The sequence below is a fragment of the Pelmatolapia mariae genome, linkage group LG14 (genome assembly GCF_036321145.2).
Source record: "Pelmatolapia mariae isolate MD_Pm_ZW linkage group LG14, Pm_UMD_F_2, whole genome shotgun sequence".
In the NCBI taxonomy this organism is placed as follows: Eukaryota; Metazoa; Chordata; class Actinopteri; order Cichliformes; family Cichlidae; genus Pelmatolapia; species Pelmatolapia mariae.
This window is the reverse complement of record NC_086239.1, coordinates 18,429,246-18,562,206: the sequence shown is the minus strand read 5'-3', so window position 1 is coordinate 18,562,206 and position 132,961 is coordinate 18,429,246. Positions and strand designations below refer to the sequence as shown.

Below are 132,961 nucleotides of genomic sequence, written 5' to 3'. Positions count from 1 at the left end.
ACCTTTTTTGCCCCATTCTGATGCTTCGTTTGAACTTCAATAATCTACCTATGTAAATACACTACGTCGCTGCATTGTGATTGGCTGATAACACACTGACGTTACCTAAAGTTTGAACAGTAGCATGTAAGCAGATCACAAACTCTTAGATGATGTCCTTTCTTAGACAGTCATTTGTCACATTATTTAAACAGCTGTCATCATATAATCATATGGATTCAGAAGCTACTGGCTGCTTTTTATATTCACACCTAAGGTTTGAATTCAAGTTCTGCCCAAGCTGAACGCTTGAAGTTAAACTACAGTAAAAGTTGGAAAAAAAGAAGCAACACAGTCTACTCCCTCAGCATTAATATATGATTGTGAAAACATCGTGTTTTTCATGGCTTTTAATAGTTTCAGTTAGTACGACATGGCAACAATCAGAAACACATCACAGAAAATTAAGCATCTGTACAGCAAAAAGAATTAAAAAAAAACTTCAGTTTTAGTTTTTCTATCAACATAATTACATGTCTATAAAAATAAAATACCATTCCCATTATTTATTTGTTAGGGAATTCGATAAAAATAACTCTTCTAACTAATACTGACGTCTGGGTCTCAATAGATGATAGATGACTGTGACATTCACTTTTTCTAAAGCCAGTAGTACAACACACACATATTACATGACTATTGTTACTATGTACAGGTACACATGAGCACACATTAGGAAACTGAAGCACATCATCACCTCATTCTGAGGTCAAAACTGCACATTCACATTAGACTGACACATACAACAAATACTTAAAGTGTTAACCTGTTACAGGAGCTTCAGAGCAACACGATTTGAAAGCCGTTTTTCACATTGTCATTTCAGAATTTAACAACATACCGGTCTTCAAGCTGGCAAAGTCTAGTGTAACATATGGGTTTGGCTACTCTGAAATCTTCTGGTTAACACGAATGTCACAAAATTATTAATCACGTTTATTTCACTACACGGTAAGTGCATTGTTTGTCTCAAGCTCGTCACGGGGCAAAGACTCACTGTTTAAAAACATGATAAAGGTGCTCACTATGAAAGGCAGGTATGACATGTAAAACACAGGGCACATTTTTACAGTAAACATCAAAGTACACATATGTACATGCAGGCACATGCCATCTACATTTATGTTCATTTCATGAACATTTTAAGTCACCAGATCATGCAGCTGACAACCTACTTCATACAGCTAAATCACGTCAAAGCAGTACTAAGTACTAAACATTTCATATGTACAGGAATCCCAGTTAGACTGAAAAGATTCACACACTCATAAAAAACACAGAGTTAATTTAATGCCCTTAACTCCACAATCTGCTTCTATCTTTACCTTTAAATGACTTTTAAAAAATAACTGAATTAAAAATATAATTTAAACTGATTTCCTTCATTGGCTGCAGAATTTATAAGTACAAAACAGAGATTAGTCAGCAACTGATGGCCTATGTCAGCGTGCTGTGAGCTGCACATTTAACGGTTTTCTTGACAATGGTTTATTTGTGACTGTAAGATCTAATACGTGCTAAAATATAGCACGTATTAGATCGTGGGTTGGCTGTAGATTGCGGGGTGGCTGTAGCTCAGGTGGCAGAGCAGGTCAGCCACTAATCAGAAGGTTGGTGGTTCGATCCCAGGCTGCATCCTGGCTGCATACCAAATATCCTTGGGCAAGATACTAACCCCATGTTTGCCTACTGGTGGTGGTCAGAGGGCCCGGTGGCGCCTGTGTCCGGCAGCCTCGCCTCTGTCAGTGCGCCCCAGGGCAGCTGTGGCTACAATGTAGCTTGCTATCGCCTGTGTGTGAATGACTGAATGTAGTGTAAAGCGCTTTGGGGTCCTATGGACTAGAAAAGCGCTATACAAATGCAGGCCATTTACCATATTAACATCAATACTATTATGACAGATGATCCACTTGGTAAAGTAAATCCACTAGGCATCTTTCTTGGCCTTCAAACAACAAGTCTGATGGCTAAAGATCCAAACGGGACAGGCAAAAAAACCCAAAAACTATTGTGGCAGAGGACAGAGGCAGTGGGGCTACAGCAGTGGCGTGTGCACACTATCCAGTGGTTAAAACCCAAAACAGCAGCTATTACGACATAGATAATGTAGAAACGCGTCACTTTCAAGGAAAAACAGAGCTACAGGCCTTCATTGGAACGCATAATACTCCACTTTTAAATCAGTGAACAAAAACTTCTGTTTTTTGCAGCCGTGTTTGCAAAGTATACCCCCAACCCCACCTTTCAGTTCCTTTCCTCAGACTAGTGCTTCATGCAGATTCAACATGCAAGCATAAACACCACCAAAAACAGTGCCAGAGAGGATTTTACCCTAGCAAGTTCAAATGAACTATTTTCTCCTTTCCTCAACAGCATCTCATTCCAGCACGATGCATCTCTATCATAACACCTCGCATAGATACTAAAATTCCACAATAATTCAGTAGTTTCAATTTAAAGTACACGTCACAGTGTGTTAAAAAATGCAAAAAAAAAGGGGGATTTCAGAAAAAAAAGCAGTGCAGTGGAGCTTGAAAGTAAACATCACTTATGTACAGTGCAGGACGTTTTCATTAGAGGATTACAGTATTCCCCATCCAACCAAAATCTATGAATTCGCACAATCAAACACACTCACAGTCAGTGTGATAATAATTCCCAGTTGAAAACAATGCAAGCAGGACACTGTCAACATTTTCCATTCACACTGCATTGAGTCTTTGTATGGCACTTCAGATGGCTTCTTCAGACAGTTATTAAACACATTTTTTAGTCACTAATAGCTGAAAGCCTCAAGGACAACAGCTTACTGTAATAAGAGAAGGAACCTCAAAAAAACAAGGTTGGAAAACTAATCCATCTCTGGGTTTTAAATCTTAACAAGGCTTCAAGGAGAACTGTTCGCTCACAAGCTGCTGCCTTGGCTCTTTAGAGTGGTGACTCTGCGCATAAACCTCCTGGTGCTCCGGCGGTAGCGTGGTTGCGTGAAGTAAAACAGAATCGGGTCCAGAAAGCTGTTCATGCTGGCAAACGGTCTGGTGCTCTTATAGATGATTGAGAACAAGTTTCTTGTTGTGCAGGGAGCATTGGGCAAGGTGCGCACCACCAGGTACAGAGTCTTTGTGAGGTGAAACGGGAGGAAGCTTACGCAGAACACTGCGGCTACAATAATGATCATCCTCACCGCCCTGTCTCGTTTATCCCCGGGCGCTATGGAGACGCCCTGGTACGACACTGGGCGGCAGAGGATGAAGGCCATCTTGCAGTAGCAAACCATTACGCCTATGAAAGGCAGCAAGAAGCCGAGGCACGTCAGAGCCATGCCGTAAGGATAGTAGTCTACCGAGCGCCCCGGCGTGCTCAAATCGTAGCACACGGTGCGGTTGCGCTGTTGCCCTGTTGCTGCAAAGTGGAAAGTTGGCGCGCACAGGGAGCCAACCACCAGCCATACCAATCCGCAGACGCACCATACCATCTTGCGACCGCCCTGCTTGTGCCACACCGAGAGAGGGTGGCAAATGGCCAAATAACGCTGCACACTGATGCAGGTCAGGAACAGGATGCTGCCGTGGAGATTACTGAAACAGGAACACAGAGAAGAAAATGTTGTTGAGCTGAATATTATCACAATCCATTTGTATGTTCTGCAAAATCAAAGTTTTTCTTCAAAAAAATGCTTTTTTTTAACAGAGCAAGGGATTTTCAGTATAGCATTTCTAAACTATTTTTTTCATTTCTATTTGCACATGATAACAGAATTATTTCAGAAAAAACAAAAATTACCCGGGTCAATATCAAGGATTGTTTATGCTCACCAAGCAGGAGATAGATATAGAAAGTTATCACAGCATTTCCAAGTGTCAGGAATTCGAGTGAGAAGTATCATCAAGAAAGTCATAGAGAGTCATAAAGTACAGGATAAGCCTGTCAGATGTAGGAAGCGAAAAGTTTCAAAGACTTTGGAAAGAAAACTTGTTAGAGATTTGTGTAAAGGCCCCAAACAAACTACCAACACACACATGAAGAAGAAGACAATCACTAGAAGCCAGCAAAGAAATGGACCGCAAGGCTGCAAACCAAGAAAATCTTCAAGTCTGCAGAAGAAACACCTTCAAGCGAGATTGAAGTATTTTTAAGGACAAGCTGGAGAGAAACTATGCATACTGGAAATGCGTTCTTTGGTCAGAGACCCTGCTTATGTTTGGAGAAAGAAGGGCAAGAATTCAGCAGCAAAACTGGGTCTTCGCTTTGTCAACTCAAAACATACGTTGCTCGTGGTGAAAAACTACCTCCTGAAGACTAAAGTAACCATTAGTGACTGTGTGGTGAACTGAAGACCACAGTCCATGCCAGAAGACTATAAAATCTGGAGGAGCTTGAGAGATTATCCAAAGAGGAATGAGCTGTCAGTGTGTTCCCCAAGTGCTTTTAACATCATCTAACAGAAGCTAAAAACGCCTCCCCCACAGTGTTTCCTATGATTGTGATCATTGTTTTTCCAGCACACAATCTGGCAATAATACCCCTACTGAGGACTATTTCCAGATATTTCCACCAAAAGAAGATTTGTGCTGGTGACAAAAACAAAACCAAAAAAAACACCAGATCAAGATCCAAGTTGCAGAAAACAGGAGGAACTCCCACACGACATGTAGCCAACAGACTCTGCTTCCCGTGATTTTTCTTCAAATCCCAATTTCTGCTACTAATCGCATCCGATGACCGTTTCTCAAGAAAGTCCAAATGTAGTCCCGTTCTCAAAGGGCAACTGTGTGTGTGCACTAGCACTATTTCTGCATCTGCATTAGATACCTTGTCATGTTCAAAGGTTTGGAACTTCTTCCATAAACTAGTTTTCATGCTTTACACACCTGTTCACGTCACACTTGTGCGCAATATAACGCAAAAAAGTACATTTTTTCCAGTATACTTAAATATTACTGTCATTATCTCCATTACCGTTACTTATCACATCTCAGATCCAATTTTCTTTCCCATTCCTGTCCAAAAATAGGACGATTCACATATGAACACAGTGTCACATATCACTTGCATACACAGACCTTAACAACAAAAAATTAATTCCCCAAATTACATAATAAAATCCGAAAAATGAGCCAATAATCAACCATGAACCCACCTGTAGAACTGAAACCTGACCATCTTACAGGTAAACTCCCCAAAGGGCCAGTAGTCATGACTCGCATAGTTGTAGATGAGTAAAGGAAGTGACATCACATACAGAAAGTCGGCTATGGCCAAGTTGAGCATGTAGATGTTGTTTCTGGACAAATTGGACCTCTTCCTCCATATCTTCAGTATGACGGTGGCATTCAGAGGAATCCCAAGCAGGAAGACAATGGTGTACACAGCAGGAAGTAAAATGCGCTTAAAGTCTTCCTTGTAGGTGCAGCGAGGGTTAACCGCTCCACCAACACTGCTGATGTTACTGAGAGTGTTAATGAAGCTGTCTGCTGGGTCTGTAGGGTGTGTTAACAGGTCCTCTAGGGAAGTTTTTGAGTTGAGGGTTTCTGTGGGGATGGTGCTGAAAGAATCTGGCATCTTCACATTCTGGAGGAGAGATAGAGAGACAGGTGAGACTTAGTAGCAAGATTTGCTCAAGATCAAACACGATTACTGGGCTATTGTATTTGATGGAGTACAGACAGAACTTTATAGGTTTTCTTATTATTAGTTGTCTGTGGTGTACAAACTAATCCAGGAAGGCTCTAGTCAGGGAGGCTCACAAACAGCCATATTCAGCTTGGCCAACACTGTAGAAGGAGCAGTTCTCTCCTGCTCGTGTATAACCTTGACCTTGAACACAGTTTGGCTGAAAACCCATTAGGTGATCACTGTGTGCAAATTTCACTAAATTCTAAGAGGAGTGGATGGACGGGTGCCATCACATCACATCATCGATTATTTCGCCATACAGGCAAAAAAATCAACATTTGTTTTGGATGTAACGGCACACACACACACACACCCACAGCCTTACCTAGAAGACAGACCCCTACTGTTCCCATTTGTCGATTTAACTGGGGAAACACATGAAAGCAATGTTTCTATAGCATGCCACGATTAGACAAATCAAACAGAAAATATGCAAGAAAACAAATGGATGAAATAGAGAGAGAGGGAAACTCTCCACCAGAGGGCACAAGAGATCTGCGTTTGTGTGATATCCTCCAATATTACACAAAAGCAAGTCACCTTGAGCCCTGTGAACACAGGACCTTCAGTATTTCTTATTTGGACAAGTGTATTCAGGTATTTTTTTATTTGACACTAGTTCATACTAAAAGCCTTGAGCAGTCAATTTAGTGCAAACTATGCAGTATGTAACATAAAAGCAGGAAGGCCACGTTTGATAAATTTTTGGAGGAGCAGCAGTGAGCAAGAAAAGATTGTTTTTGCAGTTTTTTAAACCACATGTTTGTAAAAAACACTTGTAGTTAAGTATAATCCTAATTATTATAATGGCTTATTAGTATCTCTGACAAATACCTCATAACCCGACTTGAAACCTAATAATCTCCTGGGTGTGCTCACCGTAAAAAGGGCTCACTTTGTATTTACGAATACATACGACAGACTGTAAGAACTACAACAAAATAGGTGCTACAGTGAAATAACAATCATTTAATCTCTCCATCATTTTCTGACAAGTGTAGACCAAGACATTTGGTCAAGTTTTGAAATGAAAACCACTGCAGACTGTCTGATCTCCCACTCACATTTCACAACGTCTGGAACAGGCCCGCCATACACAAACAGACTTATCAATGATCTTAAATATTCTTCTGCCTTCCAACATCAGTCATATCCACTTCCCTCATGGCAGCAGGCAGCTGAGTAAGTGATCCGCCTAAGACACTTCCTCCAAAGCCCTGTCAGACTGTTACTCACTACGTTTCACAACCAACCAACCAACAAACCAACCAACACCCTCGAGCCTGCGTCTGTGCTTGTGTGCCAGAGTGTGTACATGTCAGGTATCTCTCAAAGCTGCTTAAAAAACTGTCTTTGGACGTGTTCAAAAAAAGTGTTAACTGTGTGTGTTTTAGGTGAACTCCTCTGTGTGGGTGCGCAGATGTGAACAGAAGTGACGCACAATTTTATAACTCCTGGCACAGAAACTGAGGGAGAGGAGGTGAAGGGAGCAGTGTGCCAAAGGACCACTGAGCATTTATCTGCGAAGATGAATAGAAAACGTTGCTGAGGAGTGCTCTGCAGTCTGTTTTATCTGCTGATGACTCATGCACAATGTACTTCAGATCAGTGATTTGGTTGAAAATCAACTCCGCAAAAGGCCTTGAAGCCAAAATTCTTGGCTAACCTGAAGCATAAAGACCCTGAATTAAGTCTGTAGCTGTTTTCATGTTAAATAAAGTCTGATTTTCATGAAACGCACTAAACTGCAGCACCGCAGAAGCAGTCGTGGTCACAGGGCTCTTGCTTTTGCCACAGAGGAGGCTCTATTACTCATCTTTATGTTCAGGCTTGCTTTTAGACGCTTCGCAGAGCCTGACCTGAATAAAGTACAATGAAATGTGTAATAGTTTGAGCAGTAGCTCCTGTTTGTGACACGTGTTGGTGCTCATAGTTCGTATTAACTGAACAGTTCAAGGACAGGCAGTAACATGAAAGCTAAGCCATAATTCATTTTACAAAAGAACTAATCAGCTCATTGCCACATTTTCCTTCTTTAGCAGTACTGCAATCTTTCAGACAATACGGTAAGGATAGAGAAAGAGAAGCACACATCCTGGATCCTACAAGCCCTAGCAAGCAAACCACTGGTTTCAAAGTAAGAGCTGAGATGTGAGAGGCCAATAAACCACTGATTCTCATGCTGAATATCTGCACCTTATTAGGATAAGTATTGTGGTGGAGATGATTTATATATCAAATAAAGCCAGATTATTTTAAAAAGGTTTTGGAATAGGGGGCAAATAGAAGTAAAAGCTATTTCTGATCTATTCATGTTCAGGACACATGTCAAAAATTGTTTCTAGAAAAATGGGAAATAGATGTTGTGATTTAGTGGAAACATGGACAAGCGTACTCGATATAAAGGCGAAACTCAGCCTGAACTATCTTAGGGAGCTTTCTTGTAGAGCTGGGCGATATGACCCAAAATTCATATCTCGATATTTTTTAGCTGGATGGCGATATACGATATATATCTCGATATATTTTTTTTAAGCCATAAGGTAAGAACAAAAAGAGAGTTCTTAGTCAAAGCTGTGTCCCAGATGTCACACAGGCACTTTTATTAACATAGAGCATAGATGTACATGAAGAAATTACTCAAAAATAAATTATCAGCATTTATTAAATAATAATGCTCCATAAATAAAAGAAACACAATGTTGTTTTTGTGCATAACAAAAAGCTCACAATTGTGCAGTCAAAATGTAAACTAAAAGACGCTGAGCATAATAACAAAGACAGATTTCACAGCTGCTCTGTTCCCAAGTTCTACTGCGTTACTGACAGCCTTGAGTTTGAAATCCTCTTTGTAACCGTGTCTCTTAACAGGTGCCATTTATGGTCCTTATACACACACAATACGGTAATGTTACGTTGAAGCACAGTACGTATCACTCCGCGAGGCTCCGCACTACGGTAGCCGTAATGCTCCGACAATCCATCAAGCGGTGCAGCTCCGTAGCTTACCAAAGTCGTACTAAAACATTTTTTGACAGATTGCTGAGCGCTGTGTACCATATAAAAACGGTTCGCGGTCAGTAAGCACAACCAGAATTCATACATAAGGTGCACTGTCGATTTTTGAGAAAATGAAAGGATTTTAGGTCATGCAGCGCCTGTGGGCTGCATGTCATTAGCGCGGTTAGCTCGTTAGCGCGGTTAGCTCGCTAACACGTTGACGCCGTCCAGCCCCACGCACGGGGCGATCCGCGGTAACTCGTTAACGGAGATTTGCCGTGTTCATCTTGTCATTGCCTGCAGGTGAAGCCATGGGGGAGGGGGAGTTGTGTTCAGTAAAGGAGAGGCGAGGCCCAGTAACGCAGCGTAGAGACAAAAATGGACGAAAGAGAGGCAAACTTGCGGCTCCAAAAGTATAATTATAACGTAACATATACTATATCGATATAAACTATATTGTCACATCTTATATCTCATATGAAAATATATCGATATTTTTAAAAAACTTGATATATCGCCCAGCTCTACTTTCTTGTAACTTCTTTATTATTAGTAGTATTAGTTTTTCCCAGTTTAGGTTGCCCTTAAGTTTAGTCTTATTTTCCTTTTGGCATTTGCTTAGTACCTTTTATCAGCCACAATAAATCGGCTCGCTTTTTCTTAAGATTTCTGTTTCATGCCTTCGTTTATCTGCGTTTAGGTCTGCACCACAATCCCTACTAGGTCTGCAGCAGTGAACCGTGACACTGGGGAAGGCAATCCGTGACTGATAGTGTTTCATTGCATGGGCGGTGTGTTTAGTTTCATTGCCATGCTGAAAAATGAAGCCGTTCTAAATAAGACGTTTTCCAGATGGTAATATATGGTGGATCAAAATCTGATGGTAGTTTTCTGTGATCATAATTCTATCAATTTTAACAAGAAATGCAGTCCCAAAATGCAGTCCCAAATGAAATGCAGTCCCAAACCATGACAGAGCCTCCACTGTGTTTTTACATATGGCTGTAGAGACTCACTGTTGTAACTGTCTCATGATCTCCTCTGTGCATATTGACACTTTGAACCAGAAATTGAATTGGACTCATCAATCTATAACACCTGTTACTAGGGCTGGGCGATATGGCCTCAAATTCATATCGCGATATAATTTGAAGCATGTGCGATAACGATATATATCACGATATATTCTTTTCTTCCGTATAACGCATTTCCACACTATAAGGCACACTTAAAATCCTTTCATTTTCTCAAAAATCGAGAGTGTGCCTTATGTATGAATTCTGGTTGTGCTCACTGACCTTGAACCGATTTTGGCGTGTAGAAATCTGTTAAAAAATGTTTTAGTACAACTTTGGTAAGCCTGCTGATGGACTGCTTGATGGATTGTCAGAGCATTACGGCTGCCGTAGTGAGGAGTAATCTGGGTCCAAAACTCCGTCCCCTTCAGGTCCCAAAGTCAAACGAACACTGAGAGTTAAAAACAGTCTAAATTCTTTCATCTTTAATTAAATCATCAGCGTTGCTGCTTTATCGGGTGTAACAATTAAGTTTAACATCCATGCAAACATGAAAACAGAATTTATTAAATTTAACGGAGTTAGAAGTTAACAGGAAGTTAGCTCGCTAGTTTATACCTAAACATTTCATACCATGTTCTGACTGAGAGATTTTTGAAACTAATTAAAACGTACAGCTCTGCTACCACTTCCAACATAAATGAAGACAGAAAACTAAACAGCAGTGGCGTTTGCAGGGTTACCGAAGTTGGACTACCTGGTATATAATGTTGTGCTACGTGATTGCTAGCGACACAGCTATGTTAGCATAACATTAGCACAGTGAAGCTGGAGGATGAACGGCAACGTTTTTTCCACTCGATAAAAGTTAACGTGAGGGATTCTGGTGGTTAGGGACAAATGCAATCGCATAGCAGGATGCTATACAGGGCCAAACTTCAGTCAGGAGAACATAATTTACTGATGATAATGGTTGTAGCCGCTGTGATACTTTCTACCAAAACAGGCGCAGCTTGATGACATCATCAACATGCGCTATCGCGATAGAGCGATATAGTCAAAATTTCTATCGTTGGCCAAATCTATATCGTTTCTATCGTATATCGTTTATATCGCCCACCCCTACCTGTTACCACTGATTTTCATTTCAGTTCTTGTTTAATTTGGCATGTGCCTTTACTCACTGTTTCTTTAAGGCACAGAAAGTAATTTTTTAACTTATTTAATAAAAAGAAGTAATGTTGTATTCATAAATATATACTGATTAGTGTGTAATTAGGTCTTCGAGCAAAATGATGCGTTCTCATAAACTGAAAATAAATCTATTAAAAATGCATATGAGCAGGTGCCAGTTTGCATATCTACTGACACCTAGTGGTGAGATTTTACACACAATACCTTTAAGGACATGACCTTCATATACTGTTCATCTGCTTTAGCTAGTTTATTTAGGCCAATTCCACCTGTCCAATTTCCTCACATTTTTTAAGGACACAGTGAACACTAGTTTGAACTAATAGCTCTTTACTAATCAACCTCATTGGTGCATTAATACTATTTTATGCCTTTCAATCTTTGACATTTCTCATAGATTTAACCAAAGAAATTGGAGTAAATTATGAGTTTTTGCAACAGGTTAGAAACAAAGTGTTTAAAGACACAATTTTGGTGCTTTACGAAATTCTCTATCACATGTAGACACAACACTGGTTCAGTCTCTTGAGTTGGTGCCTTTTTTATGTTTGAATGCTTCATAGGTCAGGGTTAAGTCACTTAAACAAAGAAACAAAAAACATTCTACTGAAAATGATCAGAAACAAGGACTGAAATTCACTCACTGAACTTCCCTAGTACATGTGAAGCTAACATAAACCTGCTCAATGACTCACTCTACTTATCTGCCCACATTAATTTTGATAAACTGTTCATACACGTTCTCTTCACATCCTTCCCAAAAAGATTCAGTCGTTTAAATGGTGCAGTAATTGGACTATTTAGAGATTTTGAGACCAAATCCTGATATGTTGTCGTCTTTATTGTAATTTTTTTTTCATCATGCAGATACAGTGTATCAAAGTTATAATGTAAATGGAAAGATAAGCTGACATTTAAGGTTATCTGCACTACCAGGGGAGGAAAAAAGAATTACAGAAATAATACAGATGCTGTTTTCACTGCTAATAGTAAAGAAAACTCTTACCTTTAAAAGTATTTAATCCAGATTGGAAAAACAAAAAAAACAAAAAACTTCTTGGAGAATGCGGGCATCGATCCCGCTACCTCTCGCATGCTAAGCGAGCGCTCTACCATTTGAGCTAATTCCCCTTCATGCTGTGTGCTGCAAAAATAAAGCCTTTAGAGGCACACACCCACAGCCCTGCTCACTCACGTAATGTGACCAGTTAATGACAGGGACACTTTCTCTATGAGATACACACACCCTCACAAACACGCTGCTGCATACTCTCCACCCTGAGGACTGCCAAAAGGCTGAGCTGAGCAAGTCACACAAGGTTATTTATAAACCATGACTGCAAGAATGTGACAGCCACACTCAGGACAAATATAGGAGATTAATAATTCATCATAACAAAACTGTAAATCAAATGACACCTACACTGCATTAATGATTATTCTGCATGTGGATATGGTGTCAGGACCTTTGAACTCTGATTAAGGTAATGCAAGGTAACTCTGACTACGTTAATATCACAAGTAATGATTGATAGCAGAGCCCAGCTAATATTTTAACCACGTAACGTGGAGAGTGCACTTACCGCCTTAAGCCTCTGCATGTGTTTTATTGCGGTACTATGAAAAATGAACATGACTGTGTAATGTAAACCAGCAGAACTTTAAGGTTCCTCTCAGTGTTACAGAAATTTATGAGGTGTTTTAAACTCATTGTTTGGTTTTTCCCATAACTTTGGTGTTTAGGCCTCTTTTGAGTAGTAGCAAGCAACTGTTTCCAGGGTGCACAGCGCCATTAAATGAAAGTTATTATAGTTAACTAAAATTAAACTAAAAACTAAAACTACATTTGAAAAAATATATATTTTAGTTAGTTTTTTTTATATATAAAAAAGCAGAATTTAGAAAAAAAAAATTAACTACTGGAAACAACTTTGTGAACTACAATGGCAACAAAAAAGTAAAAAAAAATAAAAAATAAAAAAAAATAAATGGAAAAAACAACCCTATAATAACTCTGGGATGAAGCCACTGTGTGCTCACTGCCAAGAATCGAACTAGAGACACAAAGTCACTAACCAGATGTGTAATATGGCCGAAATCTCTACTAGGAGTAAGTGGAGACAGAAGAAAAACGTCATAAGCCAACTTGAAATGTCTGATTTGTATGTGCAAACATGTCCGACATATACATTTTATATTAAAATAATGTTATATACAAATCAAAAACTTGGTGTTCCTACTAATATTATTTTTAATGTATGTTTCTGTCTGATCCACAGGTAAAAATCCAAAGAGACATTTGGAGAGAAGAGATAATGGATATATCCAAAAGTTGAATCTGTTCATCTGGACGTAGCGTTTTGTGGGAGAAACGTTTCGTCACTCATCCAAGTGACTTCTTCAGTCTCAGCTGACTGCAGGTTTCCCCAATCTTATAAAGAGTACATTTGCATAATGACTAAACCAGCCCACTGAAGCAGGGGCTGAAGCAGTGGAAGCAGAGCAACTACGGACGAAAGTTTCGGCCTGTCTCAGCAATGCAAAGCCCCCAGCATCCAACATCAGCATGGAGGAGAGGAAGGCACTCACATCACTTAGTGATGACAACAACATTATCATTCTTCCGGCAGACAAGGGTAGGTGCACAGTATTGCTAAACCAGAAAGACTATCATGAGAAGATTTTGTCACTACTCAGTGATGAAAATACTTATGAGCCCCTGAAACGAGACCCAGGAAGTGGCTACAGGAAGAGGGTGATAGACTGTCTGAAGCAGTTAGAACAAGACAAGGCTATCGACCGGACCTCATACCACAGGCTATACCCAGGGGAGTCTACACCAAGTCTGTATGGTTTACCGAAGATACATAAACAGGGTGCACCTTTAAGGTGCAACTCTGTCACCTATAACATCTCCAAGTTTCTGGCTTCGATCCTCAACCCGCTGGTGGGCAGCTCTGAAAACCACATCCAGAACACCCTGGATTTTGTTGAGAAGGTGAGAGATGTCATTATGGAGGCAGATGAAACCATGGTCTCGTACGTTGTTACATCTCTCTTCTCTTGCGTCCCAGTCACGGAAGCGTTGGAGGTGGTCCGTAAGAGACTACAGGATGACACCAACCTCAGCAACAGGATCACTCTCAGCATCGACCAAGTGTGTTTGCTTTTGGAACTGTGTCTTCATTCCACTTACTTCACATACAAGGGTCAGTTCTACAGGCAGAAACATGGGTGTGCCATGGGCTCCCCAGTTTCACCCATCGTGGCCAATTTGTACATGGAAGAAGTGGAAAAGAGGGCTTTGCTATCCTACCCTGGAACACCACCAAGCCATTGGTTCAGATATGTGGATGACACCTGGGTGAAAATCAAATCTCAGGACGTACCACAATTCACGGATCACATTAACTCGGTGGACCGACACATCAAATTCACCAGGGAGGATATGAAAAGTGGCAGGTTAGCTTTCTTAGACTGTGAGATTTCCATCAGTAATGGGGGACATCTAAAAGCTGACGTGTACCGTAAACCTACACATACGGATCAGTATCTAAGGTTTGACTCTCATCATCCACTGGAGCACAAACTGGGTGTCATCAGGACGCTACAACACAGAGCGAACACCATCCCCACTGACACAGCGGCCAGGGAGGCAGAAGAACAGCACATCAAGAAGGCCCTGAGTAAATGTGGTTATCCCAGCTGGACTTTTGTCAAAGCTGGAAAGACACCTAAAGAAAGCTCCAGCCGATCCAGGAGAGAAGGACAACTGCTGCCCAAGCGAAAACCTGTAGTGATCCCATATGTGTCAGGAGTATCGGAGCAGTTGAGACGCATTTTTTCTAAACACCGGGTCTCTGTGGCTTTTAAACCCCAAAACACGCTGCGCCAAAAACTGGTCCACCCCAAGGATCGGGTCCCCCGACACAAACAGAGCAACATAGTGTACGCTGTTAAGTGCCAAGAGGATTGCCAGGATTTATACATTGGGGAAACCAAACAACCTCTGGCGAAGCGGATGGCACAACACAGAAGAGCTACCTCGTCAGGCCAGGACTCTGCAGTCTACTTACACCTACAGGCCAGTGGACACTCTTCCTATGATGAGGATGTACACATCCTGGACAGGGAAGAACGCTGGTTTGAGCGCGGAGTCAAGGAGGCCATTTACGTGAAAAGGGAAAGCCCATCTCTGAATCGAGGAGGGGGCCTAAGGGTACATCTTTTGCCATCTTACAATGCTGTGATTGCAGCCATTCCCCAAATCTCTGTGAATGGTACTCATGGCCATTGATCAGTGGTCTTTGATCAGTGGGTTTTGGTCAGTGGTTGTTGATCAATGGTCATGAGAATTTGCATAATTATGATTAAGGAACTGACCTCACAGCCCATTGTTCCTTCAGTGGGCTGGTTTCAGTCATTATGCAAATGTACTCTTTATAAGATTGGGGAAACCTGCAGTCAGCTGAGACTGAAGAAGTCACTTGGATGAGTGACGAAACGTTTCTCCCACAAAACGCTACGTCCAGATGAACAGATTCAACTTTTGGATATTTACTTTCCTGGATGACTGAGAATGCATCAAGAAGATAATGGATATGTTTCCGTGGACGATTCTTATATAGCATTTTTCTACTCTATCTGAGCACTCAAAACGATTTATACTATGTGCCTCATTCACCAATTCACACAAGTCCTTTGTTCTCTGCTTTTTCCTACTGAAGTGCTTTCTATCTAACATGCATGCTATGATGGAGAGCAACTTGGTGTTAGTATTTTACCTAAGGATATCTGGCATGCAGACTGGAGCAGCCAGGGCTCGAATAGCCAACTTTCCAAAGAAGAAGAAGTCCTACAAAATAAATAAAAGACTGTAGAAAATAAAACACGCGAAACACAAAATCGTGACCAGTAAAAGCCAAAAAGCTTCATAGCTGGTGAGCTTTAGAAACATTGACCTACAGAATGCCTAATTAAAACTGGCAGATAAGGTGGCATAAAGAGCTATACTGCCGTGCATGTAGGAAGGCTATCTCTCTATCATTTAAATGAACAAAAAAAGGAGATTTAGAGTAGAGGAGAGCAAGCAGGCCACAATTCAAGTCCAATTACTTTCCCATCTCCGATCTCTAAAGTCCCTGGACACCCTAATCAATGATTCATGCCCGCTGCCCCTCATTCACTCCCGTGCTCGGTTGTAGTTAATTGCGGAAACGAAATGACGAGCCAGGAAATCGATATTAGTATCGCACATGAGTATACGCGCAGTGCAATCACATGTCTGCAGGCACGCACTGCAGCCCAGCCAAGCAATCAGGAGCAAATCTACAGTAAACAAAACAGAGTAAATTCAGGAGCGCAGTAGGAGTACAATAGTCAACTGTACAAACTAATATCATGACACAGAAACACACAAAACGTCCACATATCAGTGTGATCAACATTCAGGTCACAGCCCTCTATTTTGGATTAGAAAAAAACAGACTGCGATAATTATCACTGCTAATACGGTGCATGCTGTCACGAATCAATCAATCCTGAGAACAGGCGCTGTCAGGAGACGCTTTAAACTAATCAGCTGCACCATAAAGAGGACGGGTGATAAGCAAAGCTGGTGCTCCATCAAAACCGCGCTACTTGCCATATGGTCACAAAGATAATAAAAGCGTTTCTTGGTGCATGTGACATAACTATACAAATCTTTTAAACGTTCAGTAGTGCAAACAAAGAAATTATTGCAAAGCTTGTGTAGAAAGTCCCCTTCTGGCCTAAGTTAACCAAAGCATTATACCACATTTTCCACTAATGAAGTGGACAGGACTGCAGCTGATAACAGATGGCATTCTCATAATTCACCGTATCTTGCAATCAAAAACAGGCTAACGATGTTGTTGTTGTAAGTATGTCATTAGATATACAGAGAGAAGGTCATGCAATATTTCCTACAACTTTACTGTGTGTCAGCTCTTTGGTGCACAAAAGAGGTCTGATGAAAGAAATGTAGGGCCAGGACAGTAGGGCACTGGTCACTGAAACTAAAATTTTGAAACACCAAAGTTCTTTCTTGTATGATTAATCTGAATCATCACTCTTACTTAATTGACTTATGAGAACAAAACATGTGTTAAAATTGACTTCTGTTTAGGGTGAGGGGCTTACTAATACATGCCTCACTCATCAACTGCAGAACGGTCCAAAAGTCTTGCACCACCGCTTTCTTTACAACAGACTTTCGGACACTTGCTGCTTTTTTTCTCTCATTTTCAGTCCATCCTTGTACCTGACCAGTATCAAAGGAATGTTTTTTGGTCGTTAGCTATTTAACACTGATCTGTGAATCTTTCAAGCATAAAAAATGTGCATAACTCAATGAATAAACCAGTGTTGTGTCTATGCAAAACAGACAACTTAGCCCTTTTTAGGCACTTTGTTATGAGCAGACTGCCACAAAGGTGCGTCATTGGTTCCAATTTCTTTAGAAAATTGTATCTTTTGCACCAACAAGGTGATTCTCAGAAACTGAACAAAAACTATTTAGAGCAGATAAACAGTATCAGAGAATCATCTCCTTAACAAATAGGAAAAAAGCCACACAGACAGAGAAAACATGGTAAACTCCACAAAGAAAGGCTCTAAATGGTGAGTTAACCCAGGACCTTCCTCCTGTGAGCCAACAGTAAAAACCACTGTTCCATCATGTTGCCTACATATACATACATATATATATATATATATATATATATATATACATATATATATATATATATATATATATATATATATATATATATATATATATCAAAACACGGCGAAAAAATTCTGTCACTTTCTTGCCCTCAAAAATCTATCTGTTTGAATGCTTTGATGAGCACAACAGCAAACCTTGCCAAGCTGCTGAACTAATCAAAAAAAAAATAACAGCAAGCAAGCTGAATGACATTTCACAATAGTTTCTCTCTTGCTTTTGTCCTTCAGCACATATATTGTTATAATAATAATGACTCACTGATAATGTAAAAATACCCCAGAAATGCATAAATATTTTTCTGATACATGTTTTTGTTCTTGAGCCACTATTAGTCACATTTAATGTTGTGAGAATAACATGTTTTTACTGATCTTGAGCTCCAGTAGCTGTAACGTCTTGGTGCACATTTTGTGTTGAGCAAAAAAAAAAAAAAAAGCTTAGCAAAAGCTCAACAGACTGGTAAGCAGCAATTAGTCTGTGCCCCGTGGTTGCTGAAGTCATGTGTTTGTGCTGCAGAGGGGATGGAAATGCAGATGTGGTGAAAGCAGAGTCAGTAAAGCACAAAAAGAGAACAGAAACAAAAAAAAGTCTTTACTGACCGATCACCCAGTGCATCTGTGACAATTGCTGTGAATTGCACAACAAGTTTTGGAAACATTGGCGGTAATCTTTTTAAAACCTACTCAGGACAAAGACATTCGATTTATTTTGAGACATTCACATTAAATCACCAATTTGGCTGGTATGTTTATGATGGCTGCCATTAAGCTTGTGCTTGTTTATTCAGTGAGATAATGCTGAGGGCCACTTAACTTCATTTGATAAACAACTTCAGCCCTAAATTTTCTATGTCTACCCGGTTTTCTGCTTCTCTAACTCTGCAGCTCCAACACAGAGTTACATTAATCTGCTACCTGGCAGACAAAACAGAGGCTCATACAGTGCCTAGCAGAAAGGAATCTCCACTAAAAACACAGCAGCCATGTCAAAGCCCTGTGGCGACTGAAGCAGGTACTTACACAAGATAACCAACAATCACTTAGACAGGCTATTACGTCAGCAATATGACAACTTGTTTTTACTGGATCCGAGCACAGTTATGCACATTTTAGAGAGACATAACAAATACAAGTTATTAACCTCACATCTGCAGTTTTTTACTGATGAATTCGCTTCATACCGTTTATAATCTTATACTTGCTTTGCTTACTTCGAATACGATTTACAACAAGATGTTTTTGAAGTTATCATGGTTAACAGCAGATTTATTAAAGAATGTGTAAACAGCTTTTTACATTGCTTTGACTTATCAGTATGACTCTTTGGTCTTGAAACATTGTACTCTCCTGCAGCATGGCCGACAGATTTATAGAAACAACTGATTGCTGAGAACATACTATTCCTTTTTTAAAAAGGTCACTATTAAGGGTGTCTGTCCTGGGGCACATGATGTATTGCAGGCTGTTTATTAATCACAGGTTCAGTAGTTTGTGCTCCGGTGCCTCTAGTCAGCACTCTTAGGCATGATAGGGAACCCCAAATTGCTCCTGACGCATCCATCAGAGTGTGGTGCTTAAAAGGCATAGAAAAAATAGCTGGTTGAGCGTGGCTAACAGTAAAAAACAATCACTTAGAGTAGAAAAGCTAAATAAGTACCCATCTGTTTACCATAACTGTATCAAACAATCAAGCAAACACTAGGTTGTTCTTAGTAATTTTTGATAAAGCTTAAAATGAGAGTTGGATCAGGTGACCCTGAGCCCCGCCTTAATTAAGCTACATAATCCCTAGGCTGCAAGGGGCCAATTATTATTCATCTCCATCTCTCTCACAATGTGTCTTTTCTCCTGTCTTCATCACCTCATCTTGAACCAGTTGCTTTGTGAAGCCTGGTTCTGCTGGAGGTTTCTTCCTGTTAAAAGGGAGTTTTTCCTTCCCACTGACACCAAGAGTTTGCTCATAGGACCTCATATGACAGTTGGGGTTTTCTCTGTATTACTGTAAGGTCTTTTACCTTACAATGAGGTGACTGTTGTTGTGATTTGCTGCTAAATAATAAAACTGAATTAAATTGCTATCAAATGGTCCAATTCAGTGTAACCCATAAAGACACCAGGGGCAGCCTTTGGAGCTGAAAGTTAAGGCAAATACCAAAGTAACAAAAACTGTATTTCCTTTAGTGGCTACTACAACCTGGCACAGAAAGGTAGTCAGTTCCAAAACACTCCATGTTAAAATTTGTAACTTTACCGCATTGACAACCATATTTACAGCCGGCCATTTTTTCAAAATGTGTTGCCCTATGTAGATAGTTTTCCTAGTGGGTGATTTTTTAAACTATCCTAAACCGCTTGAATGTTGGAATTAAAGGTGTGGCTGTTTTGATTGACAGATGCCCCATGGAGGACACTGTCAGTGCCACACACGTGAGAGAGAGGAGGAAAAAGGAGAAGGCCAGCCATCTGCCAAAAATGACTGTCAGTATTTAAACTGTTATGAACAATTCGTTGGCCTATAAACATTTGTCAAACATACCTCTAGTGAATGATATCAAGACTTTTTTAAGCCAAACTGTCTGCCATCAATTTTTGGCAATGCAACTTTTATAATTCCTTTGTTTATGAATGTAAAACTCTCACAAAAATGCCTTTTTCAAAAGGGATCAGGCCAATAGGGGCAGCAGAAATTGCAACAAATATAACATAACGGTTATATAAAGATATTTTAAGTGGCTGAAAGGACTGAATACAGAGCATGTACAATAACGCAGAGTCACAAAGATACTTGCAAAACAAGTCTTTTTTGTTTGTTTTATATGCAACACCTGTAAATCCTGTTGAGTGCAGACTATTAGATAAACACTGGAAATCAGTTTTTGGCACAACACTGGGATGGTGCGTTTTTGGCTTCATTCTGTATGATCTGCTAAACTTCATAATTTTCTACAAACTCCATAGAGATGCTTGAACAAATATTCTCACCTGGTTTGTGCCTCATAAATCATCAGAGTCCTGGGACGCATACAACATGAGTGGATAATGATGACAGTGTCTTGCTCGAGGGCACGTAAGTTCTCGTTTATTTAAAGAGAACGTGAGAGTATTTTTTTAAGGAATTTGATTTAAAATGATGAAGAGAAACAGGAAATGGGATACAACTGATCTGATGTTATCACACCAGACGAGCTTTTCAAGTAAACTGACTGCACCAGTCACCGGGGCTTTTGAGGTGCACGCGGGACACAGTACATGTCTTACTCCAGCACTACAAATAACACAGCTACCAGCCGTCGTGACTCCTTACAGCTGCTTATTTTAGCACCACAGGAGCCCCTGCTGGGACATCTGTGCGCATGGACGAATAATAACAAAACTACACATCTGTAGTAACAAGCTACTATATCTCAGCAGCTAAAATTGATTGTTATACACGGCAGGTCAAATTTGTATCGCGATAATTCCCCAGTGGGAATAATGCTTTTTAAAAAACATTCCTTTAGTCGCTAGCTGCTGAATAAAGAAATAAAACTATAAACAAACTGAACTTACCCTGAATGAAAAACGAAACAAGTGCGACAACATCAACAAGTTGGCCACTCGGCCATGGCAAAGTGCCGCTGCTGCTCCTCGGTGATAACAAAGAGCTGGGAAACGGACTGTTGCTGGGAAAATAGCAGGTTTAAGGAAACGCCGTGCTGCTAGGTTTGAATTCACCGCTTATCTGTCCCGTACCTACCTGCAGCGGAGCGGCTCGGCGAGCTGCTGCACACTTTACACGCCGTATAACTGCCACGCACGCGCAATGAGTCTTGCGCCACCTGCACGAACAAAGGGAACGACTCCAGCGACAGCTAACGTCTCGCGCCTTTAGCCGGCATCACGTGTCTGGTTTCTTAAACAGACGTTACAACGCTGTTGTTTTCAATGGGTGTTATAAAATCACCTAAAAATAAAGCAGTTGCAGTGCTGTGAAAACCATCGTAATTTCTTCATATTAGCATATTTATCACATTTACCTAAAAGTACCTTTTCCTACAGGGCCGGTCCTGTAAAAATGATAAACCTTTCTTTATTAACCAAAAAGCCATCTCTTGACCCAACTGTCTTAGCTACTTGTAGAACAATATCCAACCTTTCTTTTTACTCATAAAATCTTGAAAGGGTGGTTTTAAAACAGTTTACTGATCATCTGCAGAGGTTTCAGAGCTCATCACAGTAGAGAAACAACGTTAATGAAGGTGAGTGATCTTCTTCTTGGCCTCTTACAGTCTTGTCCTGCTAGACTCTGTGCAGCGTTCATACTGTTTACAATAATATTTTATTACAGCGATTAGAGCATGCTGTAGGTATTAAAGGTACTGCACTTGAGTGGTTTGTACATCTGTCTAACAGACTCCAATTTGTTCATGTAAACGGGCAGTCTTCTTCATGCTCACAGGTTGATTATGGAGTTCCACAGGGTTCTGTGATAGCATTTAGCTCTGTCTTGCATAACGCAATTCATTATTACCATTTTTTCTATTTAAAAAAACTCCTAGAAAAGTCTTCAGTTAATCCAAAATGCTGGAGCAAGATTAGTGACAATGTCTAGAAAGAGAGAGCATGTTTCTCTTATATTGGCTTCTCTTCATTGGCACCCTGTTAAATCCACTATCAAATATAAAATCCTGCTCCTCACATACAAGGTCTTGAATAATCATCAGGTCCCATCTTATCTTAATGACCTCATGGTACCATATCACACCAGTAGAGCACTTTGCTCTCAGACTGAGGGCTTACTTGTTGTTCCTAGAGTGTTTAAAAGTCGAATGGGAGGCAGAGCCTTCAGCTTTCAGGCCCCTCTTCTTTGGAACCAGCTCCCACTTTAGATTTAGGAGACAGAAACCATCTCTACTTTTAAGATTAGGCCTAAAGCTTTCTTTTTTGAGTAAGCTTATAGTTAGGTTAGGACAGGGCTTCCCAAAGTGTGGGGCCCGCCCCCTAGGGGGGGCGCAGAGCCATTGCAGGGGGGGCGCGGTATGAAAAGGGGGGAAAAAAACGCTTGGACACTGCTAGCACGGGGCGCCCACACAAACGCAAAGCAGGAGATGAAGCATAGCTGAATATGTTTCCAAACCAACTTCATTCTAAGCCAAAGACTAGAAAATATGGTGAAGCCTGTCTTCCCTTTGGTTTCACCTGCACAAGTGCCAAGGTAGGTCTCCCCTGCAGAATTGGTTTTCCCTTCATCGGGAGCACGCACTGGGCTCTCCAAATCACTGACAAACAGTATCCCACATTCCTGATTTTTAGTTCACAAACACTTGTTGTAATGACTAACTACTCCTGACATTTTGGAGATGTTAGCTCTTTATACAGTAAAGTTACAGTGGGATACAAATAATATCAGGCTGCCAGATCCTGCCACGATTTGTCCCCCGGTTCAAATCACGGACAAACATGGTCCCACAGTTGTTTATGTTCTTAAACCCATTTTGCACAGAGAGGCATTTTTTGAAAAATGTATTGATAGCAATGTTGAATATTATTACACAGGAAAAAAACTACACGAAAAATAATCACACCGTGATGCCTCTGCCTTTCTAAATGGAGGGACAGTAACTGCGTGTGTATATGTAAGCGTGTAAAACCTGAAGATAGTCAGATTAACAGTAACAGTATTTTGTCTCTATCTCCCATTCTGCAATTCATCTCATGTAAACAATAACGTGGCGCACAGTGTGACGTGAAAAAAGGCACATACCTTTGACGTTGCGTGATGAACTCTGTATTCCTCGTCCACACGTAAACGCAAAAAAGGAGTTTTAAAAAACGCCGTTTACGTGTGGACGAAACAGCTGCGTTGTCAAAAATACCCGTGTAGTGTAAAAGAGTTAGTAGTTTATTTTTTTACTACCTGTAATTTATTGCAGATTACTTGTATTTACTTAATTGTTTACTAAATGTTTGAGGTGTGAAATAAACCGCAATGGAGCAAAATATGGGTGTGTGTGGTTGGAGGATGTGTTTGTGCCTGCGGGGGGGAGGGGGGGGACTTTTTTTTTGGAAAACAAAGGGGGGCCTAGCAAAAAAAAGTTTGGGAACCGCTGGGTTAGGATCAGGTGACCATCTTTCTCTAGTTATGCTTCAATAGGTCTAAGCTGCTGAGTCTTTCTTCTTCGCTCATCTTTTTTTCTCACTCACTACGTGTTTATACACCTCTCTGCATTTAATCATTAGTTATTATTCATCTCTGGCTCTCTTCCACAGTGCGTCTTTTGTCTTGTTTTCCCCACCTCACTCCCATCCGGTCATGGCATATGGCCGCCTCTTCCTTAGCCAGGTTCTGCTGGACGGTTCTTCCTGTTAAACTGCGTTTTTTTCTTCCCACTGTCACCAAGTGCTTGCTTATAGGTGGTCATCTGATCATTGGGATTTTCTCTGTTTTCTCTGTATTATTTTAGGGCCTTTAATTTATAATACAAAGCACCTTGAGCAACTGCTGTTGTGATTTGGTGCCATATAAATTAAATGTAATTGAATTCAAATTGCTATCCAATGGTCAAATTGAATTGAATTAAAAAGCTTGCAAGAAGTAATAGTTGACAAAAATAACCGGAGTAAATGCAGTTTTTTAAATGTCAATGATTTCGTTTATTAAGGGAGAAAACTATAAGAACACACGTAAATAGAACTTGTCTGACAAAATTAAGGAGGCTTTGGGACTCAAGTGAGCAACACTGAGAGCCATTATCCACAAATTAAGAAAACCTGGGACAGTGGTGGACATGACCAGGAGTGGCCAGCTTACCAAAATGACTCATCCAGGAGGCTGCAAAAGAACCCAGAACCACATCCAAAGAACTGTAGGCCTCAGTTTCCCAATTTAAGGTCAGAGTTCATGATTTAACAACAAGAAAGATCCTGGGCAAAAAATGGCATCCATGGGAAAGTTCAAGGAAAAAAAATTACTGCTGATCATGATTTTGCATGACAATAAATAAGCTGTTCATGCTTGAAAGTCTGCCAGCGTCGCTGAAAAAGGAAATGGGTCAAAACTCCTCCACAATGAAAGTGTCATTGCCAGTTATTTGCACTTAATTGCAGTTCTGGTTTTGCCACCCTTGGCAGGAATGACAAGGGTGGCAAAACCAGTTATTAGGTTTCATTTTGCATTTACCCAGGCTTACTTTATGTAATATTATAATTAGCTGGATGAGCTGAAACGTGAATGCGACAAATCTGGAGAAAAAAATCACAAAAGGGGCAAAAGCTTGTTCACAGCAATGAATGTTTAACTGCAGGTAACCATGTTTAAGCAACAGTTAATTCCCAGGAGGAAAATTCTAACGTTATAAGGGCTTCAACCAGAGAACTTGACCTAGTCCAGCACCTTTGAGTGTGTTTGCAGCTCACTGAGTTCAATGGCAGGTGTTTGGCCTGTACTAAAAAGAGCGACAGGACATGACTGGAGGTGTCACTTCTTATCATTTTTGTTTGAACTTTTTTGAGGTTTATTGGTTCATTTTATTGTGCCATTGTAAACATTGCTGTGTCCTGCTCAGCACCAGGTTTTCATCATAAAAGATAAGATGCCTCCCACTGAGTGTGTCAAAGTTTGGATATAAATTTGGCAAAGCTCCAAAGTGACCAGTGGCTCTCACTTCTTTTTGTCCCTAGTTCCACATATTGAGACAGTGAACCTGGTTTTCATTGGCTGATTACAAGTCAACTTATGTGTTTCATGTGAAAAGTATGGTTTTAAAAAATATGCTGATCTGTAGCTTTGTCATCGCTAAAACCCAAAGATGACACAAGAAGAAATAAGAAGAAGTGGATAAAGGCTAAAGTTATTCTTGTAACAATATGTTCCACCACAGGATGAAGCGGAAGATAAGACGAAGAAGAAGATAAACTTTCAGTGCAACTATGTAATCAATGACTGTATAATTGGTAACAAATATATAAATAGGTAACTAAGTACAAGAAACGGCCAAGAGTTAAAATAAGGAATAGAAAAACAAAGCAGAAAACGCTAAATTATCATGCATCTATTTATCAGTCTTTGTGCAAATTGTTGTTTTAGGCACTTGAACCAGGTTATTCAAATGTCTGTTTTGTCAAGCTGGACTCTGTTATCACCCAAAAAGTCACATTATGTACTTTTGTCTCAGGTGTTGTGGCTGGTGAGTCACGCCCACATGGATTCCTTCTTCATGGCGTTTATATCTATTCTCTCTGTTAAAACTCATTTTGGCTGTAATCCGATATTGTGGAAAAATATGTCACTGTACTGATAAGGGAAGAACGACATGCTCTTTCTTGTGTTCTGGAGTCACTCTCCTCTGTATTTGTGAAGCCAGATTTCCCACTGTTTATTTACAAATCTGGAGAGGCTGAAAGACGAGAAGACTCTTTTGTCAGTGTGTATGCAAGCCATGCAAATTTTAAACCACAGTATTGGGGTTGAATGTTTACATGTGGTGGCAGTCACAGGAAACATATAGTAAGGATGTGTTGATGCATGCTCAATTATCCAGGTAAGAAAATGCCAAAAAGTTGATTCTCTTCATGTGTTCTTTTCATGTTTCGTCACTTTTTTCAGTCAAACCAATAAACAGTACATGTGGATAATAACCAAAGCTAGCACCACTGACTAACAATGGGTCGCGAGGTCCATTTTTTTTGTCTTATATTAAGATAAAAAGGCATGAAAAAAAGAGAAAACCATTATATTTAAAATTGACTGCCATCAGCCTGCCACAAAATTATAAATCTCAGTTGGGGTATGCTGAATCTGCAAAAGGCTTAGATAGTATGTTCAATTAAAAAAATTATACATGAATTAAAAATATTTTCTTGCTGGATAAAAATACAGTCATGTTATCACAGAACTTTATGCTGTCCTGTGAAAAACTAAGTACACCATTACCACTTCCAAAGGAATTAAGAGGGTAAGTAACAGCCAAGTGCTGCTAATGAAGTGCACTTGAATAATTCATCACCAGCAAGTGTGAAAAATTCTATGAAAGCAGAAGTTTGTATTTTGCATTAAAACCGTGCCATAATCTTCCCAGCGGATTCGCCTCAAGGTCAGAGAAGCAATGCTCAGACTGCAGAAAATCTTTAGAACCTGCAGAAAATCCAATATCTTCAGAATCTCCAGGCCTCAGTTAGCATGTTAAATGTTAAAGTTCATGACGATAGAATCAAAAACAGGCTGAACAAGTATGAGTTGTTTGGATGAGCAGGCAGGAGAAAGGCCCTTCACACTACAAGCAACATGGTAGCATTACTTAAGTTTGGAAAAAGTACAGATGTTTGGCCATAATGCACAGCGCTGCATTTGGAGACAACAAACACAGCGTATCAGCACAAACACCTCATACCAACTGTCAAGCATGTTGTTGGAGGGGTGAAGATTTGGGTTTGTTTTGCAGCCACAGCACCATGAGTTGACCATGAATTCCTCTGTATACCAAAGCATTCTTGAGTCAAATGTATGCATCTGTCTGATAGATAAAGCTGGGCCACATTTGAGACATGCAACAGGACAATAATCCTCAGGATTAAATCTGAGACAAGGTGTTGCAGTCCACTCAAAGTCCAGATCTCAACCCGTGTTAAATGTGTGTGGAAAGACCCTAAGGGAGCTGTGCATAAACAATTCCCTGCAAATCTCAATGAAATGGAGAAACTTGGTAAAGAAGAGTTAGCCAAAATCCCTTCACATCAATGTGAGAGACTGAGGCTCATAAGCAAATAAACCAGTCTTTCTGTTGTCTGGCACTCTATGTTCAATTCCTGCACACACACACAATGATAAAATCACACTTCAAGTTATTGCTGCTAAAAGTGGTTCTTTAAGCTACTGAATCACAAGCTGTTTTTCAGGGTACTACATGGAGACCTGTGGAAATGTTCTTTTTCACATTTCTGTAGGACTGTTGCAAACATACGAGACGTAACATCAATTAAAGCCAAAGCTGAAATGAAGGATTGAGTCTCCCTGCCACTGATTAAATGAAAACGTTAAATACTAACAAGTCACTTAGACGATTAGATTTTTAAATGGTCAGCAAGAGCATGGCACCGCTGACTCGCATCCAGCAGACGTCTTTCCGAATGAGCTCATTTGTCATGTTGAAATCCAGACATGTGGAGACAGAGAAGAAGAGCTCATTTCCCTTTAAAAAGAAGTTGCTCAAAACTTTGACGGCACATTTCGTAATAATTTAAAGAGGCAGTAGGTTTAAGCTAGCATGTATGACAGCACGGCTCAAAACATCTGAACTTCACTCTCACCAGAAATACTGCACAGCACTTCATAGATTCAAGGCATGCACCACTGTGCTATACTGTTGTGAAGTTTGAAGAAGATCCATGAAAAATTGCAGGTAATTGTGGGTTTACAAGTTTTTACTGATTTTTACATTTGGTGCGACCTTGACTTTGACCCAACTTTCACCAAAATGAAAAGCTTGCAATTGGAAATGATTGCATCTCCCTTTGAGGGGAGATGCAATATCTCTGGTGGATGACTCATATAACAAGCATTTTACTTTGAATTTTACACCTTTGTTTCTCCCATGAGATATTTTCACTGGAACCTTTCTGTTCACAGTATCGCATTGTTTTCCTTCACATGATAGGTCTAATTGCATTCCCACTCAGCTATCTTCTTTCACAAAGAAAAATTTGTCTAATTACAGCCTGAAGCTGTAAGAGAGAAACAGAAAGCTTTTTAAACCTCTGTCTGGTTTTACTAGGTTGTAACTTCTGTTTCAAATCCAAGAAGCAACAAAAAGTAATTGGGAGATATGTGCAGTTTGGTGCATACTTTAAGAACTCGCCTAAAATCAGCTCAGACAGTGTGTATTAACTTTGATGAATTATTTGAAGCATATAATCACAATAATAACTTTTCACTTTTCAAACCACAGTTGCAAAGTGCTTCACAGTTCAAATAAAAGTCACATACAAACGATAAGTGCACATGTTAAAAACACACAGACACACAGTCAGCCATAAAGACAGGCATTTATTCCAACATACCGGTGCATGGTTTCAAACTACGGCCAAAAATCAAGGGGAACGGATTAAGTAAACAATAAGCTATAAAAATGAGTTTTCACCAGTTGCTTAAAACAAGTAACGAGTCAGCTGACCTGATGGACAGAGGAAGGCTGCACAGTTTGGGCGCTACAACCTCAAAAGCACGATCACCTCTGGTTTTAAATTTAGAGTGAGGGACAGTTAGAAGGCCCTGGTTAGACGATCGGAGGGGCCAGCTGCATCGACAAAGTGTTAGAAGCTCTGCAATATGTAGAGCTTTAAATGTTAATAACACAGCTTTAAAGTGGATTCTGAATTCCACTGGAACCCAGTGAACGGATGCAAGGATTGGTGGAACATGTGACAGCTGCTAGTTTTCGTTAGCAGCCTTGCTGCTGCTTTCTGAAATAATTGGCGATGAGCTATCGAGGACTGAGAGATCCACGTTTTAAATGTTTTAAAGCATGTAGCCCACTGATTTTTTTTTTTTTTAAATCAGTTGGAGCTAAACTTGGAGGGTAGAAACAAAATGCCAGTCTTGTTGAACTTGTATCGATTAATTATCAATACAAGCATTGATATTAATACTGCTGATATTTGGTAACTAGTTCTCATTAAATACGAAATCAAAGTATATTAAAAGAACACCTCATCCTCAAAATGAAAGTTACAGATTTCTTCTCTATTTTTCGTCCCATGAAAACTGTACCACCTCACTCATATAGTGGATTTTACGTTTATGGCAATTTGAGCACAACAAGACGAGTGCCATCAGGTGTCATTACACTGAAGATAAAGCTAACAGTCTCCAACACTGGCCTCCAAGCCAGCAGATACTTTATTTGATTTAGCTGTGAGCTCTCTCTTTGAATTGGAAGCAGATGAAAGAGAAACACGAAGGTTTTGAAGATGTAAGACTGAATTAACTTGGAAGAATTACCCTAACCCTACCCTTTAATCGGGAACAAAGAGCATCACTAAAATAAATGATCACTTCAGGTGTGAAGCTGCACGGTGGGGTTTTTTAGAGCCTGATCTGACAGAGAGTGCATGAAATCCTGAGCACGAGGAATCACCTGTACAGTGAATACACTTCAACTGTAAAGTCAGTATTTTAACATGTCAGAAGAACAACTAAAACCTTACGATTTAGGCTTGTTTAAAGTGCTTATGAGAAACAAAGAGTCTTTAGATGTTTTTTGCACAACATATTATTCTACACAGTGGAGTATACAAACCAAATTTATTGATTTCTTAGTGTTTTGCATATTTGTCACATATACATGTTCAGGATTGTCAATCAGATTTTAATATTAGACAAAGATAACCTTAAAAAAATTGTGATAACTGGCAATGAGACTTTCACACAGCTGTGGAGGAACTTTGGTCGAGAGAGCGGAATTCGTGGTTCCATCAATTACAGCAAGTCATCCAGGTCTGAAGCATCAAAGCAGCACTAGAGCAGCACTAGGTCCTAGTCTCTTTCTTATTGTTGAGTTAAGAACTCTGACCTTAACTGTCAAAGTAACAAGTAATGATTAAGGCTTGCAGTTCTTTAGATGTATTTTAGATGTCTCCTTGATGGGTGGAGTCGAAGTTCACCACTGTTCCAGGTTTTCTCCATGTGTTGATAAAGCCTCTCACTTTGGTTTGCTGGACTCCCAAAGACGTAGAAGTGGCTTTGTACACATTCTGGACTAACAGACAACACTGACTTCATTTCTTAAGGCTGTAGGACAATGTTCTGCTTTTTAAGATTTTTTATTTTTTTTTAGCCCACCTCACTTTGTCAGGCAGCTTCTGTTTTAATGATTTCTTGATTTAACAGGTCTGGCAATAATCAGACATGGATATGGCAAGTGAAATTAAACTCAGCTTCTCAAAAAATGTGGTTAATTTAAGTTAATTCACAATTTATGACAGGGAGAATCTTGGAAACTTAGAATCCAAGTATGTTCTGACATCTTTCTTCCCTTAATAAATAGTGATAAATAAAGAAACTCATAAATGCATGCATGTGACAAGTGTTTCTCTCCAGGAAGAGGAGAGACAAAGCTGTGACAAATCTCCACTCCACTTTCTCTGGAAGGATTTTGTTGCTCAATCCTGCAAGGTCCATGCAGAGGAAGACAGAATCAACATTCCTAATAAGGCATCAGTTATTTGGATTTGCAATGGCCACTCTGATCATTACCATTAACGCCCAAATATATTTTGACACATCTTTTTTTCCCTTGAATTAATAATTGCCTGCACAGGCGATTATTAATTCACACAAGTACACATGTGTACTTATTACTCAAGGCTTTGTGTGTGTGTTTGGTGGGGCATTGTGCATAAAAGAGGTGTCAGTGTTTGCTCAGTGCATGCCTGACTGGTGGTTGTATTGCTCAAGCCAGTCAGATCTCTTTCACTTCTCTGTAAGCCCACAGAGTTGAGCATTCTTTCACTATCTTTTTTTTTTTTTGCTACACGGGAAATAATGCATCCTCATTCTCTCATTCTTCCACTTTGTTTAAGGTACTTTTTTGGGGGGGGGGGGGGAAGCATCAAGATGAAACAAAAAGGAGAAATTAACGTTAAAAACAGAAGGTACAATGCACTATTTGCTATTATGGCTACAATTTTGTGCATTTCCATTTTTAACTTGAGTTACACAATAGAAATGGGAAGTATAGTAAGACAAAGATTAGTTTTGTTCTCATGCAGACATCTACAACTACAAAAAGTCACACCCAGAGTTTAGTACAACAAAGCGAGCTAGATCGTCACCCATTACTCCAATTTAGGAGAAAATTTCCAGAAACATAAGCAGGTGGGGTTTTTTTTTCTTCTTTTTATCTGCCTGGACATGCGGAGAAATACAGTCATAAAGAAAACACACCCTCTTTTAATTGTAAGGTGTGATGCAACGGGACGTACGAGAAAAAATGATCTGGTCATGTGTTGTTCAACCTCAGATGAACAACACATGACCTGTAACGCATTTATTTAACATTTTAGGTTAAAATGCAGAAGCAGTGTGTGAAAAACTAGGTGCATCCCATAATACAACAGCTTGTAGAACCACCTCTAGTAATAACTAAGCCAATCAGCCTCTAAGATTATTATGGGGGATGTAATAATGTTGCTTCAGTTCATTGAGGTTTTGCGGGCATTTGTTGACGCGTCATTGTTCTGCTCCATCTCCTAACTTAAGCCAAGCTTTAGCTGGCTTAAGTTACAGATTGCCTCATATTTGACTCTAGAATACTTTGGTTTACAGAGAAGTTCATGGTTGAAATAATGAAGGTGCCCAGCAAGCCCAAATCATCACCTCTCCACCACTGTGCTTGACAGCTGGTATGAGAAATTCGTGCATTAAGACCAAACATCTGCACTTTGTCCTTTGGACAGATGATCCCAATGGGCTTAGTTTACTAATGTGGATCCAATTCATAAATCATACTCATTCTAAATGAAGAAGCTCTTGCTCACTGCCTGCAATCTGCATACACAAGATAAACATTTTTTTCACATGCAATTTGTTTTTGTTCTGCTTTTTTTTTTTTTTTTTTTTTTTTTAAATTTGAGCATTTTGTGGTTTATGGGGTTTTGGAAAAATGGAAGTGGTGAATTTGCTGGGACTGGAAAGACTTGCAACTGTCTTGAATGTTTTGCACTTGTGAATGATGGACTTAACATTGTTGGGAAATGACGTTAAAACTCTTCCCAGACTAATGCACAGCAACAATTGCTTCCATTGCTGCAATCTTTCCTGCTTGGCACTGTGTTGTGACACACCTAAATGCTTCAGGCCAGCAAACTGCCAAAACGTCTGCGTTTATAGTTGTGCTCACATTTGATGAGTGGACTTGATTAGTAGCATGTGGCACTTACCCTCCTAATTACTATAGAATCAGTAAGGGCATACGTAGTTTTTCCACTTGCTTTTTCTGCATTTTGGCTTTCATAATGTACTTGCATAATGTTAAGACCTGCTAAAATCATGATGAATAAAACACTAGAATTAGGTGAGGGTTTATGACTTGATTTCTCTCTTTCTGCATATTTTGATGAATCTCAAAAAGCAGTGTTTTATAAAATATACCCAACAATAAAAAAAATTAATATCATGACAACACAACCAGGAAAAAAAGGCCACACACACAATAAGTCTTCCTTTTATAGGAAAATTTTAATAGTTATTCAATGTTCTACATTTTACAGTAAATATACAATTACAAACTTGGCTTAGTTATAGTACTAAGATCACTAACTGATCTTTAAAAAAAAAAAAAACCCTCAACAACAACAAAAAAAGAAACATTAAAAAAAGAAAAAAAGAAGAGGAAATTAAAAAAAAAAGAAAAAAAAGAAAACAGATTTACACTTCATATCACAAGCCTGACGCAGGTCCTTCACTCTGGACCAAATAGCTAACATACAATTCACTTCTCTCAACGCTGAACAGACGTTGGGCTTCAGTTTCAAACACAACCTTACGGTAACAGATATACCATAGCATGTGCAAACTGGGTACCAAACTAAAACTTCCAAAGATGGGGTTGTTCATCGTACTTGATCCCAAAGGGATGCAAGCAGTTTTTTTTTCTTCTTCTTTTGTTTTTTTGTTGTTTTTTTTGGAAGACAAGGAATTTCCACTTTTTGCATCACATTTAGTGTCAAATCAAACTAAGAGATATCTCTGACAAGTTGAAATTAAAAAGCTGCAGCAGAACATCGAAGACATTTAAGAGCCTACTATTCACTTTGATAGTAGTGTTTTAGTTTATACTCGTGAAAAACTAAGACTTTGCAACTGCAAGGCAAAAACAAAAAAAAACAAAAAAGAGGAGAGGAGGGGAAATGGAAGAGAGGATAGGTGTTATGAAATGCTTCTGGTCACATTTTCACTGTCAAGATAAAAAAAGAAAATGAAAGCAAAAAAAGGTTTGGAAATCTACAGGTTGACGGATGAAGCGCTGAAGCAGAGTCACGATTAAGACAAGTTTGCACACCGCCACCCCCCCCTCGTCCCCAAACGCTGCAAAGTGTGCAACTGCCCATTTTCACTTAAGTGCAAATCGAAATAAATGAAACAAAGAATGGAGTGAAATGAAGAAGCAGTTTCATCACTCTGGAAAAAAACTAAACAAAATTGAAACTGTTCCCAGCCTCTTCACTGGGTCTCCACATTAAAACTAAATAAAAAATTTGTTTAAGGGCTTTGGTCCACAATCAAAAAAAAAAGAAAAAAAGAAGAAAAAAAGTCAAAAATACAGGTCTGTATTTTTAGTGATGTTTTGGTTGTCCAAACATCTAAAAATATCTCCCAAAAAACCTACAGCAATTTGAGAAAGTGTTCAAAGATGACATTTAATTGTGAATTTTACATGTAAATTATTAAAAAGGCTCAAAGCCATCAGCCACAGATGCCACATTAGACTTTGTCACCAGCGACATCTAGTGTTTAAAAAGGCGTCGATGTAAACCATCGCTTCTGCAGTTCAGACGGGGAGGTGAGGGATGCAAACTTTAGGCAGGTTAGCACAGAAAGGTATGAGAGTGACAAAAAATACAAGTGCTAAGAGTGAAGACGGGAGGAAACAATATGACCCGACATCATTTTGCATCCCTGAATGTGATGAAACCAGATGTGTAATGGAATGCAGAGTGGGCACAAAGTGAAAACGGGGGTAAACCCAGAGAGGAGAGGAGCAAAAGTTAAGAGTCAGACAGACAATATGCATCAACAGCGTGAGAAACAGGACAGCAATAGGGGAAAAAACCCCAAAACTAAACAGATTCACACGAAGCCAGACGCAACGAGGACTCAGAATTCACCACTTAGGAGAACAAAGTAATATTTATCGAACAACAACTGGTGAAATATGGCACAGAACAAAGGGCACAGAAGCTGAGGGTTTTCAAGACATCATTCAATACAATTCTTTGAACCCACAAAACAGAAATGGACAGAAAAAAAGAAAAACTGATTCTAAAGGCATCCATTTCAGTTCTGTCACCGATCCTCTTTTTTAGTTTTTGTTTTGTAACATATCGTAACGTCTGTAATTTCAGGCAACGATCATAAAACCGTGGGAATCTGGTGATAAGAAAACCCACAGTTTTATGTACAGACCTTGTGTGAACTCCACTCCCTCCTATAGAAACGGATATGTAGTGGACAGATGCAGAAGAGGTAAAACAAAAACAAAAAATAATATATATATATTAAAAGCACAAACAGTAGCTGCCACACTGATGCAACCATGCTTAGCTAGAAATACATTACTGTACCACTTGCTGTATAAATATACTGCATGTTTTTTTTTTAAACTTAGAAATCCAATGCTATAGTGAAATACACCTGAATATTATGCATACCCATTATGCTCAATTGACCATAGGGAAAGAAGAAGAAGAAAGGAAACAAGATTTAACTGAGAAATACTGACAAAAAGTAGTGGTTGGTTAAATAAATCCTAATGGAGTAACATCACTGCTGTCGCAAGAAAATGTAGTTTGTGAACTTGTGAAGTTTCACCAGCTTTAAATTAAAATGTACAAGATCCTTAAGCGGCGTCAATTTCCTCACTCTCATGCTAATAACACCCACTTGATATCGGCTAAAATACAAGAGTCGCTTTAAAAACGGGGCCCAAACGTAGGCGCTTTTCTTCCGACAGCGGCATTATGCGATATTTTCTTGAGAATTAACATACTAGTGTACAAACATCTGGACTAAGAATACCTCAAACACTCGACCTTATTGTTTTATTTTTAATTATGATATAAATTGCTTCTTCCTCCGTCTTGAACTACAAAGTCTAGGTACCTGTTACTTAGCATTAAATTATAGTAGTATAGTCAAGTTTCTTTTTTTTGTCTTATGTTGTGCAATATTTCCTCACAATGTTATTCAATACTCCAAAAAAATTTGATATGTCTACTTTTCTTAGCAGTAACTGTAATAATTATTGAAAGGCGGCTGCATACGGAGCCTTGAATCCATATTTAGAGATTACAACAATATGCATTTGTTTATTTAACCAAAAAAAAAGAAAATCAATTCAAAATGCTGATAAAATAATTACTGTATGTTAAAGTTGGAGGCATTCCTCTCTTATTTTATTGCAATATCAAACCACTTCATCCACATACCCGTGCGCTAAATGCTTTTTTTAAAAGACCAATCTACCCTCACAGGAATGTGAAGTTCTCCTTTGAGCTTTTTTCTTCTTGTAAATCCTGAAAAAATGCCACAGGCCTCACCTAAAAGTAAATCCCACCACGATCACGACTACCCCACACTGACGAGGACCAATACACAAAGACTTAAAGTGCCGCTATTACGCATCTGTGTTTAGATTTGCTTACAAAGCCCAATGTTCTCACCGAATGGAGTCATTCTCTCCCTGAAAACACTGCCATGGAAATGCTTTGGCTGTAGCCCAGGCTCTTCTTGTGTTACATATCTGTGTCACTATGTAACAGCCATAATCTTGGCCTAGAAACCAAGAAGAAACAAAAAAAACAAAACAAAACACCCCACCTACTCCCCTATTATGACCTTTTTGTTGAGCTCTTGTACAAAATGATCAGTTTCTGCTGAATTACATTTGTCTCCACAACAATAATGAACCCTACACGTTTCATTTTAGCATGGTGCACAGGTATAAATATTTACTTGATCTGTATTGTGTTTGACTGTAGACAAATTACCAATAAAGTTGTTCTTTCTAACATAAAAACACAAGAGGAAATGGGTGAAATAGTGCCACAAAAACAGCAAACAAGACTGTCATATTTTCAATTTCCTGACATTGAGTTCAGAGAAGAGAAAATCTGGCTGAAGCTAAAAGTTTCTGTTAGTATTTGATGGCTCTTAGAGGAGCATGAATGTGACCAAATTTGATTGTCAAACTGCTTTAAATCTGCATTCTATCTAAAGACCAGCAGATGGCGATAGCTGTGGCTGCAAAAACACTTTCAGTCCTGTAGAAGTTCATGGGCTCATTAACTCACTTTGAGTCACACTGAATAAAAAAGTCTGTTCTGTAAATCTTGGTGATTTTATTTATTTTTAAAAAAAGGATGATTATTTGCTTGCCCATGGGCTAATGACTTGCCAATCAAAAACCAATAAGATACAGTTTCCCAGTCAGACCCACAACTCCTTGTAACATCCAGTCTTTTGCAAAATGGGGCTTAAACAAACATGTGACGTCACAGTATCCATCCATCTTTTTTACAGTCTGGGTACAGTGCAGATTTCAAGAGCCAGGAGCCAAAACTGAGCATTTCAGAGAGAGAACGACAAAGATGCTGAAGCGCTGTGGGAACTAATGTGTGACTGAAAACATGTTGTTGTTTTTTTAATTTGTTTAACTTTAAAATTAATGAAATGGAAAAAATAATTGTGAATACAAGCGTAACGGGGCACTTTAAGCTACATGACAAGGTACGGTATCATTCTGACATAAATCCTAAAAAGCCGTGCTGCAACATGGACCTTGTGCTGAGCACATTATTAACAGACTGCGTCCAATCAGAAGGCTGTGATGTGCATAACATTTAGACGGATGGACTAGATTGAATTCTATTCATCTATCCAATGATATTTATCTGACACGTCCATTATTTAATAAAAAAATTCAATAGTCTGGGCTCTCATCTGCAGGCCGTTTGGTTATTAGTCCTCGTCTGGAAAATGGAAGGAGGAGGACGAGATGATATATTCACAGTGAGAAAAATCAATGTGCATCACATACAGCACAAAAGAGCCGTCTGTTTGTGCACCTCCTTGCAGGCGAGATGTAACAAACTTAAATCTCTTGTACCTTAAGATGACAGCTGTGAATATGTCATCTTGTCTACTGTCCTCATTCCTTCCGGCTCTCCTCCGACATCACCACCAATCCCTTTAAACTCCATCACTGCTGGCTGTGTCTCCCATGCACACCCCAGAAATCCATATATGTGTGTATGTGTGTGTGTGTGCGCGCGCGTGTGCGTGAGTGTGCGTGTACACCAGCTAAAACATAACTGGAGGTACTGTACAATAAGCGCCACTAAGTGACGGTGTTTCCCAAAACACAACAGGAGCCCCTGTGTGTGTGTGTGTGTGTGTGTGTGTGTGTGTCAGAAAGTGTGCACGACCATCCAAGCTGTTGTCACAGTTAGTATAGCTGTATTTTTTAAGGTTTTAAATGTACTTACCTACTCTAACCACAGAAAAAAGCTGACATGACCCAAACCACCCAGGAACGTCCTCTATAGCTAGGATAAAATTTTGATAGTGTCACAACATACCAGCCTGCATAGTATGTAGCATGATGTTTGTACTAGGTACAATGCTAAAGCGGACGAAAAATGTGACGCGTAGCATTACAGGTGATGGCTGGTCAGTGCTCATAGCACTCCCATGGAGACGTAACAACCGGGATGACAAACTGACTACTGCTGGACACAGCTACACTGGAAGACGACCGAGATCAAACTGAAAAAGGATGAGGAAGAATTTGGGGGGAGAGACTGCAAAGTAAGGTAACTCATCTGAGTGTGGCAAAAAGAAGGAACATTAAAAATCAACAATCTGTAAAACTAAAATCCTAGTTGTGTTGAAACCCTGTGCTGATATCTAGTCATTAAAAAATTTGGCAGCATAAGTCAATAAGTCTTTGTGACCGATGGAGATGATGAAGAATAAGTGCCCAATATTCTCCAGCCAGCTGAGTTGCAGCAGGCAGAAACACGCACACTCACTCACACACACGCACGCACACACACACACCAGCACAACACAGTAACAGGAGCGCTCGACACCCGTGATTGGTCAAGAGTCCTTCTGGAGTTCCAATGACAGACACAGCAAAGAAAAATGAGGAAATGAAATAAAATAACCATACAAAATAAGATAATGATTGGTTGGCAGATGAAAAGGAAAAAAGAAAAAGAAAACAAAGAAAAAGCAGCTTTTGTAAAAACGTTAGAGAATGTCGCATAATAACAATGATAGTAAAGTGGCTGTTGCACTTTAGTTTTGTTCTTGCAGACAGATGCAGAGTTCCCGTGATTACTGACGGGAGCTCGCGGTAAGATTCGAGCAGTTGCATACGATGGTGGACTCCAGATCTGGTGGGAAAGAAAAGCAGAGGCACACATAGGTGATTGAGTTAAGACTGCCTCAGACCTCTGAGGGAAGAAGGGGAAAAAAATGGCGAGGCAGCGCGGTTTGTTAAAGTCGAGAGAGACGGGGACGAGATGAGGAAAGGAAAAGGTGGAGAGGAGGGGAAGAAAAGGAGGAACCACCAGATGGAGCACAGAAACATCTTAAAGAGGAGGATATGAAACAGCAGGAGGGGAGATACTTACATGATGGATGGGCTCTACCAGTGAGGCGGTACGTAGCTGTACCCAGGTGTCCCTTGGGGCCTGTAGGTTGGCACAGTAACTGGGTGTGCTCCAATTGGGGGGTGTTGTGGCGTTGTCAGCAGAGTCCCTACACAAAGAAAACACCACCAAGGATGCAAAATCAATTTGTACCTGAGCTGCATCTACCAATCATGCACTTCTTTTTGGTTTTTTGCAGCAAAAAGGCAATAAAATAAAGAAGAAAATGTTTTTTTTAAGTCCAGGGACTTAAGGTAGGACTAAAAAGGTAACAAAGGGTCTTTGCTAAAAACATTTAAAATACACCAAGACGCATTGGCCTGCACCATCTTCACAGATACTATCAGGGCTATTGCACTTTCACCCATCACAGGTGGGCAACAAAATCACACATTTTCATTTTTCTTTACCTTCTCAGGGCAAAGATGAAGAAAACGATCCTTTAATTAATGCTATAGCTTTTTTTAAGCAAACAAATTCAAAAGCTTTCATCAGTGCAGTAATAATAATATTAATACCAATTACAAAAAACACATCAGATGCCCTGCTGACACAGCCCCAAAGGGATTTGTGTCTCCTCTAGTAGAGCCATCACAAATTATGGTCAAGAGTGAAGAACAGTCATTATGTTGGTACCATATTAGGCCCACATGGAAAGAGTTCACAGTTGCTTTCATACCTGCGCTCATGGCCATGGTTGTCCCAGCTACCATCCCCATGGCAGCCATGCCGTTGTTGCGAGGAGCAGGTACGGGAACAGGGGCCGGGTAGAGGGCTGTGGAGGGGATGCTGTTAGGCTGCACCACGGTGGTGTGATGGATCACATGTGGCTGAGCAGCAAACACTGGCTGGGTGTAGTACGCTCCCTGTCAGGACAAAACATCGGAAAACCTTCAATGATTGCAAAACATCTTAGCAGAAGAAACTTCTTCAAGTGATTTTGCATTACAAGAACAAGCAAAACAGACTGAAACACAATACTTTGAAATGGACAGAAATCAAAGCCGTCTCTTCTTTCCACTGCACTTTTCAAAGCACCAAATTACAAAACAACAAAATAATTGCCTTATTGTTGTTTTATTGTGTGCGACTGAATCTCAAAACTAAGTTCAATTCAATCCGTTTTCTAATTTAATAATAGCGAATGTTTATTTCCCCGCATCTTTGGATAACCAAGCGTGTTACTACTGGCTAAAATGTGCCATAACAAAAATCAGCCAACGTCAAATGTCTGTGTTTTCATTCATCCAGGTCACGGTTGTCTAAGGACATTAGAAAATAAAGCAAGGGTTCTTTAGCCCTCGCTGATGGTAGAGAGTGACATATTCTGTATCCAAACAGTGTCCCTGTAGGCTGGAGAAATGCGCTTTTCACTCAACAGTCCAATTCTGCAGAACAGAAGCTACCTACGAACACAATAAGTGCTCTGAATTTAAACGAGGAGAATCAACAGCCATGTGACAGACCATTTACTGTCACAAACCGCTTCGCCTAATTGTTTTTAATACAGAGTAAAACGACGCAGACTGAGCAGGCAGCACAAATGTATTTACCGGAGTGGCTGCGTTAAACGGTTATGGCAGCCGAGCAGCTGCAGCAACAAACCCCATCAACATTTTTCACTGTTAAAGTAACAAACGCCACTCCAGACATCCTCACCTGTGTGTATAGGTTCTGCTGAGGGTAGGCACTGCGGATGGGGTACATAGCTGTCGGGTACGGGGTAGGGGTCGGAGTATAAGGAGGAGGGGCTCCATTTGACTGAGTGGGGGGCACTTTGTATGGAGTTCCTGCTGGAGTATATCCTATAAAACGAAAGAAAAGAGAAATACAACATAAATTCACCAGCTCACCAAGAAGAGGTCTTCTTAAATCTAGGAGAGTTTCTTATTTACACATCAATAACACATTAGAATAATGAGACTGAATTCTCCACACTGTCTTTAGTCAGTTGAGCTCTCACACTGGGTTTTTATGAGTAACTCTATACCTTAAACATTTCATTGTTGTGTGTGTTTCTATGTTTAGGGGGAGCAGCAGCAACCAAAGCGAGTACAGACTCACCCTTTTAGCACTAGTCCTCACATCTCATTATTTGCATTTCCTATAAAATCCACCAGATGGGGACGACTGCCATCTTTTGATGGGATTTGAATATCAAAACAATAAAGCTGACAGTTTATGTATATTTATCCAGTTTAAGCACGAGCTTTGAAGATAGGGGCTTTGCACTGTGTATTGAAAAAGCCATCTACTGACTGTATGTGAGGCATTTTCAGTTTTTTTTCACAGATTATATTCTGCAGTATACGCTGAAACCAACAACCACAGCAGAGCTGCAACACCATTTCACATAGTATCCCCCCTTTAGCTGACGCTACGTCACTGGATGAAAAGCATGACGTTGGGGACAGTAAAGGAATCTGGATCAGACCGCTGCATTCATGTCCGCTCTGATCTCTGGGGGTGTAGTACCTCTGAGCCGCCACCTGGAGGAGCCTGAAGGTCAAACATGCTACTAGCTAGTTGCTGCTGCTGTGGAGCTTATGAAAGCGCTTTTCTCACACAAGGACAAGGGAACAAAGAGATGCTGGAGCTGCTCTGTGGCTAAAAGTCTCTCTCTGTGTGTGTGTGTGTGTGTGCGCGCGCGCACACACACACACACACACACACACACACACACACACACGCTCTCACATTCATTCTTTGCTCTAACATGCATGCAGGGCATTAAAGGACAATGGTGTGTGACAATCACACAAAAGCCCTGCTGATAGAAAACACTTTGTCTCCTCAGCGGTCTTGAGAAATAATGACCAAGACACGTTTTCTAATCAGACGGAGGCTGGCTTGTCTGGCCGATTCATTGTTGTCACTGATACAAAATCTAAACATTTTAATTTCCCCATAAATTAACCACTGTGGAGTAAAGGGTAAGATATCTGCAGTCAAGCACACACACACACACACACACAACAAAAACAAAACAAAACAAAAAAAACCCCAAACCAAAACAACCCTGATAATGAGTCTCGGGTTTCGGCTGGAACAAAGCTGACAGAGCTTTGCCAAAGCATACCTGATATTTGGTTAGACTTCCAAAAGACGGAAAACAAACTCAGGGAGGGAACAAGGGGAGGAAGCTTCAAAAGCGGCACAGATGAAAAGTACAACCCCCACCCTCTCTGCTCGAGTACCACACTCAATATTTAAGACAATAGAAAACAATTTCAGCTGCTATCTTTGCTCCCTGCTGAGGAAATTAAATTTAATCCATACGTCCAGTAGCATTTTTTTCCTGAAAGGTATTTTAATCAAAATTTAAAGCAATCAATAGATTCTTGCATGATTATATATCACATCTTTACTGCTGTTATAAAAACCCATTATCATTATCTCTGAATTCAGTAACAATGCATGCGTTCAAAGACTCCATTAAATAAAAACATCTTGCTGACACTACAAATCATTTACTTATTTATTTTTCCCTGAGCTCATCATCAGTCCCATTCATTTCACCATTCCTACTCTTTTGGGTTTTTTTTTTTTTTTAATCTTTTCTGTGCTGTTTGCTTGTCTTTTGTTCCTGTTTTATTTAATTGCTCAACGTTGAGCAATCCTTGTTGACTTCCTTCCTCGCCTACCCCCATTCAGATCAAATTGCATTACTGTATAATTACCTTTATTACCACAAATCTGCACAAGATTGAAAAATTGATATCCCGAATGAGCAGAACGATGAATTTAATGCTTTCAAGCAATGTAATAAATGTTTTTTCTTATGCTTGGACTACAAGAAAGCCTGCAATCACCAAACCTAAACCATCTATACATACATATCTGGAAAGCACAACTGTAGTCCCATCTGCTGGGGGGACCACACAATGAACCCCAACAGAGCATGCATTTGCTGCTATATGGGCACTAGCAGCTGCTACTGGCTAGCTTCCCACTCCTTCGCCATTAATGCCCCTTTAGGCTGAGATCACCACTTAATTCATATTGCCTTTAAACGACTCGAGTCTGTGTGGAGCTCTAAACAACATTGTAACTGCATGAGTGATGGTAATGCTCCGTCAATTTTTATGAGCACGGTTTGGTTCGTAACTTAATTGTAACCGCACGTGACTCTGATAACCATTAAATATGTAGGAAACTGTATTTGCTTTAGGTTAAACACGCATCATAAACGGACAAACTCATTGCATCTCTACGCAGCGCTGCAGAGCCGCAGTAGCAGTGATGGATCCTTTTTAAATTAAAATGTCATCAGTGTGTAATTTATTCAATACATTAAGTGTTAGACAACCTTAACCTTAACACTGACTAACTTTCATTTCACACCATCACATTACTCAACTGCCAGACTGCGCGGTTACCGATTACTCATCAGGAAGACGAAAACATTTCTGAAAATTATTAAGATAAATTGGAGGCGCAGTTTGTTCAGGCTTTTCAAGGCATTTCACAAACACTCGGTTCTGAGTTTTTAATGATCATTTCTGCATCATGGCAGAATTCACAACGAGCAAACTAGGAACAGTAATAGCACTGGACTCAAATTCACCAATGCAGGGATGAAAAAGCACGTATGCTAGGAAAAAAGGGCTTGTGAATTTATGTACTCATTTAACTCCACCTCAGTGTGAGGTTCTCTCCTGTAATCTTGCTGTCATTTTAAGTCATGTTAGTTTCTCTCCTTTGTGCTGCTTCACTCTGCGTGTGGGCGTAACCACTCCAAACCAGCTTGGTCTCATGGTAAAACGAGAGAAAAGACTTTTTTAAATTTTATTTTATTCACACGGACATGAATTGCCACATTTTTGTCCATTAAAGTCAGCATTCCCCTTAAATTCTTGTATTTCAGTTGGAATTACGCTTGGAGCAGCCTGCAGCTCGTATGCTGCCGTGAGGCTTTCAGCGAGGACGCATCACCCTGACAACCAACAAGTCTTTAAAAAAAAAAGAAGAAAAAAAAAAAGAAAAAAGGTGGCAGCGGTTGTAGTTTAACCCAAACAATGATTGAAGGTCTTTTACTGGCTAAACTTAACAGAGCAGTTTTATTAAGGAAGTTAAAGCGCCTCTTGGCTACTGTTGTGATGAACTGATTTTATATAAATAAAACTGAATTAAAAATAGCATGAGTGGCAAAAATGTAGTCATGTAGTTCTCTTAAAAAAAAAAAAAAAAAAAAAAAAAAAAAAAAAAATCTTTCACTTTGTTTACATGTAGATATGAGGAAACTGTGGTCAGGAACAAAAAAAATTGAAATGTCACAAGCTTTTAATAAACTGTTGTGAGACCATCGTGTTGACTTAATGTACACACAGTCATGTAGACATTCAGAGTCTCAGTAAACATGCCCATCAGTGCTTCATCGGGCAACTTAGAATACCATTTTTTTTTTACTAAACTACATATATTTTCTCCATATTTTATATTTTACTTTACTTTTCCAAGTTGATAAAATCATTAGTGTTTTTAAACAATCACAACCATGTGGATGTGATGTGGCCGCCTTGTATTTTGAGCCTGGTCGATGTTACCGTTACTTATTCGGGAGCCAAATGAAGCATGACAGAAATTATTTGTAAAGGTATTTGTCTATTTTCCATCCTGCATTACTTTGCCTTAATATAAATAGTTTCTCATGTTTTAACTATTCTAAGCTTGTATTCAATTCAATTCATTTTTATTTATATAGCACCAAATCACAATAACAGTCGCCTTGAGGTGCTTTATATTATGAGGTGAGACCCTATAATAATAATACAGAGTAAAAACCAACAATCAAACTTCTCACTATAGCCAACTGCTCGCTCATAGGGGGAAGGAAAAAAAAACCCTTTTAACATGAAGAAACCTCTGGCAGAACCAGGCAAATAAATCAACCCAGCAAAGGCAGGCAGAAGAAAACAGTCTAGTAGCTTAATACTTGTAGCTGCATGATAATGATTTGTCTGAATTCATCAGTGTTTGTCTTGCATCGTGCACACAAACTTCAATGGTTCCTTGTAGTGCAATTATCCTTTATTCTTCTTAGGAAAAGAGAAAGAGCCCTCTAATTAACTCTGAAAATTAGTCTAAACTGACAATTTCTCCCAAGATATTACCTTGTTAAATATGAGCTCTCTGTGTATGGGGAGGAGGGTAGAGCTTACCTGGTGGATACCCAGGACTGCCTGTTTGGTACAGGTTGGTGTAGGTAGGAGCTGTAGCAGGATACCCTCCTGGATAGCCTGCAAGATGCCACAGGCGAGACAGAAAATATTAGAAACCTTAACATCGAGCAGAGGGGCCGCAGACACGCACAACTGAAGCCCCCCTCCTCTCCCCAACCCGCTCACTTATTCACACAGACACACAGGTAGGGGAGTATTTGGTTTGAAGCAGGATGTGCACAGATGGCGCTCATTAAAAAAATGTCTGCACCAATAACACAGTTGGCTGAATGCGTCTTACATACACCAATTTGGCAGACGGGACACACCTGCCAATATGGTGTGGGAGGAGAGACAAATTCAGAAACATTAGCAATGCCTGCAGACACGTGCGAGGGATGCACGCACGCATGCACCACGCAACCTCCCGTGCGTCATAAATTACGTGTCGAGCGAACAAAAAGTCAATCTGACCTGCGAAAAAGCTTCTCCTCATAAAAAGGTGCAGGTTCGACAGAGCGAGACAAAGACGATGGAAGTAAAAGGGGAAAAAAAAGCAGCACAGAGTGAAGAGAGGAAGTGTAAGCGAGCTAAGTGCTGTTCTCTCCTCACTCTTTGCTATTATTGGCAGACAGTCTCACAGATCTGTTCTGTAGCCTTGAGCCTCCGCTATATCGAGCTTTGGCTGCTGTAGGTTGAGATACGGTCGGATGTAACAGTTCCAATAAACGCAGTTATAAGACGGTCGAGATGTTAATCACGATCACACAACATCCCGTGTTTATTTCGTTCATGCTAATGCAAAGAATACTGTTTAATTTAACAACACAGCAGCACACGCATGCATAAAATTAAAGCACGGCATAATGAGCACTTAAAAATTTACAGATTGGTTCTGGGAAAAATCAGAAAATAGTAAGTCATCAATCTTCATTGTTTTTGTTTCAGATTTGGAGGATGTGTTTCTGGTCAGAAAAAAAACAAACAAACAGAAATCATGAAGATTTAAAATAAACTTTTTTTTTTAATTTCTCACCTTTTTTGAAGAAAAGAAAAAGTGGCAAAATCTACATTTACACTACAATTCAGTGTTATATTAAAGAAACAGCTTCTTGCCAGTTCATCATAAGCACCAATTAAAGAGTCCTGAATCAGGTGACACATTAACACAACAGATGTTGCTACACTCCAGTTAAACATGTATGCCACGATCCAACTTTAACACTACAAGTTGGATTTTCCCCTTTAACTGCATGCATTCAATCATGTATTGGTTTTATCACAAAAATAAAAATGGGCACAAGAGGAGTTAAAAGTTCCATCTTAAAAATATATATAGATCAGTAGCTTTCACTTCAGTATTTCAGTGTACTATAACTTTATAACCATTATAACCTTTGAGGCCCAAGATTAACAATGGCCTATATTTTTGTCTCTCTCCTTTTATCTCTTCCTGCAAACTCACTTCATTGGGCACTTTATTAGGTGCACTTTGCTCCCTTTGCATTTGTAGCACAGATTCAACAATGAAACATATGGATATGACAGCATCACAAAGTTGCTGCAGTTTTGTCAGCTGCATGTCCATGATGCAATCCCGTTCCACCGCATCCCAAAAGATGCTCTACAAGACTGAGATTTGGTGACTGTGGAGGCACTGTTCATGTCTTGTTGATGCCAAATGTCTATTCTCTGTAAACGTGAGAGATGGTTGTGTGGGAAAATCCCAGTAGATCAGAGGCTTCTAAAATACTCAGACTGCACAAACAACCACACCATGTTCAAAGTTACTTAAATCATCCATTGTGATGCTTTGTTTGAACTTCAACAGGTTATCCTAACAATGACTACATGCCTATAAAAAAAGCAGCTAAACAAGTTCTATTATAAAGTGGCCAGTAAGTGTATATACAAGAGAACATATAATTATATTTTTTACTGTACTGCATAATTGATTGCTGGAGTCACTGGTAGGGATGTTAATAGAAACAATGTTTTTTTGCACAAACTTGAATACAATGTCATATTAGCATTTCTGTCCTATCAGAACTCTGTTAGGCATATCTCAACTGGCTTAAACCTTGGTATTCAGTAGTATTGAAGACGACAGACCTGTACGTCTGTGTACATCTTACCTGTGAAGGCCATATTCTTGGGGTTTCCATATGGGGTTCCAGGCTGGACAGGGCTGTAGACTGGATTCATAGCTGAAGATAACCTGTTCTTACTAGGAGAGAGAAAGAAACAGAGAAAGTGGAAAACAGAAGAGAGAGAGTTAAGAAAAGACAAGGAGGGGAAAATGGAGGGGAAAAGAGACATAAGCCATGTAAACTGGAAAGAAAATTGTTACCATTATCAAGCACACTCACCACACGCATAATCCCAGAGTCAGATTCTTAAAGCGGCATCCAGCTGAAGGATTTTGCCGGCATGCAACAAAATCAAGCCCTGCGACTCCCCAACCTCAAAGCAGGCTCAATATAAGCATGGACTTAAAAACACAGACTGCTAGGATTTAAAAGAAAAATGCACAAGTTCTGACACAAAGGCACAAGAATGCTTGGATTAATTGAAAAAGAACGCTTTGGTTTCCGCTTTGGTTAAATGCTGCTACCTGCCTTATTTTCCCACCACTGCACCAACAAGGCGCTACCTTCTGGGTTTTTCAGACGCGGGGCCAGTAATCAATTCAGATTGGGGAAAATGGTCGGGCTGAAGGTGCCAGATAATGACCCATAAGGCATCGTTCTCCACACCGTAGAAGACCTCAAGTGCACGCTCTTCATTTCCACTTACCTGCTCATTGTGAATACAGGTCTGCGAAATTTCGTGTGTGTGTGTGCGCATGTAAGTGTGTGTGCATGCGTGCCCCGTACCTCTTGTGCGTGTCTGGTTGATACATGAAACTGAATTTGTCTGTGGGATGCCCGCTCGCCATTCTTGCTGTATGCAAATGAGGAAGGAGTGGAAGTGGATATGCAAATCTGAAATTAAAACAGCGAGAGGTCATGATTACAATGAACACAAGGGAAAAAAATTAATTAAAAGAAAAACAGCAAAATAATAATAAAGAAAAAAGCAAGCACCAGTGCAACAGCAAATGGTTAGTGATAGCAGCAAGGGAGACAGTGATCAGGACCACGTCTGAGTGAGTGTTTGTGTTAACACTTGTGTCTTTAATGTGCTCGATACAGCATGGATTAAAAAAGAAAAAAAGAAAAAAAAGGATGTGTGATAACGTCTCTCAGTTTTAAGGTGTGTGCAAGTGAAGCAGTTTTCAGAGGTGCTTGGAGATTATTAATATGGGTGTTAATAGAATAGAATAGCCCTTTATTGTCATTGTACATGTACAAAAAGAAATTGTGGATCTGTCTATTTGCATAAACTTTACAATGTGTGTCCCCAAAGGAGAGTGAAAAATGAATATGGACTTGCATGTACATGTGTGATGTCCTGTTCAGAACGACAAGTACAAGAAGCAAAGCTCAACATCAACACAGCCAATGAAAAAGCACAGCACATCCAGTGAAAGGTGCAAGTGGAAAAGCAACACAACGGTACTGGGGTGGGGGGTGCGGGGGGGTACCAGGCTGAGTTTTGCACCAAGCCAAGAGTAAGCGTGATCCAGAATTATAAGAGAGCTGCACAAACACAGAGTGAAACGGCTGAGCAATAAATAAAGAGAGGAAAGGTGTGCGCGGGCTGTGTGTTATATGAGTTCATGTGTAGCTTGTGTTGATTTTAAGAAATTTCGGACTTGGCATGTGATGGCAGGGATCAGAGTGGTGCATTGTGGTTTTGAGTGCGGGCCCGTAAAACACTGAGTTGGATGTTTCGTGGTGAGCCCTCTAAACACGGCACATTCCTCACCCAGTCGCCGTGTAAAAACCTATCAAAATTTATTACGTTTGCGACTTGCACTGATCCATCCTGAGCTTCTGCTTCACGGAGAGTTAACAACTGACAAAACACAAACCCTTTACACGATTATTTGCGTTGGTGTCATAAGAGCCGGGCATACGCTGTAACGTGGTGATGCCAAACGGCACCAAGTGACACTTCAGTTTAGCCAAGGAAGCATTTCGGTGCTTTGTAAAATAGCACTGACGTCAAAACGCCCCAAAACGCAGACACATAAATGCAAGCACAAAACACGTGGGTGAGGTTGCTTTTCGGTTGTTTTGTGTGCGAATCCCCTTTAAAAATACATGCTCATCCTTCCCCCCAAAAAGAACATGAACCTGTGTGTGTCTGTGGGTGTGCAAAACAACAAGAGTGGTGATATGCAAGCCGTGCCTCATTACTGAAACTCATGTCTCATAGCTAAAGAATGTGTCAGGGGAATTGATTAACCTACTGGCACCTTCCTTTTTCTCTTCACTGCTCTTCGTTGTTTAATTTATCATTAGCCTTCTCTACCTCAGTTAATCAGTACCTCTGCATGCAAAACAACACTTTGATTATAGCAGAATTAAAGTTGAATTTTCATTATTGCAACTCTCAAATTAAGAAGCACATCTTAAAAATTGTTTTTTTTTCCCACCCAAAAGCTCTTCTTGGGAGATACGTGCAAACCCGGTTACACTAAAGTACTGTGCAAAAACCTTGCACCACCCTTTTTTCTTTGTATTTTGCTTCCAGGGAGCCAGACTTTGTTATAATTTTTTAAAGTGATCTTGGTAATAGTTTTCCGGGCTTTCTGAAGAACTTTCAAACCTTTTCTTGGTACATTGGCTACTTTTTCACTCATTTTCCATCAGAGAAATTTATTTTTGTTGTTAAACTACTTAAAGCTGACATATGAATCATTCAAGCTTAAAAAAGGCACGTAACTCGAGGGATGAAGCGATGTGTTTACACACACGAATCACTTCTAAAATTCTATCTTGAGGCACTTTGTTACTAGCCTGCCAGTAAAACACTTCCTTTGTTCCCATTTCTTTGGTTGAACTTATGAAAAACAAAAACAAAGATAACACAGCCTAAGACGGTATTTTTTCACCAACAACATGATTCCTAAAAAGCTATTAGAAAATACTGAGGAAAATGGAAAAATGGAAGGACGAGCTAAAGAATTATCTACAGCAGATGAACAATATCTAAAAGTCATGTACATGTATCCAGCATCGTATAAGACCTGATGCAGGACTTATATGATACAGGAGATGCATCAGGCAGCTGTCAAGCAGCCATTCTCTAGGAAGGGAATGGAGTGATGAATCAAAATCATAATCAATGTCTACGGAGGAGGTCAGGAGACAGGTAATAACAGTCTACAGCCATCTGTAAAAACGGTGTAGGCCATGTCGTGGTTTGGAGCTGCATTTCTTGTCAAAATTGATCCAATTATCAACACAGAAAAGTATCATCAGATTTTGACCCAAAAGGGAAAAAAAAAGCTTAATTTTACAGCATGACAAAGATCCCAAACACACTGCCAGTGCCAACGCAGTGAAAACAAACCTGGATAGAAAAACACACAAGATAGAACATTATCAGTCATGTATGGGCCTCTCCAGAGCCCGGACGTCAACATTACTGAAGTAGTGTGTGATCATTTTACCTAACATTCTCCCATTTTGTATCCCGTTAAGATGCTAAAAATACATTAAAGTAATGCTACGAATTTCAATGTGTGAATCAACAGAAGTAAAAAGGAAACTGAAAAATTGTCACAAATTAGTCCAAGATAAAAACGTCCACCAAGGTTAAATTAAGGACAATTCATATGATTGAAAACAACAGATGCCTACCAAAGCACAAAGAAAAACTATTTAATGTCTTTCCTCAAAAAATTCTTAATTAAAGAAGAAACCACAAACAACCCAGTTTTGTTCAAGTTCTCAATATTTGGGTTAACAGGCCTTTTAATGAAAAAACTAAAATCAAATGAAAAGGTACAATAGGCCATGTAATAGTATTAATATACTATATGATACTAATACTATATAAAAGGTAAAAACCTTATAGTTCTCCAAAACTAAATTTATAAATCCCATTAACACATAGACAAACCATCCCTGAGGGTCCTGTCCTCAAAACACACACGTACACAATTACAGCTCTGGATGAATAGAGGAGCGAGAAACGGGCGTGTTCATCTGTTTCACTGCACCCGTGTGAATGCAGAAAAAGGTGATGAAAAGTTAAAACGGGAGAACAAGAGCGGCCGTACAATGCATCATAATGAGGGTGTGCACAAGAAACAGAGGACTGCAGAAATGCATGTGGTGAGTAGGAGTGTCCAACCATGCCTCCCTTTGTTTTCAGGGGGAGGTGATGAGGTCTCTACTCCTAAAAAGCCCCTTTCTAACCAGAAGACCTTCTGTTCGGCACTGCATTATGGTAGAAGACCATTAAACAGAGTGTGCTTGCTATACAGAGGGAGACTGAAAGAGAGATTTTGCTTTTATTTGTAGAACAGGCTGTAAAAGGGCAGATACAAGTCTAAACATATCCATGCATTTATATACTTCAGAGAGGTCAAAAACACATCCTTACTTGCTTACAGACTAACAAAAAGTAAGTGCTGTGGGCAGGTTTGGGTTTAAGAACAGCAAACCATTATGGGAAATGCACTTAGATGTGATAAATATTACTGCAATTTTAATTTCTAAACTTTTTTTTTTTTTTTAATTTGACTACGTTTCTGCATAACTGAACTGTCCGTGTAAGGAAACTGTGTATACTTTAGACCCTAATTACTCAGACTAATAATGACAGCATTAATTATTACCATCCTTAACCAAAAGAAAATATTCTCACCATAGGTTTACACCATGTATTTATATGCGGTAAACATTTATACCATATATATTTCTGTGCCACGGTTTTTCTTTGCACCATGACACGTTTGTGTACAAATTTGTCAAAAAGCATCAATCTGATTCAGAAGAATTCATATTTTTCAATATATATTCAGGGAGTCAAAACCAAGCTGATATTGCAGAGTACTACATATCAATGAAAATGTCTTTAGTTTTAGAAACTGGAGCCCAGTTATTACAATCAGATAGTATCAGATAGTAAGTATTTTTTGTTTTTTGGACAGAGGCTTTTTTGTTTGTTTGTTTTTGTAATTTAGCTTTGATTTTAAATCAAACAATCAATACTGGATCAAAGTGCAGATTTTCAGCTTCAATTCAACGTAAGTTAAGGCCAAAATCTTTAGGAATTGCAAACATTTTTATGCACAGTCTCACATTTTCAGAAGCTCAAAATGAATTGAGCAAACATAATCTAAAAAAACAACTGCTTTTAATCCTTGAATGAAAATAATTTGCAGTCAATACCTACGTGAAGTCTAAAAACCATGGACATCATCGAGTGTTTTGATTTCTTCCCCCCCCCCTCTGTTTGCTGAGCCTTTTTGTAAAAATTGATTTATCTGTCTTTTCGCTCTTCTCTCCTTGATCCAAACACATCTGACTGAAGACACGGGGCTTGCTGCAGTGTAACATCTCTCCATCAATCAAAGGACTGATGCTCTGACAGCAATGATGAAACTGCACTTGTGATGATAGCATTTTCACTTATCTGTTGACAGCTATTACACCTTCCTGTAGGTTGTGACAATCAAACCAATGACCATGTTACCACGTTTGGCTCTATAACCGCCTCACTCAATTTTTTTCCCTTCTACCTGACTGTGACATTGCAATGATGAAAAACATTATCAGAAAATTGGATTTGCACTGAAAGATGACAGAAACCAACAGATGCCGTTTAGTAGGTGACTGTTGCAGGCGACTTCACTGGGCAGTGTTCAAATTCGAAAACTGATTTCATTCATTTTTTCCCCCACCTGCAATCGTGGAAGCATGCTTTATTGCACAGTGAGCTATTTTAAGTTTCAAATATGGTTCTGGTAGGTGTTTTAATAGTTGTTTGTTTTTTTTTTTAAATCCTGCAGCAGAGGAGGCAGAGGAGATGAGGCACTGCTCGGCTGAGACATCTAATGAATATTATACTCACAAGGCCCCCCTCAGTGGGTAAGAAAATTACATTAGCTCCATATCTGATGGCTCTTCATCTGACAACAGTGAGACAGGCCTCAATACACAATCAGTACAGGCTAGAGCTCTGTACATATTGGCATGCTTTGTGACAACTTTGTTTGATGATTTCTCTGTAAAGTGGACTATGGAGAGGGCAACAGATATTATGAAGCAGTGTCGCAGTGAGGCAGCCTCAATCTGGAACATATACCCAACCGTGCATGGAAAAGAAGCCTTAATTTTATTTAAATTTACAATGGCTTGAACATGCTCTGTTTACAGTTACCTCAGATTATCTTATCACCATTGTGAAATTTTACCACCAGTGTCTTTTTCATATGTTAAGCTTCAGCTTCCTGGTTAGCATCAATGCCAGACCCTCACCCACAAACATACAGGACTTCTTACTTGAAACAAAAGAGAAACTACCAGTCAATGCTAACCTGATGTGGCAACAGCACTCCTAATAATGCAAGTCGTGTTATGGCCAGCAAGGATAAAGACAGAGGAATAATAGCCTCTGGTGAAGTGATTCTGACTAGAGAACAGCACGTCTACAGCAAAAAGGCACCAATCCTTTAGGAGCAGTGTCTTTTTAAAACCATCCAGCTGCAATGGAGGCAAAATAACTTCCTCTGTGATGACCCCACCCAAGTTGGCCAGGCAATACTTGTGCATCCACGGGATTGGATATCTTGGAGATTGTTTATAGTTCCATTTATAAAGCACACTATTTTAAAAAATGACTTCAATCTGCCTTGTTGTTTTAGAAATGGCAGCAGTGGCAGTCCTTTGGCATTGTTCTGTCTGGCAGCAACCTCTGTTGAACCTTGTGAAAAGCACAACTGTTTCCCTCAGGAGTCCATTGTTTTATTATCCTGTTAGCTTAAAATGTTGATGTTTCAATAATATTGTTTTTGAATATGTTTCATATAACTACCATGGTATTAGATGTATAAAATAAACCCAGGAAATAATGATATTTTGTGTATTACTCAATGCATTTATTGTTAGCATGTTCAGACCAGTTAGGGAAAACACACAGAAACTGCAACCCTTACATTAAACCACAATAGAAATGTTTTTTTTTTGTCTTGTGTACACACAGACAGACGCACGCGCATACACGCACACACACGCAGACAGCAAGGATTTACTGACAACTGACTGACATTATTAAAGGAGACCTTCCCACTCCCTGGCTTAACCTGGGTAATTTTTCAGGACTTTGTTAGGCTTAAACTCTATTAGCGGGACTTCATTTAAGCTGAACTCAAAAGCTATAGCCTCAAGGCCTTAGCACAAAACGCAGCTTACAAACCTGCATGCTAACAGAGCTGGTATTTGTGTCCGTCTATCTTTTAACGTCTGTGTGACACTCAAGTTAATTTGTGGACGTCAATATAAATATGAGCTTGTTTCAAAATAATAATGTTGGTTCCACTCCATAAAGGGAGACTCCTGTAGCCTGGGGGAGTCAGAAGAGGCTGTAATGAGGGAGGAGGGAAAGATTGTGAAAGAATAAAACCTCTCCCTCTCTTTGATGTACTCGCACACACACAAAGAAATACCATTCCTGGAGAACATGTACAATACGCCACAACCCCCACGCCGACTCCATCCTCCCACATAATACCTCACCAGGCATCTACTCTTTAAGCAACAAATCAAAACCGGTGGGCGTTATCACACTTCAGCATGGGAGAGAATAGTACTGAACAGCTTTGTTTTTTTGAAGTCCTCGAGAAGGAAAGCACTTCACTGGGGTCATATGATGAAGAAACAAAGAAAAATCATAAGACAATAACTTGCTGAGTGTAATTTGGTTTGTAAATTGCTTTTTTAAAATGTAGCAGTTTAGGTTTTATAATCGTAGATTTTGTTCTGTAGCATATGAATTTAGCTTCCACTAATTATATTTTAAAGCTGAAATAACGATGAATGATTCCAGCTTTCCACTTTAGCAGTTCATTAAAAAAATAGCACACAATTTTTATTTTAATAAAACAAACATAAAAAGTGCATTGATGGCAATTTTTCTTTGCCGCTTTCAATTTCAACTGGTGACCCACTGATAATGAGTTTTTGCAGATTGAGATTTTCTTTCTATTAATTATAGCTGAAGTATATACAATTAAAAAAAATCTAATTTTCTTCAGAATTTTATTTTCATAAGAGAAATAATTCAACTCTAAAAATGCCCCCCAATCTTTTTTCACTAAAACTACTCAAAAATGAAGTGCAAATAATTAACTAACTTATTTAAAAAGCGCAACAGCTTTACAGAACACAACAAATGTCAGGTACTTACATTATTTTCCAGTATAAATTCAAAACCTTTATCTGTATTAATTAGGTTTGATCCAATAAGGTTTGATGTCAGCGGTCAATGATCAACAGCAGACAGCTCGCCGGCTCGCCAGCTCGCAAATATTTAATTTCCCAATTGAGGAATTCAATTATTATTACCAGTCTTTTTCTAATTCATGACACTCTTTTTTCTTCTTCTTTTTTTACACCTGCCAAGCCACATTTTCATGTCGCACCTCATCTAACACTTGCAACACAGATGCATCTGGGTGCGCATGAGTTTGCATGCCTGGACTTCTGTACGCTTTGTTAATGTGTGCGCAGAGCAGATACATCGATCCATCATCATTGTCAGTGTGTAATACAGGCACATTGGCGGAGGTGCTTGTTTCTATTGGAAAGAGTCGATGACTCTTTATCTATTTATTTTTCCTGTGCATGTTTGGGTCATACATTGTACTTAATGGAGGGTGAATAGCACTAACATAATGGTAGGCTCCTCTGCTCTGCAGGCTACGCCATCCAAAAAGTAACAGCTACTCAGTGTTGTGTATTTTAAGCCGAGGTAATTTATCAAATTTCTGAAGGCTCCATTTTCAATTATGGAGAACGGCTGGTCCTCCAGGGCCATAATTTTCCTTGTAATTGCTTTGGTTCTTTTCACTGCTCATACCAAGAAGAGGCTGCTGGCTTATGGCTGGCTCTGACCTCTAGCTAGCTTTAGCTTTAGCCACTTTCCGTTTGTTAGCCTCTTCATTCTGGAGACGTTCAGTTAAATGATAGTGTTTTAAAGCTGCATTCCATTTGAAATGGGAAGTTGGAAATCCCAATATCCGAGTCTGACTTTTTAAGATGGAACACCCCCTCAAGTTGGATTTCCCTCTGAGAAAGTTGGAGAAACGCCACCAACCCCGACTTCACAATCCAAGATTGGATCACTAAACATAAACAGTAGTAAAATTGTACAACATCTTCACTGTAGTGCCACTGTTGTGCATTTCTGACTCACTAAATAAGCCACACAGAGAGAACTGACCGGCATCTATCTGTGATTGTGCTGCTAGTGGTGCATGAATTGCACCAACTTGCTAAGGAAGAGAAGCCCTTTTTTTCCCCAGCTACCACCACTGAAACACCGATTCAGGAGTAATATCTGAATTCTGAGGTAAAAGAGATACCCAGTGTCTGATTATGTACATGTATTACAGAGTGCAAGCTTTGTGTCTTCTTCATTCATAGCAAAGAACCTCTACGCTTAATGGTGGCTTAACGGTGTCGCTGGTGTGGTGTGGGAGTGTGTTTGTGCCAATATGCATATGACAGGTTACACACATAAACTGGACCGGCTCGGATTTGGAAATAGTTGAGACTTACCAGTCCGACTGTGGTGTGTGCCGAGTTTGCTGAAAATGTGCATATTCTAGTCCCTGGTTAAAAACCCCAAACAAAAACCACTAACCGTGGACAACTAATTCCCACCAATAAAGCCGTTTTAAATCCCCCCAAAATCCTAAAATTAATTTTCTATGACATGACATCTCTCACTTATAGGTTCAAAGGTCTGTTTCTGGGCCTCGGGTCCAGCAAAAATCCAAACAAGCACGATGCAGCAAGATGTATAACAAAACGCAGGTTGAAGGATGAGACTACCAGTGCCTGCTATCTCAATGAGAACTGATATCTAAAATCAAGTCCAAGAAACAAATCCATCATGCTGCATCATTGAAAGGCAGTGTGATTGAATGGCTGATGACACCCCCATTTTTTCTACACAATCAGACCTGCCCTGGAGTGATGAGCTCCAAACAGCTCTGGGCTATTTTAGATCTAGGACAGTACAATTCACTTTGGGACAGCATCTCCCCTTTTCTCCGCACTGCCTTTCTCCTCTTCTATTCTCTTTTCCTGAAACATCTCATCAGTCAAACACCTCATGGGTCTGTGAAATCCTAACAGAAAATAGGAATGATTTTCACACCTAAAGCACCTAGACTGTTGAGCAGCAGTATTCATTTATGGAGATTGAAATGTCTAATGCTAACCAGGGTAACAAAGACCTGCGCTACAGTAAAGAGTAATATTGACTGCAACATGCTTCGAATAAAATATCAACACACAAGAGTAACTTTTTTCCTCTCTCTTAAAATAGATGATGTGATTACAATACTAAAATTAACAGTACATGCTGAAGCTGAAGAGCAAAAGGTTAGCAACATCACCTTCGCTGAGGTTAAAAGAAAGTGGAAAGTGGGTGGTAAGTGTTTATTTAAAGGTGTTCATTAGCAGCTTCTGTCTAACTTTTTAAAAAGACGGCATCAAATAATATGACTTTTAATGAGTTCTCACAGCAACTAGGAAATTAAAGTAATGGCAGCTGGGCTGAACAGCAGTGGGAAAAAAAACTTGGAAGTCTACAGCCACACTAATTGGTCAGTGAGACTGCAGTCACGCATTGAAGAGCAGACAACAAGTGTTGAATAGGTGATAAATGGAGGTTCTAAAGATCCCCCCCTCCCCAAACACACACTCAGGTAAGCCCAAGGTCAGGTGAAACACTGTAATAGAGCACAAAGTGTACTTTTGAGGGAAGTTGGCTATTAACTTGTATATCCTTAATAACAGGATATTCTACAGATTAGCAGTACAGTGTGGTTCTAATGACAGAAAAGGTTCCACAATATTCATAAGGCTGCTAGTATTTTCTCACAATTTAATACAGCTGGGAGTAAATTAACCTGAGAGGATTTCCACTGTAAGACCTGATGGCTGCATGCGGTGCAACTCATGGGCTCTGCATAAACAGCATTTGAAATAACAATACATAAAGTCACTGTTGCACACCTGCAATACCCTTAATATTTTCTACCAAATACTAACCTGTACCTGCAGCTGGTAAGTATCTACTAAGGTCTATTTATAAAAAAAACAAAACAAAAAAAACATTTTGCACACAGTTTTTATGTGTCAGTTACATATGTTCAGACTTTTAAAAAAAAAAAGCTTAATCTCGAGTCACCTCAAATGGTCTGGACAGCATTTATCTGTAGGATATCTAGCCTGTTGGTCTGCTGTTTACCTCTGCTGTCAAAAAGCCATATGTGGCGTGCCTATGTCTATTTACTCTTGAGGAGACTGATATGCAAGTCTGATATGAATCGATGAGTTATTGAAGCACATTTACACTAAGTAAAGCGCTATACAAATACAGGCCATTTACCATTTTTTCTAACTGATAATTGTGTTACTGAAGCTGAACTGAACTTTGATGTTGTTAGCTTCTGTTAGCAGCTTTTACTGAAACGTTCTTAGAAGTGGGTCTAACATCGTCTAACCCAGGCAACTGCAAAATAAACTCCCATGTGATACAAGAGTGGTATCAAACTGTATAAAAGGCCCCAAAGTTCATAGAATAGTTTACTAGTTTAGTTTATATTTAGTTTATAAGTTTATATAAGTTCATTTAATATTCAGTCTTCTGTCAGTTTGGGCCAGCCCACCTTCTAGTGTCATCATCCGGTTAGTAAGGTGGGCAGTTTAATGGCGGATGAGCAGTGTTGGTCTGGAGGGGTTGCGCTGATTCCTGGGGAATGTTATGTGTACGTAAATGACAAGTGAGTATTGACCTGTGTTGTATCTTGCCTTTGTTTGTGTCAGTACTGTAGTATGTTTACCATTTAGGAGCTAATGTAGTCCGTAGTCGGAGCGGTAGACCACGCACGCAACGCGTGAGTTCACCCTCATTTCATATGCTAACCTATGTCGTTAGCTTATCCTGGTTTAGCTTTGTTGACGCACGGCCGCTCGTATGTCCATAACGTCATTCCTGTGTTATCAAACCTTCTCTGTATGTTGTATGGGATGCTTGTGATTGTTTACTTTAAAGAAGTGGCGTTTGTAGCAACAATTAGGTACGAGGATTAATAAAATAGCGATCGTAGTTTGACCGGAAGTATGGTGTTCCCGCTTGCCCTTCACAATAAGAGCATTACGGCTGATTATAAGGGGGAAGCTTTTATTTTGTACAACTATCGGAAGTAGTTCCTGTGTACTGACGGTAACTTAACCTCGCACTAATGCGGTTTAGTTGTATAGTGTGAGTAGTTTGAAGTGTATTGTATTGTCTTATTTCTATATATGTGATTATGTCAACTATGTTGGATCATGTTTATATTTGAGTGTTTTACTTGTCTATGCTCTTTATTGATCTTGTATTTCCATTGTTTATTTCTTTTGTAGGAAACCACACATACACACCTATGTACACCTGCTGTGTTTACAGCCCCAGAAATTGAGTGTTAACAATAAAGTGCCTCAAACGAACCCACAAGCTCCCTTCTTCTTTCCTACTCTGGGACAACTTGGCCTTAAGTGGTGTTCTGGCCGACACACCGGGGTGACCGTAGTGCTTAAAGTCTGAATCAGTGCCACAGCCGTGCCCATCTTTGATATCTCCACTACATTTAATGGTCCTCCGAGCCGGAATTGCACTAGGCTTGCCTCAGAGATGGAATCAGTCCCAGAGTATGAGGCTCGCGGCGCACGCCCCAAACGACATGCTCGCCCACCTGGGCGCTACGCAGATTATGAGGTGGAGTACCCAGGCTACATTAGCCAGGCACATAGAGAGGATGTAGAGCTCACACACCAAGAGGACAAGGCCAGGATGACCTCCCTCGCTTCCCCCTTTAGCTACAACCTAGCCAGCCCTCAGTGGAGGCGGGATGCTATTCTCCAGGAGACGGCCTCGCGCTATGGAGCTCAGAGCCAACAGCACATCCAGGAGAATCAGCTAGCCCCCCAGCTGTATCCAGAGAGAAGTCGTGGGGAACAAGCCTACGATCACTCTACTCCTCTACCCTTTGTGCTCCCCTATACACATCCAAATAAGGAAATAGGTGCAGAGTTAGAGGACATCCGTCAGGAGCGCCACCTCATCCAGCAGACCCAGCAGCGTATGTCATCAGATCTGGTCGAACTCAAGGCACTGCGAGCGGAAATGAGACAGTTAGTGGAAGCTGTCCAGAGCATGCAGGGCCCATCTTCTCTCCGAACCAGTAAATTAATGCAGTCACCGCTACCGGCTGATGCAGCAGAGATTGAGGAGGATGATGACTGGCCTGCTCCACCACCGTGGCCAGATCCAGTTGAGGAAGCACCACTGCCTAGTGACCCACCAGCGTTGAACCCCCATCACATAAATGCATGTGTTTTTCCAGCCATTAAGACAGAGGCAATGGCAATCCCACCTGCTAATAAGTTTGTGGACCACCCAGGACAGAGTCTGTCACCAGATCCTCCCCCTGCTCCCAGGTTTCCAGATAAAGCCTCCCATAATCCACCTCCTTGGTTTAAGCCGGTTTATCTTCCACCTCGCTCAGGCAATTTCCCACTGGGAGGGTCCAAGCATCCGCGCGCCACCTATGGGGACGGTAAGACTGAGCATGACTGTAATCCAGCATCCACTGAGCAGCAGTTCAATCTGTCCTCTACACAGCCACTGCCGGACAGACCGAATCTGGGCAGGGCTTCTATCGCCTCAGAGACAGTTTACCGTGGTCCCCGCCCAACAATTCCCAACTTCTCAAGTCGAGACCCTAGTGAGTTTGCTAGGCTTAAGATGGCATTGGGGAATCTTCTACCTGAGGACGCGACTGAGCTGTTCAAGTATCAAGTGTTGGTTGATCACCTGCACCTAGAGGAGGCTAGATTAATAGCCGACGCTTACCTCAACTCTACCACACCCTTCACTGATACTATGGAGGCGCTCAATGACAAATACGGCCAGCCACATCAGATAGTGCTGAGGCGTATTGCTGCGATGATGGACTCACCTGACATCAGGCGTGGAGACGTCTCGGCATTTGAGAGATTTGCCCCCCAGATACAGTCACTAGTGGGGATGTTAAGGACACTAGGCCCAGAAGGAGAAGTGGAACTACATTGTGGTTCACATGTTGCTCGTCTGCTTAGTAAACTACCCCCCGAGCAGAGAGCAGAGTTCCGCCGCTGCATGTTCCAACAAGGTGTGAGGATGCATACCTTGGCAGATCTCGCAGGGTGGCTTAAGTATGAGTCCTGGTGCCAAGACTCTGAAGGGCAGCTAGCAGCGAAAGTGACAAAGGAGAAACAGTGGTCCAGGCCTGAGGTGCGCCAGGGTAAGAGATCCATCACAGTCCTTCATGGTGCAAAGGAGGTAACGACAAAGCCACAGGCAGTGAGGCCAGGTGGTGTGGCCAGTAAGAACAAACCATACTGTCCATTCTGTAACACAGAAGAGCACTATCTCAGCCAGTGCACAGTGGTATCCAAGTTGACAAAGGACCAGCTATCAGAGTGGATAAAGAGTAACAAGAGGTGCTGGCGCTGCGCACGGTCACACCAGGCGGCCCAGTGTAATCTGAGGAAGACGTGCAGCCTCTGCCAAGGGAAGCACCTGCAGGTACTGCATGATGTCAACGTTAGAACACGGAAAGGGTCACCGACAACAGCGATGGTGAGCGGTGACTCGAAGGCGGCGACCGACGTCCTGTATCTAGACAGACCCACTGAAGGCTGCAGAGTCCTTCTAAAGATCGTCAAAGTCTGCATTCATTATGGCAAGCGAACAATCAGCACTTATGCCGTCTTGGATGACGGGTCAGAGAGGACGATGCTTCTGCCAGAGGCTGCCGAGAAGTTAGGCATGCAAGGGGTCACAGAGGACGTCCCACTGCGCACGATTAGGCAGGACGTGCAGACTCTCAGAGGTGAGTCAGTGTCGTTCTCTGTTTCCTCTCCCTCAAGGCCCAGGACCAGGTTCAAGATTGCTGGGGCCTTCACTGCTGCACGCATCGGACTTGCAGGCCACACTTATCCCATGGAGCAACTTAGAGAAAGGTATAAACACCTGATTGGCCTTCCGATCCACACCTTGATAAATGTGAAACCTTTGCTACTCATTGGCAGTGACCATCCCCATCTGGTTACCCCCGTTGAGCCAGTCAGGCTGGGACCTCCAGGAGGGCCTGCTGCTATTCGCACCAGGCTAGGTTGGGCGCTACAAGGGCCAGCAAGTATAGTCGGCCAGTTTGCCCAACCACAGCAGTGCCTGCTGACAACTGTGGCACCTCAAGTCAGTGAATTAATGAAACATGTAGAGAAGCTATGGCAGGTCGACATTGTTCCGTTCCGAAACGAGAAGGTTGTTACTCGTTCAAGGCAAGACCAAGAGGCCATACGCATTCTGGAGACCAGAACTGTCCGAGTAGAGGTTGAAGGCATACTTCGCTATGCCACCCCACTGCTTCGCCGGAAGGGGATGCCTATACTGCAGGCCACCAAAGACGCTGTCATGCCAAGTCTACGGGGTGTGGAGAGAAGGCTGGCTAAAGACCCAGAACGAGCTGAAGCCTACAAGGTGGAGATGGAGAAGCTTATCAAGGCTGGCTCCATCGTTAAGTGTGGCTCTGGGACACCTGCGACAGAAGGTCAGGAGGCGTGGTACATCCCTCATCACATGGTGAGCCATAATGGTAAGAACCGCTTGGTTTTCAACTGCTCATTTCAGTACAGAGGACAGAACCTGAACGACTACCTGCTGCCTGGGCCCACCTTAGGTGCGTCTCTTCTGGGAGTTCTATTACGCTTCAGAGAGCATGCAGTTGCAGTGAGTGGGGACATTAAAGGCATGTTCCACCAGGTTTGTCTCTTACCAGAAGATCGTGCCCTGCTCAGATTTGTCTGGCGCGACATCAGTGACGAGAGCCCTCCAGCAGTCTACGAGTGGCAGGTGCTCCCGTTTGGAACCACATGTAGCCCCTGCTGTGCCACATTCGCCCTGCAGCGTCACGTCATGTATAACAGCCAGCCAGATGATGACGTGAGACTCTCAGTCGAAAGGTGTTTTTATGTGGACAACTGCCTTCAGAGTTTCCCCACCGTGGAAGAGGCAAGGAACCTTGTCGACAAGTTACGGGCCATCCTAGCCTCAGCAGGGTTTGACCTACGACAGTGGGCCAGCAATGAACGTGACGTCATCAGTCATTTACCAGAAGAGAGCTGCTCTGCTAGTGTGGAGCTATGGCTGGCCCAGAACAAGGTCGATACCCCAGAATCTACCCTGGGATTGAGCTGGCTATTCCACACAGATGTCCTAGGCTACAAGCATCGTCAAGTTCCATATGCAGTCCCCACGATGCGCAATATCTACAAGGTCCTGGCCAGCCAGTACGACCCCCTAGGGTTCATCTTACCCTACACAACCAGAGCGAAGGTAATCATCCGCCATCTGTGGGACAAGCAAAGGGGTTGGGATGACCCACATCTACCTCAGGAGCTCATGCAGCAGTGGACAGCCTGGGAGGAAGAGTTGCAGTTTCTGCCTGAAGTTACTCTTCCTCGACCATATGTGCCTAAGCAAGTGGACACCTTCAGCTGTCAGAGAGAGGTACACATATTTTGTGATGCCTCTGAGGAAGCTTATGGCTCAGTAGCTTACCTCCGGACCACTGGCAGAAATGGAGACGTGCATCTGTCGTTCTTGGTGGCCCGGTCCAGGATTGCCCCCAAGCGGTTTCACTCTATGCCCCGATTGGAGCTCTGTGCTGCACTCACTGGGGCCCAGCTCTCACAAGTGCTGGAAAGGGAGCTCACCCTTAGAATCGACCAGACGGTCCTATGGTCTGATTCTACAACAGTGCTGACATGGCTGAGGTCTGAATCCTGCCGATTCAAGGTCTTCGTTGGCACTCGTGTAGCCGAGATACAAGAGCTGACAGACAGGCACTCCTGGAGATACGTCGACTCTGGAAGGAATCCAGCCGATGATGTGACACGTGGGAAGAAGCTGAAAGAGCTCGCTGTACCGAATAGATGGAGCCAAGGACCATCCTTTCTCCTTCACAGTTCAGACTCCTGGCCAGAGGATCTCACGGTTGACCAAGCAGATGATGCCGCGGAGCTGCGCAAAGCTGTGTTCTGTGGGACCACTGCAGCTGCTCCATCAGGTCAGCCAACTTCAGATTTGAGCCGCTACAGAACCTGGAGTGAGATGTTAGAGGTTGCAGTGCGGGAGCTACATGGGGCGGCCCAACCAGATGTTCATCCCACTGCTGAGGACTATCGCGAGGCGGAGAGGCTGATCCTACAGAGGGCCCAGATGGATAGTTTTCCGGAGGAGTATAATCTGTTGAAAGTCGGTAAGCCAGTTCCCAGGAGCAGTCGTCTTCTCTCTCTGTCACCCGAGGTGGATGAGACCAGACAGCTCATTTGTGTTGGAGGACGACTTCGTCAATCTGAAGATTTGGCGCTGGAGACACTCCATCCGATTATCCTGGACCCAGGCCACCCAGTGACCAAACTCCTGATCCAGGACTTTGACCGCCGCCTCCATCATCCTGGCCCGGAGCGGGTGTTCGCAGAGCTTCGGCGCTCCTACTGGATTCTGCGAGGGCGTGAAGCTGTCCGGCGCTACCAACACCTCTGTGCTGATTGTCAAAGGTGGAGAGCTAGACCTACAGTGCCGAAGATGGCAGACCTGCCAGCAGCCCGGCTACGTTTATATAAACCGGCTTTCTACTCTACGGGAATGGACTGCTTCGGGCCGTTTGAGGTCAAGGTTGGACGGCGTATTGAGAAGAGATGGGGAATCATATTCAAGTGCCTTACCACCAGGGCAGTCCACTTGGATGTTCTTAACACCATTGATGCAGACGCATTCCTGATGGCTCTTCGGCGATTTGTCGCTCGTAGAGGTACACCTGCCGAGCTGGTTTCAGACCAGGGGACCAACTTCAGGGGAGGTGAGAGGGAACTGCGTGAGACCTTTCTGAAGATGTGCCCGGAACTACAACAGCTTCTAGCACCCCAGAATATCAGCTTCCGCTTTAATCCTCCAGGTGCCCCACACTTTGGGGGAGCATGGGAAAGGGAGATCCGGTCGGTTAAGTATGCCCTATATGCTACAGTTGGTGCTCAGTCAGTTCCAGAAGAAGTGCTTCGCACTGTACTCATCGAGGTGGAAGGGATACTCAATAGTAAACCACTGGGGTATGTGTCGTCCGATGCCAGAGATGCAGATCCAGTGACTCCCAATTTTCTTCTGATGGGGCGGCCGGATGGATCGCTACCTCAGATAGTATACCCAGAGAATGAGCTCCTCAGTCGCCGTCGCTGGAAGCATTCCCAGGTGTTGGCTGACCATTTCTGGTCACGTTTCATCCGTCAGTACATTCCCAGTCTGCAGACTCGCCAGAAGTGGCAATCGACAGCAGCTGATTTGGCTGAGGACTCTGTGGTGATGATCGCTGATCCACAGCTTCCCAGGGCTCTCTGGCCTGTGGGGAGGGTGATTAAAACTCATCCTAGCCCTGATGGACGCATCAGGTCGGTTGACGTGAAGGTGAAGGAGAGAGTCTACACTCGGCCGGTTGCCAGACTGGTTGTCCTCCCTGCGCTGCCCTCTGGAGAAGATGAGGACAGCTCTGCGTCGAACTCACCACAACCCTAGAACTTTGTTGCCTTATTGATGAGCAAATGTCTTACATACATTTGGGGGCGGCTGTATAAAAGGCCCCAAAGTTCATAGAATAGTTTACTAGTTTAGTTTATATTTAGTTTATAAGTTTATATAAGTTCATTTAATATTCAGTCTTCTGTCAGTTTGGGCCAGCCCACCTTCTAGTGTCATCATCCGGTTAGTAAGGTGGGCAGTTTAATGGCGGATGAGCAGTGTTGGTCTGGAGGGGTTGCGCTGATTCCTGGGGAATGTTATGTGTGCGTAAATGACAAGTGAGTATTGACCTGTGTTGTATCTTGCCTTTGTTTGTGTCAGTACTGTAGTATGTTTACCATTTAGGAGCTAATGTAGTCCGTAGTCGGAGCGGTAGACCACGCACGCAACGCGTGAGTTCACCCTCATTTCATATGCTAACCTATGTCGTTAGCTTATCCTGGTTTAGCTTTGTTGACGCACGGCCGCTCGTATGTCCATAACGTCATTCCTGTGTTATCAAACCTTCTCTGTATGTTGTATGGGATGCTTGTGATTGTTTACTTTAAAGAAGTGGCGTTTGTAGCAACAATTAGGTACGAGGATTAATAAAATAGCGATCGTAGTTTGACCGGAAGTATGGTGTTCCCGCTTGCCCTTCACAATAAGAGCATTACGGCTGATTATAAGGGGAAGCTTTTATTTTGTACAACTACCGGAAGTAGTTCCTGTGTACTGACGGTAACTTAACCTCGCACTAATGCGGTTTAGTTGTATAGTGTGAGTAGTTTGAAGTGTATTGTATTGTCTTATTTCTATATATGTGATTATGTCAACTATGTTGGATCATGTTTATATTTGAGTGTTTTACTTGTCTATGCTCTTTATTGATCTTGTATTTCCATTGTTTATTTCTTTTGTAGGAAACCACACACCCACACACATACACACCTATGTACACCTGCTGTGTTTACAGCCCCAGAAATTGAGTGTTAACAATAAAGTGCCTCAAACGGACCCACAAGCTCCCTTCTTCTTTCCTACTCTGGGACAACTTGGCCTTAAGTGGTGTTCTGGCCGACACACCGGGGTGACCGTAGTGCTTAAAGTCTGAATCAGTGCCACAGCCGTGCCCATCTTTGATATCTCCACTACACAAACTGTTTATCAGAAAGAAAGTGCTGGCATAACCTTAAAGCTTATAACCAGATGCTGTTATAGCCGGTCACACGTCTAATCTGTTGACAAGTCACTATGGCACTATCAAGAACAAACAAGCATGTTAATGCATGTTTTCTTATGTTATAGCCCTGACTTCAGAGCTTTTCTTTCTTAACCTAGCACCAGCACTCACAGCAGATTGGTTACCTGCCTGTACTGCCGGTTATCTATCAGCGCCTTTGGTTGTGACGGCAGTGTACCACAATAGATGTGGTTAACAGAGCATCTCTTTGTCAGTTTAATAGGGAGATGTTTTTGTCAGGGTGCACCCTTACACCTTCAGGCTTTGTAAATTGAGTATTCATTGATAGCATGAAACATTTTACTTGCAGATAGTACATAAATCCATCCTGCAAAATAAAATATGGAATTTAAAACTTTAGTGTAAAATACAGCTTTTACAATAGGCAATGTTAAATATATCAAAATGTGATTGCCATTGGATTCATATTCTGAATAATTTGATCGCACAAAGGTATATACACACAAACACAAAAACTCACACATACTAGACCATACAGCTTTATGAGCTAGGACTTGGTGGTTAAACCCAAGGTAAACAATCAATTCTCAGAGGCAGTATTAACAGCAGACAGGCATTATTGCCTGCAATGAAGGTGGGACTCGACAAATATGGGTGGAGGGAAATAAAACAAAAGAACACCACCATTATATTGCAGTTAATATAGAAAGCAGCAAGGTTTTACAGAGTCCCTGCACAAAATTGTTGTTATTAATGAGTAGGGGGCGTGCGAGAGTTACTGATCATAGCGGCACACTTTTCTGTTTTCTCAGTGGTTGCATTGATTTTACACACTCCAAAGAGGACCAAGCCTGCAGTTAGGGGTTGGTTTTTTCCCCTCTTCTAACCTGTCAGACACTCTGAAGTACTCCACAACACTTCACACCGAGGTGTCACTATAGTAATCTGGCACACTGTGGGCCACGTCTGCCTGAGGATGCAGCTCTCGAAGAACAAAAGTGACGCGAAACTTTTAACATTTCGTCGTCTTCAAATGCAATGACACTGTGGGTGGGAATCACAGTAATTCACAAGCGAATACTATCACAATTTGTTGCCCACGATAATGACAGTATCACGATACATTGAATCTCAAAACACTGCAAGACAATCATCTACAGCACAGCATGATACTCTCTATTTATTCACATTATTGTGAAGTGGGTGAATTAAATCTTCCTGGCTTTCTGAGGCCGATCAGTATTACCCCTCAGCAACTACATATTTTTAAAGAAATAATTCTAAAACTATTGATATTGGGCACATTGATAACTGCAATACTATAGTTGGCCAATCTGAAGGTACACTGGAGCATTTTTTCCAGTATCCCAAAAAGCCCCTGACACTGAGGCACCGTGCAAAGAACCATGAGTGTAAAACAATGTTTTAAAAACTGCACACTAGCTAACATGATAGTAAACCTTTTAACACAGCCAAAGATTAAACTTCTGTTTATCTTGTCGGTTTTCAAAAAAGAAAGCAGATAAGTCAAGTCTTTGTCACTATAAAAACACAGCGGGACATTTTATTCAAACTATGCAGTTACTGTATTACTTCAGACCTAGTTGGCATTTCTCTACTCTTATTATCAATCAGCTTGTGTAGATGGCCGATTAAGATCAATGATGGTCAGAGCTAACAGCTATACCTCTATACCTTTATCTCGTCCACCTAACCGTTTCTCTCTCTCTCACACACACACACACACACACACACACTTAGAAATAAAAGTCTAAGTTCAGCTGACATCCAACCGCTTAATTTCACTAATTGAAGTTGGCCAAATCAGTCCGTGTTTTATGTCAATGTGCAAAAACATTTCTTAATGCTGGAATTCTGAAATAACCTCCCTTTGTTCATGTTCCTGTTTCTCTTTGACTCACCACGTATTTTATTTTCGTTTTCTTATTTTGTGTAAGCGTGTGTATATTTAGGCCACACACACTTACATAGGGTGGATAATGACACCATAATGGTTGGCTCCTCTGCCATGAGTCATAATAGGATAGGAATAGGATAACTGGACTATGAAGCAAATTTCCCAACCCTAACATATAGATATCAATACACTTGCAATAAGCTCATAAAGAGTAGTAAATTTATTGGTATAGCTCTATACGTTACTAAAGACCAATGTTTCATGCAGCACTTTTCCACTAGTACCTGACTCTACTGTACCTTTCAGTCCTTTTCCATTATAGTCGAGTACCACCTAATGTGTTTGGGGTCGTAATAGCAGCATGCTTGGAAGTCCTGTGATGTCATTTGAACACCGAAAAAAGGACGACATTGAGGTGACGGTAAACCTGTTGCTCAGTGTGTGGCTTTTTTCTAGACTCAGCCACCACTGTGGTTTTTTGTGTAGCCATTTCCCTCACTGCTGGAACTCAATTCAATGGCGGTTGTGATTTTTGTGAAGGCAGTGGCATGCAGTCTTTCAGTGTCACATTTTGGATCACCTCAGATTGCTTGGAAACCCAGCCAATTGGGTACTAAAAAAGTACCAAAGAGTAGGTAATAGTGGAAAATGATTATTAGTAGCATTGCTCATTGTCCTGGTTAACAAGCTACTAATCGGAAGACTGGTGGTTTGAGATCCTTGAGTCTGCATTCAACAGTATCCTTGGGCAATATACTGAACCCCAATTGGCTCTTCGATGCATCCGCTGGAGTGTGAATGTGTGTGAATGTTAAACAGAAAGCACTTAGGTAGAAAAAGCATAGAAAAAGGGCTTGTATGAATTAGTGTGAATGAGACGTGTTTTATAAAGCATTTTGAGTGCTCTAGTGGAGTAGAAAAGCACTCTGTAAGAACCAGTCCATTTACCATCTACCATCAACATGTATTTTCTGTTTGTTTTAGAGACAGTTGTCCTGGTGGTGGTCTAAAACTAGTGCACATAGCTGAAGTAATCAATATTTATTACATTTATGTGGTCCGACATCATTTAGGGGAAGCACTTGAATGGCCAGTGCAGCAATAACTTTGGATTTGATCTTATTAAGTGTCCCAGAAAAGCCCTGACACTGTGACAGTGAGCCACTGTGCACAGAACGATGACTGTAAAACAAAATCCACTTTAAAAATCAATCAACCATAATGAATTTTATGCTTTACATTTTTTCTATCTGTCTTTACCTATTTAAGAAGTGGCCCAAGTGCAGTCTAGCTCTTGTTTACAGGAGTACATACCCACAGAGTTTGTGGGGTCAATCAAAAACACTGTGTGTCCCAATCCAATATAATTATACGAGAAACCGATGTGCAGCAGGAGCACATGTATCCTGACAGAGTGTCAAGATCCAGATACACTCAACTTAAAGCCAGAGAAATGTCCTCACTTCACCTCATACAATATTTTTTCCTTTCTGACTGCTCATAACACCCACTCTGTTACAGTTCTGCAGTGTGATGCAGTGCAACAATGGCTACTGAGACCACGAAAAACTCTCAGCAGTCACTACAAGACATCTACTGTATTTCAGTAATAAAGATCAAATGTTGTCCCTATAGATTCAGCTAAAACTAATAAGGCTTATAACAATAGCTCTGCACTATAAAGTCTCGCGACACAAAGGGGTGGATAAAACAATTAAAAAAAATATTGCAAACTACCCAAATTCTCATTTATTTGAATCAACTCCTCTTTAAAATAGATTCAACAAAAACTCAACATGATCACATCCACAATGTTAAGATTTTTTGTACAACTGTTGTATGGCTGTGCTTAAGTTTCAGTCAGATGTTCCTAATAAAATGGCTACTCTTTGTATAGGTTAAATTCAAAAGCTGCTACAGTAGAATAGCATAAAAAGAATTTGTAATGACTGTAGGTATCACTAATGAATAGCCAGCCTGCAGCACAGATGCATGTGAATGTCCATTTGTACATGTGTACACACAATACGACTGACAGCTGACTGCATTACAACTTTGCCTCCAGGGATCTGTGTTCAACCTTTTATCCTGATGCTTTATTCCCTCTGACATCTCTCACCTGCTGCCGTTTGTATGCATGCATGCATACACTTACATCAAAATTTAATTGTCATAGAGAGACGACGATCTGACTGAACCATTGTGGTAGACTGATGCTACACAGTGTGAATCTGTGTAGTAGTACAGGGAAAATAAGAGCACTTTGTTTTCTTATCCTCCTATCATCACACTAGTTCATTTATGAAAACATCAAACCATGAACTTCTGTTAGACCTCTATACATTTTCTAAAATAAAAACAATGTTTGTTTGTTTTTTTAATAGTGGACATCTAAAAACCTTATTTTCAGTTAATAACTGAATAAGAGCTGAAGAATGAGTCATTCAAGTGGTGCTGAGAGGCCTTGTAGCAAGATCAGTGGACCAAGTAACTACTGGGAAAGTACGCCTACATCTCTTACAGACATTTATAGAGTTGATTACTGAATACTATTTAAGTGAATTAGCTGCAATGCACAAATGTATCATGAGATGGTGTGTCTGTTTTAGTAAAACTAAAACAGTCAGTGCCTTTCAGTATGTTGCAACTACCTCAAAAACAAAAGGAGAATGTGTTGTTGTAAAATGCCTTTTTTTTTCTCCACCACCTCTCACTTATAGGGAAAAAGCCACTGCAATGTCACGGATCTAACACTGCAAGCTTCTCTCAGCTGTTCCCTTACTGGTAAGAGGTCATCACAGAGGATGGATCCACATATTTGATTTAGCACAGGCTTTCAGGCCAGACGTCCTTCCTGACACAACCCTTCCAGGGATCTGTCTCTCCTTTCACTCCCGAAGCGGGGGATAACCACTACACTTTAGTAATCCTACTACAGAACTGTGGATGTAGCATTTCATTACACATCTAAAATATATTATTTATTGAACCGATTAAGATGAAAGCAGATATAGCACTACAACAATCACCAGCATGCCTTCATAAAGGGGGATGGAGAATGACAACAACATATCTGCCCTTTAATCCACAATATATTGATGTAGAACAAAACTGTAATATACACGCAGGCAGCAAGGTGAGAAATGTTTCCCAATTTATTACTATGAAGCATGATGGTACAGGTGCGCTAAATGTCATCTCAAACCAACACGTAGAAAAATACAATTTCTTTTGCATTCCCTTAGCAAGAAATTAAATAAAGCATTACTTCTTCTTCTTTTGGCTGCTCCCTTTACGGGTCGCCACAGCAGATCATCTGCCTCCATTTCACCCTCTCTTTAGTATCCTCTTCTGTCACACCAACCGTCTGTATATCCTTCTTCACTACATCCACAAATCTTCTCTGTGGTCTAATTAAGGCATTACTTAATAAAACAAACAATTATTTTCAGTGCTTAATCACCATTTCATGTGGATTTCATGAAGGTATGACCTACGAATGGTTTACAAGTCTATTTTAAGTGCAGCTTAATCGCTTTGACTGATAGTTAATCAGGAATAAAATAGTGGCCGATTTGTCTGACAATGCTGTAATAACCAATGTTACTTTTCAGGGAAAAGTTCAAAAGCTCCCTTTTTCCTCAGTGTGTGTTGCTGCCATCTTTGGTTAATATTATTGTCAGTGAAACATCTTTTGATTTTAGACTGTTTGGCAAAACACTGGGACACATTTATTATATTTTTCTAATGTTGATTTTATCCAAATGAACAACTGAAGAAATAAATAACCCCTCTTGATTGATTCCTATACAACAGAAATATTCAGAGTCCCCAAAATGCAGTTGAATGAACCTTTATGTACAGCAACCTTATTATTACTATTAACCATTGATTTCTTCTAAGATGGTCCAACCATTGAAATGTTTACATCTGCTAACCTCTAAAAGAACAGTAGCATTACTGGATGTTGAAGTTGAGGGACCGTGAGCTGGACGAGGCACAGGAAATGAAGGTGACTCTGGAAGCTGCCGTCTGTCGGTGCTTCATTCGCCGATCTGTGATGAGCAAATCACTAAGTGGTTCAAACCACACGGGAATGAAGTGCTGGAAAGCTCTGTTACAGAACCGCCTTCTGTCGTAACATTAAGTGACTCCCGCTTTCAACAGTCTGACGGTTTTATGGCTGCATTGTACAGCCTGCCATTCATATACATGAGCCTGCGCCCCACACATGCCAAAAGCCACACGACATCCACCGTCTTCCTCCAGCGAGGTAGACAGATGAATCAACTTTAGCATATAGCAACAACACTAGTTCTCATCCAGTAGGAAAAAACCAAACCAAACCACAAACGTAGTATTTTCTGACTAGAGCTCCTAAAGAGAACCACTGACCTTTAAGTTAATATACTTTCATCTGGTGGATGCAGTTCTAGTGGATGCCTTTTGATTTATCTAGAGTCACAAAAATAAAGTCAGCCTTTAACAAAGACTTCCTTGTTTGTATATTAATAAGATTTAGGCTCTTCAGTCCCCCCATCACAAAGGGAAGTATTTCTAGATGTCATAATTACAAACAGGACGAAAGTATAACCTATTAGAATCACTGAATGTCTATCATCACCACGGAGAAGTGTGCATCTTCCAGTCTCGATCGTAGACTATTATTTTAAATGTACATAGTTTGCTTACACAGTAATGCTCTGGTGAAGCCAACAACAGTAGCATCTCACAAATCCCTTTAGACAGATAAGGCTTCTTGAATTAAATGGGATTAGTAGTCAGTGACTAAAGCAAGTAATCCCCCACCCCCCGCCTACAAAAAAAGGAAAAAGAGATGATGGAAAAAAGGATTCATTTCACTGATAAGACTAGTCAAAAACAGGAGGGTAAATAAATAAATAATCACCTGTAACATTTGGAATAATCCTATCTGATATGCACCATTTAAACACACATCTTGTAGTATAAACATTACAAACAAAGCAGGTTTTATCAAGTTTTTTAACTTCTGCCACTGCTCGTTGCATTAGGCATGAATAAATGATCCAGCTTGCATATGTTACCCTGAGCACTGCACTTGGAACTGGCATGTTCACTGATTTCCTATACTGTATACAACGAAATGCAATTAGATTTAAATAAAATTGAGATGAATAAATAATGACAACGAGCATTAGTTGCAGTGGATATCTGTGCACAGCAGCTAAGTCCTGGAGTAAGTGACATTCAGATAAAGTATACCTTTGTTATGAACCCTGGCAGGAGTCGATGGGCACTGACATAGTTAGCCACTTTAATCCAGTGTGCAAACATTTGCACATGCAGAGTAAACCTTTTCTACCCATTTTGACCTTTCCCACTTCTCTCATTCGTCTCCTTCCCCTAAATTCAGCGCCAAACTCTTAACAAATTTAACTCCAGAAACAGTCATTTTCTCCATAGTGGCTACTGTAGCCTGGAGGCGTTTGTATTTACCCTCACATCAGTGGTTAATATGTAGTTATATCAGTCAGAGTGTGGCATGCACTGGCAGTGCACTGCATACCAGAGATAGCAAACAAAGCCAAAACAGCGATGGTTGGACAAAAATGGTCACACTCAAACAAGCTTAAGACACCATTTTGAAAATCCACCGATTTCTAGATAACCACTCCGAGATGCCATCTTGCCAATTATCACTAGATTAGCCAGCGTTAGCATGGCGAGCCATCCATTCCGAAACACTCCGTGCAGGAATCTGCACGGGTCACATATTACTAACGTTAGCTTAGCTTGCGTGCTAGCCTGAAAAGCCAGCCGCTAACCCGCCGTAGCATCCCTGCATCCCTCGGCACACGCTGCCCCCTTTAAAAAAACGCTAATTAGCAAGTTAGCCGGGGCAAAATTAGCAGATGACAATGAAAACCACTCGCAGCAGGTCAGACCCGCAACGCACTGGGAAAACAGCTGCTAACACTACTACCTGGCGGACGACAAATAAAGTGAAAAAACAAAACAACAAAAAAAACCTGACACATGCTTCAAGTAGTATCACTTTAACTCCGCTGTTTAAGCTAGCCGCTTTAGCTTAGCCCGCTAGTTCCCCACTGTAGCCACCACGGAGGACAATTAAAGGGATACGGAGGGAAAAAAAGACAGGAAAAAAACCCGAACAAGCATCAAGAAAACACATGGACATTTCTCCTCTTTGTGATAAAAAGCATAAAAGACTTACCAAAGCTACTCGGTCGATCACGGAAGGGAAAAAAGGAAAGATTCCCCGAATGTGTACGTGCTCTCTCCCGTGTGAGTGTGCTGCCTCGGGTCGGTGCGGACTGGCTCTGCTACAGCAGCGTTTTGTCGGGCCAGTGGCGCTGGGAAGACAGCTTTCACCCGGAGAGACGGCCACAGTGTGGGGGATGGGGATGCACTGCCGGGAGGGGAGAGAGGGAGGGATGCAGGGATGCAAGAGACAGAGGAGGGGGCCAGACCCACCAATAATATAAACTGGAGAGGCTCTGATAATAGCCCGATAATATGTACACCGATTCAGTGCAGTCTCGTAAAAACTGAAATCAGTAAATGGCGTATATGCTGCCCGTTTACACTGATTTCACTCCAGTTTCACAACAATGGGACGGTCTCTGACTTTTATAGGATGGTCTGTTGTATTAAGATGAAGGAGGATAAAGCATATAGAGTATAATGACTGCATTTTCCCCTTTTTTTGCTTTTCTGTATATTTACATTTTATCCATGATTGAGCCCACGTTTTATGTAGTAATAGCATAATAATAATAATAATCTTCAGAATAAGAAGAATTGAATTGTGTCTACAAAAGCTCTTATACTGTAATCATGTTTTTCAGGCGTTTTCAAGAGTGTGTTTTTATGTCACTGTGGTGGTGAGACGGTGTTTTGAGAAACCGTGCTACTTTGGCAAATCGTCCTACCCGTATTATAATTTGACGGCGACTTGTGACTAATACAAACCCTAACCCTAACCATAAGAAATATTCACAATGGGTTAAAAAATGATGTAAATTTGGGGGTTGTGTTACGCGCATGCGCAGCGTTTGCGAAAGAAACAACGGGTAGGATGGTTTGTGAAGTAGGATAGATTCCCAGAACAACACGATACTGCAGCGCCGCTTGAAGTTCACGTTCTAATTCAGATTCAATGGCTGTTGTCCTATGCATCGCCATAATCATTTCTCCGCAGCACGGCAGCGTCACCCAGTGGTAAGAAATATTACTGCATCAACATAGTGTAAATGAGAAGCAGACAGGAGTAAAGTTCTGCCCATAGGAATTTTCCCTGTGACTCAAAATTACTTGATATGTTTGAGATATGTTTTCATTTGCAACAGAGAAAGCACCCATGGTTAACTAAGCAAGCTAACCTGTATAACTGCTGAACCTTAACTGTTCTAAACTTGCAACTAAAGCAAATAGAAAGGCTGACCAGAACGCTCGCCAGAAATAACCAACCAATACGGGAGAACTACAGTTCCCAGCGGCCATTGCGCCTTTTTCTGCTATAAATAAAGAGTACAATGAAAATAAATGAGGGGGATATAAAGGAGACACGGGCATTATTCTTTTTAGGGAAAATCGCAAATTCAGCAAACAAGATGACAGGAAGAAGACGATTAAACGCAAAAATCCAAACAAAAAGCCGACTGAAACCTCGCGTGATTTCAGGCTTCCGGAAACTAGAATAGCATGAGAGCTCTCCGAGGTGCTGACACTGTCGTGAGTATTACTTGTCCTGCCTCAGACTAACTAGCTGCATATTTCACGCATTTTATACTCATATATTTTTGACTTTTAACGTCCAGACATCACCTCAGGTAATATCTGATGTGCTTATCTTGAATGCAGTAATCGTGTCAGACACTCAGTGTCAGACACAATGATACTACTGCATGTCTTAATGGTAGAGAAGGACTGGACTGTGTGTTACAGATCTGTTCATGTAAATTAGTTTGTTGCATTCTTGTATCTCTTATTCCCTCTGTGTGTGTGTCTCTCACAGACTCACTCCATTACTATAAATTGCATCATTTTTCTATTCTTTTTTTTTTTTTTTTTTCAGATTCTGGCGTAATGGATGAAAATCATGACTTGTCCTTGTGTTTGACCAACACCCACAACCCCTGCAGCAGCAACAGCCCACCCAGCAGTAAACCTGGCAGTGCTCCACAATGCAACGGGGTCGCAGAGCGTCGGACAATGCTGCGGGTATCTGAGTCCCATGGACTGCAGCTCCTGGGCGTGCTCAGATCGCTCAGGGAGAGAGGCTTGCTGTTTGACTTCACCATTAAGGTGCAGGAACGCAGCTTTCCCTGTCATCGCTGTGTTCTTGCAGCATGTAGTGATTTTTTCAGGTATCTATCTATCTATCTATCTATCTATCTATCTATCTATCTATCTATCTATCTATCTATCTATCTATCTATCTATCTATCTAAACACATGTGTCTTGTGTTTAGGGCCATGTTTGAGGTGGATATGCGAGAGCGTGATGATGGTTCAGTAACGCTGGGTAATCAGTGTCCAGCAGCGGTGGCTTCTTTCCTGGACTTTGCCTACTCTGGGGAGGCACTCATCACTGATGGCAACGTAGACATGTTGTTTCAGCTCGCCTCTTTTCTGCAGGTAGAAATGCAGCTGATTCATCTTCCTTCTTACCCTTAAACATGTTCATTTTGCCATGGCTTCCTGGGATACTGCAGTACATCAATAATGTTATTATTAATAGTTAGTGTACCAGACTGTCGTGGTGAAGAGAGAGCTGAGTAATCACTGAAAGAGTAAGATCATGAATACAAGCAGCCAAAATGAGCTTCCTCCGCATGGTGGCTGTGCTTAGCATTACAGATAGGGTAACGAGTTCAGACATCTGGAGGGATCTCTGAGTGGAGCCGCTGCTCCTGCATTTCAAAAGGAGTTGAGATGGTTTGAGCATGTGGTTAGGATGCCTCCTAACCAGGCTTTAGAGGTGCCCCACGGGGAAGAGACCTCAGGGTAGACCCAGAACCTGCTGGAGACATTATATTTGTCACTTGGCTTGGGAGCACTTTGGGATCCCACAGGAGAAAACTGAAAAGTTTGCCTCAGGAGAAGGATGTCTGGAATGCCTTATTATTTCTTTCCCCCATAAAGATGACACTTGACGACCTCCCCAGTACCCTTAAAAGACAAGTTTCGACACCTCGGTATTTATCAATAAAGATTTGGTTGGATGATCATTAGAATAGTTTCAGGTTTTTTCTGAGTATAGGCAGAGACCATTCTCACTGACCTCTGCTGCAAACCCTGATGCATTTTGTCCTTTAAGCAGGTCTGAAATATAACAGAAATTGCTCAGTTCAGAAAGAGCTTCAAGTCTTACTCCTATTAGGCTTTAAAGGGGTAAAGAGTTAAAGACCGAACACTTAAAATGAAAATCTATAGTTGTGACAGTCTGTCAGCTAGGCATTTATCTTCTTGTTGCCAAATGTCATTTTAACATGAAAATTTCCCTGCTCTTGCTCTTGTGACTTCAGGTGTCTGTCCTGTCCAAAGCATGCAGCGACTTCCTGATAGGAACCATGGATCTTTATAACTGTCTGTCTCTCTTGTCTCTGGCTGAGGGATATGGCTCAGCCTCTCTCCTGCAAAGTGCCAATGAGTTTGTGGTCCAGAACTTCTTTGAACTCTCCAAAACGCAGGACTTCCTGGATATGCAGGTGAAACCCAATCTTGCACCTAAATATTGCATCTATTCAGAGCAAGGCTAGAGGCTGATCAGAGTCTCTGTTGTAATTTATTCTCTATATCCAGTTGCTAAACACTTCATTATGTCTGACTTAAGAACTAGTTAAGGCTCAAAGCACCAATGATGTTGGATTTCTTGCATATTTGGTGGGATTTTTCATATTATTATTGAGATATTTTAGTTCATTGTTATAACAGCTCTGAAATCCATTAAACTCAAAAATAATATGCAACTCTTATTGTTTTATGATGTATCCAAAAAGCAAGTTTGTTATTATTAATAAGCCCAATAGTTAAGCTAATGGTTCCTCTGCAACATGTAAAAAACATTGTATACACAATATATTTCATTAAATCTGATCCTATATCAGTAACAAAACATCTTTTTGTTTCATGTTTTTAAGCTGACAAATACATCACATTAAAAAAATGTAACTCTTTTCAGGTTAATGTCTTGGAGTTGTGCCTCAGGTCAGATGCTCTTAATGTGCCCAGTGAGGAGGCAGTGGTGGTGTCTCTCCTTAGATGGATTCGCCATGATCTCCCAGGAAGACAGAAGCTGTTGCCGGGATTGCTGTCTCTGACCCGGGTGCACCATCTTCCTGCACCTTCACTAAAGGTACAACCAAACCTTTACCTGTACTGGGTTTAAAGACTTTATGCAGTTTGTGGATTTGTGATCGCATCACCTTTCCTGTGTTGACTCTTACATTCTCTCTTAGTCTCTGTGTGATTCTGACCCTCTCCTCTGCAACGATGAGTCCTGTCTCGCCCTTGCGTCAGAAGCCCAGAGCAGACAGACAAAGCACAATGGCCTGCTCACTGATGCCAGGCCTTCCACCACGCAGAGTTATATCTACATCCACAAGACAGAGGAAAACGGAGAGATCCGGCACACCTTCTGCTACTGTCTGGAAACAGACCAGTGGAAAGAGCTGGGCACAGGGCAAGAAGAGGGGACAACTACGATGCCAGATCCACCAGGATCTTACCTTACCAGCTATGCTGAGAAGGTAAGGTTTACAACATCAAATGAAATAATGTCAATTTGTGAATATTCTTTATAGTTATATAGTGCTGTTTACTAGAAAAAAAGCATAATCTTTTCTTACTCTTTGTTCTTGTTGACTAAAGATTTTGATCACCATCTTTTCTGCTGTCTGCTGGATTGAAGATGTTTGTCACAGGTGGTTGCCAGGGAAATTGCTGCCGGGCGATACGCCTCCACGTGGCTGAACCTTTCCACGATGCCACTGATGAGGTTTGGTGCTTCTGTCCCGTGACCTTAACCTGCACACCTGCACCTGCCATGCTTAAGCCCAGAACCATGCACACAGCTGTAACGTGCCTGGACCGAGTGTATGTCATTGGAGGACGAACCAAGGGATCCAGAGGGGGGGCTCCCAGTCTGCTGGAGGTAACAGTGTTGGTTGGGATATGCTTCCATTAGTAGGTCATGGAATCAGTCATGGCCAACAGTGTTGATCTAATTTATGTGCGGTGTTGGATTTTAGGTGGAGTATTATAACCCTTTGGCTCAGACCTGGCGCTCTGTCAGTCCACTTCCCACTGCTATCTTCTACCCTGAGGCCAGTGCTTGTGGCAGTGTAATCTATACACTGGGGTCAGAGGTGGAGATCACAGACTCCTTTAACCCCTCACTCGACTGCTTCTTCTGCTATGATGCCCTGCAGGACCAGTGGAGCCGCCTGGTGGCAGAGTTTGGCCAGTTCTTCCATGCTACACTGGTCAAGGCTGTGTCAATTAATAAAACACTGCACCTCTGTGACTTATCTACATACAAAGTGAGCAACGGTTTAGTTTATCAGTCATGCCATTGCAGCCAGATAGCCTTAAAAAGTTTCTGAAGCTTAATTCTGTGGTAAAATACATTGGGCTTGTGTAAAAGTGTCCCTTTTTTTCCTTTCAGGTCTACAGTTTTTGCCCAGAGACCTGCGTCTGGAAGGGTGAAGGATCATTTGAATGCGCTGGGTTCAATGCCGGAGCAGTGGGCATGAGGGACAGAATCTACATTCTGGGTGGAGACTATTCACCTGATGAAATCACTGATGAGGTTCAGGTAGGATAGAAAACTCACATTTTTATTGCTAGGAACTGAATAACCTTTACCTTTGAACCAGACCCAGACAGAAGTTTACAGACTCTTTATGGGCATGGATGTCATGGTGATTTTGGGCTTTTAGTGATTTCTTTGAACTCTTTTTTCCCCCAGAGCGGGATGATTGTAAATCATACGTTTTTAATTACTTTAAATTCAAACTTGAAGTTCGAATTTATTTGGGAATTTTTTGCAATCCACTCAGGGTCAAAGGCATGCATACAGGCTCAAATAAATACACACATCCTAATATAATACTAATATTTGGTTAAATGTACTTTTGCAAGCTGCAGACACTTTTGGTAGCCATCAACAAGCTTCTGGTACAATTCCAGGTATTTAAGCACTCTTCTCTGCAGAAATAGTAGAGTTTATTCAAATTGCTTGGATTCTTGGCATAGACCTGGTTTTTCAGCATCACCCACAAATTTTCAATAGAGTTGAAGTTGGGGATTTGGGAAGGTAATTCCGGAAGCTTAATGTTAGCCTGTTTTATCCATTCGAAAACTAGTTTTGATGTGTTTGGGATCATTGTCCTGTTGGAAAAAACAATTGTGTTTAAGTTTCAGCTCAGCTAGCTGTTAATTTTAGGTGATGTTGAATAATTTGAAGGTCTTCCTCCTCCTTCATTATTCCATTTCATTTTACTTTTTGCACTATACCAGTACCACTGGTAGTAAAACTGTATGTATACTTTTGACCCTGTAGGGATTAGAGAAAATACAAAAACAAATTTAAAGTTCTGCAACCAAATTTTCTTAAAAAAAAAAAGAAGTTAATAAACATGTATATAATGTACAATCATTCCAGTCTGGAAAAAGCACAATTCAGAGAAATCATTTAAACCACAAATTACCATGATATTCATGCCTATGATGAGTGAATTTCTGACCACACCTGCATTCTTAGTTTTTACTAATTTTGCTATCTACTGTATTCTTTCTTACTACCTACCCAGGTGTACTACAGTGGGAGGAGTCAATGGGAGGAAGTGGCACCCATGCCCAAAGCACTCACTGAGTTCCACTGCCAGCTCATCAGCTTCAACAGATATAGAGACCCGTGGTGTGATACAGCATAACTGATGGCAGACACATACATGCCCACCCATGCAGCAAACATGCAAGCGAAAGTTTGATGTCTGTGTGAATGAGCTTCCCTCGGCTTTCCAAACTGTGTGCATGACGGACAGCTAACACTTCAAGAGAGAATGCTATTCCCGTATTTAACCAGCAAATAGACACTCTTGAAACATAGATCTCTTTTGAGAGAGTATCTTAGCCAAAGATAGGCAACTAACACCACATTTCCTGTCACAGATCATCAGTATATGTGAAGACATTAACCAGATAGTCTATTTATTTTTTTATTTAGGGTCAAGTATGTGCGGAGCTCCTGTCATCATAGGAGCTTTGCTGTCAGTCTAATTATTGCCCCTCCCATGGAGGACCCCTTTAGAATTCTATTTTAGTACCCGAGTATTTTTTTTGACAGCATGTTACAGATAGAAAATCCACATAAATAATTAGCATGATCTGTAAACTTACCAGCCTTCTTGCAGCTACAGACTCTGTTCAGGAATTCAGACTTCTTTCATTTTTCTGAATTTGGGAATTTTGATTTATATTTTTTTGGCAGGAATACACAAATTATGCCACAGAGAGCCTCTAGGAGGCGAGCCTCTCTTGGTTTTACTTTAAAGGGGAAAATCAGTCTGCTAGTACAAAGGTCAACTTTTGAAAGCACATGTCAGTATGCACTTTAATCAGCTTGCCTTTATTCTGTTATTACATTGCCATGTGTCCATGCATGTTCTGGTTCTCCTCTCCGGGTGTACACAACAGTTTTTCATGTGCACTTTATCAGTCATAGAGAAATACTCTGTAGCTTCAAAAGGATAGTATAGATTAAAGTTTAACAAACCTGCAAAGAGCAAATGTGGGTGTGAATCATGACTGCATGCCAAGTTTGTGCTGAGAAACAGAAGCTAAACAAATGAAAGACTGTTTAATGTTAAGAAGTGATCATAAAGATAATGCTTCAACAGTCGTGTTGTCTTGTTTTATGAGTTTGTTGTGTTCATCCCTTTGACAAAAAAACTGAAAAATTGGACACAACAGCACTGTTAAATGTGTTGGGCACTTAGACATACAGACTATGGTATGCACTCCTGTTTATAGTGACATTGCATTTTTTTTAGAGTTTTCAAGTCATCCCATTTGGGTTTTCAACAATTTCATTCTTATTTATTAACCCTGACCACTCTGATTTCACATTCATGGCCTTATTCAAAAAAACAAAACAAAAAACACTAAAAATACAGATTCTGAACTATTTTATCATTCATAGTTTGTCCCGGCTATAGTAACCACTTATTGTTGACCTCACATGAATAAGCAGAGCTGTAGGTGTAAACACTGTATTATAAAATTTAGCCAGCAGCCTAATCTTCCAATAACCCGATGCACGTGTCTCTTCATCCCCTCCGCCTCACGTCCGTGTCCTCTCTCATTGCTTAATTTTTTAGTCCTGGTAAGTTTTCACCAGCAACCACATCAGCAGCACAGTGATTAAGACGATCATGAAGTTGAGGAACAGCTCCTGCACCGAGCGATCCATGGCAGCGTGCTGGATGGAGAGGATAGGTGAGACAGTCGAGGAGAGGTCGGTTGCTGTAAACTTTTAAGACAGAGGTAGGAAAAAGTTGTTAAAGTTTAGACAAAAATGCAATACACAATGGTGCACATGCTCTGTGCTGGTTTATGCAGTCCCTGTTACAACAGGTTGGAGGGATCAGTGACTTCTCTGCTGGGTTACTGTTTACAGTCACCAAAGGTCAGCAAAGAAAAGGACAACAACATCCCCTCATATTAACATGGGGCAAAAACACATACAAAGCATACACCCTAATACACTAATAAATCAGGTTAAACATGTTCTATACATTTAGAAGTTGGGCTGTTTTGATATGTGCCATTAATAGCTTAGATAAAACTGGCAAAACTGAGGCTTTGCTGAGGACAATAGCACAAAGCCAGACCCAGTCGCAGTCGCTGTTACCTTGATTGCTTGGCTGTGATCCCACTATGAACAGGACAAAGAGAAAGCAAATGTTATCGTCCACTCCTTGCCTTGCCCTCCAAGAGAAGTGTTTCTTCTTCTCGGAAATGTCTCGATTGCAGCAGTTCTCCCCGTAGCATCTGTTTCTTGCTGTTGTCCAGTTTTCTGCTGTTGCCAGGGGCAGGGCCTGCTCCTAAAGTAGCCAACCTCAGTGGACCGCCCATGGTTCACATACACACCGACTGATGTCACACACCAACTAAACAACCAATAGAGTGTGTTATTTTCCACAATCTCATCCACTGGAGTTTTCCTACCCATAACCATACAGAGTCTGTCTCTCTCGCTCTCATACACACACACACAACAGAGGAGGGTCTCAGGGTTATTTATAACACATTATTGGAGATACTTGGTGGATTACAGTTGTTCCAAACACAATACTTATATCATCCAATGGATATAGGAAACTAACAATATCGCCCAGTATCAGAGGAATTGTCCTCAGGAGCAGTCTCTTCAAAATGTAAAATACCAGGCATGCTTGCTTTAAACCAACTGAAGCCTCTGTTAACCAGTCACCTATCGAGTCCCTTCTCAACTTAAAAGCAAAGAATTTGTAATTGGCCAAAAGTATGATGATATCTTCAGTACACACACTTACGTGGAATTTCAAATAGGTACTGATTATAGAGGAGTGTCAAGCACAGTAGCTTGCACCCTTCATTGCTTATCCTTGATGGATGAAGAGACAGAGGATACATAATGCTCTTAGTAAAATGCACACATGTGGATGGGCAAAGCAAAAAATTAAACCTCTTGATTATGCCTGGACCTAATCTGAATTTCTCATCTTTTCTACAGATTAAAGAAATTGTTACTCAGTGCTGATTTGTGGTTATTATCCTACTGTTACTTTTTGACAAAGCCAGGCAGGGCTGGATAGTAATGGGATGGATTGGTATTATATATCAATATAACAAAAATTAGCAACTATAATCAGTTTGCATAATACGTACATCTTTATACCCGCCAGCCATAGTGGTAGCTACAACTGTTCAACTGCTTGTAAACACAAATATCGAATCAGTCAATCACAGGGCAGCAGCTTAACTTAGGCTAGCAAACATAGTCAGACACCTGCTGAAGTTCAAACTGAGCATAAGAAAAGGCAAGAAAGGTGATTTAAGTGAGTTAGAACGTGGCATGGTTGTTGGTGCCAGGCTGGCTGGTCAGAGCATTTCAGAAACTGCTGATCTACTGGGATTTTGCCACACAAACATCTCTGGGGTTTACAGAGAACGGTCTAGAAAAGGCAAGCTATCTAGTTGTCTTTTATGTCAGAGGTCAGATGAGAATGGGAAGACTGTTTAAAGCTGATGGGAAGGCAACAGCAACTCAAACAACCACTCGTTGCAGCCACGGTCTGCAGAAGAGCAGCAACACGATGAATCTTGAGGCAGCTGGGCTCCAGCAGCAGTAGACCACACCATGTGCCGCTCCTGTCATCTAAGAACAGAAAACCGAGGATACAATACAAACAGGTTCACCAACATTGGACAACAGACGTTTGGAAAAGCGTTGCCTGGTCTGAAGAGTCTTGATTCCTCCTGCGACATTCAGATAGTAGGTGCAGAATATGGTATAAACGTCTTAAAAGTTTGGATCCATCCTGTCTAGTGGTGGTGGTGTAATGGTGTGGGGGATATTTCCTTGGCACACTTTGGTCCCCTTAGTACCAACTGATCATTGCTTAAATACCACAGCCTACTTGAGTGGTGCTGACTATGTTCATCCCTTTATGGCCACAGTGTTCCCATCTTCTGATGACTGCTTCCAGCAGGATAAAACACCAAGCCACAAAGCTCAAATCATCTCCAGTTGGTTTCTTGAACATTGAATTCACTGTACCCAATGGCCTACATAGTCACCAGATCTCAGTCCAAGAGTGCTCCTTTGGGGTATATTAGAACAGGTAGATTTCCAACATGGATGCACAGCTGACAAATCTGCAGCAACTGTCTGATCCTATCATAACATTATGGATTAAAATATCTGAGGAATGTTTCTAGTACCGCGTTGAGTCTATGCCAAGAAGAATTAAGGCAGCTCTGAAGCTAAACCAACCCTGTACTAGCAAGGTGTACGTCATTAAGGAGCTGGTGAGAGCATATAGCCAGTGAATAATTAATTATATAAATATATATATATATATGACACAGAATGTACTAAAGTATTCTCTGTGAAAGATATTATCTGCTTTTTAGCTTGCTTAGTGCAATATTTTTAGTTATTGCTAATGCTAAGCTAAGCTAACTGTTTGCTGTAGCTTTAGAATTTACTTGGAGCCATTAAAGCAGTATCAAGTATCTCATCTGTCTCAAAATATCATCCACAGCTTTCCTTTAATAGAAACTAAATTGAGAATACGTTTTCGTTCTTTTGTGGACCTCTGATATTCTGTATTATGCTCGTGCTAAGAGAAGGATTTTGACATTTCATCAAAGCAAACATCTCAACTCACCTCACACTTGACAGCTGCTAAAAACGGTGTTATCTCTGACCTAGTGTTAAACCCCCTTGACAAACACACTTTCTCCTGCACACACAGAGGGGCCACAGAAGGACAAAGTCCGAGCACAGATCACTTGAACCTTTCCATCGCAGGATTCCAAGGCCATTCCCAGAGGATTAAACAGATCAAACTGGTTGAATTTTATCACCCTGCTGCTCTGCCAGCCTCAGACCAAGCGCTATTTCACCCAGGGATTCCCATTGTCACAGAGATCCAATTCTGGGGTGATTGAATAACACAGTGTGAATTGTGCTGGCATCTCTGTGCGGGGTGGACTATGGCCCACTGTGACAGCTGTGTGTGCATTTAAGATAGAAAAGTGCTGGGAGAGTTGCCCTCTAAATCTGAGGAGAGACAGAGGGGTGTCAACAAGGCCTCAGAAACACCATTCCACAGATTCTGGGACGCTAGATGTATGTGTGTGTGTGTGTGTGTGTGTGTGTGTGTGTGTGTGTGTGTGTGTGTGTGTGTACACATCCATTTACTGAATGCAATATCACTATGTTTATTCTGATGTGTAAGTTAATGTGGTGACAGTTTCCAACTGTGAACATTATGGAAAATAAATAATAGCAGTAATGTATCGGAATCAAAGCAACACATCTAAAATATAAGATATGCTTTATTTATTCCAGCTCTAGGGAAAATTCTTTTGTCATGGCAGTTACTACTACTACTACTAATAAAAATATTACAGTAATACACAAAAATCATTGTCTGTATGTGTTTTTGTTCGTTTGTTTGTCCACAAACTCCTCCTAGACCATCAGGTATTCAATGCCTGAAGGTTCTTATCTATATAGGATAATGTGGAGTCATCATGTTGCCTAGCAACCAGAGCAACAAGCTAAAATTACCCCTCTTTATAATTTATAAACTATAAGACTGACCACATTGTATGATTTTTATTTCATGACAAGAACATCTCATTTATAACCACGCACACTGAATTATGCCTAATATATTCTGATGCCACCATGTTGCCTAGCAACCACCTAGCAATAGGCTAATATGACCTGGTTTTAGTTTTAACACCTTATGAACACTATCATTTTAATCTATTGACAGTAGCATATAATTTATATCCACAAAGGCTGAATTACACATGTCTGGCAGCCACCTAGCACCAGACTAAAATGACCTATTTTTAGCATGTAAACAACCAACCCAATATCATGGCAAAGCATGAAATGCAGAAACTGCAGTACATCCAGAAATCGCAATATCTGGAGGGGGAAATAGTATGTTTAAAGCCAAGAAGTCCGAGTGACCAAGCAAGTACATTCCCGGGTCCTTCTATCCTACAACAAGCTAGGTGGCTAATTTGTACTTACATGTAAATGTGTAAGTAATGTCTCTTTAAATGATTTCCTGTGATTATTTTTGTGATGGCTTGAAATAAAATTTCCCTTTGGTGGTACTGCAGCTTACTGCAATTTCTGCATGCTTGTCTATTGCACTTTTGGTGTTAGTATAGTATAACAGGCTGCATTGTAACAAGTGGGAAGAGGAACCCGTATTATATGGCAACTTTATTTTATAACATAAGAAAATAATTATTTAACTAGCTACTAACTAGCTAATCTATGCTATGGTAAACTAAGCTAATATTATCTCCTCAATGGCGTTTGTGTTAGAGCAGACAGCATATGTCTGAGGATGGTATGAGTCTTACCAAAAGACAGCAAATGTAATTTCAAATTAGAATCTAGTGTTTAGATTATAACAAATTACTTTAGAAGTCATGTCTCTGAATTAAACTTGATAGAAATTGAATATTTTTGCATTCCCCCCAAAATGGTGGAACATATGTTTATTCCATTTTATATATTTGTGTAGCCCTAAAAGGTGCATTTCATTCCAATGCCAGTAAAAACATTAATTGGCTTTCTTGGCCTTAGGTTGTGGAAAATATCATGTCACAAGTTCCTCATATTCATTAAATACTGTGGGTTAGTCTGAACATTGGTCTATAAATAGCTGGCACTGGAAAATTATTTAGCTCACAACTTTGCTCATTTATAGTGGCCAGATCTTTGCCATAGCAATTATCAGAGGATAGGACTTCATCCCAGCTGACTGCCATTCTGGCAGAGAGATTATACACAGATCAGATGGATCTCCAAACACACTTCTCAGACCTCTAAATATTTTGACCAGTTAAAATGTTTCAACATAAGATCTGCTGCTTTAGCTTCTATTTCTGCCCATCCTTACCCCTCCCCGTTAGTCCTTGAATAGGCTAATCTTTTGTCTTCTGCAGGAATGGTAATATTTTGTGTTGATGATTTGTCATTATTATTAATTTCATCCTTCTCTTTCTCCATATGCATGAAAAGACATAACCACCATTGGCAGATGTAGAATATTTTTGATAGACTGCAGTTTTTATAACTCACCTTTCTCCAACTACCAACCATCTGCTCACACGTCTCCAGAGAGAGGCAGACATCAGAGTCACTATTTTAAAAGGCAGCATCTGGTTTCTTCATCCTGTGGTCCCAGCTAATTACAATACAAAGATGCCAGCAGCAGGAGTTTGGCAAATAGCTACCGGTCCTGCATTTCAAAGGTTGATGGCATGCCTCAGGGTACAGAAGTGATTCCACTTGTGTTCTCACCATTACATTGCTTTTGAGATTTTGGCTGGTGCTGAAGGTGAAGCTGCCCTTGAACAATGGCATGAGGAATACCTGAATTACCGTGCAGCTTCAAGCATTTCCACTTGGTGCAATGTTAATGCTAACTTCTTCACCTTAGTATTTAAGACATTTGTGTATGGCCAACCAAATGAGAAATGTAATGTTAAAATGATATCTAAGTTTTCAGGTCCAAATTTTATTTTTGACTCTGGAAACTGGAGTTGACAAAGGATAGGATTCTGTCACTGAGTCATTATTGGATCATTCATTAGCTTCTAAATTGGGCTTTTGGCATGGGATGTTTTCTTTCTGTTCTAAAAATGAAACTCAAACCTTGGGTTTTAAGCCAGTGGAGACTTGGAAGACACTGAAGGCCCTGAAAGTGGTTTAGAAATTCTTCCCATCTCCAAGTAAATGAAACTGATCCATGTGTTATAAAAAAAAAACTGTGCAACATCAGTATAATAATTGCAACAAAAGTTGTTTGTTTGCAATGTTGGAAATTATTAGAAAATAGGAGAGGAACTGAACATCAATCATTTAGTGAGCCATTTTACCAGTTTAGCAAAACCATCGCATACAGTGGATACAAATTGTACTGAATGTAGTGAATGCTCCGTACTAGAGGTTAAAGCTTTAATTCTTACTGATATTGCACCGGATATCACCTCCAACAGTGATAAATGGGTTTAATTTATTTGAGTTCTTAAAAAAAGAGCAGAGTGTTGTTATCATGTTGGGAGAGGGCAGCCACATGCTCTCCTGCCTGACCAGCTGTTGTTTTGTAGGATAAACAGAGTGTGCCGTTGAGACGACCGAGGGCTCGCACTGGCCAGCAGTGTAATTACAGAGATGGCAGAAGACAGGTGAAGGCCTCATTACACAACACGCCCGAGTATAAATGCACAGGGACACAGCAAAGCACTGAGGCGCACGCACAAATGTTTCAGAACACAGAGAGACACGCGTGCTGGAACACGCACTCATGTTCAGAGGGGCTGCAGAGTCATTCATCTGACAGAAGAGGAATTTGGATGCAGGATCTGAGATAATTGGCCCCACTGAGAGAGAAATCAGACAGGGAAGAGTGGCCAGGGCAGGCAATACATCAAAGACAAAATGATGGACAGAATACATAAATCACAAGTCAATACCCATGCTAGAATATGAGTGAATGCTTGTGTCTGATCAGAATATGTCCAGCTGTGTTGGGTATGGTGCTTTGTTGAAAATGACAAATATGAAGGATACCAACTGTCGGTGTCAGCTGCCAACATTTAAGTTGAATCTGATGATAGACGAATGAAATGATTGAAAATGGAAAGGTAGAGTCCAACACTCGATATTTAATCCCTTACTGTATCAAGTTGGATATCAAGTGAATTTGACATTACCGTTTATATAATGCCTGCAAAACGGAGCCAAAGGACAGAACAGAAGCTTTGACATGAGAAGAGAACTGAATAGAATCACTTAGCTAAGACTAAAGAACAAGTTTAACAATGTTGCACTGATTGCTCTCAAAGACATCAAAGGGAAAATGCGTGTAATGCAAAATGCAACCTCAAGGAAAAGAAAAGTCACATGGTCACAGTCACAGGTTCTTTTTTGAATCTGCATCTTTATTCCAGACTGTTGGATCAGGGGTCATCAAGAGCATCATAGCTCCACCTGTGCTTTGTTTTATACTGTACTCTTATGCCTTCATGGTTCATGGTGGACAAAATTCTTTCAGATGCTGGAAAAATGACAGGCAAAGTCCAGATGCACATTTTTAAAAATGCGCTGATGCTAATCAAGAAAAACACAGTGGAAAAGCGAGGCACTCTGAGTCATCCATCTGGAATAGAAGAATGAGTGTCTCACTGAAGTTCATATGATCAGATTTTTATATTATGTGCACTCAGTGGTATGCACTTCCCTTTCATCTTTAGAACAGCCTTAATTCTTTGTGGTGCACATTCAACAAGGTGCTGGAAGCACTCCTCAGAGATTTCAGTGCATGTTGATACGATAGCATCACACAGTTGCTGCAGATTTGTGCTCTCAGCAATGTGCTCTACAGAACTGAGATCTGGTGACTGTGGAGTACAGTGAACGTATGTTCAAGACATAGGTTTGAGATGATTTGAGGCATGTCATCCTGCTTGAAGCCTCTGTCAGTATTTGTTGTTTTTATCTGACAGACATGCCACCTGAAGTGGTCTTCTGCTACTGTAACCCGTGTGCTTCAGGGTTCCATGTGTCGTGAGACGCTCTTATGTATACCTTGGTTGTAGCAAGTTGTTAATTTAGTTACTTTTGCCTTCCCCATTCTCCTCTGACCTCAGGCATTAATAATACATTTTCATCCAGAAAACGGATGTTAACGGGATATTTCTCTTGCCATACATTTCTCTGTAAACCCTAGACATGGTTATGTGGGGAAACTCCCAGAAGATCAGTGGTTTCTGAAACACTCAGACCAGTCCATCTGCCACCAAAAACCATGCCACGTTCAAAGTCACATAAATCACATTTTTCGCCATTCTAATCCTCAGGTCATCCTAATGACGTCCACGCGTTTAAATGCACTCAGTTGCTGCCATGTGATTGGCTGAGTAAGACAAGATGATAATAAGTTAACAGGTGTAGCTAACAAAGTTCCGAGAAGTGCATATATATTTTTTATTCACATGTAATAATTTCATTTTATTCTTAACAAATCAGAATTATGTAAGATAAACACTTTACTTACATTTTACAAAATGTCTCCTGGAGAGGTAATCTTTGGGAACCGAAGTCTTTCAGTCCCCGTTGCACCCGGACGGATTAAAACAACGTACCATGGATGCTAGTGAGGAAAACAACGTGAAGGCCGTCAGGAGAAGTAAAGAAGAGAAAAAACTCCTCAGAAAACAAATTAAAGCCAGTCACACATTACTGAAGCATGAAGGCATCCATACGGCCCCGCAGCCTACCAGGGTAAAGAAAAATAACGTTTATTTGACGGGAAATGGTTCGCTGTCATATGTTTCATTATTCTTCGCTTGTTTTTTAACATTAAAATGATTTTAAAAGTTACCTGTATATCTAATATTTAATTGTTCTATTCATATTTTTTAATATATTTATTACTATTGTTGTTATTTTTATTGCTAAATTAACAAGAAAATCAGCCGCTGTTTATGGAAAATACTTTTAATATTTTACTCGTTATAAGAAACTTTTCATTTGCTCCTTTTAAATGGGATTCATTTTTGTGTTCCTGCAGCAGTCTGAGACAGTTTTAAGAACTATTTCTATTTATCTGGAAGGATTTCACGCTGTTATCTCTGCAGACAAATACGAGTTTATAAAAATTGGGTTCATAGCAAAAGGGAACAAACTACTTTATACTACAGAGAAATATCAACATTTTAAGCCAGTAAAAGCATCACAACAAAAACACAAACTACTTCATTTGTTTGGTTGTTTTTTCATGGGAGTATGTGTTGTAGGTTGATTGATTGCTAAGCAGTCTAACAATCCTTGGGGAAAGGCCTTTTTTTCCTTTTTTCTGGCATCTTCACAATTGAAACAGTCTTATGATATCACTTGTTCATACCTTCAGTCTGTTTTTTTCAGTTTTTTTCAGGTTTGTTTGTTTTTTTGTGATTTTTGCTGTTTATTTCACCTCTGCAGAGTCTGGTGGTGGCTAATGGTGGCCTGGGGAACAGCGTTAGTCGAGAGGAGCTCTTGGCAGCGCTGAAAGAGATGGGAGAAGTGGAGAGCCTGCTCATGCCTCCCCTTAAGTCCTATGCTTTTGTCACATACAGGTACACTTAGGGCACAGACAGCACTTTGTCACAGCAGGAATGCGCTTTGTACATTGAGGACCTTTTTATTCCAGTTAAAACTAATATTATTGTCATTTTCATTCTCGTTCCAGGTGTGAAGAGAGTGCTCTAAAAGCGTACACCCACCTTAATGGACAGAAGCTGCAGTGCGGAGAGAGCAGCGTCACGCTCTACCTCGCTTATGTCAACTCAGGTACTTTTACTTTCAGTACCATCAGGAACATTGTGAGTTCTTTCAGATATAGCCTGACTTAGACATGAATTCTCCTTTCTCGTTTTAGATGGATTTACACTTGCAGGGAGGGTTTTATTGTGTTTATATTAATGTAATGAGTTTGCAATGCATTTGACTGAAAGTTGTCTTCTTAAAGTTACAAAAAAAAATGGTAAAATGGCCTGTATTGGTATAAGGACCCCAAAGCGCTTTACACATCCAGTCATCCACCCATTCACACACTGGTGATGGCAAGCTACATTGTAGCCACAGCCACCCTGGGGCGCACTGACACTGCCGAACACTGGCGCCACCGGGCCCTCTGACCACTACCAGTAGGCAACGGGTGAAGTGTCTTGCCCAAGGACACAACGACCGAGACTGTCCGAGCCGGGGCTCGAACCGGCAACCTTCCGATTACAAGGCGAACTCCCAACTCTTGAGCCACAATCGCCCCGTGGCTCAACATATGACATTACAATGGCTTCAGATGCCGGTGATTGTTCTGTATGGGTCTTATTAGATCTTAGCTTTCGATACAGTGGATCACAGTATTAGTGGATCCTACACTGGATTGGGTTTCTTCATATGTTACTGATAGAAGTTCTTCAATCTTTGCAAATCAGTATATGTCTGATAAAGCAACCTTCTCTTGTGGGGTTCCTCAGGCTTCTGTTTTGTTTTTTTTGTTGTTGTTTTTTTGGGTCTGTATTTTCTGCCACTTGGTCAGGTAATTGCCAGTGTTGATAGTATTTCTTACAATTTATTTTGCTGATGACATTCAGCTGTGTTACTCTTTTAAACAGCATGTGCACTCTGCACTCATACTTTTGATTGGCTGTTTATCAGCTGTTAAGGATTGGCTAGCTGGATTTTTTTTTCTTTTAGTTAAATGAATTAAAAGCTTTATTATTGCTTTTTCATATTGCTTCTTATTGAAGCATTTGTTGGGTTCATAGGCTCTTCTGTGAAGCTATTTATAAATAACCTTGTGTTTTACTAGATAGTTCTTTGTCTCTGGAGGCTCATGATAAAACTGATACATGTGCCCGACAGTAATAAATCTTAGGTTTAGAAGTAAGTCAAATAATCGGAAAGACTCTGAAAGGTTTTGTTGTTTTTTTTGCAGCCAGTATTTAAGATCTACTGTGTATTTTCACGCTCTTGTATAGTGGCCCATGAGGAGGAAGCATCCGTTCCATTGCCAGAGGGTTTAGTTCTGCTGGAGGATTTTGTGTCCCCAGAAGAAGAAGCTCTGCTGCTCGCTGCTGTAGACTGGTCATCCACTAATGATGATGTTACAGGTGAGGGTATCATTTCCCCCCCAAAAAAGCTGTGAAGAAAAGTCAGGCATACACTTTTGATTATGGTTTCTGAATAATCCCCTTTAACTTAACTTCATCCTTATGATTCTTAGCTCAAAAAGCTCTGAAGCACAGAAGAGTGAAACATTATGGCTTTGAATTTCGCTACGACAACAACAATGTGGATAAGGACAAGCCATTACCTGCAGGTAATCTGGATCTTCTTTTATTAAACATATTGTATCAAGTGTGGTTTTGTGGACTGTGTTTTTCATGATATGGTCTTCAGTCTAGTTGTCACTAGACAAGCATATAATAAAGGAAAACAGAAGTAGCAGAGGAATGTGTGTGTTTCTAGGTATCCCTGCGGAGTGTTTACCTGTTCTGGAGTGTTGTTTAAGAAATGGACACATCAACGTCATGCCAGACCAGCTGACTGTAAATCAGTATGAATCTGGACAGGGTGAGTTACAGCTCGAATAATTCACAGAAGGTTTTTGCTCATTCCCAACTCTGTATTTTTTAATTTATGAACTCTACTAGCTGGGATTGGCTCCAGAGCCCCTGCAACCCTTTGTTAGAATATTGTGATAAGGAAGGATAGATAGATTAGTGTTGTATGATTCTCAGCTCAGAATAATAAATATTTATCTTATACTGGTCCTTTGGGCAGTTAATAACTGAAACAAGGACTTTTAGTCCCTGTCGCCATTATATTGTAATTTTAAATATACAATATAAATATAACATATTTATTAGACCACCGCCCAGTGTAAGGTTTATGCCACAGCTGCTCTAAGTTAACACAATATTGGTAATTACTAAGATGCCAAATTGTGATTATTTACTTGCATTCATGGACAGAAAAATTAGTTTTAGTGGTTGAGTGTTTCGCTTGATTAATAACTGCTTTTATACCTGATTATTAATCTGTTATTAAAAATGAATAAGAGAGCACACAAACAGTTTACTGATTTGCACCACTGGGTGGCAGCAGAGCCTTTCCATAACCGGTCGATGAGGAGTTATGGAAGCCTTTGGGTCCTCTTGGGCTGAGAGAAGTTTATTAAATGTTTCACTTGATTAACTTTGCTCTGAAGGTTTTCATTTTCCATGTTTGTTTATGATATTTCCAGGTATTCCTCCTCATGTGGACACTCACTCTGCCTTTGAGGACACCATCCTGTCTCTGAGCCTGGGGGCAAAGGTGAGAGGTCGGTCAGGCATCTCTGATTTGTTCATCGTCATCGTTGCCACAGACCTGTGAGCTGCTAGTAATTAGTAGCTGTTTGAAGCCAGCATCGGTCAGCAGTACTCGAGGTGCAATTATCAGTGATTAAAATGGAAGTTGCACATAAAGATGGTCTAAAGAAAACACTGCCAGCTTTCATCTTAAAACTGTTAAGAGGTGGTTATTCGTTTAAACCCAGTGAGTTCTAGTTTAATCTGTCAAATTATCCGCAACCTTCCTGAGCTCTGTGATTTAGCTGCTTCAGAGAGCTGTCAGTATTGTGTGTGTGAGGGTGCGTACGTGCACACATCTTGTGTCCTTGTGTTTTTCCTGAGAACACTGTGTTACCTTCTCTCTGTGTCTCATTCTTTTCAGTCCCTTCTCACCGTAACATCCGTTCATCCAGCAGGCACTTAAAGAATTAAAGCTCGCAAGAAATTTTGTAAACAAACGGATGTACACAAGAGTTATAGATTTTCCATTTTCATGTCCTTGACTCTTCCAGGTGTTCACAGGTGTTGCGACCTATAAACTAAGATCGTAGGTTTAGTCTTTGCTGCCTGATTGCTGTGGATGAACACCCATCTGTCCCTGCTTGTCTGAAAAGCAGGGGCTCTGCTAGCAATCAGCTGTCATCTGCTGTGGCATCTGTCTCTCACACACACACACACACACACACACACACACACACAGACTGACAGTGTGTGTATTCATTGTCCTTGCTTTCCAGTGGAGATTCAGAGCCACAGAAAATGTGCGCATATTAAATCACGTTAAAAAAGGAAAGGACACTTGGAGGAATGTTTGAAGCGAATAGATCCCGAAAGAAAGTTTTATCGAGTGCAATTAAACTGGCTCTTCTTTAAGCGATGCATGGGAGTAATGGTACTGTTAAGCTGAGGGGTGGTATTTCTCGCAGTATTTCCTGTTTAACACCACTCAAGTACGCATTTACATGTAGTCATGATGACCTGCTGAAGCTCAGACTGAGCTTTAGAATTGGAAAAAGTTGATTCAAATGACTAAACGTGGCATGGTTGCTGGTGCCAGATGCGCTGGTCTGATTATTTCAGAAACTGCTGATTTGCTGGGATTTTCCCACACAGCCATCTGTAGGGTTTACAAAGAATGGTCGAAAAAAAAGAGAATTTATCCAGTGAGCGGCAGTTCTCTGGGTGAAAATGTGTTTTTGATGTCAGAGGACTGAGGACTGCTTGAAGCCGATAAGAAGAAGAACCAGCGCACGCAGAAGAGCATCTCTGAACGCAAAACACATTGAAAACTTGAAGCAGATTGGCTACGCCAGAGTGCCGCTGCACTCTGCAGTAAACTGAGGCCGTAGTTCCCATCAAAATTGGATAGTGTAAGCATGGATCCATGCTACCTCGTATCAACGGTTCAGGCTGTTTGTGGTGGTGTGGGGGATATTTTCTTAGCACACTTTGGGCCCCTAGTACCAACTCAGCATTGTTGAAACACCACAGCCTCCCTGAGTATTGGGAAGAAGGTGCTCTGCTCCATCTCAAAGGGGCTCCAACTGGGTACTAGTAATGAAGTGCTGAGTGCACATTAGGATTTCTAAATTTGATGTTACGGTGGTTGCAGAGAATACATCAAGTAGCTTATTTTAAAGACTATTTGGAAACCTTGTTAAATATTTTGCTACTCTGTGGATTTAATGAGTGCACTGCAGTTTGATTCAGTTGTGATTTAAGCAGACAGGATTTGGTGCATAACAAAACTTTATGCCATTCGCTCAGTTTCATTGGATTTAATTTCTCTGAAAATGTAACACAAGTGATTCAGTCATTATTAATGAAACACTTGTTTCCTTGTAATTACACGAACTATAACTGCATTATTGAGCTGTTTGTGATGTTGTATATTGGCAGCCTTTTGGTGTGTACTTGTACTTGTGTGTTTGTGAGGACCAGTTGTAGACTACAGAAGCGAGGACTGACTTTAGGGCTAATTGTAGAAGTTAGGCAGAGGTTTAGGGTTACTTATTGTGATGCTTGAAGTTAAGGTAAGGAAGTAAAGAAGTAAAGAAGCTCTCTGTAATTGATTGTACTCAGAAAGATGTACAAACCTGTGTGTGTTTGTGTGTGCGTGCATACGTGTGAGGAGGGAGGGAGATGATGAATAGTTGTGCAGTAAAGCGTAGCTGCCAGCATCACCATCGATTTAGTCACATTCCACCCTTTCATTGATTGGCTAACACTCCTCAGAGGGGAATGAAGCAGTCCTGTGTGTGTGTGTGTGTGTGTGTGTGTGTGTGTGTGTGTGTGTGTGTGTGTGTGTGCGTGTGTGCACGTGCCAGAGACAGAGAGAGCGTTCACTTGCAGTTTGAGGTTAAAATCTGATAATTTGATTGACTTGCATGCCCTTTCACAACTAGACACAAACCCCTATATGTCTAAGACACACACACACAAGCCCATTCAGCTATCTTAGTGAGGACCTTCATTGACATAATGGTTTCCCTAGCCCCTTACCCTAACCTAACCCTAACCATTAAAAATGAATGCCTAACCCTTACCCTAAACCTAACCATAACCTAATTATAACCCTGACACTAAAACCACATTTTGAGCCTCAAAAAGGCCTTCGAACTTGTGAGGACCGGTGAGTGTGTCCTCACAAGTGACTGTTGGTTCTCACAAGTATAGTGGAATGCAGATTTTGGTCCTCACAAAGATGGCTAGACAGGAACACACACACACACACACACATATATATACATGAATGCCATCTACTTCACAAAATCCAATTTTCCTGCTGTCAGAATTTGGAGAGATACAATTGGAAATTGTTGTAGATGTAATTTCCCAGCAGAGCTTATGCTGTTATGTGCTGTAAGGAAACATTAGGATCAAACACCAACGCTGTCTGCTAGCTGCAAGTGAGAGAAAACATGAACAGTGTTTCAGGTGGCCGACAGTGTTTTCCTTTGGGTGACATCAGTCAAAACTCTGTAGTTTGGAAGTTTTGTGCCAAAGTCTCTTTCATTATGGAGCTGAGCTACCTGGATCAGTAAAATATTATCTTTAGTGCAAACGTTTAAAAAAAAAAAAAAAGTAAATGAAAAATGAGTCATAAAGTTTTTTAAATTTGTCATACTACTACTACTACTAAAAAAAAACACATCACAGCTGGATAAAATTGCCCAACTCTCTACTGAAGAACTAAAAGCATAAAAACTAGTGCGTAACTTATTTCCTGTACTTGCAGATACAGAAACTTTTTGATGAATAATAAAAATATAAAGGTGTATTATCAGCAGTTATTACTTGCAGCAGATGCACAGTAATATGTAGGGAAACACTGATGCAGGATGCCAAATTATTATTGCTGTTGAACTGTTAGTTGGAATTGCATGTCCACAACAGGAGCAGATGTCTTCTAGGTGGATGTCCTGCTGCTGTGATGGGCCTTCATGCTTATAATATTGGCCTCATCTTTGTTGATGTTGAGACTGATTCCCAGTTCTGATGTAAGAAGTGCAGTTTTTGTCCAGCCTCTGGGGGCAAGAGCACCGTGTCATCAGCATATCAGTTGCTGTGTTGTGCTGACAGTGCCGAGTGAATGCTGTTCCTTCTTCCTACTGTAGAACTCATGATACAGTGAGTTGGAGAGAAATAAATATGTTTGGGTGTCTACTCAGCAAACATGCACAGGTGCAATGAGAGAGGACCAGGAACCATTCCTTGAGAGACTTCTTACATCATAGCAGTTCTTTCTCATTCACCATCATTGATGATGACTGCATGTACCATGTGTGAGGAATCTGATTGCAGTTCCTGCCTTTCCTATTTAGAAGTGATCCACAGTATCAGATGCTGCTAAGATCAAATGCAGTCGAGTCTGTGAAACTCCCCGCATCATTCCTCAGGCAAATTGTGTTCAAAAACTTTGCAAGGGCTGCTTCTGTGCTGTGATACGAGCGGAAATCTGACTGAGAGCTGTCAAGGATGTCATCCATCAGTAGAAAATGATTGGATTACAAAGGGAAGGGCCTGGCGGCTGTTTGTGTGTGTGTGTGTGTGTGTGTGGCATTGGAAAGATGCCTGCAAGAAATATATACGTATATAAATCCACACCCAATGACTTTAAAACCTTCATAAAAATGTTTAATTTAATCAGTAATTTGTTATTATCGGTGCAGTGAAGTAATGAGTAGAAACCATTCTTACTTTTAACACAGCGTGTTTGTGCAGACGGTCATGGAGTTCCGACATCCTGATGGTCGTGTTGTTGCTGTGGTGTTGCCTGGACGGAGCCTGCTGGTCATGAAGGGCGAGAGCAGATATCTCTGGACTCATGGGTAAGCTGGACTGTGTCAGAGCATCAGTCTCTCCTTTTGGAGTCAGGTTCTCTTGACCTGATCTTTGGATTGATGCTTAATTTGCTGCTTTTTCCTCTGAAAAAGAAACTATTTATTTACTACAGTTAGTAAATTTCAGTCTGTTGATGGTCTTTGTCTTCAGCCTTTGCATTGTATTTGTTCACATCCACATCCTCTCATCTACTTCACCGGTTGGTTTGTGTGTTTTTGTCTTTTATAACTACTAAAACAAGCTCTTCATGTGTCCTTTTAGGATCACTCCTCGTAAGTTTGACATGGTGCCAGCCTGTGAGCAGCAATCCCCCGATCATGTGACGCCTGAACCTGGAACACGTAGCAATCTGACTCTGAGCAAGAGGGGCACACGCACTTCTTTCACTTTCCGCAAGATCAGACCTGAACCCTGCCGCTGTGGTGAGAGTGAAGCAAAACACACTTTGCTTTATTAAACTGCTTTACTCACATTATGAGAGTGAGTGAGGTTTTGAGAGGTAAATTTAATTTGAATATATGTAATATGTTACGGGGCTCCTTTTTCTCATTTTTTCATTTCTCATTTTTTTTCTCCTTTTTTTTTTTTTTTGAGGCTTTAGATGTTGTTCTGGGTTCTTTTGTGACCTCCTGGATGAGTTGTTGATGCGCTCTTGGAGTAATTTTGTTAGGCTGGCCACTTCTTGGGAAGGTTCACTACAGTTCCAACCACGGCTCTCACCATGGTTCACAGGAGTCCCAAGCCTTAGAAATGGCTTTGTAACCCCTTTTCACACTGATCATGCGACTTAGTTTCTCAGACGTTTCTTTAGATCCTGACATGATGCTTTGCTTTTTGAGGTCTTTTATCCTGCTTCACTTTGTCAGGTTCAGTTTAAGTGATTTCTTAATTCTACAGGTCTGGCAGTAATCAGACCTGGGTGTGGCTAGTGAAATTGAACTCGGCTTTCCAAGAAATGCAGTTAATCACAGTTTAGGCTACTACTTTATCCCCCACAGGGCCAGATTGATAGGTTTGGATACCTTTTGTCCCTTAATAAATGAAATTGTCAGGATATCTTTGTCTAATATTAAAATAAGACAGCAGGATTATGTTATTTTGTCTGACAGTTTCATCACATGAGAATCCTAAACCCAGAGTTTAGCTAGCGTTTTTGCATAAAGACAATAATAAAAGATATGCGAACGATACGATTGTAATTAAACCTTGCATGGCAACGCAGGTCAAAGATAAACGATCGGCACATCTCACCAGTGAACGCCTTCTCTCTGTCTCCAGCCTTCCCCTCTGCCTGTGACAGTCAAGGAGCTTCTTCAACACCCTCGCCCTCTACGCCCTCCCCTCCCGCGCTTCCATGTTGCCATGCCGATGCAGCCCGTCTGGAGGAGGAGTATGTGCACCGGGTGTACGACGCTATCGCCTCCCACTTCAGCAGCACCCGCCACTCCCCCTGGCCTCGCGTTTGCCACTTCCTGTCCTCGCTCCCACCGGGTAGCGTGCTAGCTGATGTGGGCTGTGGAAATGGGAAATACCTGGGCGTAAACCCAGAGATGATTGCAGTGAGTGTCATTTTATACTGAAATGTCTGCGCCTCTGAGATACTTCATTGATCCCTGCAGGGTAATTTCCTCTATCACTGCTTTTTTTATTGCTGCTGTTTCTTAGATCGTCAGCACTTTGAAATGCTACACATTTTCATAACAGGCATTTATCTGCAGAAGCATTCATCTGTGTATTCGAGCTAGAACTCCTCTCCTTCATTTCTCACATAGGGATGCAAAATCTAAGATGGCTCTGGGCTTTTTCAAACACATGTAGATCAGCATGACTCATCCAATAACTACTAATGACCTTACACAACACTGTTGCTCTGATAAGGCCACAGAGGTGAGGTTAGAGATGTAACATCAGGTTTAACTTTGGGTTAAAGCCTTTAAACACCATCAGGCTTATAGGTGAAAGGATAAAAAAATTTGAAATGGACTTATGTGCCATAAAAATACATCAAAGCAACACTGTAATAAATGGAATACACGGTTGTAATTATAGTCAGATCTGCTTGTGCTTTAATGACAGGGGAGTGATACTGATGAGCTTATTAACTTACACATTCAAGCAGTCTTGAATGACTGCTCGAATGTGACAAACCCTTCCTAAAAACAACACAGCTTTAAATTCTTGGGAGATTTCAGGAGCTCTAAATTCGTTCACGTTTAAGGTTGATTGTCTGGTGGCGACATTTTTATTTTGGTGAATTGGTGGATTGGTTCACTTGAATGAGTTCTGATGTTTAGTAGAACCAGAAAACGAAAAAGATATCCTAGTTGTTTAAAAATCTCTCTAGTTGGAAAAAATTGATACAGTATCACAATATATATTGATACAGGGACACCAATTATCAATATTTAAGTAAATAAATAAAAATTAATCTGGGAATATTCAAAACAGGCCTCATCTCACCTGATAAGAAGCAACCTTTCTGCAAACAATCACAAACAATCGGGGAGATTGTTGAAGGTTTCCAAATAACTTTTTCATTTATAACATAATAGTTAATGGGAATTTCTGTCTATGCAGACAGCATCAGTGATTTTCACTGATTTATCACAGTTAACTGTTGTATTGGCAGAAACAGATTGCATGTTATTGGCAACTTCACCCCATGCAGTCCAGACTGACTTCACATTTATGGCAGGTTTCAGTGACAGTGCTGGTGTGGTTCACCGTGTCATTTTGCAGCAAAAAACAAATCTCTGAAGTGAGATAACTTTGTCTTCTTGGATAAAACAAATATTGTTTACATTTAAAAAGTTTAAGGTGAGCTGTTCATCTGTAATTAGGGTACACTGTTCACCTCAGCTGTCAATGCCGGGTGTGAAGTATCCACATCTATTTACTCTGAAGGAGGCTGAAAACTTTATACCGTAACACAATTTAAGCAGTTGAGTCAGTTAAAAAAGAATCGCCCCTGTACAGCTATACATATCATCATTTCTGCCCTGAGCGTTTTAACATTGGAGACTATGGGGTTTATTTCCTCTCGAAGCCAACCTCAAGTGGCCATTTGAGGAACTGCAGCTGTTGTGCATCAGCTAAAGCTTCTTTCCCCGAACAGTAGACAGACTATGTCGTGGTCACACTCGCAGTGCTCGGGATTTTCATAAACATAAACATAAAAAGAAAAGGAGGAACCTGAGCGAGCCACTTCAGGACCTGGTTGCACAAGCCTGACCTCTGTGTTTCAGAATGAAGTAAGGTTTGCATCATTGGGCTAGACGCTGCAGCTTACATGTCTACCTCCAGTGGTAGAGCTTTGAGTCTCTGGGAGGGTATAACTGAATGTGAAATGTAGGCGTGAGTTAGCAGAGAGTTTGCTTTTGGTCACAGGTGTAAACATCACGTCTTGCTTCAGGACGGCTAAATAAATAAGAGTAAGGCACAGCGGGATGAGATCCCTGTTGTCGCTCTCATTTCTTCCCTGTGTCTTTTTTTGTTGTTTTTTTTTGCATTAGCTCAGTTTCCATGGCAATATCCTACATTTCCTGTTTACGTATGCACACTGGGATATTCTTGTTTGGGATTTGGGGGTGCATGTAAGCAGCTTATCCTGACTCAGAGTGTAGCTGTGATAAATCAGCACAGAGAACACTGTGATCATGCAGCGAGCACAGCAGCTACCCGAGTTTTATTCTGCTTGTTCTCATTTTCTCCCAACCCAGGTCTCTTCTCTTCTTCTGTTTTCTCGCCTCAGTCCTTCCCTCTTTTTGTGCCTCCTGCTCTACTTCTTAATCTTTCTGTTTGCATGTCAGCAGTAGATCGAGGGTGTGTGCGCATATGTGTAGTGTCCCCGCTCTCTCACTTGTGTCTGCTGTCTCTTGTTCTCCTCGCATCATTTATCTCCATTCTTGCTCATTTTCTCTGGCTTAAATGATCACGAACAGTTTGTAAACGTATTCTTCTTCAGACCTTGTACATGCTGACGTGTGCGTTTGTTGCTGTTTGAGAATGATAGTCCACTGAATGGCCTTGTTACTCTCTCTGTATGTGCGTATGTTTGTGTTTGTTTTATTTCAGGTGGGATGTGATCGTAGCAGTGCTCTCATCCAAATTTGTGCAGAGAGGGGTTTCCACGCATTGGTTTCTGATGCTCTGAATGTTCCTCTGCGAACAGCCTCCTGTGACGCTTGCATCTCTATAGCCGTCATACACCATTTCTCCACAGAGGTACACACAGCACATCCTCATACAAAGAATAACCAGAATAGAACCGTTATATCAGTTTTATTTAGAAACCTACAATAAAGTTGTATTAATTGTTAGTAGCTCACTAAAGTTTTCATGTTCTGAACTTTTCACAGAACCGTGTGCAAAAGTCTTTGAGCCAGCTCTTATTTCTTTAAATTCTCTTTAACTTTCTTTAATTCTGCTAGAAACATGGGAATGAATGCAGCGATTTATTCAGCAAACATACATGTTAATACCGATAAAAGGCATAAGGAGACATACTTAAATATTTGGTATGACCACCTTCATTCTATACAGCCTGAACTCTCTTCGGCAGCTTTCCTGTAAGGTCTGGTAGTCTTCAGGAATTGTTCTCTAAGCTTCTTGAAGGAAATTCAAATCTCTTCTTGGGATGTTGGCTGCTTTTTGTTCTGTTCTCCATCATCATGATCCCACAGTGCCTAAATAATGTTGACATCTGGGCTCTGGGGAGGCCAATCCATGACTGACTTTTTTTTCTTCTTCGCCTGCCACTTCTTCTTTTATTCTCCACTTGTCCATTTCTGAAAAATATTTTTAAGGACACACTGCACACCATAGTGAGATTTACAAAGTGTTCAGCTAATGGCTCTTTGGGAATCAGGTTGTTGGTGCAAAAATACTATTTTATTCTGTCAGACTGTGTTGGATACAACTCTGGTTTGTTCATTGAGTTAGGTGGTTTTCTGATCCCTGAATAATTCAATGGATTTGTGTTAAGTGACTTAAAAAAGACATTCCTCTGAAAATGCTTGGTGAAAAGGACTGAAAATGATTGAAAAAATCTTCAGAAGGTGGTCTTGAGTAAGAACTATTGCTCGAGACCACCTTAAAATTACAAAAAATCGTACTCGTATAAATTAAAAGAAAGAAATGACAAATAAATGGGACTTGTACAGTTCCCTCCAACATGGTTTGGGATTTAAGTTACTAATTGTTTTTAATGCTGGTAGTTGTTAGGATTAGGAATGGGAAGTGTGTAATATATCAATACCTACCCTTCCTGACTGACTTCAGTTCCAGTCTGAAGCCACAAGGACTGGAAACAAACTGAAACAAACAAAACCACTCTGCAGGTCTTTTCACTTAAGGTTCACATCTCTCTGACAATGATTCACATGCAGTGAGTTGCATGTGATTCTGTCTTTAATTTATTTATTTTTTTAATGTGTGTGTGTTGTAGGAGCGGCGGCTAGCAGCTGTGAGAGAGTTGGTGAGACTTCTAAAGCCTGGAGGTCATGCACTCATCTATGTTTGGGCTTTTGAACAAGAGTACAACAAGCAGAGGTCCAAATACCTCAAAGACCACAACGAAGAGCATCATGGGAAGGAAAACCTTACTAAAAACACATCCGAAGACAGACGGGAGCCTCACGGGAAATCGGCTATCCAGAGTAGCGGACATTTGGAAGAAGGCTATGAGCCTGTTGGCAAAGTGAATGATGGCAAGCTTAGTGTGCACACAAACCGCACAGCCTTTAACACCCAGGACCTTTTAGTTCCCTGGCATCTGAAAGAGGGGAAAAAACAAGGGGAGGAAGAGTCAGGAGATGGTGTGAAAAGGAATAAAAGAAAGGAGAAGTCTAAAAAGGTTTTAACTAACCAAACCAGAATTGACAGTAACCCTGGTCTCAGTCCAGGTTTTGATGCAAGTATGTCTCCTGGATTAAGACTTGACACTGATGATGCCACTCACAGCCCAGGCTCTAAGCCCAGTCCGAGTGGCACCACTCAGACCTCAGGTTCTCATCTGAAATCAGAGTCTGAGAGCCATCTAACCGCAGTCTTTCACCGCTATTATCACGTGTTCCACCAGGGGGAGCTGGAACAGCTGTGCAGCCAGGTGGATGGAGTCAAGGTACAGAGCAGCTACCATGACCAGGGTAACTGGTGTGTTATATTAGAGAAGGACTGACACACACGTCATTAAAATCATTTTTATGCAACTACAGATCTGCATAAATAAAGAATTTTAACTTAAAATTAAAGGATCCAATTTCTGCCTTTTACATATATATATGATTTTTAACTGTGTTGGAATAAATAAAAAATAAAAAAATCCGCTCCTGTTGTGCTTATTTATATCACCATGTTTTGACATTGGCTGAGCAAACTCCTTTTCCCTGTTATGCTGTCATGGATCGAACAGTCCCGCTGCGATAAATCCCACCAGCTTTACTCAAAAATAAATGCAACTAAATGAAACATTTCTGGAGTTAGTATATCTACTAAGCACACTCTGGCTAGCTCACTGAAACCCCACACTAAAAACAAGCCTATTCAGCAGAGTGCAAAGACAAGACTGTACCTCACAAGCGATACAACCCTAATCTCGAAAAAAGTTAGGACGTTGTGTAAAATGGAAATAAAAACGATGCGATGAAAATGTCTCATTTTAAGACAAATATTGGCTCATTTTGAATTTGATCACAACAACAGGTCTCAAAAACATTAGGGCAGGCCATGCTTACAGGTGTGTAGCAACCTTGCTTCTTTTAACATCTGGGAACTAAGGAGACCAGCTGCTGGGCTTTTGGGAGATGAATGTTGTAGCTGCTCAACATTCCTGGGTGGTCTTTGTTATATTTTTGTTTCATGATGCATCAAATGTTTCCAACTGATGAGAGCTCTGGACTGCAGGCAGGCATGTTCAGCACCAGGATTCTTCTGATAAGATTGACATGATGTGAGATAATTTAATGCATTATATAGTTCAGCATTATCTTTTGAAATATGCAAGACCTTCCCTGAAAAAGACGTCACCTGGGTGGGAGCATATGTTGCTCTAAAAGCTGTTTATACCTTTCAGAACTGATTGTGTCTTTTCAGATGTGCAACTGTGCAATTCCATAGGTACTAATGCACCCCTGTACTATCAGAGATGCAGGCTATTGAGCTGAACGACGTCATATTGTTCGTGAAATAGTAAAATGTCTGTTTTGCGACACACATTTTCCCCACATTTTTAAGTGTTTTTTTGTTTGACATTGTAACTCGCTGCTTTGCTTCCTCTCCTGACCTCAGTGTCTGCTCTGAAATCACTGAGCTGTAGTTCAGTTGTAACCTGTCTGCCTGACCTTTTCAAGGTAAAGGGCTGAGGTGTAACACAGCAGTTCGAGGCTGCGGGTAATTTAGTCACATTTAGGAACTGGTCTATATATTTTTTTTCGTCCTTTTAAATATGACAGAGGTGGCACCTCACGGTGAGGCATCATACAGGCACATGATTAGCTACACACTGTATGCATACAGTGATTAATAACTGTTTAACCCCAGCGTTTCTACCATAAATCCTTACAAACAAAACCAAGAATACTCTTAACTAAGAATAAGAGATCACAACAGGAAAATAAAATATAGCTCTATTGTGTTGCCCACATTGTAGAAGGTGATTTTGCATGTAAACAGGAAAATGAGTAGGGAAGAGGTGAAAGTGGGATTGAGCACTTTAAAATTGGTTGTAATGGCTCAGCGTGGGGAAAAGAATCACAACGCAGAATCATTTCTATAGAGAGCTACAGTAGATTTTCTTTAAACACATGTATTTCGCATGGTTCACTTCTGAATCACAAAATCTTAGAAAAATCTGGGCGATTCATAACAACCTGGAAGGTTGGGCTTAAAATTATTAACCAATTTAAAGACTGGGTGGTGAATAGAAGATGGCAAAAAACAAACAAAACTGAAAAAAATCAACTTGGTGCACAAACTCTTGAAAGGGGACCTTAATGTCACAGAGCAAAACGTCACAAATCTTAGATTGCATGAGGCTCAGTTAACTGAAGAGTTAACTGAAGTGCAGCCAGCCTGACCAGGAATTACAGTCAGCTTTATACTGACATGCTAAAATTCTCTGAGTGTATTTGCTGTCTCTAACAACCATTTGCAGATCAATAGTAATTACTTTTGTATAGGTTATTCGCTGTTTTAAATTTGTGCACTATTTATTTATTAGTCCATACAGCCTGTACACACTTTGTGACAGATGTAAGAGGACCCTAGGAAAAGGTGTAATAATAAATAAAACCAAAAATGTTAATTGAGCCATTTGATTTATTCTAAATTGGAAAATTATTTTCTGTCCACCTTTTTTGTGACTAGCAGTCTCTTCCAGGTGAATGTTGTTGTAATTTGGTGATGTATAGATAAAATTAAATTGAAACTTCTGCTGTACAGCTTATTAAAAGGCCCTCTCATGGGCAGTGCGCAATCACACAAAAGAACAACTTAAATTTCACCATAACCCTTTGGAAATTTAAATGACTTTACAATTGTTGTGGATAACTCTAAAACCAGTGCTATGAGATTGACTTTAAGATGACAACCTGATTTAAAACAGAATCTAACAAAGACTCTTGCCCCTGGAAATAGCTCTAAGATATTAAGACAAAGGCAAATGAGATCATTTGGAAAAAGTGTATTTTAAAATGGGATCTTCTTGTTTCATTGGAAAAATGAAGTTAAATAAGTGCAAGAACAAGTATCACTGCTATGGAGTTTGCATGTTTTGCTGCTCACTCGGTTTCTAAATTCCGTACGCTTGCTCTGTCCTCCCGTTTCCGCGATCCTGCAGGAAACCACAAATGCAGCCGTAAAAAAATTACTCACGAAAGGCAAACCAAGCACTTATAAACATCTATGTTCACCGGGTAAACTGACGGTTTTTCACGCAGCGACCCAGTATCGACCGGAGATCACTCTGTTAAGTAGCTCCACAGGCGAGGCTGATCAGCTGGAAGTGTGTGGGGTTATGCTCCCAGGTGTGGCCGGTCCCCAAGGCGGGAACACACTCGGCAGGCCCCGGAATCACAAGAAGATGAACCCATGAAATAAAAACAAGTTCACAAACACTCATGAATCCAGGGTCACTATAAATGAAAATGTGACATATTTTTAAAGCATAAAAATACAATTTTACAAAATTCATGTTCGTTGACGATCATATTCCACGTGTCACAGTTGAAAAGCATAACATACTTAGAAAGTGTTCAAAGTTGAATTTCCAGATCCCAACTAACCCAATTATTGTTTTTTTAAGCTGCAGAGTAGTTTTCAGCTTTTCTTGCCAGTAAGATGATTCTAATCATATATTAACCATCTGACCTGATACATTAGCATTAAGTACCACCATGTGATCTGTAACTACAGGAGTGATTGTTACTAAAAATGGACCCCTGTATTACTGTGTAGATATTTTTTCAAAACTGTTAAAATTCATGTAATATTACATGAAAACCAATGGCAATTTGTATTTATAACAAGGACTTTTCACTCTAACCTCAAACTTTTGAGCAGTAGTGTGTATTGTATGCATGTATCTGTGTGCATGGGGTCAGGATTTTGTCATCACTTCCAATCAAAGACTACATTTTTTAGCTGTGTCCGTCTTTAAAAATTGAGTTGGAGTGTTTCAAGGCTGATGGAAAACTCTCCCTAACAAGTCCACTTTATTGCGTGCTCATGTATTTTCTCCTATAAGTGGCTCATAGGTATCTAACTAGTCCACTTTATGCATACTTCCTAATCTGTCACGCTTATCGGTGGCTCATGGTTGCTTAAAGCCTATGTCTGTACTTGACCACAGAGGCAGAGCATCATTCAATCCTGCCAGCTGCCTATCTTGGTAGCATTTCAAGGATGACCGACTCCACTTTCTCTGCAGCAAGACAGCTCATAACGTTTTAACAGTCTCTCCCTGTCCTGATATCCAATATCATCTGCTATAATCAAGAACCATTCACTATCATTGCAATCTACACTACAGCTCAAAAGTTTGAAGTGAAGTAGAAATGCCTCAGTTTCTAAAAACACTGAAATTCATAATGAGGTTCAATAGAATATCTACAGAAGTATACAGAGGCCCATTTTCAGTAATATCTGCTGTGTTTCAGTGGTACATTGTGTTGACTACTGTCAGTTTGTCAAGTTAAATCCCAACGTGTCAGTCAAGAAGTCATTTTCCAAAGACAAAAGCATCGACCAAAATCATTGTGCAGATTAAAAACACATTAAACTTTACAACATTCATGTCAGATCATCCCATTTTCACTTTTTAATCTGATTAAACCAAGTTTACACTTTTTTTTATAGCAACAGTGACACACCCAGATGTTCAACATTTTCCATTTTTCTCACTTTCGGGGTTCGAGAAGTTTTCATTTCCTATAATAATATTTCACCAATCAATTCTTACAAACAATCATTTTTTCTTTCATCCACTTTCAGACTGATTGAACCCATAAAGTTGAATTTCCAGATCCCAACTAACCCAATTATTGTTTTTTTAAGCTGCAGAGTAGTTTTCAGCTTTTCTTGCCAGTAAGATGATTCTAATCATATATTAACCATCTGACCTGATACATTAGCATTAAGTACCACCATGTGATCTGTAACTACAGGAGTGATTGTTACTAAAAATGGACCCCTGTATTACTGTGTAGATATATTCTTACTACTGTTAAAACTCATGTAATATTACATGAAAACCAATGGCAATTTGTATTTACAACGAGGACTTTTTACTCTGACCTCAAACTTTTGAGCAGTAGTGTGTATTGTATGCATGTATCTGTGTGCATGGGATCAGGATTTTGTCATCACTTCCAATCAAAGACTACATTTTTTAGCTGTGTCCATCTTTAAAAATTGAGTTGGAGTGTTTCAAGGCTGATGGAAAACTCTCCCTAACAAGTCCACTTTATTGCGTGCTCATGTATTTTCTCCTATAAGTGGCTCATAGGTATCTAACTAGTCCACTTTATGCATGCTTCCTAATCTGTCACGCTTATCGGTGGCTCATGCTTGCTTAAAGCCTATGTCTGTACTTGACCACAGAGGCAGAGCATCATTCAATCCTGCCAGCTGCCTATCTTGGTAGCATTTCAAGGATGACCGACTCCACTTTCTCTGCAGCAAGACAGCTCATAACGTTTTAACAGTCTCTCCCTGTCCTGATATCCAATATCATCTGCTATAATCAAGAACCATTCACTATCATTGCAATCTACACTACAGCTCAAAAGTTTGAAGTGAAGTAGAAATGCCTCAGTCTATAAAAACACTGAAATTCATATTCATACTTTTTCAATGAATCAGAAATGTAAAGAAAGGTGAATGTTTAACAGTAAGATTGATGACAAATGATGACTGAGGTTCAATGGAATATCTACAGAAGTATACAGAGGCCCATTTTCAGTAATATCTGCTGTGTTTCAGTGGTACATTGTGTTGACTACTGTCAGTTTGTCAAGTTAAATCCCAACGTGTCAGTCAAGAAGTCATTTTCCAAAGACAAAAGCATCGACCAAAATCATTGTGCAGATTAAAAACACAGTAAACTTTACAACATTCATGTCAGATCATCCCATTTTCACTTTTTAATCTGATTAAACCAAGTTTACACTTTTTTTATAGCAACAGTGACACACCCAGATGTTCAACATTTTCCATTTTTCTCACTTTCGGGGTTCGAGAAGTTTTCATTTCCTATAATAATATTTCACCAATCAATTCTTACAAACAATCATTTTTTCTTTCATCCACTTTCAGACTGATTGAACCCATAAAGTTGAATTTCCAGATCCCAACTAACACAATTATTGTTTTTTTAAGCTGCAGAGTAGTTTTCAGCTTTTCTTGCCAGTAAGATGATTCTAATCATATATTAACCATCTGACCTGATACATTAGCATTAAGTACCACCATGTGATCTGTAACTACAGGAGTGATTGTTACTAAAAATGGACCCCTGTATTACTGTGTAGATGTATTCTTACTACTGTTAAAATTCATGTAATATTACATGAAAACCAATGGCAATTTGTATTTACAACGAGGACTTTTTACTCTGACCTCAAACTTTTGAGCAGTAGTGTGTATTGTATGCATGTATCTGTGTGCATGGGATCAGGATTTTGTCATCACTTCCAATCAAAAACTACATTTTTTAGCTGTGTCCATCTTTAAAAATTGAGTTGGAGTGTTTCAAGGCTGATGGAAAACTCTCCCTAACAAGTCCACTTTATTGCGTGCTCATGTATTTTCTCCTATAAGTGGCTCATAGGTATCTAACTAGTCCACTTTATGCATACTTCCTAATCTGTCACGCTTATCGGTGGCTCATGGTTGCTTAAAGCCTATGTCTGTACTTGACCACAGAGGCAGAGCATCATTCAATCCTGCCAGCTGCCTATCTTGGTAGCATTTCAAGGATGACCGACTCCACTTTCTCTGCAGCAAGACAGCTCATAACGTTTTAACAGTCTCTCCCTGTCCTGATATCCAATATCATCTGCTATAATCAAGAACCATTCACTATCATTGCAATCTACACTACAGCTCAAAAGTTTGAAGTGAAGTAGAAATGCCTCAGTTTCTAAAAACACTGAAATTCATAATGAGGTTCAATGGAATATCTACAGAAGTCTACAGAGGCCCATTTTCAGTAATATCTGCTGTGTTTCAGTGGTACATTGTGTTAACTACTGTCAGTTTGTCAAGTTAAATCCCAACGTGTCAGTCAAGAAGTCATTTTCCAAAGACAAAAGCATCGACCAAAATCATTGTGCAGATTAAAAACAGATTAAACTTTACAACATTCATGTCAGATCATCCCGTTTTCACTTTGTAATCTGATTAAACCAAGTTTACACTTTTTTTATAGCAACAGTGACACACCCAGATGTTCAACATTTTCCATTTTTCTCACTTTCGGGGTTCGAGAAGTTTTCATTTCCTATAATAATATTTCACTAATCAATTCTTACAAACAATCATTTTTTCTTTCATCCACTTTCAGACTGATTGAACCCATAAAGTTGAATTTCCAGATCCCAACTAACACAATTATTGTTTTTTTAAGCTGCAGAGTAGTTTTCAGCTTTTCTTGCCAGTAAGATGATTCTAATCATATATTAACCATCTGACCTGATACATTAGCATTAAGTACCACCATGTGATCTGTAACTACAGGAGTGATTGTTACTAAAAATGGACCCCTGTATTACTGTGTAGATATATTCTTACTACTGTTAAAATTCATGTAATATTACATGAAAACCAATGGCAATTTGTATTTACAACGAGGACTTTTTACTCTGACCTCAAACTTTTGAGCAGTAGTGTGTATTGTATGCATGTATCTGTGTGCATGGGATCAGGATTTTGTCATCACTTCCAATCAAAAACTACATTTTTTAGCTGTGTCCGTCTTTAAAAATTGAGTTGGAGTGTTTCAAGGCTGATGGAAAACTCTCCCTAACAAGTCCACTTTATTGCGTGCTCATGTATTTTCTCCTATAAGTGGCTCATAGGTATCTAACTAGTCCGCTTTATGCATGCTTCCTAATCTGTCACGCTTATCGGTGGCTCATGGTTGCTTAAAGCCTATGTCTGTACTTGACCACAGAGGCAGAGCATCATTCAATCCTGCCAGCTGCCTATCTTGGTAGCATTTCAAGGATGACCGACTCCACTTTCTCTGCAGCAAGACAGCTCATAACGTTTTAACAGTCTCTCCCTGTCCTGATATCCAATATCATCTGCTATAATCAAGAACCATTCACTATCATTGCAATCTACACTACAGCTCAAAAGTTTGAAGTGAAGTAGAAATGCCTCAGTTTCTAAAAACACTGAAATTCATAATGAGGTTCAATGGAATATCTACAGAAGTATACAGAGGCCCATTTTCAGTAATATCTGCTGTGTTTCAGTGGTACATTGTGTTGACTACTGTCAGTTTGTCAAGTTAAATCCCAACGTGTCAGTCAAGAAGTCATTTTCCAAAGACAAAAGCATCGACCAAAATCATTGTGCAGATTAAAAACACATTAAACTTTACAACATTCATGTCAGATCATCCCGTTTTCACTTTGTAATCTGATTAAACCAAGTTTACACTTTTTTTATAGCAACAGTGACACACCCAGATGTTCAGCATCTTCCATTTCTTTCACTTTCGGGGTTGGAAAAGTTTTCATTTCCTATAATAATATTTCACCAATCAATTCTTACAAACAATCATTTTTTCTTTCATCCACTTTCAGACTGATTGAACCCATAAAGTTGAATTTCCAGATCCCAACTAACACAATTATTGTTTTTTTAAGCTGCAGAGTAGTTTTCAGCTTTTCTTGCCAGTAAGATGATTCTAATCATATATTAACCATCTGACCTGATACATTAGCATTAAGTACCACCATGTGATCTGTAACTACAGGAGTGATTGTTACTAAAAATGGACCCCTGTATTACTGTGTAGATATATTCTTACTACTGTTAAAACTCATGTAATATTACATGAAAACCAATGGCAATTTGTATTTATAACAAGGACTTTTCACTCTGACCTCAAACTTTTGAGCAGTAGTGTGTATTGTATGCATGTATCTGTGTGCATGGGATCAGGATTTTGTCATCACTTCCAATCAAAGACTACATTTTTTAGCTGTGTCCATCTTTAAAAATTGAGTTGGAGTGTTTCAAGGCTGATGGAAAACTCTCCCTAACAAGTCCACTTTATTGCGTGCTCATGTATTTTCTCCTATAAGTGGCTCATAGGTATCTAACTAGTCCGCTTTATGCATGCTTCCTAATCTGTCACGCTTATCGGTGGCTCATGGTTGCTTAAAGCCTATGTCTGTACTTGACCACAGAGGCAGAGCATCATTCAATCCTGCCAGCTGCCTATCTTGGTAGCATTTCAAGGATGACCGACTCCACTTTCTCTGCAGCAAGACAGCTCATAACGTTTTAACAGTCTCTCCCTGTCCTGATATCCAATATCATCTGCTATAATCAAGAACCATTCACTATCATTGCAATCTACACTACAGCTCAAAAGTTTGAAGTGAAGTAGAAATGCCTCAGTCTATAAAAACACTGAAATTCATAATGAGGTTCAATGGAATATCTACAGAAGTCTACAGAGGCCCATTTTCAGTAATATCTGCTGTGTTTCAGTGGTACATTGTGTTAACTACTGTCAGTTTGTCAAGTTAAATCCCAACGTGTCAGTCAAGAAGTCATTTTCCAAAGACAAAAGCATCGACCAAAATCATTGTGCAGATTAAAAACAGATTAAACTTTACAACATTCATGTCAGATCATCCCGTTTTCACTTTGTAATCTGATTAAACCAAGTTTACACTTTTTTTATAGCAACAGTGACACACCCAGATGTTCAACATTTTCCATTTTTCTCACTTTCGGGGTTCGAGAAGTTTTCATTTCCTATAATAATATTTCACTAATCAATTCTTACAAACAATCATTTTTTCTTTCATCCACTTTCAGACTGATTGAACCCATAAAGTTGAATTTCCAGATCCCAACTAACCCAATTATTGTTTTTTTAAGCTGCAGAGTAGTTTTCAGCTTTTCTTGCCAGTAAGATGATTCTAATCATATATTAACCATCTGACCTGATACATTAGCATTAAGTACCACCATGTGATCTGTAACTACAGGAGTGATTGTTACTAAAAATGGACCCCTGTATTACTGTGTAGATATATTCTTACTACTGTTAAAACTCATGTAATATTACATGAAAACCAATGGCAATTTGTATTTACAACGAGGACTTTTTACTCTGACCTCAAACTTTTGAGCAGTAGTGTGTATTGTATGCATGTATCTGTGTGCATGGGATCAGGATTTTGTCATCACTTCCAATCAAAAACTACATTTTTTAGCTGTGTCCGTCTTTAAAAATTGAGTTGGAGTGTTTCAAGGCTGATGGAAAACTCTCCCTAACAAGTCCACTTTATTGCGTGCTCATGTATTTTCTCCTATAAGTGGCTCATAGGTATCTAACTAGTCCGCTTTATGCATGCTTCCTAATCTGTCACGCTTATCGGTGGCTCATGGTTGCTTAAAGCCTATGTCTGTACTTGACCACAGAGGCAGAGCATCATTCAATCCTGCCAGCTGCCTATCTTGGTAGCATTTCAAGGATGACCGACTCCACTTTCTCTGCAGCAAGACAGCTCATAACGTTTTAACAGTCTCTCCCTGTCCTGATATCCAATATCATCTGCTATAATCAAGAACCATTCACTATCATTGCAATCTACACTACAGCTCAAAAGTTTGAAGTGAAGTAGAAATGCCTCAGTTTCTAAAAACACTGAAATTCATAATGAGGTTCAATGGAATATCTACAGAAGTATACAGAGGCCCATTTTCAGTAATATCTGCTGTGTTTCAGTGGTACATTGTGTTAACTACTGTCAGTTTGTCAAGTTAAATCCCAACGTGTCAGTCAAGAAGTCATTTTCCAAAGACAAAAGCATCGACCAAAATCATTGTGCAGATTAAAAACACATTAAACTTTACAACATTCATGTCAGATCATCCCATTTTCACTTTTTAATCTGATTAAACCAAGTTTACACTTTTTTTATAGCAACAGTGACACACCCAGATGTTCAGCATCTTCCATTTCTTTCACTTTCGGGGTTGGAAAAGTTTTCATTTCCTATAATAATATTTCACCAATCAATTCTTACAAACAATCATTTTTTCTTTCATCCACTTTCAGACTGATTGAACCCATAAAGTTGAATTTCCAGATCCCAACTAACACAATTATTGTTTTTTTAAGCTGCAGAGTAGTTTTCAGCTTTTCTTGCCAGTAAGATGATTCTAATCATATATTAACCATCTGACCTGATACATTAGCATTAAGTACCACCATGTGATCTGTAACTACAGGAGTGATTGTTACTAAAAATGGACCCCTGTATTACTGTGTAGATATATTCTTACTACTGTTAAAATTCATGTAATATTACATGAAAACCAATGGCAATTTGTATTTATAACAAGGACTTTTCACTCTAACGTCAAACTTTTGAGCAGTAGTGTGTATTGTATGCATGTATCTGTGTGCATGGGATCAGGATTTTGTCATCACTTCCAATCAAAGACTACATTTTTTAGCTGTGTCCGTCTTTAAAAATTGAGTTGGAGTGTTTCAAGGCTGATGGAAAACTCTCCCTAACAAGTCCACTTTATTGCGTGCTCATGTATTTTCTCCTATAAGTGGCTCATAGGTATCTAACTAGTCCACTTTATGCATGCTTCCTAATCTGTCACGCTTATCGGTGGCTCATGGTTGCTTAAAGCCTATGTCTGTACTTGACCACAGAGGCAGAGCATCATTCAATCCTGCCAGCTGCCTATCTTGGTAGCATTTCAAGGATGACCGACTCCACTTTCTCTGCAGCAAGACAGCTCATAACGTTTTAACAGTCTCTCCCTGTCCTGATATCCAATATCATCTGCTATAATCAAGAACCATTCACTATCATTGCAATCTACACTACAGCTCAAAAGTTTGAAGTGAAGTAGAAATGCCTCAGTCTATAAAAACACTGAAATTCATAATGAGGTTCAATGGAATATCTACAGAAGTCTACAGAGGCCCATTTTCAGTAATATCTGCTGTGTTTCAGTGGTACATTGTGTTAACTACTGTCAGTTTGTCAAGTTAAATCCCAACGTGTCAGTCAAGAAGTCATTTTCCAAAGACAAAAGCATCGACCAAAATCATTGTGCAGATTAAAAACAGATTAAACTTTACAACATTCATGTCAGATCATCCCGTTTTCACTTTGTAATCTGATTAAACCAAGTTTACACTTTTTTTATAGCAACAGTGACACACCCAGATGTTCAACATTTTCCATTTTTCTCACTTTCGGGGTTCGAGAAGTTTTCATTTCCTATAATAATATTTCACTAATCAATTCTTACAAACAATCATTTTTTCTTTCATCCACTTTCAGACTGATTGAACCCATAAAGTTGAATTTCCAGATCCCAACTAACCCAATTATTGTTTTTTTAAGCTGCAGAGTAGTTTTCAGCTTTTCTTGCCAGTAAGATGATTCTAATCATATATTAACCATCTGACCTGATACATTAGCATTAAGTACCACCATGTGATCTGTAACTACAGGAGTGATTGTTACTAAAAATGGACCCCTGTATTACTGTGTAGATATATTCTTACTACTGTTAAAACTCATGTAATATTACATGAAAACCAATGGCAATTTGTATTTACAACGAGGACTTTTTACTCTGACCTCAAACTTTTGAGCAGTAGTGTGTATTGTATGCATGTATCTGTGTGCATGGGATCAGGATTTTGTCATCACTTCCAATCAAAAACTACATTTTTTAGCTGTGTCCGTCTTTAAAAATTGAGTTGGAGTGTTTCAAGGCTGATGGAAAACTCTCCCTAACAAGTCCACTTTATTGCGTGCTCATGTATTTTCTCCTATAAGTGGCTCATAGGTATCTAACTAGTCCGCTTTATGCATGCTTCCTAATCTGTCACGCTTATCGGTGGCTCATGGTTGCTTAAAGCCTATGTCTGTACTTGACCACAGAGGCAGAGCATCATTCAATCCTGCCAGCTGCCTATCTTGGTAGCATTTCAAGGATGACCGACTCCACTTTCTCTGCAGCAAGACAGCTCATAACGTTTTAACAGTCTCTCCCTGTCCTGATATCCAATATCATCTGCTATAATCAAGAACCATTCACTATCATTGCAATCTACACTACAGCTCAAAAGTTTGAAGTGAAGTAGAAATGCCTCAGTTTCTAAAAACACTGAAATTCATAATGAGGTTCAATGGAATATCTACAGAAGTCTACAGAGGCCCATTTTCAGTAATATCTGCTGTGTTTCAGTGGTACATTGTGTTAACTACTGTCAGTTTGTCAAGTTAAATCCCAACGTGTCAGTCAAGAAGTCATTTTCCAAAGACAAAAGCATCGACCAAAATCATTGTGCAGATTAAAAACACATTAAACTTTACAACATTCATGTCAGATCATCCCATTTTCACTTTTTAATCTGATTAAACCAAGTTTACACTTTTTTTATAGCAACAGTGACACACCCAGATGTTCAGCATCTTCCATTTCTTTCACTTTCGGGGTTGGAAAAGTTTTCATTTCCTATAATAATATTTCACCAATCAATTCTTACAAACAATCATTTTTTCTTTCATCCACTTTCAGACTGATTGAACCCATAAAGTTGAATTTCCAGATCCCAACTAACACAATTATTGTTTTTTTAAGCTGCAGAGTAGTTTTCAGCTTTTCTTGCCAGTAAGATGATTCTAATCATATATTAACCATCTGACCTGATACATTAGCATTAAGTACCACCATGTGATCTGTAACTACAGGAGTGATTGTTACTAAAAATGGACCCCTGTATTACTGTGTAGATATATTCTTACTACTGTTAAAATTCATGTAATATTACATGAAAACCAATGGCAATTTGTATTTATAACAAGGACTTTTCACTCTAACGTCAAACTTTTGAGCAGTAGTGTGTATTGTATGCATGTATCTGTGTGCATGGGATCAGGATTTTGTCATCACTTCCAATCAAAGACTACATTTTTTAGCTGTGTCCGTCTTTAAAAATTGAGTTGGAGTGTTTCAAGGCTGATGGAAAACTCTCCCTAACAAGTCCACTTTATTGCGTGCTCGTGTATTTTCTCCTATAAGTGGCTCATAGGTATCTAACTAGTCCACTTTATGCATGCTTCCTAATCTGTCACGCTTATCGGTGGCTCATGGTTGCTTAAAGCCTATGTCTGTACTTGACCACAGAGGCAGAGCATCATTCAATCCTGCCAGCTGCCTATCTTGGTAGCATTTCAAGGATGACCGACTCCACTTTCTCTGCAGCAAGACAGCTCATAACGTTTTAACAGTCTCTCCCTGTCCTGATATCCAATATCATCTGCTATAATCAAGAACCATTCACTATCATTGCAATCTACACTACAGCTCAAAAGTTTGAAGTGAAGTAGAAATGCCTCAGTCTATTAAAACACTGAAATTCATATTCATACTTTTTCAATGAATCAGAAATGTAAAGAAAGGTGAATGTTTAACAGTAAGATTGATGACAAATGATGACTGAGGTTCAATGGAATATCTACAGAAGTATACAGAGGCCCATTTTCAGTAATATCTGCTGTGTTTCAGTGGTACATTGTGTTGACTACTGTCAGTTTGTCAAGTTAAATCCCAACGTGTCAGTCAAGAAGTCATTTTCCAAAGACAAAAGCATCGACCAAAATCATTGTGCAGATTAAAAACAGATTAAACTTTACAACATTCATGTCAGATCATCCCGTTTTCACTTTTTAATCTGATTAAACCAAGTTTACACTTTTTTTATAGCAACAGTGACACACCCAGATGTTCAACATTTTCCATTTTTCTCACTTTCGGGGTTCGAGAAGTTTTCATTTCCTATAATAATATTTCACCAATCAATTCTTACAAACAATCATTTTTTCTTTCATCCACTTTCAGACTGATTGAACCCATAAAGTTGAATTTCCAGATCCCAACTAACCCAATTATTGTTTTTTTAAGCTGCAGAGTAGTTTTCAGCTTTTCTTGCCAGTAAGATGATTCTAATCATATATTAACCATCTGACCTGATACATTAGCATTAAGTACCACCATGTGATCTGTAACTACAGGAGTGATTGTTACTAAAAATGGACCCCTGTATTACTGTGTAGATGTATTCTTACTACTGTTAAAATTCATGTAATATTACATGAAAACCAATGGCAATTTGTATTTACAACGAGGACTTTTTACTCTGACCTCAAACTTTTGAGCAGTAGTGTGTATTGTATGCATGTATCTGTGTGCATGGGATCAGGATTTTGTCATCACTTCCAATCAAAAACTACATTTTTTAGCTGTGTCCGTCTTTAAAAATTGAGTTGGAGTGTTTCAAGGCTGATGGAAAACTCTCCCTAACAAGTCCACTTTATTGCGTGCTCATGTATTTTCTCCTATAAGTGGCTCATAGGTATCTAACTAGTCCACTTTATGCATACTTCCTAATCTGTCACGCTTATCGGTGGCTCATGGTTGCTTAAAGCCTATGTCTGTACTTGACCACAGAGGCAGAGCATCATTCAATCCTGCCAGCTGCCTATCTTGGTAGCATTTCAAGGATGACCGACTCCACTTTCTCTGCAGCAAGACAGCTCATAACGTTTTAACAGTCTCTCCCTGTCCTGATATCCAATATCATCTGCTATAATCAAGAACCATTCACTATCATTGCAATCTACACTACAGCTCAAAAGTTTGAAGTGAAGTAGAAATGCCTCAGTTTCTAAAAACACTGAAATTCATAATGAGGTTCAATGGAATATCTACAGAAGTCTACAGAGGCCCATTTTCAGTAATATCTGCTGTGTTTCAGTGGTACATTGTGTTGACTACTGTCAGTTTGTCAAGTTAAATCCCAACGTGTCAGTCAAGAAGTCATTTTCCAAAGACAAAAGCATCGACCAAAATCATTGTGCAGATTAAAAACAGATTAAACTTTACAACATTCATGTCAGATCATCCCGTTTTCACTTTGTAATCTGATTAAACCAAGTTTACACTTTTTTTATAGCAACAGTGACACACCCAGATGTTCAACATTTTCCATTTTTCTCACTTTCGGGGTACGAGAAGTTTTCATTTCCTATAATAATATTTCACTAATCAATTCTTACAAACAATCATTTTTTCTTTCATCCACTTTCAGACTGATTGAACCCATAAAGTTGAATTTCCAGATCCCAACTAACCCAATTATTGTTTTTTTAAGCTGCAGAGTAGTTTTCAGCTTTTCTTGCCAGTAAGATGATTCTAATCATATATTAACCATCTGACCTGATACATTAGCATTAAGTACCACCATGTGATCTGTAACTACAGGAGTGATTGTTACTAAAAATGGACCCCTGTATTACTGTGTAGATATATTCTTACTACTGTTAAAACTCATGTAATATTACATGAAAACCAATGGCAATTTGTATTTACAACGAGGACTTTTTACTCTGACCTCAAACTTTTGAGCAGTAGTGTGTATTGTATGCATGTATCTGTGTGCATGGGATCAGGATTTTGTCATCACTTCCAATCAAAAACTACATTTTTTAGCTGTGTCCGTCTTTAAAAATTGAGTTGGAGTGTTTCAAGGCTGATGGAAAACTCTCCCTAACAAGTCCACTTTATTGCGTGCTCATGTATTTTCTCCTATAAGTGGCTCATAGGTATCTAACTAGTCCGCTTTATGCATGCTTCCTAATCTGTCACGCTTATCGGTGGCTCATGGTTGCTTAAAGCCTATGTCTGTACTTGACCACAGAGGCAGAGCATCATTCAATCCTGCCAGCTGCCTATCTTGGTAGCATTTCAAGGATGACCGACTCCACTTTCTCTGCAGCAAGACAGCTCATAACGTTTTAACAGTCTCTCCCTGTCCTGATATCCAATATCATCTGCTATAATCAAGAACCATTCACTATCATTGCAATCTACACTACAGCTCAAAAGTTTGAAGTGAAGTAGAAATGCCTCAGTTTCTAAAAACACTGAAATTCATAATGAGGTTCAATGGAATATCTACAGAAGTCTACAGAGGCCCATTTTCAGTAATATCTGCTGTGTTTCAGTGGTACATTGTGTTAACTACTGTCAGTTTGTCAAGTTAAATCCCAACGTGTCAGTCAAGAAGTCATTTTCCAAAGACAAAAGCATCGACCAAAATCATTGTGCAGATTAAAAACACAGTAAACTTTACAACATTCATGTCAGATCATCCCGTTTTCACTTTGTAATCTGATTAAACCAAGTTTACACTTTTTTTATAGCAACAGTGACACACCCAGATGTTCAGCATCTTCCATTTCTTTCACTTTCGGGGTTGGAAAAGTTTTCATTTCCTATAATAATATTTCACTAATCAATTCTTACAAACAATCATTTTTTTCTTTCATCCACTTTCAGACTGATTGAACCCATAAAGTTGAATTTCCAGATCCCAACTAACACAATTATTGTTTTTTTAAGCTGCAGAGTAGTTTTCAGCTTTTCTTGCCAGTAAGATGATTCTAATCATATATTAACCATCTGACCTGATACATTAGCATTAAGTACCACCATGTGATCTGTAACTACAGGAGTGATTGTTACTAAAAATGGACCCCTGTATTACTGTGTAGATATATTCTTACTACTGTTAAAATTCATGTAATATTACATGAAAACCAATGGCAATTTGTATTTATAACAAGGACTTTTCACTCTAACGTCAAACTTTTGAGCAGTAGTGTGTATTGTATGCATGTATCTGTGTGCATGGGATCAGGATTTTGTCATCACTTCCAATCAAAGACTACATTTTTTAGCTGTGTCCGTCTTTAAAAATTGAGTTGGAGTGTTTCAAGGCTGATGGAAAACTCTCCCTAACAAGTCCACTTTATTGCGTGCTCATGTATTTTCTCCTATAAGTGGCTCATAGGTATCTAACTAGTCCACTTTATGCATGCTTCCTAATCTGTCACGCTTATCGGTGGCTCATGGTTGCTTAAAGCCTATGTCTGTACTTGACCACAGAGGCAGAGCATCATTCAATCCTGCCAGCTGCCTATCTTGGTAGCATTTCAAGGATGACCGACTCCACTTTCTCTGCAGCAAGACAGCTCATAACGTTTTAACAGTCTCTCCCTGTCCTGATATCCAATATCATCTGCTATAATCAAGAACCATTCACTATCATTGCAATCTACACTACAGCTCAAAAGTTTGAAGTGAAGTAGAAATGCCTCAGTCTATAAAAACACTGAAATTCATATTCATACTTTTTCAATGAATCAGAAATGTAAAGAAAGGTGAATGTTTAACAGTAAGATTGATGACAAATGATGACTGAGGTTCAATGGAATATCTACAGAAGTATACAGAGGCCCATTTTCAGTAATATCTGCTGTGTTTCAGTGGTACATTGTGTTGACTACTGTCAGTTTGTCAAGTTAAATCCCAACGTGTCAGTCAAGAAGTCATTTTCCAAAGACAAAAGCATCGACCAAAATCATTGTGCAGATTAAAAACACAGTAAACTTTACAACATTCATGTCAGATCATCCCATTTTCACTTTTTAATCTGATTAAACCAAGTTTACACTTTTTTTTATAGCAACAGTGACACACCCAGATGTTCAACATTTTCCATTTTTCTCACTTTCGGGGTTCGAGAAGTTTTCATTTCCTATAATAATATTTCACTAATCAATTCTTACAAACAATCATTTTTTCTTTCATCCACTTTCAGACTGATTGAACCCATAAAGCTGAATTTCCAGATCCCAACTAACCCAATTATTGTTTTTTTAAGCTGCAGAGTAGTTTTCAGCTTTTCTTGCCAGTAAGATGATTCTAATCATATATTAACCATCTGACCTGATACATTAGCATTAAGTACCACCATGTGATCTGTAACTACAGGAGTGATTGTTACTAAAAATGGAACCCTGTATTACTGTGTAGATGTATTCTTACTACTGTTAAAATTCATGTAATATTACATGAAAACCAATGGCAATTTGTATTTATAACAAGGACTTTTCACTCTAACGTCAAACTTTTGAGCAGTAGTGTGTATTGTATGCATGTATCTGTGTGCATGGGATCAGGATTTTGTCATCACTTCCAATCAAAGACTACATTTTTTAGCTGTGTCCGTCTTTAAAAATTGAGTTGGAGTGTTTCAAGGCTGATGGAAAACTCTCCCTAACAAGTCCACTTTATTGCGTGCTCATGTATTTTCTCCTATAAGTGGCTCATAGGTATCTAACTAGTCCACTTTATGCATGCTTCCTAATCTGTCACGCTTATCGGTGGCTCATGGTTGCTTAAAGCCTATGTCTGTACTTGACCACAGAGGCAGAGCATCATTCAATCCTGCCAGCTGCCTATCTTGGTAGCATTTCAAGGATGACTGACTCCACTTTCTCTGCAGCAAGACAGCTCATAACGTTTTAACAGTCTCTCCCTGTCCTGATATCCAATATCATCTGCTATAATCAAGAACCATTCACTATCATTGCAATCTACACTACAGCTCAAAAGTTTGAAGTGAAGTAGAAATGCCTCAGTCTATAAAAACACTGAAATTCATATTCATACTTTTTCAATGAATCAGAAATGTAAAGAAAGGTGAATGTTTAACAGTAAGATTGATGACAAATGATGACTGAGGTTCAATGGAATATCTACAGAAGTATACAGAGGCCCATTTTCAGTAATATCTGCTGTGTTTCAGTGGTACATTGTGTTAACTACTGTCAGTTTGTCAAGTTAAATCCCAACGTGTCAGTCAAGAAGTCATTTTCCAAAGACAAAAGCATCGACCAAAATCATTGTGCAGATTAAAAACACAGTAAACTTTACAACATTCATGTCAGATCATCCCGTTTTCACTTTTTAATCTGATTAAACCAAGTTTACACTTTTTTTATAGCAACAGTGACACACCCAGATGTTCAACATTTTCCATTTTTCTCACTTTCGGGGTTCGAGAAGTTTTCATTTCCTATAATAATATTTCACTAATCAATTCTTACAAACAATCATTTTTTCTTTCATCCACTTTCAGACTGATTGAACCCATAAAGTTGAATTTCCAGATCCCAACTAACCCAATTATTGTTTTTTTAAGCTGCAGAGTAGTTTTCAGCTTTTCTTGCCAGTAAGATGATTCTAATCATATATTAACCATCTGACCTGATACATTAGCATTAAGTACCACCATGTGATCTGTAACTACAGGAGTGATTGTTACTAAAAATGGACCCCTGTATTACTGTGTAGATATATTCTTACTACTGTTAAAACTCATGTAATATTACATGAAAACCAATGGCAATTTGTATTTACAACAAGGACTTTTCACTCTGACCTCAAACTTTTGAGCAGTAGTGTGTATTGTATGCATGTATCTGTGTGCATGGGATCAGGATTTTGTCATCACTTCCAATCAAAGACTACATTTTTTAGCTGTGTCCATCTTTAAAAATTGAGTTGGAGTGTTTCAAGGCTGATGGAAAACTCTCCCTAACAAGTCCACTTTATTGCGTGCTCATGTATTTTCTCCTATAAGTGGCTCATAGGTATCTAACTAGTCCACTTTATGCATGCTTCCTAATCTGTCACGCTTATCGGTGGCTCATGGTTGCTTAAAGCCTATGTCTGTACTTGACCACAGAGGCAGAGCATCATTCAATCCTGCCAGCTGCCTATCTTGGTAGCATTTCAAGGATGACCGACTCCACTTTCTCTGCAGCAAGACAGCTCATAACGTTTTAACAGTCTCTCCCTGTCCTGATATCCAATATCATCTGCTATAATCAAGAACCATTCACTATCATTGCAATCTACACTACAGCTCAAAAGTTTGAAGTGAAGTAGAAATGCCTCAGTCTATTAAAACACTGAAATTCATATTCATACTTTTTCAATGAATCAGAAATGTAAAGAAAGGTGAATGTTTAACAGTAAGATTGATGACAAATGATGACTGAGGTTCAATGGAATATCTACAGAAGTATACAGAGGCCCATTTTCAGTAATATCTGCTGTGTTTCAGTGGTACATTGTGTTAACTACTGTCAGTTTTTTAAATCCCAACATGTCAGTTAAGAAGTCATTTTCCAAAGACATAAGCATCGACCAAAGCTATTGTGCTGTTTAACTAAATAATGAATTTTTCCACACACTGTATGAATCATCCCTTTTCTTTTTCCAACTGTACTTTCTGTGACATTAGTATCACACTGAGGTGTTTAAAGTCTTTAGGTTTTTTTCAGTTTCCCACATCTATTAGCTCTCATTTCTTACAACAAGATTTCTTCAACAAGCTTTTCATATCCATTTTTTTCATGCCTTTTAAGACCACTTGAACCCAAATCTGAAGCTTTAGACCCTGACCTAACCAAATGTAAAATTTCTTTAGTTTAGTATAAATTTTTTTCTCCACCGTTAATATAATTGCATCTAACCAGTACTAAGCTACTTTGAATTATCCGTTGATTTCCAGTGGTCTTTATGTGTTATGTTACTCACAGTTTTGCTGTCTGTTTCTTTGACTTGATTCATGATCATCTCTCGACATTTTCTTCTCCTTATCCAGTACCGTAATGTGTCCTGTCTTCAGATGTAATCCTGCCTCCTGCCTTCGGGTTTCCGTCTTGAGTTGTGTAGGCAAAATATCCAAAGGTAAGAGAAATCCAGAAAAGTTTTTCATCTTCAAATGCTCCTCTCTTCCTGCTGCCAGTCTTGTTGTCCTCTTTTAAATGTGTTCTATTCAGTTTTTGTTTCTTTACCTAGTATTACCATGACAACATAACACAAAGCATTATGGAAGGTTAAATCGAGCGGTCCTGTCCTCCTGATGTCACATAATTCCAAAACTGTGTTAATGATGCTAATCTTTAAAAAGACACTCAATGCCTGAATTTACACATCATAAGATCTTACATATCATTGGTGTTTTCTTATTATTGCTTTTTCTCGTTTCACATTATTTTTAATTGGATTTCTTTACATACAGAAAGAGAAAATCCAGGTCAAATCAATTCCACGCCGTTCCTCTTTGACTTTTTTAAGAACAGCTGTCTACACTGATTGTTACTGTGTACTTGTACTTATTATGTTGACTTTTTTTTTTTTCTAAATAAATGTGTGTGATGGCCCCCAGGCCTCTATATCCCCTTCCAGGATTTTGTTAAAATGTTTGTTACTTTGGTAATTGCTCAGCTATCTTCCACTGTTCTAGGTCATTTGGGTTTGTCTGAATTTTGTTAGCTTTACACAGCACAGAAACACCCATCCACACAATACACACATTAACAATCAAGCGATGACGAGTTTAACGTTTTGATAAATCTACTTTTTATACAAGTCATGTGTGATATCCATAATTTGCCCTTCCCGTCGAGCCAGGGGTGTGACATGTTGGAATATCACACGAAGATACATTTAATGACACATAATTTAGGGCACACCCTAGACTTAATCATCTGTCAGTCTTCATATTTTCAAAGTGGAGGTGCCTGATAACGCTCTTGATATATTTTTTTTTAGATAACTATCCATCCGTATGGTTAGGATAAAAAAGTTGGAAATACATACAGCTCCCACATTTAATGTGATTTAAATGTACTAGTTAAATACTTAGTTACTTTACTAGTTACTAAGTTACTAGTTACCAAGGGTGGAAAATTCATCTTCAAAACTGTTTTCAGTTCAAGTAGACAGATTATTGTAAGTAGCTCCTAAACGGCTTAGCATTGATACGTATTTCTCTAAATTACTGTAGAATTAACATTAAAGCCTCATAGTCAAGATAACAGGCACATAAACTCTGCCTATATTTCACTGTCCTCTGCTGGGAGTGAGTAAAAGGCGTTCTACTGATGATCATATCTATAACTGTCAGACCCTGAGTTTGGCATCAAATTCAACATTAAATAGGGAACATCTGTAAGGAAGAAGACGATTGAGGGAGGGTACAGTGACAACAATAACCTAGCATTATATTTTCAGTTCACAATGGGATGCACAGCACAGATGTATTCATGATGCTAAAAAAAAAATCACTTTTGAACAGAAAGTTTTTAATTTGCTGTTGTTACATACTTAAAAAAAATATGTCCTCATATTAAGACATTAAATTTATTTTATAACATTGAACAATAAAGCAATTATTGTTTAACAAAATAGTAACATTTTATTGAATAAAGTATAGGGTGAAGGAAAATTCAAAGAGTAATGTCCCCATCTTCTCTTAAGAACCGAGGATAAAAGAGTATCTTTCAGTTTAACCAGTTTGTCCACTATGATTGTGCTGGATGTCCAAATTGGGTGAGATTTCTTTCGGTTTGATTAGGAGTTATATCTAAGTTCAATTTGATGTGATTCCATTCAATTTATGTAGCGCCAATTTACAAGACAGTTATCTTATATTGTAAGGTAAAGTCCCTACAGTAATCAAGAGTAAACCATAACAATCACATAATCCCCTCTAAACAATCACTTGGCAACAGTGGGAAGAGAAAACTCCCTTTTAACACAAAGAAACTTTCAGCAGAACCAGGCACAGGGAGGAACAACCATCTGCTCCAATCAGGTTATAGGGTTATGGGAGGGAGACAGGACCAAAGACACACCGTGGAAGAGATAAGACAAATGTTAATGACATGCAGTAGTGGTATATGAACATACTGACAGTGAAAGACATAACTCGAGAAGTGCTAAGTGCATCACTGGAAGTCTCCTAGTGGTCGCAGCCTAAATCAGGATAACTAAAGGCTAGGTCAGGGCCAACTGATCCAGCTCCAACCAATAAATTAAGGAAAGGAAATAAAGGAAAGTTTTGAGTCTCATTTAAAAGAGGAGAGTCTCTGTCTACTGAAAATAAATTGTGAGCTGGTTCCACAGGTGAGGGTGCTGACAGCTGAAAGTCTGCCTCCCGTTCTACTTTTAGAAAAAGAATGACAAGAGTGATTCTCAATTTCTGATGAAAGACAGTTTTAGAAAAGGTCTCTGTTTGTGACTGGTGTAAATAACCTCATAGGACAGAGTTAGATACAAGTATACAATGCACATTCCACTTAAAAGAGCAACATCATGACCTCTTTCACGATAATATGCTCATGCCAGCTACTAACGTGTTTCAAAGATTTGGACTAGGCGACCGAAATACTCTTGCAATCAACAACTAAAGAATGCAGTTAAGAAAAAATTCCTATGCTTCACAGCCCTTTATAACCGCTGGGGTATATGTAAAAGGGTTTTCAGTGATTTCTCCAACAACCAAAACAATTCTCTAAGTTATATAAACTAATTTCAACCACAAATTCAATACATCTACCCATCTCCAAATAGGAAAAAGTCTTTAGAACATTATTTTTCAGCACATATTTGTAAAAATACATTCTCAGTGACAACAAATACTAATTTACAACTCATTCAATATTAAATCCTTCACAGAACCCATATCATGCAACAGATGCTAAATAACATTTCTTTTTTATTCTGATAATTTTCCTCTAGTTCCTCTGCTCACCTGTTCAGGATTCCTGGCTTCAAGTCACTCAAAACCTTTCCCCTATCTTGGGCTGCAGAATCCCAATTTCTCCTCATTTCTGCTTGCTCTGTGTTGTAACTTCAAACGATCTTCCAACCAAACAACCTTAACCCACGCTAACACCTCTAGCCATCGTGAAGAAAACAATACTTGTTAACTGTAAAAATAAAAAAATCACTTAGTATTTTTCATTTGTTGAATCTCCTGAGTGAACACATTTCAATGGAATAAATATCTGCCTCTTGGAAAAAAACACATACACACTTTATTGAAACATAAGTTGACCGTTGCTGGCTTTGCCCAGCAAGAGTACCATTCGCTGAGAGTTGGGGAATGGCTGCAGTCACAGCATTGTAAGATGGTGCCTCGATTCAGAGAGGGCCTTTCTCTTTTCAAACAGCTTCCTTGACTCCCCGCTCAAACCAGCATTGCTCCCTGTCCAGGATGTGTACATCCTCATCAATGAAATAGTGGCTGCTGGCCTGTATGTCTGAATAGACTGGAAAGTCCTGGCCTGAGGAGTTAGCTCTTCTGTGCTGTGCAATTTGCTTAGCCAGAGGTTGTTTGGTTTCCCCAATGTATTAATCATGGCAATCCCCTTGACACTTAACAGTGTATACTATATTACTCTGTTTTTGCCGGGGGGACCCGATCCTAGGAGCGGACCAATTTTTGGTGCCTTGGCAACAGGACCACTTTCAGCACTGAACAGAACTGTGTCTTCATTCAACATATTTCCCATGCCAGAGTCAGTACTGCAGAAAACTGAAGAAGTCACTTGGATGAGTGACGAAACTTTCCCCCACTGAAAACGCTACGTCCAGATCAACAGGATAAACTTTTTGGGATTTCCTTACCTGGATGATTGAGCACTTCTAAATTTGACCAAATTCAGTTGTTTTCTATTGCAGTACTCTTGATGCCTCTTATCCCTTTAGTAGTTTTACGAACCCTGCCACTAGTCTGGTTTGTCCACAAAAAAGCACTTACTATGAGAAAAGTATGAGAAAAGAAATCTTAAGTTACAAATGATCTTTTAATGACCTATGACAGCAGACTTATGTCTGTGTTTGATCTGCTAGACCTCAGTGCAGCGTTCAATACTATTGATCACAATATTTTATTACAGCAATTAGAGCATGCTGTAGGTATTGCAGGTACTGCGCTGCAGTGGTTTGAATCATACCTATGTGATAGACTCCAATTTGTTCATGTAAATAGGGGGTCCTCTTCACACAATAAGATTAATTATGGAGTTCCACAGGGTTCTGTGCTTGGACCAATTCTGTTTACATTATACATGCTTCTTTTAGGCAGTGTTATTAGAAGGTATAGCATACATTTTCACTGCTATGCAGATGACACCTAAATTTATCTATCCATTAAGCCAGATAACACACACCAATTATTTAAACTGCAGAAATGTCTTCAAGATATAAAGACCTGGATGACCTCTAATGTTCTTCTTCTAACTTCAGATAAAACTGAGGTTATAGTAATCTTACAAATATATCTAACCAGATACTAATTCTGGATGGCATTACCTTGGCCTCCAGTAACACTGTGAGTAATCTTGGAGTCATTTGACCAGGATATGTCTTTAATGCACATATTAAACAAATTGTAGGACTGCTTTCTTCCATTTGCACAATACCTCTAAAATTAGAAATGTTCTGTCTCCGAGTGACACTGAAAAACTAGTTCATGCATTTATTACTTCTAGGCTGGACTACTGTAATTCATTTTTATCAGGATGTCCTAAAAACTCCCTGAAAAGCCAAAATACTGCAGCAAGAGTACTGACAGGGACTAGAAATTGAGAAAATATTGAAAAAATATTTCTCCTGTATTGGCTTCTCTTCATTGGCTCCCTGTTAAAACCAGACTTAGATTCATAATCCTGCTCCTCACATACACGGACTTGAATAATGTGTGCACCCTGTAATGTGTTTGTGTTTCTTAAGGCCACATTAATTAACAGACCCTGCAAGGCCCTCCTTTGTTGTTACAAAGCTATGCCACGAAAAAAGTGAGGAAACAACTCCCAGTATGTTTATATCTTTCAGGAGTTTCTCTGACAGACTACAATATTTGAGTAGAGTATTTATGTAATGTCGTATAGTGTAGTAGTGGGAGTATGAGTAGTGTAATTTATGTAAAGTATTGAAAGCCATACTACCACATGCACTGCTCTATTACCTTAATGTTATCTGGGTAGTTTGTAATCATGTCTGGACATAATGTCTTGGACATAGAAAGATTTACTTATCATTTTAAATATGGTGCAAATCTGAGATTATAGCGTCAAATTAAGTAGTTATGAAGGCATGTATCCAGTACCCATGCATAAGATTACAGCTGTGTGTAGTTCTCGAATTGCTCAGCTCGGTGTAGCCACTACAGCACAGCATACTGACATATTCACTATGAGTATATGAGGCCATTGTTATGTACTGTTACAGCGTTATTATTAACATTATTATTATTATCACTATGAGAGATGGGAAT

The 132,961-nt window shown here is 40.0% G+C and overlaps 5 protein-coding genes and 1 non-coding gene across 9 annotated transcripts; 2 read left to right on the top strand and 4 right to left on the bottom strand.

The window, feature by feature from the left end:
* Window positions 1-414: 414 nt before the first annotated feature.
* Window positions 415-21,483, bottom strand: LOC134641149 (P2Y purinoceptor 3). Of its 2 annotated transcripts, none has more exons than XM_063493399.1 (3): window positions 21,412-21,483; window positions 5,180-5,610; window positions 415-3,617 (listed from the first exon to the last, which is right to left on the bottom strand). In XM_063493399.1, exons 2-3 carry the CDS (start codon window positions 5,599-5,601, stop codon window positions 2,945-2,947), a joined length of 1,095 nt encoding a protein of 364 aa, XP_063349469.1. In that variant the 5' UTR covers window positions 5,602-5,610; window positions 21,412-21,483; the 3' UTR covers window positions 415-2,944. The 2 variants fall into 2 exon arrangements, with proteins under 2 accessions (XP_063349469.1, XP_063349468.1); XM_063493398.1 differs by lacking the exon at window positions 21,412-21,483 and adding an exon at window positions 21,225-21,383.
* Window positions 11,984-12,056, bottom strand: trnaa-agc (transfer RNA alanine (anticodon AGC)). Its single transcript has one exon. It is a non-coding gene; the product is annotated as a tRNA-Ala (tRNA).
* A 15,863-nt stretch (window positions 21,484-37,346) lies between the features above and the next one.
* Window positions 37,347-75,565, bottom strand: fam168a (family with sequence similarity 168 member A). 2 transcript variants are annotated; one of them, XM_063493168.1, is made up of 8 exons: window positions 75,362-75,565; window positions 48,124-48,231; window positions 47,383-47,474; window positions 45,248-45,325; window positions 40,746-40,891; window positions 39,766-39,952; window positions 39,069-39,195; window positions 37,347-38,828 (listed from the first exon to the last, which is right to left on the bottom strand). In XM_063493168.1, the coding sequence occupies exons 2-7, from the start codon at window positions 48,183-48,185 to the stop codon at window positions 39,083-39,085; spliced, it is 678 nt and encodes a 225-aa protein (XP_063349238.1). In that variant the 5' UTR covers window positions 48,186-48,231; window positions 75,362-75,565; the 3' UTR covers window positions 37,347-38,828; window positions 39,069-39,082. The 2 variants fall into 2 exon arrangements, with proteins under 2 accessions (XP_063349238.1, XP_063349239.1); XM_063493169.1 differs by lacking the exon at window positions 48,124-48,231.
* A 1,156-nt stretch (window positions 75,566-76,721) lies between these two features.
* Window positions 76,722-83,026, top strand: kbtbd3 (kelch repeat and BTB (POZ) domain containing 3). Of its 2 annotated transcripts, none has more exons than XM_063493193.1 (10): window positions 76,722-76,881; window positions 77,225-77,516; window positions 77,622-77,787; window positions 78,678-78,860; window positions 79,334-79,507; window positions 79,611-79,901; window positions 80,063-80,305; window positions 80,403-80,693; window positions 80,819-80,968; window positions 81,966-83,026. In XM_063493193.1, the coding sequence occupies exons 2-10, from the start codon at window positions 77,236-77,238 to the stop codon at window positions 82,086-82,088; spliced, it is 1,902 nt and encodes a 633-aa protein (XP_063349263.1). In that variant the 5' UTR covers window positions 76,722-76,881; window positions 77,225-77,235; the 3' UTR covers window positions 82,089-83,026. The 2 variants fall into 2 exon arrangements, with proteins under 2 accessions (XP_063349263.1, XP_063349264.1); XM_063493194.1 differs by lacking the exon at window positions 76,722-76,881 and adding an exon at window positions 76,892-76,979.
* A 504-nt stretch (window positions 83,027-83,530) lies between these two features.
* On the bottom strand, window positions 83,531-83,626 carry LOC134640535 (sarcolipin). The gene has a single exon (XM_063492411.1). The coding sequence runs from the start codon at window positions 83,624-83,626 to the stop codon at window positions 83,531-83,533; it is 96 nt and encodes a 31-aa protein (XP_063348481.1).
* An 8,484-nt stretch (window positions 83,627-92,110) lies between these two features.
* Window positions 92,111-106,477, top strand: alkbh8 (alkB homolog 8, tRNA methyltransferase). Its single transcript, XM_063493230.1, has 12 exons — window positions 92,111-92,248; window positions 92,948-93,081; window positions 93,195-93,295; window positions 94,489-94,620; window positions 94,734-94,829; window positions 94,979-95,083; window positions 95,757-95,827; window positions 100,069-100,175; window positions 100,450-100,610; window positions 101,467-101,747; window positions 104,263-104,412; window positions 105,635-106,477. Exons 1-12 carry the CDS (start codon window positions 92,111-92,113, stop codon window positions 106,364-106,366), a joined length of 2,208 nt encoding a protein of 735 aa, XP_063349300.1. The 3' UTR covers window positions 106,367-106,477.
* The last annotated feature ends 26,484 nt before the right edge of the window (window positions 106,478-132,961 follow it).

What these genes read in the sequence shown, in the direction of transcription:
- LOC134640535 (XM_063492411.1), bottom strand. Translation starts at nt 83,626, where the DNA reads ATGGATCGCTCGGTGCAGGAGCTGTTCCTCAACTTCATGATCGTCTTA.
- LOC134641149 (XM_063493398.1), bottom strand. Translation starts at nt 21,257, where the DNA reads ATGTTGTCGCACTTGTTTCGTTTTTCATTCAGG. An exon ending in TGTTTCGTTTTTCATTCAGG is followed by an intron (nt 5,611 to 21,224) that starts GTAAGTTCAGTT and finishes TCTCTCCTCCAG; the next exon opens with AATGTGAAGATGCCAGATTC. An exon ending in GTCAGGTTTCAGTTCTACAG is followed by an intron (nt 3,618 to 5,179) that starts GTGGGTTCATGG and finishes TTCCTGTTTCAG; the next exon opens with TAATCTCCACGGCAGCATCC.
- kbtbd3 (XM_063493193.1), top strand. Translation starts at nt 77,236, where the DNA reads ATGGATGAAAATCATGACTTGTCCTTGTGTTTGACCAACACCCACAAC. An exon ending in GCATGTAGTGATTTTTTCAG is followed by an intron (nt 77,517 to 77,621) that starts GTATCTATCTAT and finishes TCTTGTGTTTAG; the next exon opens with GGCCATGTTTGAGGTGGATA. An exon ending in AAATCACTGATGAGGTTCAG is followed by an intron (nt 80,969 to 81,965) that starts GTAGGATAGAAA and finishes CTACCTACCCAG; the next exon opens with GTGTACTACAGTGGGAGGAG.
- alkbh8 (XM_063493230.1), top strand. Translation starts at nt 92,111, where the DNA reads ATGGATGCTAGTGAGGAAAACAACGTGAAGGCCGTCAGGAGAAGTAAA. An exon ending in ACCTGAACCCTGCCGCTGTG is followed by an intron (nt 100,611 to 101,466) that starts GTGAGAGTGAAG and finishes CTCTGTCTCCAG; the next exon opens with CCTTCCCCTCTGCCTGTGAC. An exon ending in TAAACCCAGAGATGATTGCA is followed by an intron (nt 101,748 to 104,262) that starts GTGAGTGTCATT and finishes GTTTTATTTCAG; the next exon opens with GTGGGATGTGATCGTAGCAG.
- fam168a (XM_063493168.1), bottom strand. Translation starts at nt 48,185, where the DNA reads ATGGCGAGCGGGCATCCCACAGACAAATTCAGTTTCATGTATCAACCA. An exon ending in CAACCAGACACGCACAAGAG is followed by an intron (nt 47,475 to 48,123) that starts GTACGGGGCACG and finishes TCTCTCTCCTAG; the next exon opens with TAAGAACAGGTTATCTTCAG. An exon ending in AGCAGAACCTATACACACAG is followed by an intron (nt 39,953 to 40,745) that starts GTGAGGATGTCT and finishes TTGTCCTGACAG; the next exon opens with GGAGCGTACTACACCCAGCC.